Source organism: Puccinia triticina, chromosome 4A (assembly GCF_026914185.1).
Source record: "Puccinia triticina chromosome 4A, complete sequence".
Taxonomy (NCBI): Eukaryota; Fungi; Basidiomycota; class Pucciniomycetes; order Pucciniales; family Pucciniaceae; genus Puccinia; species Puccinia triticina.
The window spans coordinates 4,535,181-4,676,644 of NC_070561.1; the positions used below are offsets into that span (position 1 = coordinate 4,535,181).

General features: G+C 47.7%; 10 protein-coding genes across 10 annotated transcripts; 5 read left to right on the plus strand and 5 right to left on the minus strand.

Annotated features, from left to right (window-relative positions):
• Nucleotides 1-24,621: 24,621 nt before the first annotated feature.
• On the plus strand, nt 24,622-26,941 carry PtA15_4A531 (uncharacterized protein; the record flags this gene model as incomplete). Its single annotated transcript, XM_053168425.1, has 8 exons — nt 24,622-24,697; nt 24,792-25,027; nt 25,135-25,161; nt 25,256-25,297; nt 25,372-25,415; nt 25,520-25,653; nt 25,729-25,754; nt 25,835-26,941. 8 exons carry the CDS (start codon nt 24,622-24,624, stop codon nt 26,939-26,941), a joined length of 1,692 nt encoding a protein of 563 aa, XP_053019635.1.
• A 22,923-nt stretch (nt 26,942-49,864) lies between these two features.
• On the minus strand, nt 49,865-52,065 carry PtA15_4A532 (uncharacterized protein; the record flags this gene model as incomplete). Its single annotated transcript, XM_053168426.1, has 4 exons — nt 49,865-49,966; nt 50,035-50,941; nt 51,065-51,262; nt 51,404-52,065. The coding sequence occupies 4 exons, from the start codon at nt 52,063-52,065 to the stop codon at nt 49,865-49,867; spliced, it is 1,869 nt and encodes a 622-aa protein (XP_053019636.1).
• A 1,157-nt stretch (nt 52,066-53,222) lies between these two features.
• Nucleotides 53,223-54,008, minus strand: PtA15_4A533 (uncharacterized protein; the record flags this gene model as incomplete). The annotated part of the gene is made up of 2 exons (XM_053168427.1): nt 53,223-53,372; nt 53,451-54,008. The coding sequence occupies 2 exons, from the start codon at nt 54,006-54,008 to the stop codon at nt 53,223-53,225; spliced, it is 708 nt and encodes a 235-aa protein (XP_053019637.1).
• An 11,364-nt stretch (nt 54,009-65,372) lies between these two features.
• On the minus strand, nt 65,373-66,053 carry PtA15_4A534 (uncharacterized protein; the record flags this gene model as incomplete). The annotated part of the gene is made up of 1 exon (XM_053168428.1): nt 65,373-66,053. The coding sequence occupies one exon, from the start codon at nt 66,051-66,053 to the stop codon at nt 65,373-65,375; it is 681 nt and encodes a 226-aa protein (XP_053019638.1).
• Nucleotides 66,054-66,739: 686 nt separating this feature from the next.
• On the minus strand, nt 66,740-67,697 carry PtA15_4A535 (uncharacterized protein; the record flags this gene model as incomplete). Its single annotated transcript, XM_053168429.1, has 5 exons — nt 66,740-66,817; nt 66,893-66,956; nt 67,025-67,068; nt 67,155-67,212; nt 67,288-67,697. 5 exons carry the CDS (start codon nt 67,695-67,697, stop codon nt 66,740-66,742), a joined length of 654 nt encoding a protein of 217 aa, XP_053019639.1.
• An 805-nt stretch (nt 67,698-68,502) lies between these two features.
• PtA15_4A536 (uncharacterized protein) lies at nt 68,503-69,850 on the plus strand (the record flags this gene model as incomplete). Its single annotated transcript, XM_053168430.1, has 2 exons — nt 68,503-68,572; nt 68,658-69,850. 2 exons carry the CDS (start codon nt 68,503-68,505, stop codon nt 69,848-69,850), a joined length of 1,263 nt encoding a protein of 420 aa, XP_053019640.1.
• Nucleotides 69,851-83,980: 14,130 nt separating this feature from the next.
• PtA15_4A537 (uncharacterized protein) lies at nt 83,981-84,642 on the plus strand (the record flags this gene model as incomplete). Its single annotated transcript, XM_053168431.1, has 2 exons — nt 83,981-84,118; nt 84,244-84,642. The coding sequence occupies 2 exons, from the start codon at nt 83,981-83,983 to the stop codon at nt 84,640-84,642; spliced, it is 537 nt and encodes a 178-aa protein (XP_053019641.1).
• Nucleotides 84,643-111,459: 26,817 nt separating this feature from the next.
• Nucleotides 111,460-111,788, plus strand: PtA15_4A538 (uncharacterized protein; the record flags this gene model as incomplete). Its single annotated transcript, XM_053168432.1, has 2 exons — nt 111,460-111,591; nt 111,699-111,788. The coding sequence occupies 2 exons, from the start codon at nt 111,460-111,462 to the stop codon at nt 111,786-111,788; spliced, it is 222 nt and encodes a 73-aa protein (XP_053019642.1).
• Nucleotides 111,789-121,086: 9,298 nt separating this feature from the next.
• On the minus strand, nt 121,087-122,048 carry PtA15_4A539 (uncharacterized protein; the record flags this gene model as incomplete). Its single annotated transcript, XM_053168433.1, has 5 exons — nt 121,087-121,164; nt 121,245-121,308; nt 121,376-121,419; nt 121,506-121,563; nt 121,639-122,048. The coding sequence occupies 5 exons, from the start codon at nt 122,046-122,048 to the stop codon at nt 121,087-121,089; spliced, it is 654 nt and encodes a 217-aa protein (XP_053019643.1).
• A 4,526-nt stretch (nt 122,049-126,574) lies between these two features.
• PtA15_4A540 (uncharacterized protein) lies at nt 126,575-128,922 on the plus strand (the record flags this gene model as incomplete). Its single annotated transcript, XM_053168435.1, has 2 exons — nt 126,575-126,759; nt 128,916-128,922. The coding sequence occupies 2 exons, from the start codon at nt 126,575-126,577 to the stop codon at nt 128,920-128,922; spliced, it is 192 nt and encodes a 63-aa protein (XP_053019644.1).
• Between the last annotated feature and the right edge of the window lie 12,542 nt (nt 128,923-141,464).

Consider the following 141,464-nt stretch of genomic DNA (forward strand, 5'->3'; position numbering starts at 1 on the left):
CGGTCATCAAGGGTAATAACACTCAATAACCGGTGATGACCGGTCATCGAGGTGAGTCACATCTCTCAATGACCGGTCTGTGCCGGTCATTGAGGGGAGTCACATCTCCTCTCGATGACCGGTCAGACCAACCGGTCATCGAGAGCAGAACCTCCCCTCAATGACTGGTACGCACCTGTCATTGAGAGGTGTTATTACCCTTGATGACCGGTCTGACCGGTCATCAAGAAATGTGACTCACCTCAATGACCGGTGATGACCGGTCATCGAGAGGTGTGAGTCCTCTCGATGACTGGTGGTGACCGGTCAATGAGAGGTGTGAGTCCTCTTGATGACCGGTGGTGACCGGTGTGGAACTCCTACCGTGCCAGGCGGTAGGCAGTGCTTGGAAGGGAAAGTGGTGATGAGCCTGCCTTCCTGTGAGGTCCTAGGATGAATGAGATCTGAGAAAACCAGAGAAAGGGGGTTGAACAACACTGTCAGTGAGACTTGTTGGCGGGTTTGGGGGTTGAGGATCTGGAAAGGGATGCTGATGAGGATCTTGAGGGTTGATAAGGATCTGATGAGGTGATAAGGATAAGGATCTGAGAATCTTGATGGTATATTTCGTGGATCAGAAGACTGCCATGCCTCCCCATCATCTGAGTTTGAACTTTGAACTCAGACTCCAGGAAGTGAACATGTCACAGACATGTTCATCACATCCCTAACTACAAACAAGCTCTGCACAACACAAACAAAACAAAACATACACAAATAAAGATCAACCACATACAAAGAAAAATGAGGAGAGTAACATAAGAGAATGGGTGCAATGTATCAAAAAGAACAGAGAGAAAAATCAACAACAATCATCAATATCAATAATAACATCTTGAATCTTGAGCTTGAGATTTGAGATGGAGAATCTTGAAGTCTTGATCTTGATAACTGGTCACTTGAATCTTGAGTCTTCATCTGGATCTTGAACCATGGACTGTCTGTACCATTTTGCTCACCACACCGGTCATCAAGAGGTGTGAGTCCTCTGGATGACCGGTCAGACCAATCATCGAGAGGTGTGAGTCCTCTCAATGACCGGTCTGTGCCGGCCATCGGGAGGTGTGACTGATGACCGGTCCGTGACGGTCATTGAGAGGTGGGAGTCCCCTTGATGACCGGTAAAGACCGGTCATCAAGAGTAGCACCTCCCCTTGTTGACCGGTACACACCGGTCATCGAGAGGTGTGACTGATGAGCGGTCCGCGCCGGTCATCGAGAGGTATGAGTCCTCTGGATGACCGGTCGTGTGAGTCCCCTCAATCACCGGTCCAGACCGGTCATCGAGAGGTGTGATTGCTGTGGGCACTCCAAAAAAAAGGAGACTTGGAGTGCACCCCAATGCACTCCATTTGGTATTTGCCAGCTGGAGTGCAAAGCCAAAATCCTCCACTGAAAAGGTGGAGTGCTTGGGCTTGCACTCCATTTTTTTTGGAGTGCATCTAGCTGCACTCCCCTATTTTGGTCAATTTTGGAGTACCCAGTTGTGTACTCCAATAAACATGGAGTGCCTATCTGGGGACTCCATGTTTTGGGAGTACAAAATCAAGGCACTCCAACTTTTTTGGAGTGCTGGCCCCCCAAAGCCAAAAATGTGGAGTGCATGAAGTAAAAGTTTGGAGTGCATTTAGGCTGACCCAATGTAATCAAGGAGGCCCTAATCAAGTGATTAGTGGGCTCCAGGGAGGGGGGTGGGACGAAACCACATCCCCTGGGGGGACAAACAGCTTCCCCCACACCCTTTAAGTATCCGACCAGCTGCACACAACCTGGGCCCTCATGCTTTGCACCCTGAAGGTTGCCAGGGCCCTGCGCCTGGGCAGGAAAAATGCTGGCCTGTACACACTCATCTGGGTGGTTACAGGTCAGCTCGAGGGCCTAAAGAGGGGGCTATGTCTACTCACATCTCTTCTTGATGACCGGTCAGACCGGTCATCGAGGGGACTCACCTCGATGACTGGCAAAGACCGCTGATTGGGAGGACTCACAGCCCTTGATGACCGGTTTGCGCCGGTCATTGAGGGGACTCACATCTCCTCTCAATGACCGGTCAGACCGGTCATTGAGGGGACTCGCATCTACTCTTGATGACTAGTCTGACCGGTCATCGAGGGGACTCACCACCTCTCAATGACCTGTTAGACCGGTCATCGAGGACTCACCACCTCTCGATGGCCGGTTAGACCGGTCATTGAGGGGACTCACCACCTCTTGATGGCCAGTCAGACCGGTCATTGAGAGGACTCAAAGCTCTCGATTGTGCCGGTCATCGTGAGGACTCGCATCTCCTCTTGATGACCGGTCTGACCGGTCATCAAGGGGACTTGCATCTCCTCTCGATGACCTGTCTGACCGGTGTGGAACTCCGCCCGGTGCAGGCCGGCGGCAGTTACTTGAAGGGATGAGTGCGCCTAAACGCTGCCTTCACGGTGGTCCGGGAAGATCCTAGGATGCGAGGTTGATAGCGGAAGTGGGGGGGGATTTATTGAGGGGCGATGAGGGGTAGATCCTCGTCGGCGGGAGTGTAAAGATTTTTGTTGATTTAAGGAAAGGGAAAAACTAAGAAGGTTTGGCGAACTACGCCAGGGATAGTGATCTCAAAGAGTTTTCGAAGGAAGGTTTGGCGATGGGCTGAGAAATAATGTTCAGAAGCCTCCCGAAGATGTCAGATTTCTAGATATAAGATTATGGAATTCGAGCCGTAAGAATTTGATGGAAACAACCCCGATGAATAATATGGTTCAGACCGGGTCCATGCCGCCCCCTTCGCCTGAGTTTGAGTCGAACTCAAACTCAAACTCCGGGGTTTGTGACATGCTGCGGACGAGTCATCACACACCTGCGCGCCCCTGCGCGCCCTACAACCGGGAAACAAAACCAAAAGAAAACAGAACAAAACACCCAAAAGACCAAACAAGACCAACCCCACACATAACCAACCATCCAAACGCGCGCCAGAAGAAATGTAAAAGACAGAATAAAAAAAGAAGAAAGCACCAAACAAATCACGCAACAAACCCACAGAAATTCTGTTTTAGGACCAAGAAAAAGAAGAAAGGAAAAAGAGAATAATTCAGAAAAAAAAAAAAAAGAAAAGGGGGTGGAATTCTTGAGGATGAACTTGAGGACTTGAATCTTGAGGGAGGTTTGAATTGAGTTGAAATCCTAATGCGCGCACGGCGCCACCAACATGTTCACCACATCTCCTCCACGAATGCAGTCTGTCCCTAGACTGCTCCTCCTCCTTAAAAAAAAAGAATCCGGAGGAAGAATCCAGGAAAGAGGGAAGGATCCTAAAAAAAAAAGCGCTCCCGCGGTGCTCACGAGTGTGGCATAAAGTAGGGTTTTCGACGAAAAGCGGTAGTAGCTACCCGGGAAGTGCATACCAGGAGGGGAACTTACTTTTGGTCAGAAATGTCCCCACAAGGATAAAACCTCTTCACTTGATCCGCCGCGAACCGCCGCTTCAATTCGGTACCATCAAGCTCAGCAAGAACATAGGAGCCTCCAAAAACCTGCTTCACGACGCGGTAGGGGCCGTTCCACCGATGAGCAAACAACTGCCCCCACTGCGTCTCGAGAGACCGATTGAAAACAAGAACTTGATCGCCGGGCTTGAGGGGATCGCGGATTCTTGATGAATGTTTCTCTTCCCAATAGCGCAAGGAATCGCCCCGCGCGTCCATCAATTTCCTGTAAGCAATACCACGTGTCTCTTCGCTGCGCTCCAATTGGCGGGAGCGCGCGACAAGAAGGTCCGAAGTGTCCTCGACTGAGTCCCAGTCCACACCCAGATATGATTCAATCTCGAGATCCAGGGGTAGCACCGCGCGCTGGCCGAAAACCAGCTCGTAAGGGGAGTAGCCGGTTGTTCTTTTAGTGGAAATGCGATCAGAAAACAGGACAAGCGGCAAATACTTGCGGCAATTTTTGCCACTTTCACCAGCCAGCTTTACCAGGGCAGATTTGAGAGGACCGTGGCCGCGCTCCACCATCCCTTGACCTTCCGGATAGTATGGGGTAGAAACTCTGTGCTGGCCAGGCAACGCACAAAGCATCTCCGTCAACGCGCCGCCAAACTCGGATCCGCCATCTGTCGAGTAGGAACGTGCGAGTCCGTAGCGCATCGTCCAGTGCTCTTGAAGGAATGACGCGACTGCCTTCGATGTGAGATTATTAAGAATCTTCGCTTCCACCCAACCTGAAAAATCATCACGAGCCACAATCAAATACTTTGCACCACTTGCCTTGAGGTGCACCGCGTCCATCGCGACGCGACCAAACACTGTAGATTCGCCGGTTGGATAACGTAGCTCCTGAGGGCGCCTTAAATCCTTTTTCTGGCACGCCTCACAACTTTGGCACCAACGCGCCACCGAATTCTTGAGGGAGGGCCACCAAAAGCGCTCTGAAACCCTCCAGTAGGTCTCTGCGGTACCACGGTGCCCCAACGCTTCGTGTAGCTCGCGGAGAATTTCCTCTTGCTTGGACGCAATAGTTACGACAATGCGGGAACATGGACTACCGCGCTTCATTAGACGGCCGGCTTGCAGAAAGAATTCGACGGATCTGCGCTTGAGCGCCTGAAACTCCCGAGCATCAGAACCAGTGGGCCGAGTCAAAGTTGCCAGGAAGATCTCCATTCGCTGCCAAAAACCCTCTTGATATCCCGAATAGCCTGACTCAGCGTTGACAGAGAAAGAATGCACAGGTCGAATAGAAGGAGCCTCCTCGTCAAAATCAGAGGATGGCGAATCAGAGTCTTCGTCGCCTTGCGGGCGGCGAGACAATCCGTCGGGCATCGTAAAAGATTTGCCGGATTTGTGGACAATATCGAACAAAAAGAGCTGAATGAAAGCCACCCAGCGCGTCATGGGAGCATTGGGTAGGCTTGGGGCGTTGATCATCTGAATAAGCGATTGCGCGTCCACTTACAACTCGAACTGTTGTCCCCACAAAATAGTCTGGAGCTTCTTGAGGATACGAGCCACGCCGCAAAGCTCCAATTTAGACTGAGAGTAGCGAGATTCGACATCTGAGAACAACAATGATTCGTAAAGAGCGGGTCGATCGAGCCCGTTCAAATCTTCCTGCATAAGAACTGCGCCAGCTGCGTGAGAACTCGAATCAACTGCGAGCTTGATTTTACCCGCGTCAGGTCCGTAGTCGATCTTAACAAGAACAATATCCTTCCCAACAATGAGCTTCAGCTCCTCAAAAGAATCCTCACAGTCCGCCGTCCAAACAAAATCCATGTCCTTACGCGTCAGACGCCTGAGAGGGAGACAAATCTGGGAGAGGTTGGGGATAAAGACTCGGACATACACTACCACGCCTAGAAAGCCCCGCACTTCCGTCGCGTTCACCGGAGTCGGCCAGGAAAGGATTTTGTTGACCTTTGTCTTCGCCATCCGTCGTCCCTCCTTGCAGACGACGTGTCCCACGATTTCAAGGGCAGGCACACAGGCCGCCAACTTCGACGCTGAGACCGTAAGTCCTGATTCTTCAATGCGGAAGAGGATGCGCTTGAGGGTCTCCGCGTATTCCCAAATGAATTGCCTTATTCCTGAGTGCCATTCTAACTTCTCATTATCATAGTCGGAGGCTGGACCTTTTATTCCCCCATCGTCAATGAAGATCCCGGCGTGATCGGGAATCTCGTCCTGCAAGATCCAGACCATTTGCGCCTGGTAAACCGCAACGGAATTAGTTGCCCCCTGAGGGAGCCGGGTAAGCTGAAACCTGCCGAGAGGAGTGTCGAATGTTGTCAGGGGCCGAGAAATAGGATGCAAGGCGCGCTCATCGTAGCCGCCCATGATATCTCCGAGTCCGTAACATGCACGGCCGGAGAAAGACTCCACGAACTCCTCCGTGGCTGGCGGAATGCCGGCGTCCCGGATGGTGACCTTATTCAAGGGCTGCAGGTCATGAACCACTCGAAGCCTGCCATTACTTTTCAACACGCAGAAAACGGGGCTGGTGTAACTCGACGTCGACTGCTCATACAGGCCAGTACGCACTTGCTCTCGTATGATCCGAATGTATTTGTCCATCTTAGCTGCTGGGATGGGAATTTTCTTCTTCTGCCAGGGTTCGTGCTCGATGACCGGAATGATGTAGGGAAGGCCATAAGATTCTTTGAGGAGGCCGCGCTGGGACTCGTCGAATGCTATTGAAAGATTTCTCTCCGCCAATACATTCTTGATGACGTTCAACTCATCCGGAGATAACCATCCAGGCGGCCCAAAGTTCACTACTTGCAGACTTTCTTCCGTGACTCGGCCGCGCGGGACGAAAGGCCCGGCACAGGAGCGCGAAAGCCCCTGATAGGGATCGCGTGATAATGGAGGTCGTCGCAGCGGTGGATTTAGGCTTTGAGGCATTGGCTGATTAACGGGTTTAATCTTCCTTGACACCGGCTTATATTTTGCTGCGAAAGAGAGGAAAGCGCCCTCCTTCCAATGATCCACAAGCGCCAGCTGCGCACAATAACCAAGGCCGTGCTCGAGTAGCCGCCAAGTCCGGTGCTCTGCATGGTCTTCGAAAACTGCCTTCTCTGAAAAAGGAAAGCCAGACGGAAATTCTGGGCTCACAGGCGTGGCTAAAGTAATGCTTTGACGACGCGTAGAGAGAGCCCTCGGAGGTGCACAATTGGGAGGACTTACTTCTTCCCTTAAGTGCCTCCGCCGTAACCCAAAATAAACTTTGCCACCTTCACAATCCAAACTGCTCAGTTCTAGTTTATCCTTGTTGCGGAGACCGCCGTCCATCGCCATCACGCCACCTATAAAGAAGGCAGGATCCAAATTTGGGGGGCGGCTCACGGCAGTGGCATGTAATGCTTTTGATGACAAAGGAGCATCGAGCCCGGAGGTGCATAATCGGGAGGAACTTACTTTTAGTTCTCCCAACCTCCGCGAGCTACCAATATCCTCCTCATACGCCTGGGCCTGTGACCCCTGGTAAACACAATAATTTGAATCTTGATGGTTGTCTTGAGAAAGCCGCTCTCGAGCCGCGGGTTCTTGATCCTGAAACGGGTCCTCAAGCGAAGAGAAGAGATGATAACACGACGAGGGGAGTTTATTCTCGTCGCGGAGACGTTCCAAATGGGATGACGGTCCTTCTGGAATAGGAGAAAAGAGCGGGGAGGATTCTTGGCTCACGAGTGTGGCGCGCGGTAGATTTTTTGACATGGAGGGAGCATCAAGCCCGGAGGTGCATAATCGGGAGGAACTTACTTTTAGTTCTCCCAACCTCCGTGGTATAACATTTTCCTCCTGCTCGCCCTCTTCCTGGGAAAGTTCAGCGAAAGCACAAAGCCGAGAATCCAAGCCGTAAAGAGGCAGAGAGTCGGGGCGAGTCGAAGGGAACACGGACGGAGAATGGATGACAGACTGTACAGATAGAGGGGAGGTGAAATCGGAACCGAAAGGAATATTTTTATGATTTGAGATTGTTTTACCGGTTTTTTTGGTTTTTAATTTTTTGTCTATATCAAAAGGGGACTGATCTTGAAAAGGAAAAGAGAAATAGCGCCCGTGAGACTCTTGATGATGCAGAGTTGACCCTGCGGAAGGACAGCAAGACTCCTTATTAAATCCTCCGCTTTCTGGGTCAACCCCATCTACAAAAAATGCCGGCCCTCGATCAGGTCATCACAAGCCTTATTCTTGTGTGTCAGGATTGTCTTACGCCCAGGGCCTGGGAAATCACGCTCCCAGCGTCCCGCGATATAGCGCAGAGAGAAACTTCGATTCTTCTTCCTGTCAAATCCGGAAGCAAAATCCGCTCGCCAGCTTGTCCAGAGAACGTCAACGTGGCCTCGAAATCCATGAGGAAGGGACGGCCAAGAATAATGGGTCCTTCCATCCGAGTGATCCAGAAATGGCAAGTTCCCAAAATTGTCTTTCCAACCTTGATGGGAACATCCTCGGCCACGCCAACAAGCTCACAAGCCTGATTGCCGATCCCATAGACTGCTGATCGAAAATTCACTCGGGGACTGAGGTTGAGTTTAGTCGCCTGCGCATCGGATATCAAATTCAACTGAGAACCAGAGTCGACCAAAGGCGCCGCGTTCCCCTCTTCCTCGCCAATCAAACAGGGGAGATACCCTAGCGGGCACGAGTACAGCCGGTTGTCGTCCGCCTGTCGAGGCGAGTCCTCCACAAGCGTGCCAGATGAAACCCTCAACTCGCCATCTCCCACGTCTACACGCCTTCTGGAGACCCACTTCTTCATCCCATCCGCAACCGCCGGGGAAATCGCCAGAATCTCCGAAACCGTCAGGTTAGTAACAGGAAGATCCGAAATCTTCTTAATCACGCCTTCGACCGCATGGGGATGGTCCTTCGCAATCCCTCTCTCAAAGCGCACCCTGGGCTGTGTCGATTCTGGCTTGCTGGCTGGCGTCGATGGAACCGGCTCCGTAGGTTCTGCACTCGAAGACGGCCTGGCTGGAGATCTCTCAAACAACTCGGGCTCTGCGCCCATTTCTTCGCCCTCGGAGTCGGAGCCCGAAGTAGATTTCTTCTTGACCGGCCTCTTCGCCACGGACGGTGGGACTGCCGGCGCCTTGAATGGTTTCGGCGCTTCGTGCCTCTTGCGCGCCGGATCCGACTGATAAACCCCACTGAAAGACTGCGAAGAGACTGCTGGAGGACTCCACGGGTCCAAGGAGCCGCAAGTGGTCCGGAATTCAGCCGCTGCCGCACTCGGATTTGGTAAGTACGACGCCACGACATGTCTGATCGGGCGAGAATTGTCTCGAGGGATTAGGGCACCATTGGGGAGGAAGAAATCATTTCCCCTCTGCTCCACCAATTTTTCCTCTTTGTCCTTCTTTAGCTCAAAGCAACGCGCCGTGCCATGACCTTCACGGTGACAATAAAAGCAAACCAAAGGAGGGCGCGACCCAGCTGGAGCCGCCGACGCAGGTGCAGATCCCAGAAGTTCCTTCTTCAGTTGCTGCTCGAAAGACTGGAGCATGCGTTAGAGGTCATCGACGGTAGCCGGCGTCTGTGTTTGAACTGGCGCGTCTTTGGGCCGTCGATCCGCCTCCATCTTAAGCATGGTGTCGTTGGCCGCTTTGAAAGGACCCGGAACCGGATTTGATATTCTTGAATCCTCGAAAGTCAACGCTGTTTGGGTCTCCATGACTGCCGTAACCGCCGATTTAAGAACCTCAAAAGAAGGAAGTCGAAAGCGCTTGTCAAGGGTAGTCTCCATGGCCTTCTCCTTGATCAAATGAGCTCGAATTCTCTCCTGGAAGCCTGATGAGAACGCCTGATAGTACTTCCTCTTCAGCTCTTCCTCGGAGTCGATGTGTTGCTTCGATACCAAATAAGATTAGATAGGCTCCCACGATTTCCGGAAGGCCTGATACTCCGAAACTGACGACACGCCGCCCTTCGCCACCCATAGGTCCACGAGTGCGTCCAAGTCTCGCTCGGTGAAAAGGGCCTTGTCCACGTCTCCCCAGTATGCAATCATTGCAGCCCGCAACTTCGGCCAGTTCGGAGGCTTATATCCCTCCAACGTGGCTAGGATCGTCAGGATTTCTCCCTCCTGGACGAAACAGCCGAGCTGACGCGCCATATCGTATTCCGACGCACCATCCAGCTGCGCTGCTAACTCGTAGAAGTCAAGAAACTGCTCCACTCCGGTGCCGTCGAAGCAGAGACCCTTCTTCTGGGGTTTTATCTTAACCATCCGGACGCCTTGTGCTGCGGGTCCTTCGGCCATCACGAGAAGAAAAGCACGGAAAAACCTGGGTTCGAATGAAGAGGGAAGGGTCCGGTGCGGCTCACGTATGTGGCAGATGTAATGCTTCGATGACGCGTAGAGAGTACCCTTGGAGGTGCAACTTTGGGAGGAACTTACTTTTAGTTCTCCCTGCCTCCACGACAAGAATGCCCAAGCTGATTGAGAATTTTCGGAGAAAAAAAAAGCGCCTTGACCGCCAGTCGTCCCAAAAAAAAAAATCCTTGAGACGAGACTGTAAATCTTGAGGTCGCTGGTTCGATCCCGGCTCGGGGGACCAAATGTGGAACTCCGCCCGGTGCAGGCCGGCGGCAGTTACTTGAAGGGATGAGTGCGCCTAAACGCTGCCTTCACGGTGGTCCGGGAAGATCCTAGGATGCGAGGTTGATAGCGGAAGTGGGGGGGGATTTATTGAGGGGCGATGAGGGGTAGATCCTCATTGGCGGGAGTGTAAAGATTTTTGTTGATTTAAGGAAAGGGAAAAACTAAGAAGGTTTGGCGAACTACGCCAGGGATAGTGATCTCAAAGAGTTTTCGAAGGAAGGTTTGGCGATGGGCTGAGAAATAATGTTCAGAAGCCTCCCGAAGATGTCAGATTTCTAGATATAAGATTATGGAATTCGAGCCGTAAGAATTTGATGGAAACAACCCCGATGAATAATATGGTTCAGACCGGGTCCATGCCGCCCCCTTCGCCTGAGTTTGAGTCGAACTCAAACTCAAACTCCGGGGTTTGTGACATGCTGCGGACGAGTCATCACACACCTGCGCGCCCCTGCGCGCCCTACAACCGGGAAACAAAACCAAAAGAAAACAGAACAAAACACCCAAAAGACCAAACAAGACCAACCCCACACATAACCAACCATCCAAACGCGCGCCAGAAGAAATGTAAAAGACAGAATAAAAAAAGAAGAAAGCACCAAACAAATCACGCAACAAACCCACAGAAATTCTGTGTTAGGACCAAGAAAAAGAAGAAAGGAAAAAGAGAATAATTCAGAAAAAAAAAAAAAAAGAAAAGGGGGTGGAATTCTTGAGGATGAACTTGAGGACTTGAATCTTGAGGGAGGTTTGAATTGAGTTGAAATCCTAATGCGCGCACGGCGCCACCAAAATGTTCACCACACCGGTCATCGAGGGGACTCACCACCTCTCGATGACCGGTTAGACCGGTCATTGGGGACTCACCACCTCTTGATGGCCGGTCAGACCGGTCATTGAGAGGACTCAAAGCTCTCAATGATTGGTTTGTGCCGGTCATCGTGGGGACTCGCAACTCCTCTCGATGACCAATCTGACTGGTCATCGAGGGGACTCACCACCTCTTGATGACCGGTTAGACCAGTCATTGGGGACTCACCACCTCTTGATGGCCGGTCAGACCGGTCATTGAGGGGACTCACCACCTCTCGATGACCGGCACAGACCGGTCATTGAGAGGACTCACAGCTCTCAATGACTGGTTCGTGACAGTCATTGTGGGGACTAACAGCTGTCGATGACCGGTCTTTGCCGGTCATTGAGGGGACTGACATCTCCTCTCGATGACTAGTCAGACCGGTCATCAAGAGTAGATGTGAGAATGTGACTCCCCCACCCATCACTTCAGGTCGCATGGTCCCTTCCCCTGCCGTACCGCTCGCGAGTCGAAGGCCTAACTTAACTAAGTCCCTCTATCGGAGGGGGGACGCCGTCCCGCAGGGACCCTCCTAAGGAAGGACTTATATTACACTAAGTGGACCCCGCGGCCTGAGAGAATTGGCAACTAGGCCTTTTTCCAGCCTGTGTAGCTTCATCACATCACATTATGTGATTAAGGCCCTGTTTGGCACCAATATAATCAGCGATATATTTCACAGATTATATCGGTGGAATACCAATGGTGTTTGGCGGAGCGATATATCCAATTTCCTGTAATTACATTACTACCCCTTGATATATCGGCAGCTCAGACCCGGCACACACATACATATCATACACCCTCTCCACCGGTCATGGAGAGGATTGACCGGTGCTCAATGTGTACACCACCTCTTGATGATCTTGATGACCAGTCGACCAGTCATTGAGAAGGAGGATACATACACCTTCTAATAGATGACGGGTCACACAAGTCATCCAGGTGTTTTATATTCCTTCTTGATGACCAGTCAACCGGTCATTGAGAGGTTGGGTTCCTCTGGATGACCGTTGTGAGAACTCCTTTGGGACGGGTGGCAGTTCTGTGAGGGGGAGATAACAAATATGATATTTGCAGTTAAGCAATATTTATGTTACGGGTGGTTTGAAGGACCTGCCCCTCTATTGTACTACACAAGGATTCTGACAACAAAATTTATTTATTGTTGTGGCAAAACCTTGATAGAGATCACTATGTGTAGTATTCTCTATCAGACTTAGATCAAACAATGCAGATGATGTACAATGACACAAGCTATTTAAGAACCTGATTATGATCACAGGTGTTGGGTGAGTGGATGTTTGAGATCACACTGTTAAATAAATGAGTGACTGGTTGGTTGGTGGCTGCTATTCACATGCTGAATTCAAATGAGGGGGGAGGAAGGGCTCCTTATATAGTAAAATGTGAGGGATTTTTGCTGGTGGGGAAGTCAGTTGAGGGATTTATGCTGGTGTGACTTCTCCTATGAGGGATTTCTGCTGCATGGAAACTTCTATTGAGGGATTTTGGCTAGTGGGATCATGTGACATGTACTGATGTACAGAGACCATTACATGTATCAAGGAGGGTTCTTCTGAGGCATTTTTGCTGATAGAAGCTTTGCCTTCTGCAGACAGAATTCTGCTAGTGAGACATGTGATAAAACGTGTGATCAATCATGTGACTGATGATGTCATGTGGCTATACAGGGGTACATGCAATGTCCCTGTATAAACTACACCCCAACTATGTACTTGTGCCTAGATGAAATAATATGTACTGTCACTATAATCCTATACTATGTAATTATGTTATGACAAAACCTTTTAATGCAAATAACTTTTGACTGAGTGGAGCTATCCTAGTGGTTCAAGTGAGTGACTAGGGGTTAAATGACCTTCAGAATTTAATTATGCAATAATAAATCTAAGAATATATCTCCTTCTCATGTATTCAACCATCACTTTATATAATTTGATACTTGAAACAGATTTGGGACACCACACCGTTTGAACAGGCCATCCCAAAGCCTCTTGATGGCTTGTTTGACCAGTCACAGAGATTGACCGGTTGATCTTGTTGACCGGTCATCGAGATTGATCAAGAGGACTTCAACCTTTTGTTGACCGGTTGACCGGTCATCAAAAGGGTGAAATCCACCAGAGACCAGTTTAAAGAGGTCAAGTTTCCTTTTTTCGTTGTTGTTTTCAACGACCGGTTGAGCGGTCATCAAGAGGGAGAAGTTCCTGGCAGGGATGACTTTTTGGAATGGTAATCCCAAAGGTGTACAATCTGCGTAGGACCAGGGTGAAGTGTACATAATAATTATTCCACATGTACTGACAAACGCTAGCAATATATTAATTTAATTTTTATTTTGGGTGTAATAATCAGCATGTCACAGATTATATTGCTCGTGATTATTTCACTGATTATATTGGTGCCAAACGGGGCCTAAGTTGTAGGGGAACAAAAGATGCACAACATCTAGGAGAATCTTTCCACCTATTGTGCTATTTTTAGGGATATGTAATGACAGTGAAATGTCTTTTTTTGCAACTTCATTAGTTGGCTATATTCTGTATCACACATGTTGCACTGTACAGAATCTGAAATCCATGAAGTTAAAACTCTGATTGCAGCTCAACAAGAGGTGTTGAGGATGGGAAAAAATGGTAGAAAGATAGCAACAGCTTGGGCCGCCCCAGAAATGTAAACAATATCAAAAATGTTGCAGAGGCGCATGAGTGAGATTGATTCTAAAAAAGTCCCCACCAAAAGTCATAATTCTCTCAGGCCGCGGGCTCCACATAGTGCATCAGTCCCTCCTTCAGAGGTTGCTTTGCTCTGAGGAGGAGGGAATTAGCTAAGTTAGGTTGAAGGCCCCCTCCCAAACTGACAGACATCCCACAGGTACCCTGAAACAGTGAAGTGAATACAGTTCATTTGAGGCAAAAAGTGACACATCAGTCTGCTTTTTTTCCATAGCTCTGACAGGTGTATGTACAGAGGATGGAAATCAAAAGCAACTTTGCTTTTTTTGATGATGATTGCAATTCGTGAGACAATGCCCCTAGGGACCCACATCTTACCCATTATGAGGCCTTCTTGCTAGCTGATTTCTTGACCATTAAGGTGGGGTGATATATAACAAAACAAATACTGATAGATGTGCAGGCTTCTTGCCTGTTCATGTATGTACATTGAGCAAACCTGACATGGCAAAAAAATATTTTTGCAAGTCCCTCATTTGGAGGCGGGCACTTTGCGCCCAGGAGAAACTTAGCTAAGTCCAGCCCCCTCTGACCAAACACCCTTGCCCCTGCACAGAGCAACTGGAAAGTGTCAATAGCAATCCCTGCCACACCCGCTCCAGATGCTTCTCCCTGGGGCCCTTCTCCCGGCAATGTTGATCAAACTCCAGACGGACTGGGTCACACAACCAGACAGCGGGGATCATGGAGAGAGATTGCTTGGATATGGAGGAGTATGAAGTGATTAGATGAATCATAATCAAATTGTCCTTGGATTTTTTAATCATTTTTGCTATAAATTAATCAGTCTCACAGAAACATTGTGGCTTGACTTATTCAGATTAGGACTTTTGCAATCCATTCTTTTTGCATAAAATTGATTTGAATGAGAATTTTGGATTTTTTGCATGCATGGGATGCAATGGAGCGTGTGTTCCTTAGCAGGGAATGGGGGATACTTCACAACAGTCTACTTAGCCAGATTTAAAATCATTTTTGCCTATCTAATATGGCTAGCCTGTTAAGGGAAGGGGTGATTGAAAGTGGTGGGATGGCCATCAAATTTGCAGCGCAAAGCCGCCTTGGCCTCTAGTGGTTTTTAAATCATCTGTGAGTTGGTCATTTGATTTTCATGTGGTTGAGCAAGCTGACTGGACTTGTAGAAACATGCTCCCCTTGGAATTGTTGGAAAGAGAATTCAGTTGTGTGTGAAGCAGAATGTTATACCAATTTTGACAACTTTTCCATTTGGAGGATGCCAGAGTTGAGGCAAACACACTATTTCATAGCGCTGACCTTGTGTAATCATCTTGTACTTGTTTGTGTTGTTATATGGGTCAATATACATGATTGAAATTGTTTTGGCCATGTTCAAATTGTAACAGGCATATTGTTGTTAAACAATATAATTCAAATCAGTCTTGCTGTTGGTTTTCTTTCTGAACCTCACAATTGTGATTGCCCCATAAGTATTACTTGGATAGTTTCTAACCATTTTAAAATGATATCTCTCGAAATTTCAAGTAATATAAGCAGCATGGTAAGAAAATTTAAGGGGTGTGTTGGGTTTTTGTTTATGTATTTGTGCCCTGCAGCGGCGCAGCCGCCTTAGCCTCTAGTTTTGTCTGAAAGCTGGCAGACAAGGGAAGGATTTTCAACCCTAAAAACACAAAAACATAATTTAAAAATCAACAACACTGTGCAGAGAAATCTGAGTAAACAGTTCTCTCAGCATTACTAATGCACACCCTCACCCAGGTTTTTGAGGCATAAACCCCAAAACTGATTGAAGGAAACTGTTTTGAAGGTCAAAGGAATCCTGAAGAATATTCCATTGCTCTAAAGATCCAACTTTGGATTTTCTGATAATATGCACAATTGAATATCCTATCTGCAACAATTGAGTGGCTACAGGTGAAGGATCTTCGGATATCTGCAGGCTTGTGAATCCAATATCCACAAGGCATGATGGTTGTTGTGAAGATTTTAACTGTATTGCTGTGAAATAAGAACCAGACTGAAGAAACACATTAGAATATTCAAGAAAGAAGGAGAGAAAAACATTAGAAGAAAATAAGAAAGAGAATTACCACCACAAGAGAATAGAGATTCTGAGACAACCAATGACAGGAGAAGGAATACTGAGAACAAGGACACTAGTGATGATAAAGAGATAAGAAAAGAAATAGAGATTAGCCGAGGGAGAGGTGGACCGAGGTTTATCGCTGTTCTTTTCTCACCAAATTGGAGAGAAGAGCCGATCGAGAGTTTGATGAGAAACTCAAGCAATGTCGAGAACAGAAGGAAGTTTGAGTCTTGAACGATGTCGAGACGAAGCTTGATCTTGAGCGATGTCGAGACGGAGCTTGAGGGTTGAGAGTCTGATCGAAGTCGAGACGAGAGCGGTCGAAGGAAGGGAATCGACAGAGAATCCTGAGACCGGAGAGAAGGCTTGAAGCAAGGGAGCGCAGGCGAGTGAAGTTTCACAAGACTGTCACGGCAAAAAACTCAACAGCTTGAAGCAAGGGAGCGCAGGCGAGTGAAGTTTCACAAGACTGTCGCGGCAAAAAAACTCAACACCCCCCGCAATTTGTTGAGAAAAGAACTTTGACCATGAAGCATCGTTCCCGGAGACGTTGTAGTGATTCTGAGTTGCTTGGTTTAGTCAGCGCGTCGGCGACCATCTCTTCTGTAGGAATAAGCTTGACGTGTATTTCATTATCTTCTTTCATCTTTCTCAGGTGTTTGATCTTGATGTCGAGATGCTTGGTTTTCGAGTTTGATCCGAAGTTTTTTAATTTTTCAAGTAGACCCTGATTATCGATGTGAAATTGTGTAGGATTTAGTTTTTCATTCCAGAGTTCTTCAACAATGTATTTGATCCACTCATTTTCTTGCACGCCGTCTGATAGAGCATTGAGTTCAGCTTCAGTAGATGACATAGTTATGTTGCGTTGTTTTTTACTGTTCCAAGAGATAGGGCACGCTTTCCAGAAGCAAATCGAACCACTGCGCAACAGACGGGTTTCCAAGTCATCTGCCCAAGTTGCGTCCGTATAGTGTTGAAGCGTCTTTGACTCATCATCAGAGTCAGGGCGGAGTGTTAGCGCCAGATCAGAGGTCCCGGCGATGTATTTCCAGCAATGAATGACTTGTCTCCAGTGCAGAATCCCCGGATCATTGTTGAAACTTGATAAAATGGACACGGCAGGAGCCAGATCGGGTCGTGTTCTGCATGACAAATAGTTGAGAATACCAGTATGAGTGCGATAATTGATTTTAAGTTTTTCGAATTCAGCCTTTTCGCTTTCGGTCGCTGGTATCAGTTGAACTCCTACAGAAAGAGGAGTCTTAACTGGTTTGCATTCCTTTATGCCGGCAAGTTCTAGACCTTTTTTGATTAACTTTTGTTGAGATAATTTGATGCTGTATTTGTTCATAGATACATCCATGCCAAGAAGAGTATCTGGATCATGGGCAGAGGAGTTCGGAAATCAATGTAAGAATAGAGTTTCAAACGCGTCCACATTCCCTACAACAACTAGATCATCCACGTGAAAGAAAATGACTGAATGTCGATCTTGATGAATGAATAAACACGGATCTGAAGCAGATTGTTCGAAATGAATTTCTCTAAACCAGGATGTAAGCGTTTCGTACCAGTTCGCAGGAGCTTGCTTGAGCCCATAGAGTGATTTGTTGAGTCGCAGGAAAGGAGCTTTCCTTTTAGAACCTTCAGGAGTTTTTATGTATATTTCTTCTTTGAGTGGCGCAAACAGAAATGCGCTTTTTACATCAAATTGTCGGATTGGCAGCTTTTTATCTAGAGCAAACATCAGGACAATTAGAAGCGTTGTAAATTTTCCGGTCGGTGCAAAGGTGTTTTCATAATCGCATCCTTCAATTTGTTGGAAGCCTTGAATACACAAGCGCGCTTTCTTTCTTTCAGCAGATGAGAGAGTGGCCGGTTTTGTTTTGAAGATCCATAATGTACGAAGAAAAGACTCAGGATGTCCCCACTCGTCGTCCCAAACTTGGTGCGATTCAATGTTATTGAGTTCGTCATTTGTTGCGGCCGTCCATTCAGACTTGTTGGATGATTTCATGGCCTGTTGAAATGTTTCAGGATCACCCGTCAGATATGAGTATTTTGCAGGTTTTACTTTGTCAGTGCGTTCGCGAAGAGACCTCGCAGTTGGAATCAGATTGCCGGCTACTTCATCTTCATCATTGTCTGATTCTTCGTCACTCTGTCTACCTCGAGAGTCAATAACTTCATCTCCGGAGTCGTGAGAATCTTCAGTTGAAGGAACATTCGGAGGTTCATCTTCTTCATCGAATAGTTCCACAATGAATTCAGAATCTTCAGTATTCAGTTCGGTTTTTGGAAAGTCTAGAAAAGACACATGCTTAGTGTCAAGCAATCTTCCTTCATCAGTGAGAATTTTATAAGACTGTAGCTCTTCATTGTAGCCGACGAGACTACCAAGACCACCTTTTTCTGCCAATTTGGACCCGGTTCTTTCAGGTAGAAACAAATAAGACACGCGATTTCCGATGGGTTTAAAGTAACTGAGAGGAAGAGATTGGTTTTTGAACAATTCAAATGGTGACTTGCGACTTCGATGAGAGGAAATTTGATTGAGCGCCAAGGTGCTAGCTTTCACTACTTCATTCCAGAGTCTCTTGTTTAAACCGGAGTCTTTGAAGATCGCTCGAGTGGATTCAAGAATGGTTCAATTAAACCGTTCCGCTAGTCCATTTTGTTGTGGAGTATACGCGTCGGAGTATCGAGCTTTAATCAGATGTTTGTTACAGAAGTTGATAAGATGTTTGTTGATAAACTCAGTTCCTCGATCAGAATGAATGATTCTAGGATAATAACCGAAACGTCGAGCTTCTAGATCAAGAGCCTGTTCCAAGATTTGAGCTACGTCACTTTTGTGTTTCAGAGGAAGGGCTGCACAGAAGCGAGTGCAACTGTCTACAACCGTCAGAAAATATTTGTGTCCTTCACGAGATGATGGAGTGATCGGACCAACGATGTCGAGATGAATTTCCTCGAACGGTTTAGATGCAATAGAGTGTCAAGAATGAAATGATCCTTTCGTAATTTTTGCGACGGCACAGGCTTCACAAGCTCCATAGTCCTTCAATTGGATACCAAGTCTTTGACGAATTCTTCGATAACTCACATGACCTAGAGATTTATGTAGTATCTCACTTGTCGAATACAAGCATTGTTGGCTCAGGTTCTTGAAGTGAAGGGTAGGGAGATTGTTCTCGTAATGACCTCTCATGATGATCGAGTTTTCTTTTAGAATTGAAAATGAGTTAATTTCAAAGAGAATTTCATAGCCATCGAGTGCAAGACATCGGGCAGAGAGAAGATTGACAACTATATTGGGTACAAAGAGAACGTTTTGTAGAATGAGATCCCCCGCCTCGTTGGATAATTTGATTGTTCCAACACCCTTAATCTTCAGAGACTCGGTACCGGAGCTGGTTTTCACGATTCCTTCTTCTTTGAGTGATATCGAAATGAATAGGTTTAAATCGGAGGTCATATGAGCAGAGGAACCGGAATCAAGAATAAAATTGGTGGATGGAGAAGAGATGGAGGACAGAAATCTGCTAACACTATTTTCCGATTGGGTGTTTTTTGCTTGAGTCTTCGCATCTTCAGATTTAGGAGGAGGTCGAAGCTTAGGATAGAGTGCCCAAAACCTTTCTTTTGGATGAGTCGCTGACGGATTGTGATAGTCTTCAGTGCATCCGTTTTTGGGAGGACCGGTATAGAGTGAGACTTGAGAATTGGACGTCTTCGAAGAGCGATTGATGACGAGATTGTGAGCATGAATTCTCATGTGATCAAGAATTTCCTCTGGTTTGGTGAGACCGTTTTGAGTGATCGTGGTCTTCATACTGTCCATCTCGGTAGTTTTAGGTAGTTTCTTCAAGATCTTGTATCCGACGATGTCGGAATCTATTTGGATGCCGACCTCGTGCATCTCATTGATTAGCTTCTTAATTTTAGTAGTAAAAGTCTTTATATCAGTCTCGTCAAAATTCATGTAAGAGAACTGGTTCCAGACTCTGGCTCGGTTTGCGCTGTGTTTGGAGGCGAAATATTCGATGATCGCATTCCAAATTTTCAACGCGTCTCCACGGTTGTCCTTATTTATGACGTTGGATTGAATATCCACGTCCAGCTTGGAAGTCATGATCGTTCGAATGAATAGTTCGTTCGCCGCTGAAATAACACATTTATTGAGAGTGAATATCTCTTGGACGTTGAGATTTTCGAACAAATTGAGCATTTGTTCCTTCCAGCTAGAGAAGTTCTCCTGATTTAACGATGGAATCGACTTGATGGCGGTCTTGATGGCCAGAGCTTTGAGTTTTTCGGCCGAGATAATAGAGTCCGTCATCTTTGATTCAGAGGTAGTTGGTTGCAAGCAAGGTGGTGGCTGGTTCACAATCGGTTTGTTTTGAGATTCTTCAGAGTTCGACGACATACAATCCTGAGCGCAAGAATCGACGACGTTCGACTGTTAATTGTGTGAAGATTTTAACTGTATTGCTGTGAAATAAGAACCAGACTGAAGAAACACATTAGAATATTCAAGAAAGAAGGAGAGAAAAACATTAGAAGAAAATAAGAAAGAGAATTACCACCACAAGAGAATAGAGATTCTGAGACAACCAATGACAGGAGAAGGAATACTGAGAACAAGGACACTAGTGATGATAAAGAGATAAGAAAAGAAATAGAGATTAGCCGAGGGAGAGGTGGACCGAGGTTTATCGCTGTTCTTTTCTCACCAAATTGGAGAGAAGAGCCGATCGAGAGTTTGATGAGAAACTCAAGCAATGTCAAGAACAGAAGGAAGTTTGAGTCTTGAACGATGTCGAGACGAAGCTTGATCTTGAGCGATGTCAAGACGGAGCTTGAGGGTTGAGAGTCTGATCGAAGTCGAGACGAGAGCGGTCGAAGGAAGGGAATCGACAGAGAATCCTGAGACCGGAGAGAAGGCTTGAAGCAAGGGAGCGCAGGCGAGTGAAGTTTCACAAGACTGTCACGGCAAAAAAACTCAACAGTTGTAATTTCTTGGTTTCCTTCCCCTGTTGCACTTGCGCAGGCTGATGGAAACTCCTCCACCTTCTGCAGTTGCAACAGGCCTGAGACAAAACAAAACTTTTCATCCCCCTTCTGCGCTTGCAAAGGTTGGAGAATTTGCTCAAATAATTTGAAAAATCTTTACTTCCAAAAACCAAAAATGATTTTCAGCTCCCCTGACACACTTACGCAGGCTGATCAAATTTTTGCACACCATTTGCCCCCCTCTTTCCCCTTGCACTTGCAACAGGCAGATAGAGGAGATCCCGGTTCCTTTTCAATCATGGTTCATGATTGGGGGGATCAGTCCTGGGCATTAATGTTTGGGGACTTTAAACTTAATTCTAACGTCAGCAAATTCAAACATACCTCTGCCTGAAAAGATGGGGAATGAGGGAAAAAGCACCAAAATTGCCACGGCCACATTGGCTGGCCTTTTGAGATAGGGGCAGGGGAAACCCATGAACCCAATTGCCACAAAAGTGTGGATTTAACATACTTACATTTATCAATCATTTACTAATACACATCTGACTGACATCAGACCCAGAACAACATAAAATTATAGTCAGCCACTCCCTGGAGATTGTGTCAAATTCTCCCCTGGTGAGAAAACTCAACTCACCCGGTATTGGCAAGGTCGAGCGGAGGTGTCAAAGTCAAATAGAGATAAAGGAAAAGAGATTGATTGAAGGTCCCAATTGCAGCATTCAAGATATTTCAAAAACTACAAAGTAGCAGGCTTGGTAAATCTAATCTGAGGAATCCTCCAAGTTGGAGGAATTCCTCCTACTTGTACTATATGTTCCGTGATATGCTTGTTTGATCCATTTCATTTACATGTCACTTGCTTTCAGTGTTCTCCTCGCGGGGAAACTCTTTGGCCCTCTAATTGGAGTGGGATTGGCAGTTTCCACGCTTTCTGGACTAGCAGATAGCTGACATGACTGGTCTGACTGGCATGGAAATCCTATGGTGCCCAACCGTTTGTAGTGCATGGAAATGATGAGTTGTGATGAGCCTGCCTTCCTGTGAGGTCGTAGAAGTAATGAGATCAGATAAAAATCAGAGAAGGGGGTTGAACAAGAATTTCAGTGAGCACTGAGATGTGTTGCCAGGTTTGGGGGTTGAGGATCTGAAAAAGAAACATGATGAGGATCTTGAGGTTTTATAAGTTCTGATGATTGATGAGGATAAGGACCTGAAAATCTTGATGTTTTATTTCATTAATCAGAAGACTGCCGTGTTCCCCCATCATCTGATTTTGAAGTTTGAACTCAGGCTCAAGGAAGTTAAAATTTCAGAGACTTGTTCATCACGTCCCTAACTACAAACAAGCTCCACACAACACACATAAAGAAAGATCAACAAAATACATAGAAAACTGAGGAGAGTAATATGGAAACATAAATGCAATTAAAATAATATTCATAACCAAACTGCAGCTACATCAAAAATAACAGAGAGCAAAATAAACAAGAATCACCAATATCAATCATAACATCTTGAATCTTGAGCTCAAAATTTGAGACAGATAATATTGAGGGCTTGATCTTGATAACCATTCACTTGAATCTTGAGCTTTCATCTGGATCTGTACAAACCAGTCATCAAGAGGGATCACCCTTGCAATGAACAGTTTTTATAGTTCATTAAGAGGGCCAAGTCCTCTCAATGAAAAGTCTGAGTGGTCATCAAGGGGAGCTGCTTGATGGATAACCAGTCTGACCAGTCAATGAGAGAACTCAGAACTCTTGATTACTGGTTTGTACTGGTCATCAAGCAGCTCAAGTCCTCTGAATGACCAGTCTGAATGGTCATCAAGGAGACTCAACACTCTCAATGACTGGTTCAAGCTCTGAGTTCTCTCAATGAATGGTCTGACCGTTCATCAAGCCCTTCCCCCGGTGGGTGACCCTCGCCGCCATAACAGCTTCACACCCTCGGGGTTACCTGTTGCAGGTACCCGCGTGCTACCAGGGTGATGGGTGCGGGTATGTAAAATATGATTTTTTCTGGCCAGGTACCCGCACCCGCCACGGATACCGGGTGCAAAGTGACGTATCTAATATCTTGCTATGTGCTTTCTGTTCCCTCACCAACATGGGCTCTGCTTTTGTGGACTGGAAATCTGTGTAAAATCTTTCTGCCCCCATGAGCAATTGGGAAAAAATGTGAAACCCTCCCCTGCGGAGATCACACGCCGCTCAACAGGCTGTGATAAGCTTGAGGTCGCGAAACCGCAGAGCTGGATGCAGAGACATCCCCAAGTTGCCAATCGGAGAAGCCGCAGCGAGGCCCGAAGTGTGTAGCCCCCCGAACTTAACAAAGTCCCTCGATGCTGCGGGCGTGGGACTCGCGAAGCGAGCCTCCGACAGCCCCCGGCAGGAGGGACTTATACCGTACCTCCCCATCCTGGCGCACGGGGAATGGGATTTTCACCCCTCTTTTTACTTTCCCCTTTGTACATCTCTCATACCACAACCTTTTTTTGTTTTTTTTTGCTCCAGGTCTGCCCAACATGCTACCGCTGAGACCTATATTTTTTTCCCTTTATGTACTGATACCAGTATGTCCTGAAAAATTAAACAAGACAAAAAAACCTCAAGCCTGTTACCGAGTCTGCAACCCAGAATTGCAGAAATTAATCACAGAACGAGAGCACGGACTCTCTGTTTAATACATAGCGTGTTTCACACGCAGCTAGCTTGAGGATGACCGGAATCAACCGGTCATCGAGGGGACTTGACCCTCTCAATGACCAGTATGTTCCGGTCATCGAGAGGATAAAGCCCTCTCGATGAACGGCACAGTACCGGTCATCGAGAGGGTTGAGTCCTTCCGATGACCGGTCGATCCCGGTCATCGGGTGTGTCAAGTCCCCTCGATGACCGGCACAGACCGGTCATCGAGAGGGTTGTATACTCTCAATGGCCAATCTGTACTGGCCATTGAGAGGTTCTACATATCCATTCGATGACCGGTCTGTACCGGTCATCCAGGGCGTTGTATATATCCCTCTCGATGACCGGTCTTTACCGGTCATCCAGAGGGCTATGCGGTCTCGATGGCGGGTCTGTGCCGGCGATCGAGGGCTCAGAGACTTGACTGTAAGTCGAAAAAAAAACTATATGTCCAAGTCATTGAGCACGGACCTCTTCTGCTACTCGGCTTCAGTAAAATCAAAGTTTTTATTTACTCTGATAATTTATTTCTCTTTGAAGGAGTTGTGTGGCGTAACTCAGATTGTATCTGATGACGCGCAAGAAGCAAGGCTTTGTGCCAAGCAAATATTTAAGGTTTTAAGTTTAGAGGGCCAGGAACTGTGATGGTTTGAAAAAACCACCCAGCCAAACTCAAATTCTAGGCTCTGCAAAAGGGGGTGATAGCGCGCAAGTCCCTCCTGCCGAGGGCTATCGGAGGCTTGCTTCGCAAGACCAGACGCCCGCAGCAGCGAGGGACTTGGGTTAAGTTCGGTAGCCCCCTCCGGGGGTGCAACTGGCAAGTCAGATTGTTTGTGATATGTTTGCACATTGTACAGCACGATGCTGTGATATGCATCGACTGAGCCCATTTTTTGAGTTCCGCTTGGCCCAAGTGGTAGGTGGCGCGGCTTACATAATCTGAGCACTCAAGCAGGAACAAGACAAAGAAAAACGACGCAGAACCAGTCCACATTGTACCCAGCTCCGAGTCCACACAAGCACTTTTCCCGAAGGAAAAAAAAAAAGATAGCCCAACAAGCAACAGCTTCGCCTGAAACTCTGACCGACAAGGACATGCCTCCCAAGTTTACAACCGGTCGACCCAACCAACCAGTCGCAGCTATGTCTGAGACAGAAAAGATGTTATCTGGTTAGTTTCAGCATCTTGATCTATTCTCTCCAAAGAAAAAAAGTATACGTTGAAAATGAAAATAAAAGATGTTGATTTCTTACTATATGTACAGGTAAACCTTACCTGGCTATGGCGGATGCCCAACTAGTGAAAGCTCGACTACGAGCTAGGGTATTGATGCAAAAATACAACTCGTATCCATGGCCAACATACGAAGCGGACCATCCAAATCCAGACTATTTTGGCCCAGACGACCGTCAATCGATCTTGGCTGAACTGTTCAACATACAACTGGACGATGTCAAGCATAAACCGATCGAGATCGAACCTCCTTTCTATTGCGATTATGTGGGTCTTATATTCTGCTTTTCCCCATCTGCTCCATCACAAAACCTCCACCAGGGCTGTTTTCTCAGGACCGCTGATTCTCTCACAAACCTTCTTTTCTTGAACAGGGCACCAACATTAATTTCAAAGGACCAGTGCGTATCCCATCTTTTCCGTCATCAACCAATGGGTGTTTCTCTTAAATCAGTGGACCGGCTTGAGGAACTAATCATGATAAAACACATCCAGTTTTATTGCAACTTCAACTGTCACATCTTAGATTGTGCTACTGTAAGTGGTTGATTTCAGAGAGCAATACGAAGCGGAAGTAATTGATTGCAGTGTCTATCTTGCCTATATGATAGGTAACCTTCGGCAGCCGAGTGATTTGCGGTCCCAACGTTCAAATGTGACTTTCCCTCTCCCGATCTACCGATCACCCCAGTTGAAAAAGAAATTGTCGATTTGATTCGATCTTCGCTGACCTTCCTCCGCCCTTATGATGAATATCAGCTATGCCGGAACACATTCAACAGATGTTGGCGAACGGCAAAAGGGCCTCGAGAGGGCGTACCCAGTAACTGTTGGTGATGATGTGTGGATTGGAGGTGGTGCAATTTTGATCGGCCCATGCACTATTGGAAATGGTGAATCCACATAGAACAAAAAACCTCCTTGGCAGTCCTTACTCACTGGAAGCACTTTTTTTTATTGCTTTTCAGGTACTACAATTGCTGCTGGCGCAGTGGTTAGTTTAGCCTGTTTGTTTTGAGGCGCACTCTTTCATCCCCTCACTTATCTAGATCTCCTCTGACAACTTATTCATAGGTTAGAGGTGATGTACCTGCGAACGTTGTCGTCGGTGGTGTCCCAGCTCGGATCATCAAACATTTGAATTCCTCAAAGTCTGATCACGAATCCAGTACTGATCACAAGCCACCAATGACGAAATCATCAGTATCCAATGCCAACCAATCGAGCCATTCAAAGTCGATCACCAGATCACCCGGGGCAAAAAATATTAATTCTGCAACCGATGATGGCCAGGCGAGCGCACATTCAGAGGAGACTAGCGATCCATTTGCGGAGTGTTTTCTAGCAAACATTCCCAGCGCACTCTCCAACGCCGATCTGCATACCGCGCTTAGTGTTTTCGGGGAGGTGCGAAGCCTGACCATGGACCGAAGCCGGCGCCTGGGGTTCGTACGTTTTAGTAGTGCACAAGCAGCGGAGGAGGCTGTAGAGGCCGGACGAGGCCCGGACGGGTTCGTGGTAATGATGAATCAGGATACGAATGAGAAAATGGTTGTGGGAATCGAACGTCGGCGGATGTCGGATTCGAACAGGACGTTCAACCCTGACCTGATTACCTCGACCCGCTGCCTGATTCGTCGGCTGCCGAACACGATCGATTTCGATGAGCTGAAGCGAACGATAGAGGAGAACGCCGGGACACTGGTCGAATGGACTGTCCAGGACTTCACGTCACCCGATCCCACGAAGCCATCGGTCGACAAATTTATCTCCCTGGAATTCGAGCAACTCTGTGGGGCAAGAGAAGCGGTCAGATTGAGTCAGAACGTGAATGGGACACTGGGAGGAATCGATGTGCCCGGAACGGACGGAATCAAAGCAAGAGTCGAGGCCCGGAAACAATTCTCTCCTCAGTCTGCATATCGATCCAATTATCGCGGTCACCCGTCTTCCTTCCATCACAACACAGGCTACCATCAAAGCTATTCAAGCCATCAGTCATCGCAGCATCCCCGCAGTACCCGAGGATCCTACGGTGGTTACCATTCCCGAGGCGGGAGTCCTGGCCATCATTACGCCGCCGGAGGCCCGGGGAGCTATAGTAAACCATTCAATGGGAGCTTTACGAAATACAAGCCTCGACGAGGTACATCTGCAGGCATGAATGGGTCCGAATCATAATAGGATCTAGTCGAACACGTCAGGTTTTCGGTTACCGGGTTTATCGTCTGTGGCTGGGGCCAAGCTTTGTGTTTTTCTTCCTCTTTGCTGCTATTATATTCTCCCCTCTCTTTCCTCTAGGGCTTCTCATGACAAAAAAAACTGGCTAAACAAACATCAAGTTCATAACGTTGTCTAGATCCACTGCTTGCTCCTATGATAACAGGATGACCCCGACTACTGTTATTCTCAATAGCTTTACGTCCATCGTTCAAAAAAAAAAGCAAGAAACGTTGAGATCATATGAATCTTGAATGATGTAAAGTTCACCTAAAGATTATCTTGTATTACCTACCTATCTTTATATATATATACAACCACTTATATACACAAACATTTAATGCTTAGAATACACTCTTGTCTGCCCAAGAAGAAAAGAAGTTGGTTGTCTTGGTGGCTTGTCTAATATAGCCTGCAGAAGCAGCGAGTATCAGACCCGGAGGTCACTCAAATATGTTGGTATCAGTGAATTCAAAGACTCAGCAAAGGGGCACAAGGGACTCTGAAGAGCCCAACAGCACTTCTAGTTCCAACTGGGGGTTGAATTTCAGGAAGCTGGCACTGGGAAAGACAATATTTGACCAGTATTCTCTGTGTAAGTACAACTAAAATGAAGGGGAGAAAGAAAGGAGGAAAATAGAAAAAGGAAGAACTTGCCTAGCACCCAGAGAAAAGATAAGGGACCAGTATTCTCTGCTGGGCTAGAAGGGTGTGGAAGGGAACAGACTAAGTACTCTGTAGCTTATGTAACATTGTGACAGTTATTGTGAAACACCCAAAGGGGTGAGTGTTCACAGGTATTCTTGTTACCCTGTTAATTCTTCTTTGCATTGAGCAGAGAACAATTGATGTCTTGAGTGTTTTGGATTGTGGCACAATTACTCTGGTGGAAGGAAATTTGGTTTATGATTGACAAAATTAATGACATACTAATTAACTGTTGACAGCCCCATTTGGCACTGATATAATTATTCAAGTTTATTAAAATCACAGAAACGCGGAAGGCAAGATCAAAGCTTTTGCCTGTGCTCATTAGCAAAAATCCCATAAAAGTTGAAATTAATCCCCAAACACCCCAAAGGGCACCTCGGATTGACCCTCCAGCCTGTGCCAGAGCAACAGGCAAAAAAAGGTTGGTCAAAAATGTAATCAAGGAGGCCCTAATCAAGTGATTAGTGGGCTCCAGGGAGGGGGTGGGACGAAACCAGATCCCCTGGGGGGAAAAACAGCTTCCCACCAGCCCTTTAAGTATTGGTCCCAGCTCTGACATTCTTTGCACACCACAACTGTGTTGCCAGGGCCCGGCACCTGGGCAGGCAACATGCTGTCCTGTATGTACAGCCACACTCATTCGAGTGGATACAGGTCAGCTTGAGAGGTGTATTCCTCTGGATGACTGCTCAGGGTCATTCGGAAGTGTTCCGAATCCAAATTTGGAAGTGTTGTGAATCCGAGGAAGTTGGCTTTGAGGAGTACAGCTGATGTGTAAAAGCTTGCTGTTTTCCGCGCTTGTTCATTTTTTTTTCCGGCCCAACTTTTTTTTTTCACCCCCAAATATTTTTTCCCCCGGCAGGGAAGCCCTGGTAGCCCCCGGCCTCCTCAGCTCACCAAAAGCACCGGCCGGCCGCAAACCATCAATCCCGCCAAATCTCAACCACCCACAATTAATCCCGCTAAACCCTGGCCGCATACTGTTGGAACCATCCAGGGACAAAAAATTAAATCAACTGGTGAGTGTATCTTTCAACTTAATTATTCAGAAGAGCTGGCTAAATCTCATCTCCGTATACTGATTTTTTTACAATTTGTAGAGATGGGTTATCGCAAGTACTCTGCTGAGTTCAAATACTCAGTTATCAGAGCTGCACTCAATGGGAAGACTCTAGCCGAGATCAACACCTCGTTAGCCTCTTTGATCAGTGTTGATTCTCTTCGCCAATGGACAAATCTGTACAAAAGGACACGAGCTGTTGTATGTGATCCCTCCACGTATGAAACCCAAGGCCGGCCATTTGAATTGCTGGAAAAAGATGTTGATTTCATCAAAGAGATGATTGCCAAAAAACCAACCGTGTATCTCAATGAAATCCAGCGGGCATTAGTCGAGGAGCATGGGATCTTGGTCTGCCTGAAAACCATTTCTAAAACCCTTCACGAGCGACTAATATTATGTCCAAAAAAACAATCAGAACTGTAAACTCTTGTCAGGACCCTGAAGCCAGGGCTTTTTACATCTCGCGGATCAGCTGTGTGCCAGCCTCCTATCTAGTATTTACAGGCACGTAATTTCCATCTAGTAACAACCTGAAACTTTTCTAATACTTAATTATTTCATTCTTAGATGAATCGGGAGTCTCGCTTGAGGTAGCAATGCAAACCAGAGGCTGGGCTCCAGTCGGCCAGAGAACCCCAAGGGTGCCGCGCGAGAGGAGCACCCATCAGTAGAAAATCATCCCAGCTATTGCCTCCAATGGCTTGGTTGCGCACATGGTCCAGGAAGAAACAATGAATTGGACATTGTTTGAATTTTTCCTGGAACACATTCTGGTCAGCAAAGCAATTTGTTTCTCTGCTGGGCTTTGTTGCTGATGCAAGTTTTTGGATCAGGTCCCATCGATGAACCCATTTCCAGGACCTTGTAGCGTGCTTTTCATGGACAACGCACAGATTCACCACCACGGTTGCATCAAAGAAATAGTCAAGGCACGCGGGTGTCTTTTACACTATCTTCCTGCTTATTCACCCGATTTAAACCCAATTGAGAAGGTCTTTGTGGTTTATAAGTCGGCTTTGCAACGCAACTAGGATCTACTTACGGGTGGCGAGGAGGACTACAAGGTTATTGAAGCTTTTGTTAGTTTTGTTTTTACAGCCGACTTGACTCACAAACTTTTTCTTGGCGCAGGTTATTTTGTCCATTAACATGTATGGTAGAGACATTAAAAATGAATTCAATTGATCCCCTGCTATGTATGATAAATCACAAAAAAAATGCTCATTTCATTGTGATGCTCTTAAGTTTAGCATTCACAACCAATTGACTTTTTGATATTTTTATAAGCAAAACACAATTTAACTTGTGATATTCTTATAATCTGATATTTTGATTGTAAAGAACATGATATGGCAATTCATTGATATTGCATTCAATTCATCAAGACAACCATTTTTTGAGATCAAGAGAGATAGAGAGGAGAAAGAAAATCAAGCAGGAATCAAGTACAACAAAAACTGGATAGATAGAAAAATTACAATGTCAATTTAATGGAGTTGTTCTTGGCGCCTTTGGAGATGGCGGGCAAACTTTTTGATGCTGCCCACAAGCAACCTGGCGTGACTCTTCTTAACCCCCTTGGATTCCAACTCTTCAGGCTTGAAGTGTTTGAAACCTGAATAGTGATCAATTCCGTATTTTTCTAGGGCCTTTTTGAGCGCTTCGTCAGTTGGATTCACGTGGCAAAAGTGTAAGTACTCGCTGATATCCACGGAATTGTCTGAGGGGGCCGGGGACGAAGTAGGCACTTGTATCTGACTGAGTGTGTTTTTGAGAGTGTTTGGTGGGATTGAGGTGGGAAAAGCAGCAGTGGCGGCGGTGGGGATACCGGGGGCGGTAGCAACAGTGGGTAGTTACGTTGCCAGTAACGGTAACGCAACGGTAACGTAACGATTTTTCAGCCGTTATTGTTACCATTATTTGTAGCGGCAGTGCGTTACGGTACCGCTGCAATGTTACAGATAAATATTGATGTTCGTTACATTAATGGCGCCTGCGGAGCGCCAGATAACGCCCGATAACGGCCAATTTTGACCCGTTACGCGTTATCTGGTGGATAACGCGCAGTAACGACTTCAAAAAAAGAGCCCGTTACGTTACACGCAAGGCCTGCAAAGACCCCGTTACAAATAACGTAACAGGCAGCTGCGGGTAACAAGGGTAGTTACGTTACCCAAATTACGTGAATAACGTAACGTAACATAACTACCCATTGCTGGCAGTAGCGGGAATGCCGGCGGCTGTGGCGAGATTACCGGCGGCAGGGGTGGGAATACGGGTGGCGGCGGCGGCGGCAGGCATTGCATGGTAGGGTGTGTAAGTGTTTGGTGGGAGCCCCCACGCCCAAGATGACGTTGGCCAACGCATCATTGGGGGAAACCCACCAATCCCAAATCCATGAAACAATGGAGCCAGCGAGGGGGAGACATTCACAGGCACCTTTGGGTTGACTTTACTTGCAGGCAAGATCTTGGTGGCATTCCTTGCAGGCAATATTTTTGTGGGGCTGCCGGTGTTTTGGGGCGTCCTAGTATTTGTATTGATCGGACTAGCATCGGTTTCCTGCTCTCGACGTTGGCTTGAGACCCTCTTGTACTCCTCCTTTGTCTGGAATTCAAACCCTGGCCCTTTTGGTGGGTTGTGCACGGTTATCTCGGGGTTATTAGCCTGTCAATCAAAAAGATATGTAAGAACTATTATTAACAAACCAAAATGATTATATAAATACATATATAAAATGCTACTTGCCATGGCTTGGGCCCAGAGGGCCACTCAATCGTGATAGAGTGCAATGAAACGGGTTGGATTGTTTGGGCTGATCATTACGCTGCCAGCATATTTGGCTGGGATGAAGTCATCCAAGTTTAACTGGGATGCACTCAACCAATTTAAAATGGGTTGATCTCATCCAATGAAATAGAAACCCAAGGGGGGTACCTTGCATTTATATTTCATCAGTTGAGATCAACCAAGTTTAAATTGGTTGAGTTAATCCCAGTTTAACTGGGATAAACTCAACCCAGCCAATTTTGCTGGCAGTGTTACCAGAAGTTTGTGGGATCCGGTCAAGCTTTCACATGGGATGTGGGTCGCTATGATCTGGAACATGTTGTTCAGTATGTCTTGCGCATGAGTTGCGCCAGCCAAAGGCTTGGGCTCTGGTGATTGTTTGTTACTCTGTTCTTGCTGCAATAGTTGTCTTAAAGCTTTGTTTCTCTGATTGTAATGAAACAAAAAGTCATAAAATTGTGAATTAGAATGTGAATATATTTAAATTTGATCAAATTTGAAACTACACACCTTGGCAGCCACCTTGGGGTCATTTTGAACCAAGAAGATGATAATCTTATCCTTGAACTTCTCTGTAGTCCAGACCACCTCAAGAAATTTGGCTAGTACTTCGGCATCATCCACAATCGTCTTGTTCTTCTCTTGGAATTGCCCACCATGAGGAATGATTGTGTACCAATTAATTTCTCCTTTGTTTTTGCAAAGTTGAGCGTGAGTCCCAAACTGTTTTGCATCATGAGTAGTAATCATGTGGATGGCAAAACGCTTGAAAGCCGTGAGATCGCTGTTGGATACCTTCCAAGAAAATTCTTCTGAGGAACAACTTTTGTGTATTTATCCTTGGGATCATTGGCCGGGACCTTTCGCCTTTTTTTTGCTTGACCAGACATTACAGCTTTTGGTTTGGGAACGTACAGTCAATAATCAAGCAAGATCTTGACCTTTTCGTCACTTTCAGCTTGATCCTTCAAGGTTGGTTCCCGTGATTGTTCTGATACCAAGCCAACAACTGTTACTGAAGGGCTTTTTGAAGTGCTTGAGGGATCAGCGGCTGGGGACGGAGTTTTTGGACTTTTGGGGCCAAACAACCACTCATCAATTTTGTCTAGCAACCCGCTTTGCTCAATGAGACTGGAATAGTCTGAAGAAAAAAAAACAATTATTATTAAATGGAGCAGATCAAAGATAAGAATAAAAAAGAATAAAAATACATACCTTGTTACATGGTGGTAGGCGACCCGAAATAGTTGTTTGACGGTATCAACGGTTTGCGGTGGTTTGCAGCCAGTGCTTTTGGTGAGCTGAGGAGGCCGGGGGTTACCAGGGCTTCCCCGCTGGAAGGAAAAATGTTTGGGGGTGAAAAAAACAAAAAGTTGGGCTGGAAAAAAAATGAACAAGCGCGGAAAACAACAAGCTTTTACACATCAGCTGTCCACCCAGACTTTGGCCTCCTTTGCGGTCTACACATCTCCCAACAACTGGTCTGTACCGGTTGTGGAGGGCAGTAACCCGTCTTGATGACCGCTCTGACCGGCCATTGAGGGAACTCATATCTCCTCCTCATGACCAGTATGTGCCAGTCATCGAGGGGACTCACACCTCTCAATGACCGGCATGTACCAGTCATTGAGGGGAATCAGGTCTCCTCTCAATGACCGGTCTGTGCCAGTCATCAAGGGTGCCGTTCATTGAGGGGAATCAGGTCTCCTTGTCAGCCACAGAGTACATGTCACAGTACCTTACACGTACCAAGTACCTGCAATTGTTCACATTACTCATAGTACATTCCTTTTACACCTTTATTACATATGTATATCATTTGATACAGGCTTAAGAATGTACTCTTGTTATACATCACATTACAGATAACCATAGTTAAATACAGTTACCATAATGTACTGTTGTTATAAGAGTTAACTCATGTGCAAACAGTAAGATTACAATACATTGTAATATTACTGTACACGTGAAATACCCCAAGACAAGTATCACTCATTTATCCCCTGTTACGCCTCAGTTCCTATTTACATAACATATTGGTTATGATATAAATACATAAACAATACATGATGTAATCCAATTCAAAGAGCACTGAATGGAATCACTGATTGGTTATGATCAGCTAGTGTGCACAGCTACTGATCCAGGATCAGTACTGATCATTACACTGCCCTGATCATTTCCAATGTTGATCCTCATTAGGATCTGCTTCCCTTGAGCGCTTCCAGTTCCCCCTGGTCCTGAAGCGCCTCCAAGCACCTCATGTTCCCTCCTGCTCTTTTCCCCTCTATATAAACACGCCCCCCAGGACTGTTTATCCTGTTATGGTCTGTTCTGTGGAGAGGAAGATGGAGTCTGGGTTCTGGGGTTCTGGGGGTTCTGGATCCAAGATGGTAGATTGCAGGATGAGGAAGAGGCTTGGATCTCCAGCCTCTCGAACCTTGAGTATGGTCCGTGACATGTACGTGTAGTCTATGTACATGTGAGTCTGCGCTGCGGAGTCCGCGCTACGGCTCGTAACATTATCCCCCCTTTAATGCCCAAGCCGCCCCCTTTTCTGGTTGATCAATGAGAAAAATTAAAAAATTAAAAAAATCCTCCTCTTTTGGCTCTGCATTCTGTCCCCGGGCAGCATTAAAAAACCCAGTGGGAAAAAGCTTGCCCTCTCACTTTCTTCTCCGCGTCCTCCGATGCCTGGCCGCTGCCTCTGGAAATTTTGAGTTAAACTCCGCCACTAGGTCTCCGCTGTTTTTCAAGTTGGCCTCCAGCTCCCAAGAATTCTCCGCCGGTCCAAATCCGCGCCGGCTGACAAGGTATTGAGTCGTCCGCCCTCTCCGCCGACTGTCCAGTATTCCGTCGACCTCCCACTCATCTCCGCCGTTGACTGTTACTGGCTCCGGGGTCCGCCGCTGTCGGTGGGCGATCTCGTCGGGCTTGTGTTTGCGGAGTACTGACACGTGGAAAACTGGGTGGACTCCCTGCATGGAAAGTGGAAGGGTCAGTTTGTAAGCGGAGGTTGAAATTCTGCTAGCTATTGGGAATGGTCCAAGCCAGCGGTGTTCCAATTTGGGGCTGGGGCGTGTTGTCAAGATATTGCGCCCATCTAGCCAAACCTCGTCTCCACTGTTCCATTCCGGTGTTTTCCGCACTCCGCCGTCAAACTGGCTTTTCATGGCCTCCTGCGCCGCTTCTAGACAGTGCTTCAGTTCGTCCTGTACCTCCGCAAGCTGGCGGAGTCGCTCCGCCACTGCCGGTACACACTGCTCCGCCGATGGAATTCCGCTGTACGATGGGTTGAACCCGTAATTTGCCTTGAATGGTGACACCCCTGTTGACGTGTGATTGTTGTTGTTGTAAGCAAACTCCGCCGTTGCCAGGAGCGGAGCCCAATTGTCCTGTCGATAGCCCACAAAATGGCGGAGATATTGCTCCACCGCTTTGTTTGCGATTTCCGACTGTCCGTCTGTCCTTGGATGGTACGCCGTAGATGGTTGGAGGCGGATGCCAAGTCTGTTGTCCAATTCCCGTGTGATTTGGGATACGAAAATGCTCCCTCGGTCAGAAAAAATAGTCTTCGGAGTGCCGTGGAGTTTCCAAACGTGCTCCGCCATCAGGTCCGCTAACTGCTCCGCATTCATGGACTTCCTGCAGGGGATAAAGTGTGCCATCTTTGTCAGACGGTCAACAACAGTCAGTATGCTGTCGTGGGAGCGGGATTCAGGCAAGTCTGTGATGAGGTCATAGCTGATGTCCGTCCACGGCCCCGCCGGAATTGGTAGCGGCTCCAGTGTCCCAAATGGCTGTTGCGTCGAGGCTTTAACTCTTTGACAAGAATCACATCCATCCACGTATTGGTTGACGAACTTCTTCTGGCCGTTCCACACAAAACTCCGTTGGACCAGGGTGAGGGTGCGGGATCGGCCTGGGTGGCCCGCCGCTTTAGTGTTGTGTCGGCTCTTCAAGATCTCGGTCCGCAGTGCTGGGTCCGCCGGTACCACTATCCGCCCTTTGTCGTACAAGATGCCATCATTCTCCGTGTATCTGTTCCGGTTTCCTGTGGGGGTTTTCAAGGATTCTATCCATCCGGTCAGTTGGGCATCGAGTGGGGTCAATTCTCTGATTCTTGCAATGATCTCCGCATCAGCCATTGCCAGTTCATTTTCCGCTCCGTGCTCCGCACCTATCCCCAGTACGTCTACCTCAAACCAGTGCTCCGCCTCCGCCAAGTCAATTGATTCGTCCTCGAACCAGGATTCAAACTCCGATATCTCCGCAAAAGTCCGCTCCGTGATGTTATTGGACTTCAGCAGCTGCCCAAAGGTCAGTTTTTCACCAGGGGCGGGGGCTAGGTCTGGTCTTCTTGATAGGGCATTGGGTTTGGTGGCTTGGCGGCCCGGGCGGAAGATGATTTCAAAATCAAAGCAACCCATGGTCTCCGCCCACCGCGCCTGTCTCCGAGTGAGCTCCTTGGTGGTCATGAAGCTTTCTAGGTTCCGGTGGTCCGTGTAAACAATGGCGGTCAGGCGGTGCGGGTTTCCTTCCAGGTACTGCCGCCACTCTTTGAAAGCGGCAACAATGGCCAATAGTTCCTTGTCAAAGATCTCGTAGTTCTTCTCCGCCTGCACCAATGATCGGGATAAGTAAGCGACGGGGTGGAGTTCTTTGTCTTTGTTGCAGACTTGAGACAAGACTGCTCCAAGCGCGAAGTCGGAGCAGTCACATTCCAGGATAAACGGCTTGTACGGGTCCGCAATCTTAAGTATCGGAGCGGAGGTGAAGGCGGTCTTTAGGCATTCGAAAGCGGAGTTACATTTGTCATCCCAGACAAAGGGGGTTTTCGCTTTGGTCAGGTCGTGTAGAGGTCTGGTCTTCCCCGAGAAGTGGTCAATGAACCGGCGGTAAAAGTTGGAGAATCCAATGAACCGCTGAAGTTCCGTAACGTTCCGCGGTGCGGGCCACTCCGTCACCGCTTTCACTTTTGCGGGGTCCATTCTAATCCGGTTACACGCAATTAAGAGTCCAAGATATTCCACCTCCGGTTTCGAAAATTCACATTTCTCCGGTTTCAGCCATAATTGATGCTTGCTCAGGGTCTCCAGGATCCCGTTGACCGCCGCCGTGTGATCGGAGCCTTTCTGTGTGTATACCATAATGTCATCCAGGTATGCAGCGGTGTCCTTTCCAATTCGTCCAAGGAGGATGTCCTGCATGAAGTCTTGAAAGTATCCCGGCGCTCCTGTGGGTCCAAACGGCATGGTGAGCGGAGCAAATTGCCCCGCCTTGCAGATGAACGCTAGCTTATCCTCATCTCCCTCCGCCACTCGGAGGTTTCCGTAGGCATTGCGGAGGTCCAGCTTTGTGAAGGTGTCGGCGTCTAGCAGGCTGTCAACCAGGTCCATGGTCAGCGGAAGGGGGTAGCGGTTCTTCACTGTCAGTGCGTTGAGTTTTCGGTAGTCAAAACAGGGGCGGAGGTTTCCGTCCTTCTTTCCGGTGAATAGAACTGGGGCCGCCCATGGTGACGTGGTCCGCCGTATTGTTCCGCTGGCCAGTCCTTCCGCAATCAGTGTGTCGAGTGCCTGGTTCTCCGCCGGTGAAAGCGGAATGATCCGGCTTGCTTGCGGTGTGGCTCCGGGGACTAGGTCAACGCGGAAGTCATACTTTCTTCGTGGCGGTAGGCTCTTAGCGCTGGATTTCCGGAACATGTTGATGAATCGATGGTAGCACTGCGGGACAAGTTCTTTGACGGTCCGTGTTGCAATAGCGGCCTTTCCCGCCGCTGCTAGCCGGGCGGAGGTCGACCACGATGTCTTGGCGGCGCTAATCTCTGCAGTGTAAAGTTCTAGGAGAGAAATGGGCTTGCCAGCTGCTTCGGAAAATGATTGCGGAGAAACTTTATCGGACTCACATTGCGGGGGCGGTAAAATACACACACCCTCGTCACAAATCCTAGCTTTCCCCATCATGGGCCCTTGGCCCTCTGTTGAGGATGTTTGCGGAGTGGACGATACCGCCAAAGCGGTAGCAAAATTGTCGGCGGGGTTGGCGGGGTTCCATTCCAGGTGGGGGGGGGCGAGATTCCAGTCAGGGTGCGGAGTACTATCTACGGGGAGAAAAAGCTTGCCAGCCGTTTCAGGGAGTATGGAAGAGGGTAGTCTATCGAACTCATATTGCGGGGGCGGTAAAACACACACCCCCTCGTCACGAATCCTAGCTTTCCCCATCATGGGCCCTTGGCCCTCTGTTGAGGATGTTGTTGGAGTGGACGAAGCTGCGGAGGCAGCTGCAATGTCGGAGTGGTCGGAGCGGAGTGTGCGGGTGGTCCAGTCAATTTGGTGTCCGTGTTTGCGGATCCATGGCATCCCAAGGATGCCGTCGTACGTGTCTTTCAGTCGGGTGATGATGAATTTTGAAGGGCGGGGTTCTTCATCCAGGGTCAGGTCAATCTCATATGCCGCTTGGGATGTGGATCCATCGAATCCCGACACTGTCCGCTTTGAGGCGGTGGCGTTGCGGAGTAATCCCGCCGCGGCGGCGTAGGACTCACTCAACACATCATGGGTCGCTCCGGAATCAATCAAAAAGGAGGCAGGGGGTAAGGGGTTCTGGGGTGTGGCTCTGGGAGTTGTGATGGTGCAAGAGATGAAGCATCTGGGATCAATTTCATTTCTGGTTAAAGTTTGACTAGCACCAATACTACAAGACAACTCCGCCGTGCTCAGGAAAGGCACAACCTTCATTCCTGAGCACCTCCATTTTTTGACGAGTCGGCCCGGCCTTTTCCGCCTTTATCCGCTGGTCCGCCTCCGCCTATCGCCGCCATCCCTTCCACTAATTGTCGGATCTGATCCTCCATTGCCGCAATCCTGGCGTTTCCGCGGCCTTTTCCCTTCTTGGTTGGACAGTCACGGGAGATGTGGCCCTGCGCTCCACATCGGAAGCAGAGTCCTTCCCGCATCATCCGGGCCTTCTCGGAGTCGGATAGCCGTCCGTTTAACGCCAAGAGGTCCATGGCGTCGGGGTCAATCTTCGGTTTGGTCGGCGCTGTTCCGCTTGCCGCTCCGCTCATCGCCGTGTCGAGCTCCAGGGCCAAGGTAGCAACCTCATTTATGGTTGTAAATGCGGTGCGGGAAACAATGAGCGCCATCTGGATGTCCCGCTTCAGACCTTGGCGGTACTGGCTGAGGAGAGTGGGGATTTCCCATCCCGCTGCGGAGGCGTGCTGGACGAAGGTGTGGGTGTAGTCCACCACAGAGCCGGTCTGCTTCAGCGCTCGGAGGGCTCGTTCCGCCTTTGCTTTCTTTTCCGGGTCAAAAAACATGCCCCGGAAGGCCGCCGTGAACTCCGCGTAGGTCAGGGTGGGTGGTTCCACTGCTGCCTGGTCAAGGAACGGGGCTGCCCACACGCCCGCGGGTCCGGTCATGTACGAGGACACAAAAAGGATTCGTGTCGTGTCGGTTGGGAACAAGTGCTTGTTCACAGTCATATAGATGCCAACCTGGCGGGCAAACGTCTCCGCCACCGCTCCGCGTTCTCCATTGAACTTGTCGGGTTGGGCGATCTTGGGGGTCTTGGTTGCGGTTGGGGGAGGGGGTGGGTTTGGAGTGCGGAGTGCGTCCTCCAACTTGGCCTCGGCCTGGCGGCGTTTTTCCTCCTCTTCGTTGGCCTTCTTGGTGATGTCCGCCAGTTGTTGTCGGAGTTTGGCGGCTTTGGAGGCATCCATCGTATTGCTGTGTGATGTCGGAGCGGGATATTCAAGGTTTTGGAGTCGGGATGTTCAAGGTTTTGATGTCAGAGCGGGATATTCAAGGTTTCGGAGTCGGGATGTTCAGGGTTTTGGAGTCGGAGCAATCTGATTCTTGTTGGTCTGTTGGGTTCTTTGTCTTCGTCTCCGTTAAGTAGATCCTGCAATATGTTATGGTCTGTTCTGTGGAGAGGAAGATGGAGTCTGGGTTCTGGGGTTCTGGGGGTTCTGGATCCAAGATGGTAGATTGCAGGATGAGGAAGAGGCTTGGATCTCCAGCCTCTTGAACCTTGAGTATGGTCCGTGACATGTACGTGTAGTCTATGTACATGTGAGTCTGCGCTGCGGAGTCCGCGCTACGGCTCATAACATATCCCCCAGAATATTATTATAGCAAGGTTTAACACATACATAGTTAAACAGTGCCTTCTTTCTCACCCATCTTTTAATTCAGGAATAATATCAACTCTTGATTACCCTTACCTTTCTGTAGGTAAAACCACGAACCCAAGTTGAGTTATTCCTTGGATGCCTATTGACACCCTGTGTTGATCTGGATGCGCCTTAATTGAGCAAGCCTCTCAGTCAAGATTACTGATAGAGTGAAACCTTTTACAGGTCTTACCACGAACTCATTGGCCCATCCTTGGCATATTACACTATCATCTTGTTAGTAACAACCCTCTCAGACATGGTTAGTTACCTACAGGCTGACACTCCTCTTGATGACCGGTCTGTGCCGGTCATCAAGGGGAATCAGGTCTCCTCTCAACGACCAGCACAGACCGGTCATCAAGAGGAGACCTGAGTCCCCTCGATGACCGGTCTGTGCTGGTCATCAAGAGGACTCAGGTCTCCTCTGGTCTCCGCCAGTCATTGAGAGAACTCAAGTCTCCTCTTGATGACTGGTATGTGCCGGTCATTGATGGGAATCAGGTCTCCTCTGGATGACCGGTCTGTGCCGGTCATTGAGAGGACTCAGGTCTCCCCTTGATGACCGGTCTGTGCTGGTCATTGAGGGGACTCATTCTCCTCTGGATGACCGGCACACAGCAAGGCTTGCTATAAAACGGTGTGCAAGCCTTGATCCTCTGGGCTCGAGCAGGTGACATATCCTACTCGCCTGGAGGAAACCTCTCAACAAGCCTGCATAACACACCAGGGAAAAATTGAGGTCACCTGAGGGCATGTGATGTGAAGAAGACTCTTGTTCAGTCTCCAATCATACTCCAAAACCCATTGAGTGGGACTCCCCAATGACCACAAAAGGGCCATTGTTTTGATAGCGGAGTCTTGCCACATTAGCTCAGGTGTCTGAACATGTTTTACTCAATGTCACCTGCCACCAGCTGTCATCACATTTTCCCTGGTGACATATATCCAGGCTCGCCGAGAGGTTTCCGCCCGGCGCATAGGATACATAATCCAGGCTTGCTAAGAGGTTTTCTCCCGGAGGGTAGGATACATATGTATCCTTCTTGACAAGAGGTTTTGAGGATACATATGTATCCTGCTCGCTGAGAGGAAACAAGGGGATTCCTCCCAGCGCAAGCTATAGCCATATCACCCCTGCTCCAGGCTTGAAAAGGGCAGTAGGGAAGGCTGGCACTCCCTCTCCCATCTCGCCGGTCAAAGAGGAGCTCCTGGCGAGCCTAGATTGTATCCAAGCTCGCCGAGAGGTTTCCCCGGTGAGTCAGGACACATAATCTAGGCTTTCCGAGGAAACCTCCTGGCAATGGGGATACATATGTATCCTTCTTGCCAAGAGGTTTCCTCTTGGCAAAGAGGATAACACCTGTATCCTGCTCGCCGAGAGGAAACAATGGAGGCGCACAGTAGCTATATCCCCACTCCTCCCCACTTGAAAAGGGAAGGATGCAATGCCCTCACTCCCTCTCTCATCTCGCCGGACAGAGAGGAGGGCTCTACTCTCACCGGTTGAAGAGGAGCAAGGGCCCTCTTCTTTGACCAGTGAGAGGCTAACTTAACTAAGACCCTCTCTTTGTGGAGGGGGGACGCCGTCCCGCAGGGACCCTCTGAAGGAGGGACTTATACACTATGCGCCAGTGCTTGCCCTACTCTTTCTTGTTTTTTTGCTGTTTTCCATTCTACATATTTCTTGTACCTCCTCAGTCGTGAGGAATAGCATGAAGGTTCCGCTGAGCCAAATGACCCCTTCCTTCTCCTGCATCTTGTAGGATATGTAGCATTATTTTTGGATCTTCTCACAATTTTTTACTGTCATAATAAGACTTTCAAAGTGCTCAGGTTTGATGGCACCACTCCCTGTACTCTGACTGGCGGCTTTACATTACATAAGCAGCCTGCAGATGTATTGCCCATGGAAAACAAGGAAAAAGACCAATTTTGAAGTGAGTGGGACTCTTGATTTTTTGCATGCTTTTAGAGAAGAAGCAGGTGGTCATGGCACACTGAACAAGAAAAAAAAGGTTGAGTGGATCAAATTTGATAGTGTTTCTAAGATAATGCCCTGCCAAATGTCAAAAAGAGTAGGGCGGGTAGGGGGGTATATGGCGCAAGTCCCTCCTTTGGAGGCTTGCTTTGCAAGGGGCGCTCTGCGCCAGCCAGGCTGCACCAGGCCCTCCGAAGAGGGTCTTGTGTTAAGTTAGAGTGAGAGGGGGAAAGAAGGCGTGTGGCCCCACAAACCCTTTTCAGCCAAGCTGCACACCCAAAACAAGGGCCTGCAACCTTGCACACCCGCTTGGCAAGGGTTGCCAAATAATGGTGTGTACATAAACGCCAAAACACGCCCAAAAGTGGGTGTGTTTGGCCGCACACCTTGTTTTAAGGGAGTGTTTGGCCGCACACCCTTTTTTCAAGGGTGTGGGTGTGCGTTTATCAACACTCTTGACTGCACCTAACCTCACAAGTTGCTCCCCCTTTGACTTTCTGCCGGTGGCCAAAGCCTGAATTCAAGCCACTCAAGCCCCCACCCTTTGGCCAGACTTTACATAACAGACGCTAACCCTGGCTGCGGCAAAGTCAGTGCTACTTTTTGCACATGTGTAGTCCCAGCTTCCTCTACTTATTGCAACTAGCTGCGGCAAGGTCAGCATAACTCAGTCCCAAGATTCTTTGAAGTATTGCAAGTGGCAGTTTCAAGGTCTTTTTTATATTCAAACTTTAGTCTTTTAATTTATGCTTGGGCTTTTTGTAAACACATTTAACAGACTACTTGTTATGCTTGTGCTCCCTTTTAGACTACTGGTTATGCTCTGGCTCCTTTTCAGACTGCTTTTTATGCTTGTGCTCCTTTTCCTTTTATACTCAAACTTTTATGTGTTTTTATGTTATTTTATTTGTCTAGCAGCTGACTGAAAATAAGAGGGACAATGATATTAGTTAACACTCTTTATAAAAAAACTGCTATTCTGAAAAATGATTCAAATTTCTGGCAAAGTTCAAGCATCCAGCGGACAGGATGGAGTTAGGAATGGGTGGCAAGCCAAAAACTTTGCTAAAATTTCACAAAAATGGTTTCAAACCTTTTTTTTTTTGGTTTCCAAGCCGTTTTTAAGATTTTTTGATGGTTATTCTTGCTAGGGAAATTAATTTGAACCACTAAAGGTGCTGCGGCAAAGCCGCCTTGGCCTCTAGTAGGTGATATAATCACCAATTAATTCAATAAAAATCTCAAAATTCAACATTAGAGATGAGCGCACGGAACCCGTTGCGGGTATCCGCTATCCGCTGGCGGGTACCTGCTGGAGGCCCTCGGGTACCCGCCAGCGGATGCGGATGTCTGAGATTCTGGCAGGATCCAGCGGGTACCCGTGTATTCTGGCGGGTATCCGCTCTCCCTAGGGTATGGGAGCTGCGGCGGTCGGCAGCCATAGAGCCGTTCTATGTATGTATGTTGCTGTCAATTGGGGGGAGTCGCTCCCGGTTGACAGCAACATAAAGTAGTCGACTGGGATGAGTCCTTCCCGGTACCAGTCAACCGGGAGGAATCCCTCCCGGTCGACTGGTATGTCTAGTTGTCAACCGGGAGGCGTCCCTCCCAGTCAACAGCCATATCAAGCAGTCGACCGGGAGACGTCCCTCCCGGTCGACAGCCATATGGAGCAGCCGGCCAGGAGAAGTGCCTTCCGGTTGACTGACATATGCAGCAGTCAACCGGTAAGCACGTTTTGAGGGGCGGGTATCCAAAGATACCCGCGCGGGTATCCGCCCAGGCATGCGGGTACCCGCTGTCGGATGCGGATGCGGATGCGGATGCCAGGAAATGGCTAAAATTGGCCGCGGGTACCCGGATGTGAAGCGCCCATCTCTATTCAACATAAAGCCTTCAAGTTTTTTTTTGTAGGAAACCTACAGTGCTGTTCTCTTCAACTTTGAAATCAGATTCAACTGATTCAGCCATCTTCATCACCATAATACCATTATATCACTTCATATTGGCCAAAAGTGATATAATGCTATTATGGTGCTGAAGATGGCTGAATCAGTTGAATCAGATTTCAAAGTTGAAGAGAACAGCACTGTAGGTTGCCTACAAAAAATATTTGGAGGCTTCATATTAGGGGGATTCAAAGTTGGCCATGCATGACTTGCATGTACTTTTGCAACTTGGTGTTCAAGGCTTTTCTTGAGCATCAACACTCAAAAAACAATTCAAGAAGCTTGGGGGGGGGGGGTGTAGTACAATGTGACTTGCATGAACTTTTGCAACTTGGTGTTCAAGAATGAACTTGAACACCGACTTGCAAAAGTGAATGCAAGTTGCATCTGGCCAACTTTGCAACCCCCTATTGAATTTTGTCTATTTTATTGAATTAATCAGTGATTATATCACCTATATTTATATTGGTGCCAACAACAAAGCATAGTTACGTTACGTTGTGTTATCCGCGCAATTTTGGTAACTTCACTACCCCTGTTATCCTTCCCCCCCCCCCCCCCCCCGTTACTTTACTAGTAAAGGGGTCATTTCAGGCCCCGCGCGTAACGTAACTGAGTCCTGTTATCACGTTATCCCCCGGATAATGCAATAACGGACCATTTAAGGCTTTTTTAGCCTCATTTTTTGCTTGTTCTCAGGGTCTCTGCGCGCCAGGATAACGCAACAAGCATAAAAAAAACGTCTTAATGTGATGCGATAACGTAATTGCACTGCCGTTACGCGTAACACGTGGATAACAAAAACAATTCTGTTACATTGCCGTTATCTACGTGTTACGTGTAGCGTAACTACCCTTTGTTGGTGCCAAACAGGGACTAAATAGCTGAAATTAACAGTAAACTTGAAACCACATGATAGGGGGGTTCATGATAAACTTAGGCATTCTTCAGGTGTTTATGACCAGCATTTTATAAGATTTTCAAGTTGTGTTGATTGTTCAGCAACCAGTAAATTATGGTGTTCATAGTTGGTTTGCATAATTTTATGCATGCATAGATCATAAGATCATAAAACTATTTGGGTGAGGAAGTTTTGTATTACATAATCAGACAGTCATATCCCCTGAAAAAAAATATTTTATAATTTTATGATTTATGCATGCACTAGAGGTCAAGGCGGCTTTGCCGCTGCAAATATCAGGTATGATTTCCAAGGAAAGAGAAAACAATGTCAAGTTGATAGGTGCCCCTCATATCCAATTTTGTGAATGAAAGTTTAAGTTTGTTCTAAAACAAAGTGGCAAAGGCACATGCAAGTAAATTGTACTGCATCCCTTGGCAGTTTGTTTTTTTCCAACCACATTTGTAACCACCAATCTGCAAATTCAGATGCAAGAAATGTTGCATTCTCTGTGCTCCAGAAACTGTAGCACATCTTTTCTCTTCTGTACTGTGTCCCAATGTGTGACCAGACTACCATGCACTGTGCCCACAGTCAACATCACCAGTAAAAATAAACTGTCACTAGACTACAGGTGACATCAGCCTAAGTCCAATTAGCTACCCACTGTAAGAATGCAGACCACTAAGATTGATTTCAATGTCAGAACAATTGTTTGATCAAGTATTTACATAGAATCTGTTTGTCTTTTGACAAATGTTGATTTAAGAAGTGGAATGACTATTCACCTAAGAGTAGGCGAAATTGATGTGCTTCTCAGTTATGTATTAAGAAGAAAGATGACAAGAAAGGTTGGACACAAAGTCTAGAGAGAGAGAGAGAGAGATTTCAAATGGAAGGGATTGGCTGTGAACAACTAGAGAAAGATTACTGCAAAGGCATTTGCATTGCATTAGTTCCAAGGGTGGGCAGTTACGTTACGGTACGTTACAGAGGGCTAATTGGATACCGTAACTTTTTTTTAGTTATCCAAATTAGCCATTTGGGTAACGTAACATTTTTTTTGAGTAACGTAACGTAAAGTAACTTTTTCTCTTTTTGAGTTTGGGAGGTTTTGGATAACATAACTTTTTTGGGGTGGAAATTTTTTGTTCAATATTTTCCAAAAATGTTTCATTTGAATAATGAAATTAGCATAATGGTTAGTGCTTGCCTCTTGTATGTTTTGCAACATGCAGGTTGGGGGTTCAATCCTCACTGTGCACCTATTTTGACCTGACACCCTTGGCAGAAATTGGCATCAGTGGCTGTTTTACATCAACTTGGGCCCAATACGTACTCATATTGAACAAAAAAACCCACAAATAGTCATTTCTCTTGGAAAGTTACGGCAAAGTTACCCAAATTTGGGCAAACCTGTAACGTAACCCATTTTGCTGAAAGCTTCTGGGTAACGTAACTAGAAAATAAACAGCCCTTTTTCTGTGGCAGATATTGTAACTAAAATCAAGGTATCTGTAACTACTGGGTAACGTAACTTTAAAAGTTACGTTACAGTTACGTTCCCAATTACGGGTAACGTAACGGCCCACCCTTGTTAGTTCTATACTCCTGTTTTCTATTTGGCCACAGGGGATTGAGTACCTCTTGTGTTCCACGCACTTGTATCAACAGTGTTGAAGACCTTGGTGGAGCGGTTGGCTGATCCTGTTACAGCTATCATGTGACAACATCTAAGTTAGCTAAGCGCATCATTGCTGCCGGTAGGAGCAAGAATCTCTGTGCTTACTCATTGGTCAAGAGACTTATTCAAGATGCCAGGTTATTGGGGCTGTTTGATATTCTATGATACAGTGAGCTATGGAGCGGTTGATTGTTAGTCTGAGGTCCCAGCTCTTGCTCAAAGCTGTCTCTTAAGTACTCACAAGATCAAAGAATCAGAACTTGGAGCTGCCCTGATGTTGCTGTCTTTTCTTTCTGTACCACGCGCCCTTGGGGATTTGTTGCTTGTTTCATCTTTTGTAGAGATGTTGAGACAACAGGGTTAGCAACGGTGGCTTGGGTTTGGAGGGATGAAAATTGAAACTTACGATGCATTGCATCAAAGTCAGTTTCTCCCCTGCGCCTTTTGACACCTAGAGTTTCAACCTCTGTATTCTGACACCCACCAGCTGCACAGAAGGCCGGTTTAAGACTCAAAATTGGTTGTGAAACCCTTTTTGCTGAATGGAGAAGGGGATGAAGGAGGTGCAAGCTCTGCCCTTCTACACTACCAGCTACAAGACCCACCAAGGTAAGCTTGGCAAGTTTTAATAAAGGATAGGAGTGGTTAGCTCAAGATAAGTCTCTCGTGACACAGTATAAAAAAGTTTGTTATTCAGTATGTAAGAGTTGTTATATGTAAGTGAGAGGGTTGAGTGGGTACGTAAGTGTTTTGGGTGATGGGTGAGTATAAAACTTCATGAGTAATAAACTGAGGAACTCCAAATGGGGGGGGAAGAGAGCTCCTTATATAGACAAATGTGAGGGATTTTGGCCCCAGGGCAGCCCCTGAGTGAGGTATTTTAGCTGGCCTGGACTGTACAACATGAGGGAGTTAAGAGGGAGTGGCTGTGTACAATTTATGCAAGGGGTGCATACATGAGGAGGGGCTGTGCCAGATGATGTCATAATTTATGCAAGGGGTGCATAAGCTGTGCAGGGAATGATCAGGTGATGTAATAAGACCAAACATAGTGGAGTTAGAAGGGACTAGAATGCGGGGAACCATTCAGTTGAAGGGGCACAGCCTGCAGGGGCAGTGCTGCATGATGTCATCTACATAACAAACAAAACCAAACCAATATATGTAGTGGGGATAGAATGGTGTGGGGAATGTGACTTGAGGCGCCTGACAGGTGGTTGATTGGGTGCTACAGGTTGTCCAGAGGGTCTAACTTCCAGTGTAGTGGGGCTCCAGTGATGCTTCCAGTGGGGAATAGGGGTTAATTTAGCCGTGGATTCCATTTATGGTGTCCAATGGATGGTATCTTGAGGCCTTCTGTATGTACATGAGAAAAACTTTTGATTTTTCACATTTTGCGTACCACACCGGATGGACATCCCCCTGTAGGAAAAAAAGGGGCCATTGTAGCCTAGTTGTGGTAGCACCAGAGCAGGAACAAAGTGACAGTCATTGTTGCTTGATGTCACCTGATGTCTGGTGACAATTTGTTTTTCCTGGTGCATGATGTAAGCCAATTTGATCTCTGTTCTGATCAACTGATTATTTTTGCATTCTATGTTCACACATGGGTACTTCAAGTGGCACATGTAACTGAGAAGGAAAAATAGGAATTCCAATTTTCAAAAACAAAAGATTGGTTTAGAACAAAAAATCAACTTATTATTACTGAAGATGTTCACTAAAAAAGGGGTTTTAATGTTGAAGAGATCTGTGTGACTCAAAAAGAGGCAGAGAGGTTCAAGTGAAGGGTGGGTACAATGATGAAGGTACATAGCGCATGGCGGGGGGAGGTGCTTGTCCTTTTAAAGGGTGTAGAGACAGATGCACCTGTGGTTGGGGATGCTAATGCCTGTGAGTCCACACTTGTCCGCCTGGGCATAGTTGGCAGACATCAGAGAGGTGTCAGAAGCTTTGTCAGCTGACAAGGGCATAAAGGAGAGCTCGGAGGACATGATGCTACTCCAATGAACATCCAAAAAAACACTGCCTTCCTCAACTGCCTTGGGCTTTGTCCTTGACTGTCTCAGGATTTGTCCTTGACTTTCTTGGGCTTTGTACTTGACTGTCTTGGGCTTGTCTTCTGGAAGCTCTTGAAGGGAGCTGCAGTGATATAATGGATGCGGGCAAGGTCATTAGCCTTGCACCATTCTTCTAAGTACAAATGAGACACATCACTCTTGTTCATTCAAACTCAAATTTTCAAATAGCACTATTCAGCCCGTAGGATGTACCACTTTAAACTTGTTGAATGTTCTCTAGACAGGAACAGAAACTGGGAAAATCAGCATCAGCAATAGATCTCTGTACCAATTTCAATGGTGAAATTTGAGGAAAGGATGATTGGCTATCAACATACCGTGGAGGAACTGGATGATAGAACAGAATGGTGTTGGCAGTCAGTGCAGGCGTGTATGCTCTCAGAGAGCCAATGAGCTTGTGTGCCAAGACTGGCCCTGGCTGGGGACACTGAGGCGCCGGCGGACACACTATCACCAGCAAATGGAGCCTATTTTCTAATCAGGTTGGCCTGCAACCCAACTACAACACCTTCAACAGTAATGTTGGGGGCTTTTGGAGCCTGATAGGTTGGGTCAACCCAAGACTTGTTGGGTCATAAACCAACCCAACCCAAAACAATAAGAGGTTGGGTTGGGTTTGAGCAGCATATTTTCAAATTTGACCTGACCCAACCCAACCCGCACTAAATTCCGGGTTGGGTCAAGGCACTGTTTTCCAACCCAAACCCAAACCGGTTTCATCCCTAGATACAAATGTAAAAGAATGTGTATGATAAACACAACTGCAGGGGGTAGTGAATTTGCAGGGCAACCTAAAAGATGATGAGGATTGGAGTAGTCAAATTGCGGGCTGAAACACACAGTAAATTCTTGAAACTATCCAGGCAAAGTGGCACTGGCAACAGTTGGGGCAATGGTTAGCAAACAAATGGTTTGATGGCAATAATCCCGTGGCGGGTGGTGATGGTGGCAGTGGATAGGAAAACGTGTGGGATATTGGTGGGCTGCAAGCGTGTACAGATTGACTGTGCAAATTTAAAAGGGGGGGGGGGGTTGGCAGCGGATTGTCCCCCCAGGGGATCCAGTTTTGTCCTACCCCCTCCCTGGGAGCCCACTAATCACTTGATTAGGGCCTCCCTGGACTACTCTAACAACCGGCCCATTTTTGCTTGTTGCTTCGGCACAGCTGGAGGGTCATCCATAGGGCCTTTGGGGATTTCAACGTGTACTGTGAGATTTGTAGGCTGTTTGTGCCATCCTGTGAGAAAAAAACACCTCAAAACTTAGATCCAGAGGTCTAGAATTGTGTGGATATAAGAAATTGAGATAAAATTATGCAAACAAACTTTGAACACCATAAATGAAAGCAGCTCAAAAACTCATAAAATATTATGCATGATAACCTCAAAGGTGGCTCTCAAGTTGAAATGTTGGTCTGTGTTGCAACATTAGAGTCAGTCTTAAGGTTGAATTTTTTGAGCTTTTCTAATTTGTCAAAGTGAGGAATTTGATTTGTTTAGATTAATACATCTTAGGTCGTTGAAGCTGAAGCTTCAGAAATGTACTGTTGTTTTATGACTTCTTCCCAGAAATAATCTTACAAAAAGGAAACTTTTCGAACTCAGGAAATCCTTCAACCCAGAAGATCGGCCACAACGGAGGCAGACAGATTTCCTACAAAGGCATTTATTTTAATTTTCATTAGCGGTTATCGGAATCAGTAAGGAAAACAGGGTGCTTACATTGACTTTGCAGGGAGGGTCACAGTGACCCCAGGTTGACCAGCCCAACCACTTCATCAACTCCTCGGTTTGTTGTCTCCATTCCGAGGCCCTCAAGGTGGCGTCGCTCTCCAATCTTGCATCGGGACTGATGAGTGAATCGATAGGAATATCCAATTCAATGGTTTGGGAAAAGATGCTGAAGATCGTGCTGCACAATCGATCCAAAGTCCCTTCGATCGCACCAATGATGACTTGTATAGATTCCGTGAGGTCCGAGGCACGATAAGTTCCGGAAGTAAAGCCTCTCGCGCATTTTTTCACGTTTCTCTCGACCCAAGCCGGATCACTGGCATTCCAAGCAGAAAAATCGACGTATGGGAGGATCATACCGTAAGTCAAGCCGCGCACTTCGGCCGCCCGGTCGACAGCGCTCATGTCACCCCGTTTGAGGAGGTAATCAAGCTCGATGAGTGACTTGCTGTACGTTCGAACGATTGTTTCGACCGATGTGCGCCAATCCAGACGATCGGACTTCGTCCGCCATTCTTCCGCATTCTTACGGCTGAGGACATTGAACAGACGGTCTTTAATTTTCTCCACATCACTCGAGCTTATCCCATGCAGTCTGTGAGTGTGGCGCGGGGAGTCGTTGGTCCCATCAGCCTGCCGCTTCTGGCTCAAGCTTTCGATTCGATCGTAGAAGCTCACAAAGCCACTTGGGTCTAGGATTACTCGGACTTCACCAGGCCAAAAGAATTGGCGACTGGTTGCTCGGAAATAATACTGTGGGGCTCTGAGGTAAAATGGCGAGTTGACGGGCCGAGGCCTGCGAATAACTTGTAACATTAAGTCCTTTGGGTTGTCAATCTTGATCGAATTATCGTGGTTTTTGACCTGTGCGGACGAATCGTTGGCTCCAAGAAGCCTACGAACCGCAAATGAAGTTAAAAACCAATACTCCAATGGACTTGACCAGCTAGTCCTAGTCCTGGAGGACTAGTCAAAGTAGTTTCGAGTCATGCGCATTATTATATAGAAGAGACTCAACTCGATTCTCTCTTGAAGCTTTGCCTGAGGTCCGTCAGGAAGGAGGGGATTGTTAACATCGGTTGAATTATGGAGAATTTCTTCGTTTGAATCGGATGGCGAATCGGTATTGGAACTCTCAGGCAGCAGGGTATCACGAAATTCACCTGGTCCATGATGCGTATCATAAGGGTCGGTGGTATTTGTGCTCCCAAGGTACCTGTTGAAGAGATGGTCAGCAGTTGTATGATTTTTTCTGCTGAAAGATCTCGAAATCTAAGAAAAATTTGCGTCGAGAAGGGAACATCGGCAGCGGTAAAATGAGTTAAGGAAGTAAAAAAAACAGATACAAAAAACCAACTCGAGTCCCTGGGTGAAATCACACCACATCAATTCAAAACAGGTGTTCATCCGCACCACGCCCTCGAAGCCCCATTGCTTTCCAAGCTTACAGAGGTCCCGGGCGCGGCCATACGCTGCGTCAAGGTAGCGGCCTTTGTCACCAAGCTCCTCGGGAACGGTACCGTTAATGAGAACATTTTGGCTGTCCATAAAGCCGGGGGTGCCCAAGGAGGCACTCTGGCCATCGAGATAAATGATACGCAGATCACGGGTAGCTGCGTATTTGTGTAAGTCGAGCGCACCAAGTCGGCGAGTATGAATGATATAGCTGTATTCCGGTTCAAAGGCAAGCCATTCGAGGCCCTTGGAAGGCGCAGGGACCGGATGATTTGTTCCATGATACAGTAGCGTTCCTTTTGGAACAATGCCCGGGACAATCGAATGGCCGCTGTACGCATATGTGTTTGGCCATTGTTGGAGTAGTCCGGCAAAAGAAGCAAAGATCAAGTTGGGATTGTCTGTCCCGGGTGCTGGTGAGGAATCGGCCGCAGGATTCTCCGGTAGAAAGATCAGCTGATCACTTTCATCTGCGGCTATGGCATCTGGCCAAGAAGAAGCTATTAATCCACCCAGCAAGGTCAGCTTGAGCCTCTTCAGCCTTGACCCCGGAAAGGAACGCATTGCCGAGCTCTTGGTCTCAGGGAAACTTGGCGAGAAGGGTTTCTGAACAGTTCTGAACCGTCGAGGGGCCGGATGAAACGATATATTTGATGACTGGGTGGTTTTTCAGGACTGCTCGAAGTCCCACTATCTATGAACCTGGTGAGACCCACACCAAAACAACCTCGTCAGATTTCTTGACAAGAAAAAAAGACGAAGATGAAATAGCTCACCCTATGGAGGGTTGGGTCTCGGAATAGCCGACTCGAGCCCCATCGATTCGCAAGATGGTTTAGACATGAATGTTTGTTTCTCATGAACAGTCCGACGACAATTCTCTCCGCGCCGTAGATGTTATTTATCCAAATTGACCCCGAATGTCTTCATCTCGCCAAGAGACATTTCAAAGTTTTGTGGCTACGTGTTTAACATCCAACCTGTTCCAACCTTAACAAAAATTGGTGTTTGAGTTTGACCAATATTTCGGTAGTGTTCCTTCTGAATTTGAGTAAATCGAGGCTCATGTGTTTATCGAAAATTGCATCGGCAGAACTCTTGGTGGGTCCCATTAACGCCGGCACCCGCTTGAACTTAACACATATGTATATATATGCCACTCAAAATTTTGGTCACGAAAACGTTAAAGTGTGCGTGCGCGCGAGGGTTCCTCAAGCTGGGCCTGGGATTGATTGATCAAAAATATGAGGTATAATATAGAAGCAATTGAGAGAGATGAGAACTTACTACAGTCAACTGCGACAAAAGGGAAAAAAGTGACAAAGTGGTCTTCTCACAACGATCCTGCCAAGCTTCTCATGCTGGTGGAAAGACTCGAGATCGCGTTGGCGGGCAATCAACAACCCGACAAGGCGTTGAGTATGGAATGGGTGATAAATTCCACCGACCAGCTCAGCCTCAGGCATGCCGGGTTGCGGGGCATTGACGGTCGATGGCGCGTGTTGGAACATACAATCCAGTTCCAGCCCTTGGCGGGCGAAAATTTAGCAGGTTAATTTAGTGATACGATATTCGATAGGTTTAGAGGCTCCTTGAGGTAACTATTTAGATAATCCAGGGGACCCAGGAATTGTTCACATGAGTCTGCAACATATGTTAACTAAGCATACGTTTCTGTACTTCTCACTCTCAGCCTTTATGCACAAATGGAATTTGGATAGTTACTTGTTAGGGGATCGGTTCTTATGATTTGAAGATTCAGGAATTTTACCAGGAAACCAGGAGCCATTGCTGCAGACCGGCAGTTGAATATCGAAATTAGGAAGTCCTTTCATCCATGAGGGAGGCCATAATGGAGGGAGACACATTTCCTGCAAGTGTAATGTGGGATTTCAAGGACCGTGAGTAGTTGTTGTACACGAGAGAAGTGGGAGGGAATCAAGTCTTACATCGGGTTTGCAGGGAGGATCACAGTGTCCCCAAGTTGACCAGCCCAACCACTTCATCAACTCCTCGGTTTGTTGTCTCCATTCCGAGGCCCTCAAGGCGGCTTCGCTCTCCAATCTTGCATCGGGACTGATGAGTGAAGCGATAGGAATATCCAATTCAATGGTTTGGGAAAAGATGCTGAAGATCGTGCTGCACAATCGATCCAGAGTTCCCTCGATAGCACCAATGATGACTTCTATGGACTCAGTGAGGTCTGAGGCACGATAAGTCCCTGAAGTAAAACCTTTCGCACATTTCTTGACGTTTCGCTCGGCCCAAGCCGGATCACTGACATTCCAGGAAGAGAAATCGACGTAGGGCAGGATCATGCCGTAGGTCAAGCCGCGCACTTCGACTGCCCGGTCGATGGCGCTCAGGTCATCCCGTTTGAGCAGATAATTCAACTCGACGAGTGGTTTGCTGTAGGTTTGAATGACTGTCCAGACCGATGTCCGCCAATCCAGACGATCAGACTCCGTCCTCCATCCCTCCGCATTCTTACGGGCGAGTACATTCATGATCAGACGGTCTTTAATTTTAGGGTCAGCCTAAATGCACTCCAAACTTTTACTTCATGCACTCCAAATTTTTGGCTTTGGGGGGCCAGCACTCCAAAAAAGTTGGAGTGCCTTGATTTTGTACTCCCAAAACATGGAGTCCCCAGATGGGCACTCCATGTTTATTGGAGTACACAACTGGGTACTCCAAAATTGACCAAAATAGGGGAGTGCAGCTAGATGCACTCCAAAAAAAATGGAGTGCAAGCCCAAGCACTCCACCTTTTCAGTGGAGGATTTTGGCTTTGCACTCCAGCTGGCAAATACCAAATGGAGTGCATTGGGGTGCACTCCAATGTCTCCTTTTTTTTGTAGTGCCCACAATCACACCTCTCGATGACCGGTCTGGACCGGTCATCAAGGGTGTAAGAGTTTCACTCATGTTTCACACTTACTCGAACTCGACTCATTAGACACATATGTAGTTATGCTTATACATGGTATTGTTCCCCAATATATCTTGTACTCCTGTTCGAAGGCCCTTCTCTTCTTTTTTCCTCAAGCTGGACTTCACCATGGTTTTCCCTTTCTTGTCATTCCTTCGAAATACACACTCTTTTCATAGAACTTCAGGCCTTTGGCCCTCCGCTCCACTGATCACTCAGTGAAGGACTTCCAGTCCTTACACTTTTTTTTTCTATGCCAAGAGATTTTTTTTACCAGAATCTTATCTCTTCCAAGCATCTCCTTCCACCTCATCGTCTCCGCCTTTTCCTCCTCATCTCTGGACTTTCACCGACTTCTCCGCGCCCCCGCCGCCGTCTCTGGATTTTCGAACTCCGCCCAGGATCTTGTGCAACCCTCCACACTCAGACTCGAAAAAAAAAAAAAAAAAAACAACGCCGACGGGCCCCGGCTTTGCATCCTCCAAACACCCTCCTCGATCTCTGGAATCTCTGGACCGGACAAACCACGGCCTGGCCCCTCCTCTCTCCTCTCCAACTGGACTCTTCAGACGGCCAACTCCTCCTTCACTTGACTTTCCAGGCTTCGGACTCAACTTCCCTACGCTGATACTGTCTGACTTGAAGTGACCTGGCTCCTGGCTCCTGCTTTGCTTGGCTTCCTAGAAACATGGTTGTCCACTCGCTTTTCTTCTCTCGACTTCATTCTCTTGGACGCTGTCGCGCGGACTACTCGATCTTGCCTGATTGGACGCTTGGTCACCTCATCCCACCCAGCGGACACTGCCGTACTCGACAGCACAAGCAGACCCAGTATTTAAACCCGCACTACCTCGAGCGATCGGACTCGTCTTTGCTTGGCCACCTAATTTTTTTTCGGGCGACTGTCCTGAGCAGCCAAATTTAAGGCACCTCTCCTCCTCCTCTCAGATCCAAAGGACCGGACAGACAACAAACGCCGGCCCCCTCCTAGATATGAAGGACCGGAGAATCCGACCGAAGACAACCTTCTCCTTGCTCGGATCTAACGACCGGAACGACCAGGACCAACGACTTGCTGTTCCCTGTCACGCCCGCACCTCTGTGTTCTCCAAGGTCCGATGACGAACGGTCGTCAGCCCCCCCCCCCGTCCTGATCTGCCCAGCACCCTTGCCAGCCTCTCCCGCCTCCTGGTGTTTAGCTGCTTGTCGGTACCATCTCGCCGGCGTCATTACCAGCCAGCCGTCACTTCTTCCTCTCGACGAGCTCCTTCCGCTGCCGATGAGCTCCTTAAGCTGCCGACAAGCTCCCTACCCTACCAACGAGCCCCCCTGCTATTCCACCAACGCTCAGGCCGCCGGACGACTTCCTGGCCGCCCCAACAACCTCATTGCTTACTTCCTAGCTTCGACGATGACTTTCCTCCCCTGCGGATGACTCTACGGCCCCGACAACCTCTTTACCGCCCCAACGACGACCTCCCTTCCCTACCTAACGATCTCCTGCCCCTGGACGAACTCTCTGCCCCCCGGACAGCGTCCTTGACCTCTCAGGCGACTTCCCGGCATCCCGACGATTTCATTGCCCCGCCGACGACCTTCAAGCGCTTCCGACGACTGCCTCCCACTCCAACCGACTCCCTCTGTGCCTTGTCGACGATCATCTGGCCCTCCTTTTGCCAAGAAGTCTCTAGCCTCATAGACGACCCTTCTGAACCACCAACAACCTCACTGCGCCTCCGACAATGTCTGCACACTCTGTGACAGCTTCCTGGCTGCCCCGAAGACTCCCTACCCCCCTCGACGACCCGCTTGCCTCCTGGAAGAGTTTCTGGCCTCCTGGATAACCCTTCCCAGCCGACAACTCCCTTCCTGCAACGCCGACACCCTTCCACTTACCCATAATGACTCTCCTGCTCCGCCACCATCCTGTCTACCTTCCCGAAAACTAACTACTCTCCCCAACGACTGACTACCCTGCTCAATGTCCCCTACCTCTGCAACGACTGTCTCAACTCTCCAACAACTCCCTCAACTCTTTGATAACTCCCTTGACTCTCCACCGCTCTCACCTGACTCCCAAGACTCCCAACAACCACCTAGACTCCCCAAAATCTCATCTGTCCTCCCTACCAACCTTCTCAACTTTTCCACTTGGATCTTCTGAATGACTTGGCCACTGTTGCCATTACGAACTGACTTTTCCGCTTGGACCTCTTCTGACTGACTTGGCCACCGTTGCCATTACGAACGCTTCCACTTGGACTTTTCTGACTGACTTGGCCGCTGTTGCCATTACAAACTAACTTTTCCACTTGGACCTTTCCGGACTAACGGGCCTCATTGGCATTTATCTGAACTCAACTACGACTCTTGACCAACACCAACTCTTCTCATTCCGGACTCCCAACCATCACCAGTCTTCTTGCCATTCTCATTCTCAACTCTCATCCACTCCCTAACTTCACCCCATTCCTCCTACTCAACTCTTAACAATTCTCCAATCTTCTTACCCCCCTTTCTTTCACTCTGAATCTCACCCACATCAACCTCAACCAACCCCTTTCCTCTCCTTATCTCCTGAAATTATCCAATTTTCTATCTCATTGAAATTGTTTTTCTTTTCTTCTCTTTTTTTATATAGGAGGGGAGACTGTAAGAGTTTCACTCATGTTTCACACTTACTCGAACTCGACTCATTAGACACATATGTAGTTATGCTTATACATGGTATTGTTCCCCAATATATCTTGTACTCCTGTTCGAAGGCCCTTCTCTTCTTTTTTCCTCAAGCTGGACTTCACCATGGTTTTCCCTTTCTTGTCATTCCTTCGAAATACACACTCTTTTCATAGAACTTCAGGCCTTTGGCCCTCCGCTCCACTGATCACTCAGTGAAGGACTTCCAGTCCTTACAAAGGGGCACACAACCGGTCATCCAGAGGACTCATACCTCTCAATGACCAGCGCGGCCCGGTCATCAGTCACACCTCTCAATGACCGGTGTGTACCGGTCATCAAGGGGAGGTGCTACTCTCGATGACCGGTCTTTACCGGTCATTGAGGGGACTCCCACCTCTCAATGACCGGCGCGGACCGGTCATCAGTCACACCTCCCGATGACTGGCACAGACCGGTCATCGAGAGGACTCACACCTCTCGATGACCGGTCATCACCGGTCATTGAGGTGAGTCACATTTCTTGATGACCGGTCAGACCGGTCATCAAGGGTAATAACACCTCTTGATGACCGGTGTGTACCAGTCATTGAGGGGAGGTGCTACTCTCAATGACCGGTCGGTCTGACCGGTCATCAAGAGGAGATGTTACTCCTCTCGATGAACGGCACAGACCGGTCATCGAGGGGACTCACACCTCTCAATGACCGGTCAGACCGGTCATCGAGGGGACTCACACCTCTTGATGACCGGTCATCACCGGTCATCGAGGTGAGTCACATTTCTTGATGACCGGTCAGACCGGTCATCAAGGGTAATAACACCTCTTGATGACCGGTGTGTACCAGTCATCGAGGGGAGGTGCTACTCTCTATGACCGGTCGGTCTGACCGGTCATCAAGAGGAGATGTTACTCCTCTCGATGAACGGCACAGACCGGTCATCAAGAGGAGATGTTACTCCTCTCGATGAACGGCACAGACCGGTCATCGAGAGGAGATGTTACTCCTCTCGATGAACGGCACAGACCGGTCATTGAGAGGAGATGTTACTCCTCTCGATGAACGGCACAGACCGGTCATTGAGAGGAGATGTTACTCCTCTCGATGAACGGCACAGACCGGTCATCAAGAGATGTGACTCACCTCGATGACCGGTCATCACCGGTTATCGAGAGGTGTGAGATGGTGTGAGTCCTCTCGATGACCGGTCTGTGCCGGTCATCGAGAGGTGTGAGTCCTCTCGATGACCGGTCTGTGCCGGTCATCGGGAGGTGTGAGCCCTCTCCATGACCGGTGATGACCGGTCATCGAGAGGAGGTGTTATTAGCCTTGATGACCGGTGGTGACCAATCATCGAGGTGTGAGTCCCCTCAATGACTGGTCTGTGCCGGTCATCGGGAGGTGTGACTGGTCCGCGCCGGTCATTGAGAGGTGTGAGTCCCCTCGGTGACCGGCACAGACCGGTCATCAAGAGGAGATGTTACTCCCCTGGATGACCAGCACAGACCGGTCATCGAGAGGAGATGTTACTCCCCTCGATGACCGGCACAGACCGGTCATTGAGAGGTGTGATTTCCCTCAATGACCGGCGGTCCGGTACAGACCGGTCATTGAGAGGAGATGTTAATCCGCTCAATGCCGGTCTGTACTGGTCATGGATATCAGGAGGATCAAGTGGGGTGTGTTTGTACATAGCCCGGTTGAAGTTGTAGGCACTCCAGCTCTGGCTGGAGTGCACAGTACTGCACTCCCCTTTTGAGGAGGAGAAATATCAGGAATGGAGTGCTAGGGGAATGCACTCCAATCTGATGGAGTGAGACTCATGGGCACTCATTACATTTCCTGGCCACTGGAGTTCTTTGTGGTGCACTCCAAAGATTCTTGAGTCCCCGGTTCTGCACTCCAATCGAGTTGGAGTACTCTAGTCTGTACTCCAACAATCATTGGAGTGCACACTCCATACACTCACTTTTGGAGTGCTTTTGGGATTTTTTTGGAGTGCATTTAGGCTGACCCTAATTTTAAGCACATCCTTTGAACTGATCCCATGCAATCTGTGAGCATGACGCGGGCCGTCTTTGGTCCCGTCAGCTTGCCGCTTCTTGCTCAAGCTTTTGATGCAATTGTAGAACCTCGCAAAGCCACTTGAGTCTAGAATCACTTGAACTTCACAGGGCGTAAAGAAATGCCGATTGGCTGCGTGGAAGTAGTATTGCGGGGCTCTAAGGTAAAATGGGGAGTTTGACCTGAGGTCTGGTGATCAGTGGGAGCAAGAATTCCTCTACATTATCACCGTGTGCAGAATCACTATGGTTTTTCAACCAAATCAATGAGTTGTTGGCCCCAAAAGCCCTACACGGAACTCACGAGCCGGCGAAGTTAGCAATATAGAACGTCAATTTTCCAATATCAGCAAAGGGAAAAAAAAACTCAACTCGATTCTCTGGGGAAAATTCTTTCAAAGCCATCCATCGGGAAACAGGGGGTTATAATTGCATCCGATTGATTCTGAACCAATGTCTCGCATGAGTTGGATGAGAAATTGCTATTGTGAACCTCAGTCACTTTCATGGATTCAGTAAACTCTTCCGGTTCGTAATGAGTATCGAAGGGTTCGGTGGTGTTCGTACCCCTAAGAAGTCTATGGAGCAAAACGAAAAGAGAGCAGCCTTAATTGTGAGTAGGCAAATTGTTTAGAATGTTGAAAAGTGTCCAGAGCATCAAGTCAAGGAAGAGTCCCGATTTCATGAGAGAACACGGAACTGGTATTTACATAAACAAATTTATCAAGCGTTGTGACGCTAAAAGCAAGATGTCACACGATCTTCAAGGTGCTTGGTTAGGTTTGAAGATCGCTCAACCGGTTGCTCTCAAGTCTGACTATCATACATTAGGTTTCGCTATTTCTAATGTATCGCTTGTCAACCTTGTTACTCCTTGTTTCGCTTTTCCTTCTTCCTTACACAACTCATCCTATCGTGTCACTCTAATACCTCGTTCAGGTATTAGTCTTTTTGCTTCTGCTCGCTCATCGGAGTCTTTGCTCTCCTCATCGCTCACCCGCTGTCAACTGGTGTTTCATAGGTTTGGTTCTAGTTCCTTTCTTTTATCTTTTCTTTACTCAATAAAGCAATACACAACTCATCCTATCGTGTCACTCTAATACCTCGTTCAGGTATTAGTCTTTTCGCTTCTGCTCGCTCATCGGAGTCTTTGCTCTCCTCATTGCTCACCCGCTGTCAACTGGTGTTTCATAGGTTATGAGCCCAGCTCATTGAGCAGAGGTCAGATACAGAGATTCACGACGAGGTGCAAAAAGTAGAATAGACTTCTATCCTGGCGGAACGTCCAAAACTCCCTGGCGACTTCGGGCTATATTCACCCAAAGCAACTCCTTGACCTGTTTCTTCAGACGATCCATCATCCAGTACTTCTTTTGAGCAAGAAGTAAAACCCAATATCAGATCTTCGGCTCCATCGTTGTCATCCGAAAATTCAACTTCAACTTTTCATCCAGAAGATCTTGTTCCGGGCATCATGGCTGCTGAATCCTCTCTCTCTAGTGGATCCGTTCCAACAGGAATCAAACTGTGCACCGAGAAACTTAATCATTCTAACTTTACAACCTGGTGTTACGACATTCGATGCGCTCTAGGTTTCCTGGGTCTCAATAAATTTCTCAAGACTCACACTGCTGCCTTGATTTCTTGACCCGATTATCAACACAAAGTCGAACAAGTCACCAACTATATTCGACTCCATCTTTCTTGGGTTGAGGCCGTTCATTTTGTTCCAAATCTGGACGTATATGATCCCGTTGCTTTATGGGATTCGATTCGAGACCACTACGCTGAAAGCTCTATTGAAAATTTGGCCAATCTCATGGACAAGCTACATGATTTCACCTTTCCTGAAGACACCATGGCTGAAAACATTGATGAATTTCAAACAATTTTTCAGCTTATGATTGAAGTCAGTACTGAAGACTTCGACATTAAAAGTCTCAAACTTGTCTGGATCTTCTTCGTCCTTAAACGACTTCCTTCCTCTTACACCACTTTCCGCGCCTTTCAATTTTCAAGCATGAAGAAAGTTAACGGCATTCAACCTAATATCACTATGACTCAGTTCTTAACCAACTTGGAAACAGAACTCCGACGTCAACGTGAAGCCGCTGCTCAAGTGACTGCAGCAGCAACAGCTTTGGCTGTATATCAAAATCAGCAATCCTCAAAAGCCAAACCTTTGGCATTTCAAGGATTATCTCAAAAGAACAAATCCCGTCGACCTACTTGTCGATCTGGAGTTCACAATCCGGATACTTCACATAACAAGGATAAATGCCATCAACTTCATCCGGATAAGGCCATAGCTTACCACCAAGCCGCAATAGATTGGGTCAACTCAAACGCGAATGTTTCTAATCAAGCTCTTCTCAGCGTCAATTCCGGTGTTTCAGATGCTATTGTATTTGACAGTGGTGCTTCTGGACATTACCTTAAATATCGGGATTACTTCACAACATTCACTCCAATCGCTTCATCAGTTTACGGAGCAAACGGAGCCTCCATTCCGATTCTTGGCGTTGGATCTGCTGTTATTCATGCTTTGACCGGCCCAATCTCCATCACAGAGGCTTTCTTTGTGCCTGAGCTCTCAAACTCTTTGATTCCTAAATCTTACTATATTCGACAAGGTTATTCCATTATTTCTACTCTCAATGGATCTTCTTTTGAATGTCGACGCAAAAATCATCTTTTATGTTCTGGATCTACCACCGACAATGTTTTACTCATCAAGATGAACACCCTCAAGGCTCTAAACGTATCCTCTAGTCCATCTCAATTGGCTTTGGAACTTCATCGCGCTCTTGGACATCCGAGTCTACCCTACCTAAAGAAGGCTTTTCCAAATGTAGCCTTTGACACCATAGAATGTCCAGTCTGCGATGTCTCGAAGATGCACAGAACTCCATTTTCCGGTTCATTCCCATCAGTCTTCAAAACACTTGACTGCATACACATGGATTTGTGTGGTCCAATGACTCCCCCTTCTTGTGGCGGAAATCTCTATTTCCTAAAGATTGTCGATGGCTATAGCAAATTTTGCTTCATCTTTCCTTTGCGCCGTAAGTCCGACACGTTTTCAACATTTGTGAGGTTTCTTAATCAAGCTGAAACCTTCACTGGAAAAAAACTCGTCTCCGTCGTTTCAGATAATGGGGGCGAATTTGTCAATTTGAGCTTCCAATCACTCTATGCAGAAAAGGGAATTCAACATCTCACTTCCGCTCCTTATACTCCTCAACAAAATCCCTTCTCCGAGCGAGGCAACAGGACCACGATTGAAAAAGCTTGTACACTTTTAGCCACTTCTGGTTTACCCTTGTTGTGGTGGGGCGAAGCAGTTTCCACCTCGGTCTATCTTGAAAATCGGTTGCCTGATAGTTCTTTAAAATTTCTTTCGCCTTATGAATTTTGGCATGGAACGACTCCTGATTTATCACGACTTGTTCCTTTTGGTTGCCGTGCTGTGGTCTACTTAGAGAAAAACACTCAAGTATCAAAATTCTCGCCTTCCGGAACGGAAGCAATCTTCTTGGGTTATGACGAGCATCATCACACATACAAATTGTGGGTGCCGTCTAACTCTAAGATTGTTTTCTCGCATCACGTCAACTTCTCACCATCCTTTTTCCCTCTTCTAACTCCTTCTTCCTCCAGCTTTCTCTCAGATACCACATTATTTGACTTCGGAATCAATCAAAATTTAGATTTGATTCCTTTCGATGCAACACATGTATCTGAAGTCACTTCGACAGAGACTTCTGAGCAATTGTCTCCGGTTGATCAACCTTGACTGCTGTCACCTCTGTCTCCCCCCACTCCCTTCCTTTCCGCTTCTCCGCCGATCTTGTCGCCTCTTCCATCTGGACGACCAACTTCTTCACCACCAAGCTTTACTCCAACAATTGCCGAAGTTGATTCCTCAGTCAATCCTGTACCCACCGTACCTACATCCTCAGTTAAAGGCTATACGTACGTTCCAGCTTTTGATAAAGCTCCCCAAGACATCAATTCTTCCATCGACACTTCGAACATCATTGAGAATAAAACTCGTCGTCCACGAGCTCTCGTCATTATGCGACATCAAGCAAATCTTGTGGTTGGTGAACCAGCTTTGATCAAAGACCCAAAGACTTACGGTGAAATACTTGGTCGTTTGGATGAAGAGCATTGGTTAATGGCTGTAGAAGTTGAACTGAACAACATTATGCGCCATGAGGTCTGGGTAGTCGCTCCGCTTATTCCAGGCTGCAAACCTTTGGATACAACCTGGGTTTTCAAACGAAAGTTTGACGCCAATGGAGAACTGCTCAAATACAAAGCAAGACTCTGTGTACGTGGTTTCCGACAAATTGAGGGAATCGACTACGACACAACTTTTGCTCCGACAGGACGACCTTCAACACTTCGAATAGTTCTTGGTCTTGGTGCTGTCTTCAACCTTCAAATCCATCAGATGGACGTGAAATGTGCGTTCTTAAACGGTATCCCTGAAGAAGATTTGTTCATTAAGGTCCCTTCCGGCGTTGGAATCGAACTTCCTCCTGGCCATGGACTAAAGCTTCAGAAATTGCTTTACGGCTTGAAACAAAGTCCTCAATGCTGGTATCAAGCCTTAAGCAACTTCTTTGTCTCAATCAACTTCCAGCCCGCCGACGTCGATCCTTGTCTCTTTGTGCATCAAGACAAATCAAACTTCTGCTGCGTCTTCATTCACGTTGACGATTTGGTAATCGTTGGATCAGATGTTCAATTCTTCCAAAATAAAATCACTGCACGATTTGAGATGGAAGATCTAGGAGAATGCAAATGGGTCTTGGGCATGAGAGTCACTCAAAATTGTGCCAATCACACAATCACGCTTTCTCAAGACCGGTACATTCACGAGATCCTAGAAGAATTTGGAATGATGGACTGCCGACCAGTCACTTCTCCCCTTCCTACCAATGCTACCACTTGTCCAATTGATCCCTCGCCACCCGCCGCCTACTTCAACTACAGGAGAGCTGTGGGACTGCTAAACTATTTAGTTCAATGCACTCGTCCAGATCTTGCATTCTCCTGTAGTTATCTTTCTCAGTACCTCAATAAGCCTTCAAAGACGCATCAAAATCATTTTCTTCATGTTATGCGTTATCTTCAACACTCAAAAAACTTTGGCTTAAAATTAGGTGCTGTTTCCCCTTCCCCTTCGACTCTTCACGCCTACGCCGACGCTAGCTATGCCACAGCAGCACAAGCATACTCCTTCGCAGGTAGCGCTGTGCTTTATAACGGCCTTGTTGGTTGGCGTTGTCACAAGATGGATCTTGGCGCTCCGGCTTTGTCTACGACGGAGGCGGAATATCGTGCATGCTCAGAAACCGGTCAGGACATTCTTTGGGTTCAACAGCTACTCGACTCGCTTCCACCATTTCTTCAAATCCCTGCTAATCGCGTCACCATGTACTGCGACAATCAAGGCGCCGTCGCCTTACTTAAAAATACAGTGTATCAACAGCGAACTTGACATATCGGTGTTTGCTATCATTGGCTCTGTCATCATATTTCCAAGACAAAATCCTTCATTCTATCTTGCATTCCGACCAGCAAAAACGTCGCCGAATTTCTGACCAAGTCATTAACTCCCATCAAAATCAGAGCCGCTCTTCTCAACGTCTCTGTTGCTGACTGTTCCAACAACTCCTAGTATGACCTATCGAGCACGGGGGGCTGTGACGATAAAAGCAAGATGTCACACAATCTTCAAGGTGCTTGGTTAGGTTTGAAGATCGCTCAACTGGTTGCTCTCAAGTCTGACTATCATACATTAGGTTTTGCTATTTCTAATGTATCGCTTGTCAACCTTGTTACTCCTTGTTTCGATTTTCCTTCTTCCTTACACAACTCATCCTATCGTGTCACTCTAATACCTTGTTCAGGTATTAGTCTTTTCGCTTCTGCTCGCTCATCGGAGTCTTTGCTCTCCTCATCGCTCACCCGCTGTCAACTGGTGTTTCATAGGTTCGGTTCTAGTTCCTTTCTTTTATCTTTTCTTTACTCAATAAAGCAATACACAACTCATCCTATCGTGTCACTCTAATACCTCGTTCAGGTATTAGTCTTTTCGCTTCTGCTCGCTCATCGGAGTCTTTGCTCTCCTCATCGCTCACCCGCTGTCAACTGGTGTTGGTGTTTCATAAGCGTTAGCAAACTTCACTCGACTCCCTTGGTGAAATCACACCACATCAATTCAAAACCGGTGTTCCTCCGCACCACGCCCTCGAAGCCCCATTGTTCTCCAATCTTACAGAGCTCATGGGCGCGGTCATACTCTGCTTGTATGTACCGGCCATCGTCTCCAAACCGCTCGGAAATGGTGCCGTTGATGAGCACGCTTTGACTGTCCATGAAGCCTGGTGTGCCCAATGAGGAGCTCTGGCCGTCGAAGTAGATGACGCGCAAGGCGCGTGTTGCTGTGTATGTATACAAATCGACTTGGCCGAGCCTGTGAGCGTGAATGACGTAGCTGTACTCGGGGTTGAAGGCAAGCCATTCGAGTCCCTCTGAAGGCGGAGGGGTCTGACTCTGATGATTGGTTCCATGATAGAGCAACGTGCCCCGCGGGACGACACCCGGAATGATCGAGTGGCCGCTGTAGGCATAGGTGTTCGGCCATTGCTGGAGGAGACCGGCGAAGGAGGCAAAAATCAGGTTGGGATGGTCTGTGCCGGGGACCGATGGTGAAGACCCAGTCGCGGGATTTGGAGTCGGTAAGAAGCTCAGCTGTTCGCTTTCAGCTGCGACTTCCAATGGAGCCAGCCAAGGAGAAGCTACCAACCCGGTCAACAAGGTCAACTGAAGCCGCTTGGCAAACAACACTTGAAAGGCACACATGAGCGCGTTCTGTTACTCGGGAAGAATCGGAAAGCAAGGGTTCTGAGCGGTCAAGTACGAGTGATATCCCCCAACGAAGAGCTGGATTGGACGATGTGGTTCTAATTGGGGGCTGCTTTTATAGAACCGAAGCCAGACGTCGACTGGGATGTGTCCCCCGTGTGATGCAGGATGAGGACTGCAGCGGATGCCAAGCGGATTCTTACTGAGAATGAGTGGCTTACTTTCGCCTTGGAAAGTGACATCATCCATGGCATTTCGGACGGAGGGGTCCTTCAACGTGAAAATGAGATGGGCTATGATTCTTCAGGGCCAACATCTAGACACAAGAACTTCAAATCTCTATTCATGCGGCAAAAACCACGAGAGTATCTTAAGAAGCAGAGCATTTCTGATAGTCTGTGCGATGGCTGCCTTGGAGATAATCGGCATCGATGTTTCCTCAAATACGGAGTTCTCTTTGTAGACAGCAGCAAGTCTTGTGTGCATTTTGGTGACACCAGTATTTCACATTCGCTCAGAAACAGACGAAAACTTGAGATCTTGAAAGCGGGGCAGCAATTTTTGGTGGATTTGGATGAATAGAAATATATATTTGTCACTATGGCTACACATTTCGATATTAACAGCCCTTGAGAGAAAGAGAAACAGAAAAACAGCTTGGGATGTCCCGTGTTAAAGAAAGCTCATTGCGGGCTAGAGAGGATCATAAAGGCTTGCTTGTCGTCGATTTTGGCGGCCCCCTTGGCGGGAGCTTCCTTTTCCTGGTAGATGAAAGTTTGAGAAAGTCAATCATCTGTTTGGAAAAAACATCGAACCAGATGAATTGTGAGGCTTACATCGGCTGATTTGCTGCAGGCCTGTAGCATATTGTGAACACCCGCTTCAAGTTGCTTGACCGTGCTATGGAAAAAGATCGAGATTAGGCTGGGTTCAATTTTCCAAATGACGGTCCTTGGAAATAAGCTTACATCGAGCCTGGAGCAACTTTTTCTGTGCCGTGGACAAGGGATAACTGGATGGTTCGAAAGGAAAATGGTTATTATCCGCCTGGAGTCCAAAAGTGAAGGAAATTCGAAACAAAAAGAAATCGGGGCAAACCTGACAGTTGCCGTGAGTGGCGGTCGAAACCTTCTTCTCGGCCAATTGTTGGGCAGCACTAATTTCGAAAACATGAGGATGTTCAGAGCTCAGGATTGATTGAAGCACAGTTTCTAATGAAAAAATAACATACGCCAAACAGTTCTTAACAGAGAAAGTCTGAGGAGCTTTGCCGTGGGTAGCACAAGCAACGGACTCGGTGTCCGATCGGCGGCTGAGCTGTTCGACATCCTCAAGAGCGATGGCACGTCGGCTAACGCTTTGGGCCCCCTCAGTCGCCTTGACAAATAGGAGGGGGGAGTAGGCGAAACCTTGGTATCCGTATAAGTAGTTGAGGTTGTACATCCCGGCCCAGCCGCGGTACAGAGGACTATAGCCGCCCCAGAGGCCAAAGCCGGTGCCGAAGCATGACGAGAGTCCGTATCTGTTTCCGAAGAACCATTTCTCCTCTACGACCTCCGACTTGGGGCTAGCTGCATCGTCGGCACGAGAGACGGCGACGAGGACACAAAGCAGAGTGAACAAGTGGCTGAATGAGACCATTGTGCGGTTTGGATGATTCGAACGCGTTGGGGAGAGCTAGGGGTACTGTACTGTTTTGAGCAGGGTGTGGAAGGTGATGCCGGTGGATCTGCTGAGATGGGATGAGTGGATGGATGATGGAGCAAGACTGAGCGTGAACGAGGGCCTATTTATCTTACGCGGCCAGCCGTCTCGCCGTTCTTGGAGTTGTCCATGTGCCCTGCACTTCAGTCATCTGCAGCGAGATCCACTGAGGATCGGTGCTTGTTTGCAGTGCACGTAACCAACACAACAATGGAAGGTCATCTACATCGATCAACAATTGAATGGATCTGGGTCCCATCCATGGATGGTTGCTTTGCGCATCTCCATCTTCTATTTTATCAACAAGACATTTCTCACCAGCGGCAGGGCTTCCGTGAGACCCTCCGGAGGCTCCGGCCCAAGAGGGGGCAATAAGGCGCAAGTGCCGCCTGCCGCCCCTAGATTCTACATGCTTGGTTTTCATGGGAGGAAAATTCGAAAGTCTTTCATCTCTTGCCACAATTCGCGAGTTCAGCCGATGGGCTGAACGGGCCCGGCCAAGGACCTCTGTTGAGCAGCCGCTGCGTTCATCGGCATCCCCTTGGTCCAGCTGCGGCCGGCTACACACCTTGTGAGTCTGACCTAGGTCACAGCAGGTGTCACAGGGCGTGTCACAGCATCTCCTTTACGGGCCAAGGCGGTCCTCCGGGCAAATTCCCCGTCGCCCGATCGGAGCACCTATCAAAGTCTCATCACATGACATCACGTCTTTTGACACACAACCAGCACTGAAAAAACTCTCATGGCCGAATCACCCAGCACGCCTCTATTAGACAGGCCGGAACACCAGAGACATTGTTGGCGCAGTGGGGGTATGTACACTAGACCGATCCAACCCTCGAACAAAACATGTGTCAAGATGACAGACCTGAGATCCGCTGACTGACTTCGCTTTAGATCTCGTCGCTCGCGGATTCAGACGTCTCCAGGATAAATATCACCCCAAGACGGCTGAGGTGCCGGACGAAACATACCTTGAACGCACCCTCGCTGCGCTCTCTATTGACACCGCTGGCCTGCAGGGATGCCTCGCGAATCAGCTGCCGTCCATCGTTCTGCCTTTCCTGCAAGGCCTCCTTGCCTCTCTCTCGCAAGCACTAGATCTCCCCGGCTTGCTCGAGGACCCAGAACCAAAGCTGCGGACTGTCTTGCAGATCCAAGCGGGCCTCGAACACTGTCTGGATCAAACCATCCGGCAAGTTTCGTGCATATGTCCGGAATCGGCATACCTCCTGCTTCGGGCCGATGACCATGATCTCAAAGGGCTGAAGTCGTTCAGACTCCAGCGGCTGAAGATCTACTTCCCCAGACAGCTCTCCCTGCGCTTCTGTCACATCTTCCAGACGGCCCAGGAGCTCGTCCAGCAGATGGAGCTCTCGTCGGCGCCGCCTAACCTCGGCTGGCCGATCGGCTATCTGCGCGAATGTCTGGACTTCTTCGTCGGCCAAGCCTCGGAAACGGTCCAGGGGATGGCCGACTGTTTGCAGGCCTCCGAGCTCGTCATCGTCCAAGATGTGTGGGCCGCTTGGAGACCGGACATCGAGCGCTCCCTGCAGACGGTCGCCGAGAAGCTCAGGCCGTCCGCCGCCACATCCGCGCGCACCGCCCCGCCGCGGCTTCCCGACCCCCTCCTCGCCGACCCAGCCCTCCAGCTGGCAACATCCACCGTCCCGATCGTCAAGCTGTCCAAGCTCTTCTTCGCCAAGTTGTCCAAGCGCGGCTTGGCCCGGGAGCCGCTGCCCCATTTCGCCCAGATCTGCTCCCAACAAATCGCCTCTCTGGCCGACTCCGCCGAACACGTGGCCCGCGATCTCAGGCGGCTCGTGGACCATCTCGACGTCGCCAACTGGCATGCCGCGGATGCAACTATCCTCAGATTCACTGAACTCGCTCGCTCGCTCAAAGCTTGTTTTGAGCCCCCTTTGTTGCTTGTGCTTCTGTACTTTATTCCATTGATCCCAGACACGGATGGGCTCGATGTTCGAGCTTCTTATAATAGCTGGTTCGTCACTTGGAACAACCAGATGGGTCTAGCAATCCACAACTTGATACTTGTTGCCCACGCATGCGAACTTGAGCGCATGCCTTGACATCTGTTTTCCCTCCTGATCTTTTCCTTTGCCTGTGCTCTGGTTTTTCTTGTCTCCAATTCCTTGTTTGATTCTGACACACTCTTTGTAAGAAAACATTTGAGCAGTAATGAACATTCTGAGAAATTTGCAAGAAATTGAATAATTTTCACATTTTTCATTTTTTTTATTTTTACTTTTTTTTATTTCATAATCATTCTTGGGAACTTCTTTTCCACCTCTGTAGCCAATCTCATGACTTGAAGCATGTGGCCTGAGCTTCTGCATTGAAAATTGTGGAGGTGAAAACTTTGGATAACCCACTGTACATAAGATTAAGTAGGTACAGTCGACTCCCTATTAACCCATACCCCTCGGTGGACCCATTTTGCTATGGGTTGACAGGATCATGGGTGAAGAGTGAAAGTCTCTATTGACCCATAATTACATGGGTTAATGACAACATCCTATCAACCCATGAATTCCATGGGTTAATGAGGCTTCTGTCTCTCTTAACCCATAATATACATGGGATAAGAGAGACTTTTTCCTTTTTTTTGAGCTTACTGCTGATAAGACACCATTATATATGCCCAACATATTCATTGAGATTCTCTAGCTGAAGTCTTTTTAAGGCTTGAAAGCATGATTTATTACCAACACCCCAACTATTACGCTAAATTACATTAGCGGCGCTAATTTCTATGATAATTTGGAGTGGTGTTGAAGTTTGGCAGGTGTGGGTGTCTGGCCTGATAGGCAGCAGGCACCTCCCAATACCCGCCTCATTAAGGGAACCTATTGAGTAGGCCAGGCAGAAAGACGGGTACCCGCAATTGTGCGCGCGGGCTGAGCGCCCCCCAGCGCTGGCAGAGCTCATACTGTCGGATTTTGCGTAATCCAACAGTAAGAGCTCTGCGAGCGCTTGTACAGCTACTGTTGCACAAAATCTGACAGTACAGCTCAACAGTAGCACAGTTGTACTGTTGGATTTCACAAAATCCAATAGTACAACTCAACAGTAGCAGATGGATAATTGAAAAAGCTCATCATTCTTGGGGTCAAAATGTCAAATTAAGCCTGGGAAAAGTTCCCTATTAACCCATGAACATCCGTTTTTTTTTTTCAAAATTGGTATGGGTTACGGGGCTATAGGGGCTTATGGGTTAAGCACTGTTTTCCCCGCCTACCAAATTGGTGGACTGATTTTCCCATGGGTTAAAAGAATCATGGGTTAATGAGTATATGGGATAATAGGGAGTCGACTGTATGCTGTGAGAGCGTTTTGGATTTCCTCATCCTGTTTGGGGATGTTGGGGGTAATCATGACCCAGCCACGGATAGACTGTCAGAAATCAGACAGCTAGGATTTATCATTTCTGATTAGTTGACTATAAAACTAAGGACTAGGTACAATGATATGAAGAATATTGGATAAGTGTGTACCTAGGAGCAAGTCGTGGTCCAACTCAAGAATAGAGATGGAAAAGGAAATAAGAATTCAACAGCTGAAAAGAAGCTGATATTTTTGATGAGCAGAGAGAGCCAAAAATGCTAAGGAATAACACAAGGAGTAGTCAGCATCTGGCTCTTAGCGTGGCTGTTTTGGTGGTTGCACTATTGCTCTCACATTGGGCTGCTTCTTGGTTTATGCCTCACGGTTTGGTGATGTGCTGGGATGCTTTGTGTGCTACGTTCTGAATTAATGTGCTACAATGTCAGCTTCCTCTATCTGAATTGGCTATGCAGAAGGAGCACTTACATCTAGTCAGTTGTTGAGTTGTCTGTTAGTCTGCTATCATGATGTATCACCACAGTATGGAGGGCTGTTGGATTGAACCATGAGCACTACCAACCAACCACCCAGCTGGCAGCCACAAGCGTCTGTAGCCTAGTTGGTAAAGGCAGCACTCTAGTATGTGTCTCAGCATAGCTGAGGTTGTGAGTTCGACTCTCACCAGACACATCTTCATTTTACAGTCTCTACATCAGTGCTGGGGTGATGCGTCCTCTGAGGCTGTAGCCGGGTCAGCCTGGACGCATGTTGTATCTGTTTGTGCTTTAGTTGGAAAAATCTATCAGCCACCAGACCATCACTGCACCGGGATCAGCCAACACTCACATTAAAGGTTGTGTGTTGTGCTTGATCTGAGGGGCTCTGTGTTGATTGCTGACAAGGCTGTTTGGAGTGGAGAAGTCAGCTTAGAGCATTTACATTCATTGGGTTAAATTGCCAATTTTTGGCAACTTAACCCAACTGGCAGTGGCAATCACATTGGTCCAGGCTAAATCCCGGGTCAACAATCCCAGGCTTGATTTCTGGTTTGGGCTTGCTATACTTAGCAAGCCTAAACCTAATATTTAACCTCAGGCTACGGCATTCCTCACGTCAGCCAGCCTGTAGCTGACCCAACAAATGTGTCTGCCCACCTTGTTCAGCTAACCTGCCCACAAAACCAGGCTTACTTAACCCAAGAATTTAGCAAACAAATGTGAATGCTCTTAGAGCCTATTCTTTCACCTGGGACATATGCATATGCATAGTCTAGAGGAGCGGTCAACTGAACATTCTCCCTGATTGGGTTAGGTTTAAACTTAATCCCTCTTTGCCTCTTTGGCGCAGGTGCAGAGCTCAAATCTTCACATGGACCTCCACCAGCAAGAATCAAAAAAGTTTGTAAGTCTACTTGTTCCATGGAGAGCCAACCAAAAATAGACCTTGATATAAAATACACCTTCTGCCCCTGATATGCCCACTCATCACTTTCAGCCTTAGATTCAACTCAGCTGACCTAAAGTCTGCCTTTTTCTACTTTTTACATATGAATTACTTCATATCTTTTTCATCTTAAGAGATAAACTTGTTTTGACTTCATATTCTGTTTCCTCATGTAATTTTAGGGGCATGCTAAATGCACCCCAAGTTTTTACTTTGTGTACACCAACAAAAAGGGGTACACTACTGGTTACACCAAGAAAATTGGGGTATTCTCAATTACACCCCGATCTTCAAGGGGCACCCACCTGGCCACCCCAAAAACATTGGGGTGCTTGCATCAAAACTCCAGAAGAGCTTAAGATATTGGGGCGCAATCCAATTTACCCCAACAGAGATGCTGTACATGAGGGGCGCACCCCAAACACACTGCTGGAGCCTGAGGCGGTCTTTGAGGGCAGGTGGACTTTGATCAATGCCCGGCGCAGACCAATTGTTGGGGAGTTGCTACTCCCAACTCCCCTTGGTGACTGGCACATACCGGGCATCAAGAGGAGGTGGACTCTCCTCGGTCACCGGTACCTACCAGTCATCAAGGGGAGTAGCAACTCATCTCAATGACTAACCCAGACTGGTCAGCAAGAGGAGTAGCAACTCCCTTCAAACCGGTCATCAAGGGTAGTAGCAACTCCCCTTGATGACCAAAGCCAACCAATTATTGAGGGGAGTTGATACTCCCCTCAATGACTGGTCTCATCAAGGGGAGTAGCAACTCCTCTTGATAACCGACCCAGACGGATCATGAAGGGGAGTCGCTACTCCCCTTGATGACTGACAGAGACCAGACATCAAGGGGAGTTTCAACTCCCCTTGATGATTGATTGGTTTTGGTCATTGAGGGGAGTAGCGGTCATTGAGGCAAGTTGCTACTCCCCTCAATGATTGGTTGGTGCTAGTCATTGAGGGGAGTTGCTATTCCCCTTAATGAGCAATCTGTCCTGGGAATTGAGGGAGTCCACCTCCTCTCAATACCCGGTTTATGCCAGTCACCAAGGGGAGGTGGCACTGCTTTCAATGACCGGTCTGTGCCAGGGATCAATGGGAGTAGCAACTCCCCTTCCTGAACGGTCTGTGCGCCCAGGCATTGATGGGGGTTATTCTCCTTGATGACTGGCACACCGGTGGTTGAAGGGAGTGCGCAGACCGGCCAACTGGTTTGCGTGGGTCTTCAAGGAGCCAAGACTGATCCTCTCAATGCCAACCGGTGTGACAAGTCGGGCTGGGTGCCAGATATGTATGTACGTCTGGGGTGTGAAGGGGCTCACCCCTATCATAGGGTATCAGATTGGAGTTCAGGGGGTTTGCACCCCAGTATGATGGGGTGTCATGGCCATGTACACCATAAATTGCACTTGTTTTGGGGTACCCTGTGGCTTTTCCATGGGGTGTGTAAGTTTACACTCCAAGTGGTTTGGGGTACACATCAGCTGTACCCCTTTTTGGGGTCCATGAAGTAAAAAATTGGGGTGCATTTAGCATGCCCCTAATTTTAACCCTAGTTACAACTTACTAATTGTCAGCCACAGAGTACATGTCACAGTACCTTACACGTACCAAGTACCTGCAATTGTTCACATTACATATAGTACATTCCTTTTACAACTTTATTACATATGTATATCATTAGATACAAGCTTAAGAATGTACTCCTGTTATACATTACATTACAGATAACCATAGTTAAATACAGTTACCATAATGTACTGTTGTTATGAGAGTTAAGTTACGTGCAACAGTAAGATTACAATACATTGTAATATTACCGTACAAGTGAAATACCCAAGACAGGTATCACTCAACTGAATGGAATCACTGATTGGTTATGATCAGCTAGTGTGCACAGCTACTGATCTAGGATCAGTACTGATCATTACACTGCCCTGATCATTTCCAATGTTGATCCTCATGAGGATCTGCTTCCATTTAGCGCTTCCAGTTCTCCCTTGGTCCTGAAGCGCCTCCAAGCGCCTCATGTTCCCTCCTTCTCTTTCCCCCTCTATATAAACACGCCCCCCAGGACTTTTTATCCCTCAGAATATTATTACAGCAAAGTTTAACCCATACTATAGTTAAACAGTGCTTTCATTCTCAACCATCATGCAATTCAGGAATACTCTCAACTCTTGATTACCCTTACCTTTCTGTAGGTAAATCCACGAACCCAAGTTGAGTTATTCCTTGGATGCCTATTGACACCCTGTGTTGATCTGGATGTGCCTTAATTGAGCAAGCCTCTCAGTCAAGATTACTGATAGAGTGAAACCTTTTACAGGTCTTACCACGAACCCATTGGCCCATCCTTGGCATATTACACTATCATCTTGCTAGTAACAACCCTCTCAGACACGGTTAGTTACCTACAGGCTGACACTAATCCTTTGTAGCTCTACTCCTTCCCTGATTTATTGAGTTGTAGCGTGCCTGCGCAGTTGTGACGTGTTAGCGCTACCAGGCGCGCCAAACCACATGTACATATGTAAATCACATAAGCAAACTGTGAAAAGTTTTGTAGTCAGGATCCCCCTTGCCTGAGGCGGATCTACAGACTCCAGCACACCAGAACCACACCCCAGATAACCCCAGGATCACCACCAAAGAGTTTACAACACTCCCAGTATACCTACCGTCACAGGCGCCTAGAATATTGACAGTAAGTAACCTCTTTCACTGAACCTTGTTTATCTCAGAGGTATAACTCTGTGTCTTGCTTGATCTGCTCTTCTTCACTGGCCGTTGCCTTATCCTTGATCACAGGGCTGTCCCTGCTTAACATCATTCTTTTTCTCTGGTTTTTGCAAGAAACAAACCACATAGGTTTCCCTTTAAAGAACCTTGACTATCCAGAAGGAAGCTAAAAGATTGTGGTTGGATTAAACTTGTCTAATCCAGAAGCCCTCCACGTTTCTTTGGTGAGAGGAGGCTGTAGCACTCTCTAGCACAGCTTGGCAGCACTCTTCTGAAGAGGTAGCATTGCCAGTGGACGTGCATTCCCACCAGAATAACCTTGAATATCTGCTTATCTTGAATCTGCTCAGTTTCTCTCTCTCTTTATCTCTCTCTCTCATATTTGTATTTTCTTTATCCAAAGAAATCCAAATATTCCATTCTTCTTTCTTGTGTCCTGCTGTCACTATAGAGACTCAGGCTCACAATCACCCTCCAATGGCACCATCTTACCTTCACAGTTTGCTTGAAGTTCCAATCTGGCCCAGAGCCAATATAACCTTTTCATATTCAAAAATTAACTCTCACATTCTTTGACATTACTTGGTATTATCCCTGCTGCGTAATCTTCCTTTCACACCAAGCTTAACTGTATACATACATATTCTTGACACACTCCCAGCACCTGCCGTTGGCTTCTAATTCCTTTACCTCTCTCATTGCTCTTTTCTTTTCTCCTGTCCAACCCAACCACCCTGCCCTCATCATCAAGCCACCCAAACATAATCATCAAGTCGCCCAACCATATAAAGCTATCCTCTCCTCCACCAGCTCACCCTTTCCCCCATCCACTATATTTGTACCCCACACCAGAATGATCACTGTCAAAAAAAAAAAAACCCTGAAAACTATCCTCTTATACATTACATTGACAACATTGTTATTGAACCCTTCACCTCTGAGCTTCCATTCCCAGACGGGTCCACACTTCTGGGCGTTGATAAACGCACACCCACGCCCACGCCGTTTGAAAAAGGGTGTGTGAAGGGGCACAACCTTTGAAAAAGGGCGTGTGGAGGGGCACACCCTTCAAAAAAGGGCGTGTGTGTGGATGGGCACGCCTGTACATGCCCATTGTCAGGTGTGTACAGGCGTGGGAGTGGGAGTGGGAGTGCGGGGGCGTGCAGGGGCGTGCAAGGGAGATAGAGCCTGGTGAGGTGGTATGTGTATACCAGCTTGCTGAGAGGTACTCTCCTCCCAGCAAGCTCCTCTCTTGGTGAGCTGGTATATCTATACTAGCTTGCCAAGAGGAACTCATCTTCCAGCAAGCTGATATGTGTATACCAGCTTGCCAAGAGGGACTCTCCTTGCGGCGAGCTGGTATGCGTAGACCAGCTCTCCAAGAGTGGAGAGATCTTGGCGAGCTGGTATACACATACCAGTTCACCAAAAGGGGTCTCTGAATGAGCCGCAGTTGTACTGTCCAATTATGTGTAATCGGACAGTACAACTGCGGTGCTGCAATTTAAATCAACACCCACAGGAGGCCACAGGCTGCCGGGGAGATCCCAAACTCCAATCAGCTGGATTGTACATACTTAAATTGCTGGTGGTGGTACGTCCCACACGTATCCAAGGGAGAGCACCACCAGTGCGCACCCGCCAAGGGGTGCCACTTGTCCATTTTGAATTCTTGTATCCAATTGCACTCACCACCTCAGATCAACCCAGAATGGCATCCAACCGCAAGAAAAAAAAGAGACCCTGTTCATCACCAACCTTGCCTTTGGGATGATAGCCAACCACAAGAAATCAATCTGCTCATAACTCCAAGCAGCATTCAGCCCTTTTCTGAAACAAATCACAAAGCAAGTGATGCACAGGAGTTATGTGAGTGGTTTCTTTAGGGTCAGCCTTATAAATGCTCCCCAAAAATTTACTTCATGTACACCAACATTTTGGTGTACCCACATGTGCATCTCAATATTACTGGGGTGCACTTCTGGAGTACCCCAATTTAATGGTGTGCAGACCTGCTTACCCCAAAAACATTGGGTTGCAGGTGTTAAAACCCTCAGACTGCTCCAATTTTTGGGGTGAGATTTAATGGAAACCAAATGAAATGGTGTACATAAGTGGAGCACCCCATTGAGGGGAGTTACTCCCCCACCCACCCGCCCGGCTTGTTAGACCTGCACACATTGGTCATTGAGGGGGGTAGCACCCCTTGATGACCATTACAGACCGGTCATTAAGGGTGCTACTCCCCTCAATTACCAACAGAGACCGGTCATCAAGGGTGCTACTCCCCTGATGACCGGCACAATCAATCATTGAGGGGAGTAGCACCCCTCAATGACCAACACAGACCGGTCATCAAGGGTGCTACTCCCCTTGATGACCGGCACAATTGTTCATCGAGGGGAGTAGCACCTCCCCTTGATGACCATCACAGACCGGTCATTGAAGGGGGTGCTACTCCCCTTGATGTCCGGCACAATCATGCATTGAGGGGAGTAGCACCTCCCCACGAGCTGGCACAGATAGGTCATCAAGGCAAGGAATTGATGACCAATCTGTGCCAGCCATTGAGGGGAGGGAGAGTAGCACCCCCCTCAATGACTGGTCTTTGTTGGTCATCAAGGGGAGTAGCACATCAAGGAGATGTGCTTGCTACTCCCCTCAATGACCGATTGTGCCGGTCATCAAGAGGAATAGCACTTCCCATCAATGACTGGCACAAACCGGTCATTGAGGGGAGTCGCACCTTCCCTCAATGACCAATCTGTGCCAGCCTTTGAGGGGAGATGCTACTCCCCTCAATGACCGATCCCTCAATGACCGGTCTGTGATTGTCATTGAGGGGTGCCACTCCCCTCAATAACTGATGTGTAGTCGGGCGGGTGGGTGCGGCACCCCAGATACATCTGGGGTGTTGAGTGGCTCACCCCTTTCACAGGGTGACATATTGGAGTACTGGGGGTTTGCACCCCAGTATGATGGGGTGTTGTGGCGGTGTACACCATAGATTTCACCGGCTTTGGGGTAACCTGTGGCTCACCCCAAATTACATGGGGTATGAGGTGCTGTAACCCATCTTCACAGGGGTGCGCAAAAGTACACCCCAAGTGGTTTGGGGTACATTTCAGCAGTAAAGATCGCCGTCAGGACCCGCGGGCGGGTACCTGGCACCCGTGCGCGGGTACCCGCGACCTAGTGTCGGGTACCCGCCCGCGGGTGCCGTGTACGGGTCCGGGTGCGGGATTTCTGGCAAAAAAGCACAAGGTACCCGGATACCCGCCAAAAATACCCGCGCCAGGCGGGTCTTCATGGCACCCGGGTACCCGCTTTTACGGTCACCGAGGGGGTTGATTCCTCGAGATGACCGGGACAGATTCTGGTCATCAAGGGGAATCAGCCCTCTCGATGACATCGAGAGGAATAGTACAGCCCTCTCGATGACCGCATCAAGAAGAATCAGCCCTCCCGATGACCGGGATCTGTCCTGGTCATCGGGAGGGTTGTTTTCCCCCGATGACCGGGACAGATCCTGGTCATCGGGAGGAATCAACCCCCTCGATGACCGGGACAGACCCCGGTCATTGAGAGGAATTGAACCCTCTAGGTGACCCGGACAGATCTCGGTCATCAAGGGGAATTAGCCCTCTCGATGACCGGGACAGATCCCGGTCATCGAGAGGAAACAACCCTCTCGATGACGGGGACAGAACCCGGTCATCGAGAGAAAACAACACTCTTGATGACCGGGACAGGACCCGGTCATCGAGAGGAAACAACCCTCTCGATGACCGTGACAGAACCCGGTCATCGTGAGGAACCAACCCTCTCGATGACCGGGAAAGAACCCGCTCATCGAGAGGGTTGTTTCCTCTCAATGACTGGGACAGACCCCGGTCATCAAGAGGAAACAAGCCTCTCGATGAGCGGGATCTATCCCGGTCATCGAGAGGAAACAAGCCTCTCGATGAGCGGGGTCTATCCCGGTCATCGAGAGGAACCATCACTCCTGATGACCAGGATCTGCCCCGGTCATCGAGAGGAAACAACCCTCCCGATGACTGGGACAGAGCCCGGTCATCGGGAGGAACCATCACTCCCTATGAACAGTCTGTAGCTGTCATCGAGTGAGGGTGTTGGATAAAAAAAAGCAGAAGTACCCGCGGTACCCGCAAAAAGTACCGCCGGTACCCGCCCGCGGGTGCCGTGTACGGGTACGGGTGTCTGAATATCACAAAAAACACCGCGGGTACCCGGACACGCGGCGGGTACCCGGGTCCACTTGGCGATCTCTATTCAGCAGTACCCCTTTTTGGTGTACATGAAGTAAATGTTTGGGGTGCATTTATGCTGACCCTTTCTTTATCTACTCGCTAAAGCTCATCACTAACTAGAGACTTACAGATTCAGGAAAATCCCAGAAAATCACCGCCAATGCCTTTAGTAGCAACTATAAGTCTTTCATGACACCCAAGCTCTCTGACCAACTTGACAAGAATGGCAGGCGCATGATATCCTACCCATGTAAAATGTGAGCTAGCTTGTTCAGCTCAAAATACAGAAATTTTCTGATTTCATAGCTTACATCAAAACTCAGATGTGGCACTAGGATAAACTGGCTGACCTCAGACTCCTCCTGTAGCAACCTCAATTAACATGCATCAATTTGCCTCTGGAAGCAAAATGAATGAAAGTCCAATTGGCCTCTTGTTCAATTTGGGATCAAACTTTGAGATGGAAAAAGGGCACCCTTTTGCGGGTACCCGGCACCCTTCGGGGGGTACCTGTCTTCACTGACAGGTACCCGCAGACAGGTAGCAGGTGCGGGTGCGGGTGTTCAGCTTTTGAGGGGAAAAAATGGCGGGTACCCGCCTTGTTTGGCCGGAGAGCCTCTCGGCAAGCAGGTATACACACACCTGCCCGCCGAGGGGCTCTCCGCGAGCAGGTATACTTGCACCTGCCCGCCGAGGGGCTTTTGGAGAGCAGGTGTTTGTATACCTGCTCGCGGAGAGTTATCCTTCGTGGCGCCCTTTTGGAAGGGCGTGGGCGTGGGCGTGCCCCCGGGGGACGGGTGTGCATTTATCAACACCCATTGAATTGGGGGGTACCCCGGGTACCTGCCTTCCACACCCGGGTACCTCCCCCTCCGCACCCGGGTACCCCCCCCCCCCCCCCCTTGCGGGTGCCGGGTGCAAGTACGAGTGTCTCAAAATCAGTGAAATTGAAGGGGGTGCCCGTACCCGCAACAGGTACCCGGGTGCCATTTGCCATCCCTAGGTCAAAGGAATGGGAGACATCAATCCCAGAGAGGTAAGAAATCCTCTGATCTATTTGATACATTTGTATGTAGCGCTGCTGAGGTTTTTGAGCTTCACAATATGTATAGGTTAATCAGCTATGTGAAATATGGTGTGCTGAGGCAGCTAGGTCTTTTTTGGCTCTAGTTGATGCTAGCCATAAAGCACTACTTCATCATCCAACAATCATCAAATCATTTCCCAGAAGACTTACAGTTTCAAAATACATCCACATGATATACTCAGCTGTACAACATGAGTATAAGTCCTTTCAGGTGATTTATATGGGGAAGCATGGTAGAATGTCCACTTGGCAATAGTGCGGGTAGGAATTCACAAGCCGCTGAGCTCAGAGTGCATTTTGGTGACATAAGCACTGAGGGTGATGTCAGAAAAGCACATTAAGAGAGATTACGGAAAGTCGCCTGCGGACGGAATGCACTGATTGGAAGTATGCCAATTGCAGACTGCACAATTTGGATCAGGGTTTGACCGGAGCGGATGAGCAGGGCTGGACTGCGGCGGCCAAACACAGGGACTGATAGCAGTGGTGTGCCAGTGGGTGAGCCAGGAAAGCCAAAGCAGGTGGACCTTGTGAGAGAACAACTGGCGGGGGCTAGGCAGAGGACCTGGTAGGTCAGGCATCAGAGGGGAGCAGAGCCTGTGATGATGACGTGCGGAAATCAAGCAGAGATGATGGACTAGTGCGGGAAAGTTTTGGGTTTGCGGAATTGGGTGGGAAAGGAGATGCGTGTGAAGGGAAGGAAGGTGGTGGAGGCTCATGGTTTCTCTTCTCTTTCCCCTTTTTCATCATCTTACTTATTACTCCTTACTGTACTTCCAAATTACAGATTTACAAGAGTAATAGAAGAGTTTTATGTGACCCTTATTTTGCTTACTCAATTGATTGCTATTGCGGAATTGTGCTTGCGGAGTGCAGAGCTTTACCACTTGCGGATTCTTATGCTAGAGATCAGGCTCATTGTGGAGCACTGAAGGCTAGCAGAAAGTAGCAGTGCAGAACCAAGACATCAATAATCACTCAGCCTGGGTATACATATTCTTGAAGAAGGTGGATAGTGGTAATTTCTACCCATTAAAAAACCTTTATTCTCACACCATTCTGAAGGTGAGTTCTGATTTTTATTATTAACATCATGTTTTACTGATCCAAGATTATGATCCCACAAATTGCTAATTAAAAATTCCTCATGCCCTCAACTCTAGGCACACAAAGAAGTGTTGAAATTTGGTGTTGATGCCTGGCAGACACCAAACAGATTGAATTTTTTGAAAATTTTTATCTATCAATTAGCTGACAACAACAACTCCGGAAATCCAAAGCTTGAGGCAGAGCCTCTTGACTTCATTTATCTCACAAAAAGGCACACTGGTGATTATTTGGCCCAGAAGGTAGTGTTGGTGGTGGAGAAGTTTGGGATTCAACATCAGGTAAATTTAATTATTTCACTCAGCATTGTGTATCCCCTCTCAAGGCTGACCAGCAAACCCTCAGAGACGCAGGATTTTCAGTGAAAATGCATCCAACAACAAGTTCATGGTAAAAAAAATAAAGAAGCAGAGGTGGGTGTGTTTCAAAGGCAAGCTGCAGTGGATACAATGTTTCAACCATGTCCTCAACTTAAATATAGTCCAAGGTATCCTCAAACCGTTTGGGACTCAGAAGAAAAATGATTCAAAACACCTCAACAATGGATCTGGATTCCTTGGGCAATTCCAATGCTGAGGATGAATATACCAATAGACAAATACGGGTGTCAGTTAAACTTTTTTCCCTTGCAATCACTGTTTTTTTGTCACTTGTTATCAATTTTGTGTACTATAGGTTGCATGATGATGAAGACAGAGAAGACTCATCCTCAGAAAATCAAGATTTGGAAAGTGAGACCAAATCCAAGTTTATTAAAGCCTCTGAATCACAAAACAAGAATTCAAGGGTTTCCCCTACAGATGTCCAAAAATCACAAAAAAAACAAGTGTCTCCCCCATACAACTTATAGAATAAAAAACATGAAGGGTAGCCCCTCTCCAAATTCCAAAATCAACAAAAAAACATAATTTTACAACAAAAAAAATATAGATATAACCTGCAACCAGCCACCTAACATCAGCAAGCTGATGCACCGTGGCCCACCATCCATCCCTGTCTAGCAGGGTTGAAAAATGGTGAGAGGATGACCCCCAGCGCGCCGCATTGAAGGCATTATGCAAAGGGGGGCCAACGAGTTTAGCCCCTCAAACTGCGCAAGTGCAACAGCGGAGGGGGTGAGGACAAACCGCACGCTGGAAGTACAGCGGCAGAGGACGCCCTGGGGCTAAAACAAACACAATCTCCTGGTCTATATGCCCATTGGACTCATCCACCCAGCCCTGGCCTTCTCTTGCTCACTCTTGCCCTAACTTGACAAAGTCCCCCCTATGCGGGGCTGAGTGGTGAACAAAGTGCCGCCGAACGCAGGGAGGTACTTAGGACTGAAGTGGGGGTTGTGGCGCGTAGTCCATTGCGGGAATGGGTGGTTTTACACAGGCTGTAGCCCACTTGGTTTGCGAGCTACATATGAGGTCTCAGGCATCAATAGATACCCTGGCATCTTGGCTATTGTTCCGTCTGCTCAGAATTCTGATACAACACGTCAAACAAAAAAGAAATGATGAAGAAGCAAAACAAAAACTGTATGTGCTCGGACCCCCGGACTCAAGCACCGCACCAGATGAGGGTTGTTCTGGCTTGCCTTGACTCATTTCGAAAATCCACCAAAAATAGTCCGGTGGGATGATTGATGGGGGGGAGAGCTCTAAAAATCGGCGCCATGGAGGAGCTTCTAAGTTCCGGTAGCTTGAATGGCCAGTGTTGAAACTACAGGCTGCAAAATACAAAGACTACATATCCGTCACTTTTTGGTGGGTGGCCTACGCGCCACGACCCCCACATTAGGCCAAAGTCCCTCCCTGCGGGAGGGGTGGCTTCGCCACCAGCCAAACTTAAGCTCCACCCAAATGAGATACCCCCCGTACCACCACCCGAACTCCAAACTCTGACCTCCTACATAGGGAGGGACTTTGATAAGTTAGACTCTTGCCTAACTCCACCCTGGTTGCAACAGACCCACACTCACACCCTCTCACACCGCTATTGGAAAAAGTCTCCTTGACTACTTGGCTGTACACCATGGCTTGCCTTGGAAACAAAACCACCGCCACGTCGCTCCCCTACACCCTTTCAAGAGGAATTGAACCGTTATTGGACTAAAGGTAGCTTTTTTTCACTTTGCTGGTGGTCAAGAGCCTGACTCATTATATTTCTCTCTAACTCAGTTTATGATTTGTTGATTGAACAAGTTCATCTCCAAGACCAAGGAGGACCTTGCCGTTTTGATGTCTCTCAATGCCCATGTCGATGTCATGAAGGTCTCCAATTCTTGCAAAGCGAGTGCGGGTAATGTAAAGACGCGTGGCCGCCGCTACCGTCACCGTCATGTCCCCCTCATCATTTCCAACGAGGACAAGGGTATTGTATGTGCTTCCAAAAAATCCCTGGCGTAACAAGGAAAAGGGTATTGTCTGTGCTTTTGAATCATCCCCGGTGTCGAACTTGTCTGGGTTCACCAATTGAACCTTCCTCCTACTTGCCCCTCAAGGTCGCACCAGCTGATTCTGCATCTAGAACCAAGCTCTTCTACCAGATGAAATCCAATTGGTCCTCAGACCCGCCGGACCTACTCGAGTCACACAAAAATCAGCAGAAGAAGAACACATTAAAGAACCAAGCCCGCCTCCTACCGCGCCGGGTGACTAGCACGTTGTTGTCGAGCACGAGAAACAGTTGTGCTGCTTGCAAACGAGACGCATCTGAAGAAAAGTGGCCAGTCCCATCACACAAGCATATCCCTCATGAATGGCGACCACCTCCTGCTCGAACTCTTCCCCTCAAACACGCGCTCATGTACGGCTTTCCGGTCCCCCCTCTACGAACACGGATACACCACACCACCACGCCGCTCGTCTCCGGCAGCCTCGGCCCCGGCCCTCCTCTCTGAAGCTCCCCAACGCCTCTGCCGCCGCCCAGAACTTCCAGAATTCCAATCCCCTCCCCAACGTTGAGGGCACAATGACTACCAAACTTGTGTATAGCTTGGCCCAGATCAAAACCATGATCAAGCTGCTCAACCTCAGAGGTAAACACAAAGTCCGTCCTCCTCTATATTGCTGTTTTTGATTGTTGAGGGCTTTCTGTTGATTTTTGGTGCAAAAAGTCAATCAAACCTCCTCGCTGCTTGCCTTCAGTAGTAATTTCGTCTACATAAGCCAGGAAAGATGTTGTAGGTTTGCACCATGGTGGCTTATACAAAAAACAACACAAAAAAAGAGACAAAAACAGATGTGGATTCACAACATTGCATTTATGTCTTGACAATTAGGTTTCATGTCAATGTATTCCAAGCCAAGGAATAATTAATTAGTTACCTGCACAGTGTGATGATGATTATTGTCAAACTTTTTTTTCTGATCTGCTTTGATTGGCCAAGTGACTTGAGGATCAGGGAGGAGATCCACATAAATAGTCTGCTGACAAATCTTGAGATGGTCAAGTAAAATGTTAGCATTGAGTATAGGCATGTTGATTGAGGTACTGTATTGAATGATTGCTGTCAATTGGGAGCAGGTTTATGAGGCTGGATTGATTTCTATCATGCACAAGTTTGCTGATCAGGGCAGGTGTTGGTTCATACCATGTGATGGTTAATATGAGTGAAACTTGATAGAAACAGCCCTAAGAGTGGCCAGGAAGATGGTGCAAATTACCATTTTAGGGAAACAGTGATTCTGAAATCAATCACCAGGCATAGAGGGCTATTTGGGCTGTTCATTTGTTGCACAAGAGTAGGGTCCTGAAAAGGACTAGGGGCTTCCTGTCAGGTATGTGGTTTGATGTGGGAAGCTGAAGTGTTGATATGATTAATGTTGATGTATTACTATGATTATCTGAATAGTTTAAATTAGCAATCACCACTGGTGGAAGTTGCAGCATCTGATTTTGATGGTTCTTTGTGAAACAATCATGGGCAAATAAATTATTTCCAATTGGTAAAATGGCTCATAGTGTCTTTGCCATAAATTGTGGTCCGCATTCCCTTTTTTTGTGGATTATGAATTTATGATTCAGCCATTTGAAATCATGTTGTTGCCTTGGATATCTCACAACTGATAGGGTTATACATTTTTCAAACTCAGCAAGACATTTATTATATCCAAATGGACAAATGTCACATATTTTTGAACCTGGCAGTTAATTTTGAACACATCATGTCAAAATCTGGTAATGCCATTTGTTATGGGAGAATATCTGATTTAAAATTCAAAAAAAAGGGACATATGTATTATTAAGACTTGGCAAGACATTGTGAAAACATGATGTCCAAGTTTGGCAATTATCCCATTTTTATGCAAAAATATCTGATTTAAAATTTAACAAAATGCACACATGTAATATTGAGGCTTGAAAGTTGACAGGACATGTATTGAGCACAGCATGGAGGCAAAGCCAATTGTATGTCACAAGCAATTTGGGGTGGTGATTGGGGTGGATCTGAATTTTTGCACAGACATAGAAAGTGTCAGACTAAAAACAAGGAACATGTTGGTCACACAGGCAATCATGTGAGATAGACTAAGTTTGGAATCTTTTATGCCATAGCTCTTCTGGATGGGCTGGTTCTGATTTTTCTATCCTTGCCAGGGCCCATATTGCCTATAACTGTGTTCTTTTCACTGCAGCGGCGCAGCCGCTGTGGAACTCCGACCGGTGCTGGGCCGTTGGCAGTTACTGGAAGGGAGAGTTGCGCTGTGCGCTGCCTTCGCGGTGGTCCGGAAGAGAGATGAGGAATTGAGGATAGCGGAAGTTGGGGGGGGGGATTTGTTGAGAGACGACAGGAGTAGATCCTTGTTGGCGGTAGTTTGTTGTTGAGGATCTGAAGAGGAAAGGAGTCCGGCGAAGAGGGACGGAGGGTGTGATCTAAAGAAGGGATTCGGGGAAAATGGGACTCAAGGTGCTGAGAGTTTGAACTCCGAAGACACACAGACTCAGAGAGGGATCAATAAAATTAAGATTTGGAATGGATGATCTGAAAAGCCAAAAGAAAAGGGTTCAGACGAAGTCCATGCTGCCCCATCATCTGAGTTTGCGTTGAACTCAGACTCAGGGGACTGTGACATCTAACAGACAGCTCATCACAACCTAGCGCGCACGCGCGCGCTACAACAACTAGACAACTGAAACAAAACAAGACAAAAAAGAAAACAAAACCAAAAACATAGAAGAGAATAGAAAGAGGAAGAAATCCTGAAACGCCTTGAGGATGCGTGCCACGCCGTGCCGTTGAACTTGAGGAGGTCTTGAGGGCTGAGAGCTTCGCCATAACTTTGATTGAGTCGCGGGACTCAATCAGATTACCTAATCATATTGATTGAGTCGCAGGACTCAATCAGATTACCTAATCATATTGATTGAGTCGCAGGACTCAATCAGATTACCTAATCATATTGATTGAGTCGCGGGACTCAATCAGATTACCTAATCATATTGATTGAGTCGCGGGACTCAATCAGATTACCTAATCATATTGATTGAGTCGCGGGACTCAATCAGATTACCTAATCATATCGATTGAGTTGCGGGACCCAATGATGGCCGCCAGAGCGCACAATGCGCAACAAAACTTGATCCCACGCGTGTACCAGTCTGTCCACCACAGCAAGGCGCGCTGATTGATCTTGACTTCCCGTGAGTTGTTGTCTTGATGGCTGAAAACCTGAAAAATCCTCTGCGCCACGGGCGCCACAAAAATGATCACCACACCGCCTTGGCCTCTAGTCAATAATCAAAAACAACCAAGAAAATACTGAATCACTCAGTCCAGAAAATAATGAAAACAATAGTGATGAGGAAAAATTTGATACATATACAACACATGGTTGCAGACAGACATTTGAAAAAGTAAGCAGCTTTTGTTTGTTCTTTTTGGAAAGATCACATCACCAACTGAAACAGAAATGTACTCCAGCTTTGTGTGATTGCCAAAAAGCTTCTGTACTCCCCCAACTCAAAAATTGAGTTTATTCAGATCTGTCAGGAAAAGCAATGTCTAGAGATGGCCCTGAAAAACCCGTCGCAGGTACCTGCTATCCGCTGGCGGGTACCCGCCCATTGTCGGTGGGTACCTGCCAGCGTGTGAGTGTTCGGGTGTGGATGCTGGATTTCTGAGAGAAATCAAGCGGGTACCCGGGTATTCTAGCGGGTACCTGCTCTTGTTTGGGCAGGTGGCGGCTGCCATGACAACCAGAACACTGCAAGCATGATTGGCTGGGCTGAGGTTATCCCAGTTAAACTGGGATGTACTCAACCAATTTAAATTTGGTTGATCTCAACGGATGAAACACAACTCCAAGGGTCCCCCCTTAGTTTTATATTTCATTGGTTGTGATCAACCCATCTAAGATTGGTTGAGTTCATCCCAGTTAAACTGGGATGACTTCATCCTATGCAAATATGCTGGCAGTGGAAGGAAGAGGTTTTGTAACCTCTTTCACTGGGAGGCCTTCAAAGAGGTTACAAAACCTCTTTGACTGGAAAGGCCTTCCAGATGAAGAGGTTACAAAACCTCTTCAACAGGAAGGAATCCTTCCGGTCAAAGGGGTTACAGAACCTCTTTGACTGGAAGGCCTTTCCAGCCAAAGAGGTTTTGTAACCTCTTTGAAAGGCCTTCCAGTCAAAGAGGTTACAAAACCTCTTTGAGCGGAAGGATTCCTTCCAGTCAAAGAGGTTACAAAACCTCTTTGAGCGGAAGGATTCCTTCCAGTCAAAGAGGTTACAAAACCTCTTTGAGCCAAAGGATTCCTTCCAGTTGAAGAGGTTTTGCAACCTCTTTGACTGGAAGGAATATTCCTTCTGGTCAATTTTGAGGGGCAGGTACCCGCCGGTACCCGCTCTGACTTCCCCAGGCGGTGCGGCCCGCGGGTGCCGGTGTCAAACTTTTGGCAAAAAAGCTGGTGGGTACCCGGGTTCACAGGGTCCATCTCTAGAAATGTCTGACTCCTCACACAATTGAACGTGAAGTATGAACCAGATGGAAATATACCAACTCCTAACTCATCAGCATAATCAGGTTTGAGAAAGCCATGTAAGTCTGTCTTTGGATCATTCATTATATGTATTGAACTGAACCAGAATTTTTACCCCAGTCTTGAATGGCAAAAGGCATGGGGTTGATAGGAAGTATCACTTGGGCCATTCAGACTTTGACTTGGCCTGCAACCTGGTGGAGATACTGAACCTTTTCACAAGATCACCCTTCAAATCTCAATCTCTGGCTTGGCTCAATTAGCAAACATTGTTGTATTCATTGATCAAATAACTGACCATCTGCCAACGGCAATCAGTAGAAAAAAATATCCACCAGCCTTGAGGAATGTGTGTTGGGTTGGGTTGAAGATAAGCAATAAGTATTATAGCTTGACCAATTCCTCTCCCCTCCTTAGGATTGCAATTTGTAATTTTTTCTTCCCACTCTCAATCAGCATATTGTTTCACTAACCCAATTGTATGCTGCAGTGCTGCACCCATTGTTCCAGGACAAGTATTTCAAGCTGGCAAACTGGGAACCAGAGTGGATATCCAAAGCTATATGACTTGCCCAAGATTATATGTGGTTATCTATTTATAAGCTTCCACCAGTAGCTCCTCCTTTGGCCTCAGCCACAATGGTTGTCCACAAGGTATGCATTCCGATTAAATCAATTAAACCAATCATTATTTTGGCCTGTCTTAATTGCCATCCTCTACATTACAGCAAAAGAATGGAACACTCACTGGACTGGGAGAGGCAGCCACAGCCCAAGGAGCAAGGGTGAAACAGTACAGTACATGTATTGGTATTTATTGGTATTGGTATTGTTTTTTAGTCCAATACACTGTATTGTTTCTGGATCAATTCACCAAACCAAGTGCATTGTATTGCCAATACAATAAAATAAAATACAAGTGTATTGCTTGGAGGGGACATTGGATTGAGCGCCAATTGCCCAAAAAAGGTGTTGTTTTTTTAGATACAATACACTGTATTGTATTATTTTTTCAATACAATACATGGTATTGAATTCTGATTTATTAAAAAAAAACACAATACATAGTATTGGCCAATACTGGTCTTGTATCTTATTATTCCACTGTTGCAAGGAGGCAACTGCTTATCTGACCCTTTGGACATCTGGCTAGCAGGGGCGCTCATACTGGACAATATCAAACCAGTCAATCCCCTGAAGTGGTGGTTGCAACAGAAGTGTATTGGGAACACACATGGCGGCCTGTTACAAATTGTGTTGGCTGTGCTGAGTTGTCCAGGTGGGTGTACATCATTGAACCTAACCCCCGGCTGGTATGTTGCACAAACTGACCTCTTTTCATATTTTTTTCAGCCACATCTGTTGACATCAAGAGGGCATTCAGCTTTGGAGGTGATTATGTTTCATCCAAGAGGCACTGGCTCTCAGCGCAGTCACTAACTAGGGGGATGGCTGTTGCCTTCTATTCAAAAAATGTGATGATCAAGGAGGGTGTTCTTGAAAAGTGGAAAGATACAATTCAGACTGCAAAGAAGGGAAAATCAAAGAATAATGGTAAAGGAAAAGTGATAGAATTAGATGATTAGTGATAACAGAGGTGTTGGCAAAAACAGTATGCAATTCAAAATTGAAAGAGATTAAATTTATACTGCTGGTACCACTGGTACCAGCGGTGAGTACCTCTGGCACCAGCTGGGCGGTGCCGGGTGCGGTGCTGGGTGCCCATTTTGGACCAAAAACCACCCAGTACCTGGGTACCAATCATCATCCTTTCCTTTTCCTCCTTTGCTTGCTTCAACAGTATCTCTTTGCCGTGCTGTCCAGAGCACAAGCAAAGGCACTTCCAGAAAGAATGCCTTGCTGTTGCTGTCCAAAGCACCAGCCAAGGCACTTCCAGCAAGATTTCTTTGCTGTTGGTGTGACAGTGCAGAGGGCTAGCTGGAGCACTTTCAGGTCAAATCCAGCAGGCCTGAAATTATGGATCACTGCAAAAAAAACTGCGTAAAATGTGAGCAGTTGACATGCGGCAACTCTGAGGAAGCTTGTGGTGTTACACCAGCCTTACTCAAGGTTTGACTCAACCCAAGCTTCAATGCACAGTCACTGTGCACCTTGCACAGTGACTGTGCCAACAAAGGCACTTCTGAATTCATGTGGAGTTACAATGGCAGCTTGGCTTGAGTATCCTGCATGTCAACTGCAAGCAGTTGACCAAGTTATTTTTGCAGTGGATGGTTCTGAATGGGATGAACAGGCCCCAATTATTTCTGTGGAGTAGCAACTGTCATGATTTTCATGCTCTTGGCCCAACAGGTGGGGACTGAAAAAAAGGAGCCACTGTTTTTCTGGTTGCCGCTCTACCCAGTAAGAGATATATTCAACCTGTGTGGAATAAGGATGGTTGATACTATTGAACTATTTCGAGATTCTGATTCTTGATTAGTCTTCTTTCATTAGTTTCAATCTAGATTTGCCACAGTAGTCTAAACTAAGTTTTCCTAGTTAAGAGACTTCAGGCAAGATGTACCAAATCTATTGCCTCATTCATTCAAATTCATGCTCTCTGTATCTCAGGTACTTTTGTCTTTCAATCTATTTCTGTTTTTCACCTTTTTTTACTCATGATTTCTCTCAGGTTTGTTGTTGTGTGTCTTTGTGTGGTATCTTGTAGTTGGATCACTTATATTTCACTTGTCTAAAACGTGTGCCTGAAATAAACATCCATTCAACTTGTTTTATCCCCTATCAACTGATCCATTATCTCTATGTCTTAGCTTGGTTGTCCTGTGTCTCAAATCTTGCTATGTCTTGCTCATGGATGTCAGGGCGTGCCTCTATAGTGGCAACGCACTGAATGAAACCTTTGATAAAATCAAGGTTTGACGGCTGATCTCAGCTGTCACGACTGTCTGTCGATGCTCAACTTGGCCGTAGCACAAGGAGAAAAGCCGCGCCTCCGTCTGGAGGGGCTGGTTGAGCGAATACAACCGGAATCTATGAGATTCGAGAGAGAGTCCTTTCTAGGACAGAGAGAGAGAAAAGGAAGAAAACCTAGACTTACTTAATTCGGGTAAGTCGAGGTCGAGAGCGGAGTCGGAAGTGTAAAGGTGGTGGAGGGTGGATCAGAAAGTAAACGCCCCAATTGTTGTATCTTCGATGCAACAAATAAGCGGGCTTGGTAACTAATAATGATCTGGGGGACCATCCTAGGTGCGGAGGTCCCTCATGCTTTATACCCAGCCTTCAGCTGGTTGGCTTGTGGTTCGCGGACCGCGGGTTGTCATTCAGAGAACTTCGTGAGAAGTTCCTTAGAGCCTACCCAGCGGATATGTTCACTCGTGACATCGGCTCAGGTACAACTTCCCTGAGAATCATCCTCAACGGCTTCTTTTCCCAGCCGGATCCTAAACCCCGGTAGCTACAGAGCCGCCGGTGGCAGATTGTCAGTCTCTGTGCTGACTGCGTTAGCAGATGGCTGACACTCGCCCCCCCAAAAAAGCACGGCTCTGATAGGAGTTGTGCCCGGGTTGCGGCGCTTAGAAGCGCGAAACTTGTGCAACAGAACTTCAGCGTTCTGGATAGCCTCCTTTGCTAGCCACTTATCATGGTCGGCACAAAGCCCCTTGAACCGAGTCAGATAGAGGCGGGAGTCCTGCCCTTGGACACGCGTAAGTTTTTCGTCCAGAATGCGGAACGCCACCTTGTCATCGGTGTGCTCCGGCACCAAGTCCGGCACCACCGGGGGAGGGGGTAAAGGTCGATGACCGTCCACGACATACTTCTTGAGCAGGCTCACTGGAAAGGTGGGGTGCTTAAGGTCAAACCCCTCAGTTAATATCACTTCGACTGTGTTCCTCCCATGCAAGGCCTTAACAAAAAATGGCCCCACAAACGCGTCCTTTAGCTTCCTATTCCCGCCCAAGTTCTGGAAATTCACAGTGGAAACCAACACTCGATCGCCAACTCTAATGTCCTGGTCCCGGTGCGTCTTATCCCACCGCTCCTTATTATATGCGACCGCATCCGCCAGGCAAGCGCTTGCTTGCGCTTCCGCCCGCACCGTCATATCTTGAAACCGTTCGGCTGACGGGTGTAGAGTTACAGCCTTGCTCAACACCAGATCGCGGGGCATGTGAGGGATCCAGCCCCGTTCAAGTTCAAACGGTATGGAGCTCCGTCCGGTGCTAGGCCGGCGGCAGCGCTGGGAGGGGATAGATGCTGGGGAGCTGCCCTCTAGAGTGGTCCAGAGAGGAGTCGGAAAAAAAAGGGATCGAAGATGGATAGCGTTTGGGTTTGAGAGAGTGGTTTTGATACGACGAGAGTATGATTCTCGTCGGCGGTGTTGTTTGGTGAACTCAGAAAGATATTGGGAATCAAGATCAGAGGCTTGGTGCGCAGAATCAGGGTTGGATCGGCAAGAATTAATAATCAGATCAATAAGATTTTATAGCCTCCGACTTGGATCAGTACAGAATGCTATGGCCTCCTATCCTCCAAGTTCGCCGGGAACTTGGATTCCTGGAGGCCTGTCACAAGCATGTCATCATCTCCTCGCGCGCCGTGCGCGCGCACACACCACCGACAACAGAGAGAAAGAAAAGAAAGAAAAGAAAAAAAGACAACACAAGGAAGAAAAAGAAAGAGAAATAAAACCAAGCGCTGAAAACATGAAATCTATGAGAACCACAATTTAAGAAGATGAGGAAGGGACCAGGAAGAATGGAAATGAACATGACTGAGAAAAAAAAAAACAAGGAAGAAACAAGACCAGAAAAGACAACAACAGGAATAAATCCACAGGTAGTTCTGTGTTAGGACCAAGAAAGGGAAAAGGTGAGAGGGGAAAGGGAAGGGAAGTGGAGATGTGGAGAGTGAGGAAAAGGGAGCCAGGGAACCTGAGAGAATCTTGAATATGGAATCTTGAGGATGGGATCTTGAGGATTGTGCCGGTGAGGCTGAGACTGAAAGCTGATCTGATCTTGACTACCGGATTGACCACCACATCACCCCACCATTTACAGTCTGTCCCTAGACTGCACGCTCGTCGCCAAGAATCCGAAGAGAAACCGCGCTAAAGACAGAAGAAGAAGAAAAGGGGTCCCACGAGCGGCTCACGGCAGTGGCTAAAGTAATGCTTACGACGAGGGGAGTAGTAGGACCCGAGGTGCATACTAAGGAGGGGGACTTACTTCTGGTCAGAAATGCCCCCGCGCGGAAAGTACCGCTTGACCTGATCCGCCGCGAACCGGCGTTTAAGTTCCGTTCCGTCGAGTTCCGAGAGGACATAAGACCCGCCTTCAACTTGCTTGACGACTCGATAAGGCCCGTTCCATTTGTGGGCAAAGAGCTGCCCCCACTGAACCTCCAGTGAGCGATTGTAGGCCAAAACTAGGGTGCCCGGAGGGAGAGGATCGCGCATTCGGTCGGCGTTGCGATTTTGCCAATAGCGGATCGACTCTGCTCGGGACTTCATCATTCTTTCGTGGGCAACAGATCGAGACTCCTCGCTTCGCTCAAGCTGTCGGGAGCGAGCCACCAACAAGTCCGCAGTACTGCGAACCTCCTCCCAGTCGACACCCAGGAATGACTCTATGTCCAGATCGATGGGAAGGGCCGCTCGTTGGCCGAACACCAACTCGTACGGGGAATACCCCGTCGAGCGCTTGGTCGAGATCCGATCAGAGAACAAGACCAGTGGGAGAAATTTCTTGCAATTTTTCCCCGATTCGCCTGCGAGCTTAGCCAAAGCCGCCTTGAGAGGCGCGTGTCCGCGCTCAACCATTCCCTGTGCCTCAGGGTAGTAAGGCGTCGACACCCGATGCTGCCCTGGCAACGACCTGAGCATTTCCGCGAGAGCCCCGCCGAACTCAGAGCCACCATCAGTTGAGTATGCGCGGGCCAAGCCGTACCGCATGGTCCAGTGATCGTGCAGAAAAGCGGCGACGGCCTCCGACGTAATGTTGTTAAGAAATTTGGCCTCAACCCACCCCGAGAAGTCGTCGCGAGCGACGATAAGATATTTCGCGCCACTCGCCTTGATGTGTACGACGTCCATGGAGACTCTCCCGAAAAGTGTGTCTTCGCCCGTCGGGTAGCGCACTTCCACCGGCCGCCGCAAATCTCTCTTCTGACAAGCCTCGCAGCTGCGGCACCACGTCTGAACCGATTTCTTCAAAGACGGCCACCAAAAGCGATCGGAGATCCGGCGATAGGTCTCCGCCGTCCCACGATGGCCAAGGTCTTCGTGCAGACGGCGGAGGATAGCATCCTGCTGGCTCGGAATAGTGACCACGATCCTGGGTAACGGAGTACCCCGCTTCAAAAGGCGACCCGCCTGCACGAAAAATTCCGACGCTTTCCTCTTAAGAGCCTGGAACGCGCGTTGGTCCATGCCGCTTGGCCGAGACAGGGTTGTAAGATATTCCTCCAGCTGTCTCCAGAAGCCGTCCTGGAGACCCGAATACTCCGACCCCGCCTTGAGTGAGAAAGAGAGAGCCGGTCGGATAAGAGGGGTTTCTTCGTCGAACTCCTCCTCAGGAGGGTCCGACTCGTTGTCCCCCTGGGGACGCCTGGAAAGTCCATCAGGCATCGTAAACGATTTACCAGGTCGATGAGCGATATCGAACGAAAAGAGGTGGATGAAGGCCACCCAACGCGTCATTGGCGCGTTGGGTAGGCTCGGGGCGTTAATCATTTGCACGAGAGACTGTGCATCGACGAGGAGCTCGAAGTGCTGCCCCCACAAGACAACCTGCAGTTTTTTGAGAATCCTGGCAACGCCACAAAGCTCGAGCTTGGGCTGGGAATACCGAGACTCGACGTCGGAAAACAAGAGAGACTCGTACAACGCTGGCCTATCGAACCCGTTCATATCTTCCTGTGTGAGAACAGCTCCGGCGGCGTGAAAACTAGAGTCGACCGCCAGTCGGAGCTTCCCAGCCCCGGGTCCATAAGCAACCTTCGCCAGCACGATATCTTTCCCCACCATTTCCTTCAATCGCCGGAAGGCGGCCTCGCAATCCTCGGTCCAGATGAATACCGCATCCTTGCGCGTCAGTCGCCGAAGAGGGATACAGATTTGAGACAGGGAGGGGATAAATATTCGCACATACACGACCACCCCAAGGAACCCTCGAACCTCCGTCGCATCCGATGGTGTTGGCCAGGACAAGATCTTGTTTATCTTATTCCTGGCCATCCGTCGACCCTCTTTGCACACAACGTGGCCTACGATTTCCAGGGCGGGCACGCAGGCCGCCAGCTTCGCCGCGGACACCGTCAACCCAGCCTCCTCGATCCGAAAGAGGACGCGCTCCAAAGTGGTCGCGTACTCCCACACGAAGCGCCGGACTCCCGGGTGCCAAGCCAAAACCTCGTTATCATAGTCGGAAACCGGGCCTTTGATGCCCCCGTCATCAATAAACACGCCCGCGTGATCGGGGATCTCCTCCTGCAGGACCCACATCATCTGCGCTTGATAAACAGCGACAGAGTTAGTGGCGCCCTGCGGGAGGCGGGTCAATTGGAACCGGCCGAGAGGTGTGTCGAATGTTGTCAGCGGCCGAGAGATTGGATCGAGGGTGCGCTCATCATAGCCGCCCATTATGTCACCCAGGCCGTAACAAACCCGCCCAGAAAAAGACTCGACAAAATCCTCCGTGGCCGGCGGCACCCCGGCATCTTTCACGGTGACCTTGTTCAACGGTTGGAGATTGTGGACGATCCGAAGCTTCCCGTTGCTCTTGAGGACGCAAAAGACGGGACTTGAGTAAGATGAGGTGGACTGCTCGTACAAGCCGTTTCGTACCCGCTCCCGAAGAATTCGAGTGTATTCGTCCATTTTTGCGGCCGGTATTGGAATCCGTTTCTTTTGCCAAGGCTCGTGCTCAACGACTGGGATCACGTAAGGAAGACCGTAGGATTCCTTCAACAATCCACGCTCGGATTCGTCGAAAGCAATAGACTGATTGCGTTCGGCCAAAACGTTCTTGATAAGATTCAGCTCATCCGGCCAGAGCCAGCCGTCCGGACCAAAGTTCACCACTTGAAGTCTTTCCGCGGTGACGCGACCCTTGGGAGTGAAAGGACCCGCCAGGGAGCGGGGCAAAGGTCGATAGGGATCCCGGGAAAGAGGCGGCCTCTGGAGGGGGGGATTCAATCCTTGCGGCATCGGCCGATTAACAGGTTTGATCTTTCGCGAAACGGGCTTGTATTTCGCTGCGAACACCACTGGCTCGCCCGCTTTCCAAGCATCCAACAGCGCTTTTTGGGACCAACCGCTGAGACCATACTGGAGCAACGCCCACGTCCGCAGTTCCGAAAAATCCTCGAAAGGGGCTTTTTCTGCGTAAGAAAACCCAGACGACGGAGAGTGGCTCACGACAGTGGCACGAGGTAGAGCTTGACGAAAGTTTGGAGCATCACGCCCGGAGGTGCATAATCGGAGAGAACTTACTTTCAGTCTCCGATTCCTCCGCAGAATACCTTGTTCCTCCGCATTCACCTGGACCTCTGTGCTTGAAACTAATAGTTTCACCTCATTGCGGAGGATCTTTAGTTTATCCTCGTCGCGGAGGCTCGGAAGTTTAGCCTCATTGCGGAGGGTCGTTGCAGACAAGCCTAGTTTAACCTCGTCGCGGAGGGTCGTTGCAGACAAGCCTAGTTTAACCTCGTCGCGGAGGGTGTCCTGAGACAAAACTAGATTATTCTCATCGCAGAGACGGAGATCGGGGCATAGATTATTCTCATCGCAGAGACGGAGATCGGATGGCTGCGCCTCCGAAAGCCTGGGCACAGAACCAAGAGATTGCGGACGGCTCACGAGTGTGGCGCAAGGTAGAGTTTTTGATGATGCGGTAGTATCTACCCGGAGATGCATACTATGGAGGGGACTTACTTTTGGTTTTAGTGCCCCCGCGGAAAGCCCATGCTGCATGTCCTCCCTCGCGCTAGACTGGGGAGCCGAAGGGGTTGATCTTGAGAGATGAGAAGAGAAGAACTGAGAAAACTGAGGAATCGGAGACTTGAAAGAAATTGGGGCGATGTTTTTGAGGTTTTTCTGATTTTCTTGATGTTTTTGACTTTGATGTTTTTCGAGAGACTGAACTGAGAGGAAAGAGACGGAAGACGGAGGCGCAGAAAATTTGAGAAGAGAAGAGGAGCGGGCCCAGGGGTGAGAAGTCGATCCCTTGGACAGAGCTTGGGGCCCTTGATTAACTCTGCCAATTGCTGGACCGACGGTCTTCATAAAAAAGCCGAGTCCTCCGAGGAGCCCTCGAGGATGCGACCGCAATGGGCCAGCACCCCCTTCCGGCCGTAGGCTGGGAATTCACGCTCCCACCGTCCTTTGTCGACTGGGCACAGTGTCACCTCGATGTTACGCCCACTGGGGTCCGGAAGGATGATCCTCTCCCCAGCCGTTGGGGAGAACATCAAGGTAGCTTTGAAGTCCATCAAAAAGGGCCTTCCAAGAATGAAAGGCCCGTCCGCTCGAGTGATCCAGAAGTGGCAGGATCCAACGATAGATCGACCGATCCGGATAGGAACATCCTCCGCGACTCCAATCAGCTCGCAGGCTTGATTGTTGATCCCATAAACGGCGGAACTGAAGTTTACCCGAGGTGTGAGATTCAGCTTGACCGCGAGTGTGTCTGAGATGAGGTTGAGCTGAGATCCTGAGTCTACCAGAGGAGAAGAAATCGCTTCTCCTTCACCTACACTACAGTTAAGATACCCAAGTGGGCAGGAGTAGAGATTGGGGTCGAATTCACCGTCTGGGTCAATTCCCTCCGCTAGAGTACCGGAGTTAACCTTCAGCTCCTCAGATCCCACCTCCACGCGTCGACGGGACACCCACTTCTTCACGCCTTCGGCAACGGCCGGCGAGGCGGCGCACAATTGGGACACAGTCACGCGTGGCACTTCAAGATCACCGATCGTCCGCAGCAGCTCAGTAACTACCTCGGGCTGCTCTCTGAGAACATCCCGCTCGAACCGCACCTTAGGCTGGGATCCTGAAGCTTTGGGCGGGGTAGCGGGTCGGCTAGGAGCGCCCTTGGCGGCGGGAGCATCGGGGTCGGGTCCATTCATGATCCGATCAAACAGCTCAGGCTCATCCGCCGGGCCACTCTTGCTGGGCTCCACCTCCTCTTGAGATGGCTTTCGGATCGGTCGTCTCGCCTGCGAGGCAGGGGCTAATGGCGCCTTAAAGGGTCTAGGCTCCTCATGGCGTTTCCTGCCCGCCGGATCAGCTTCATAAGTACCAGCGAACGACTGAGATGAGACCGCTGGTGGGTACCACATCGGTTCTAGAGATCCACAGCCCGCCTTGTACTCCGAGGAAGCCGCGTTGACTGATTGACGAGTGGGCGTCGACGGTCGAGATGGATTGGAGGCAGAAAACGTGGCCACCACGTGCCTGATCGGTCGACTGCGATCGAACGGAATGAGGGCGCCGTTAGGGAGGAAAAAGTTGGTCCCCCTCTGCTCGACCAGGCCCTGCTCCTTGTCAGCCTGAAGTTCGCGACAGTGGAGGGTGCCGTGCCTCTCCCGATGACAGTAGAAGCAAATCATAGCTGGTCGGTCCGTCGCGGTTGAGGCCGGCTCCTTCTTCAGATACTGTTCCAATGACTGGAACATCTTCGTCAGCTCATCGATCGAGGTTGACGGCACGGGAGTCGAGGCGGTCTGAGCAGGCCTGCGCTCCTCCCCCATCCGCTTCATGATGTCGTTTGAGGCATGAAACGGGGAAGCTACCGGGGCGGTAGACCGGGAATCTTCAAAAGTAAGAGCCACCTGCCCCTCCATCACCTCGTCAACCGCCGCCTTAAGGATTTTAAACTCGGGAAGACGTCGACGGTTGTCGAGGGTGACTACCAACGACTTGTCCTTGATTAGTTGATCGCGGATGCGCTCCTGGAGCCCGGGGGAAAAAGCTTGGTAGAAGTCCTTCCTGATTTCCTCAACCGAGTCGATGTGCTTCTTCGAGACTAGATAAGACTGCAGGGGACCCCATGTCTTCTGGAACTCCTGATAGTCCGCGACCGACGCCACGCCGCCCTTTCCTTGCCACGTCGAAACAAGCGCTACCAAATCTCGCTCCGTGTAGAGCGCCTTATCGAGCCTTCCCCAATAAGAAAGCATGGAGGCCTTCAGCTTCGCCCAGTCCGGCGGCTTGTAGCCATCGAGAGTGACAATGATTTTGAAAATCTCCGGCGTGACAAAACAGCCGGCCTGACGAGCGCGATCGTGGTCAGAAGCCTCATCGATATCAGCCGCCAGCTCATAGAATTCGATGAACTCTTCCACGTCCTTTCCGTCGAAGATCCAAGTCCTGTTCTGGGGCTTGATCTTCTTCATCTTGCTGCCAGCTGTTGAGGATTCGGCCATAGCAAGGAAACCTGCGAGGGGGGGGAGAAAGTGGAAATCGAGAGCGGCTCACGGAGTGGCGGGATGTTTTTCGACACGATGTAGAGTTCGGAGGTGCTACTAACTGGAGGGGACTTACTTTAATACCCCTGTGCCCCGCTGGTAACACAAATCAAACCTAGAAAAGAAGGTCGAGATCGAGAGGAAATCGATGAAGGAGAGGTTCCGATCCGCTGAAACGAGGTCCGGACCGTTCCTGAAACAAGGTTCGTGGGGGGTGGACCTTCTGGGGCGATCGACCGAGAGTCTTGTGGAAGATTGACGAGGGGAAAGAGGACTCGGAAATCGAAGGGAGGATGATCCGGGATGGAAAGCCGACAAACAAAATAAAGAGAGCCGCCAAGCACCGCAAAACCACAGTCCGAGACTGTAAATCTTGAGGTCGCTGGTTCGATCCCGGCTCGGGGGACCAAATATGGAGCTCCGTCCGGTGCTAGGCCGGCGGCAGCGCTGGGAGGGGATAGATGCTGGGGAGCTGCCCTCTAGAGTGGTCCAGAGAGGAGTCGGAAAAAAAAGGGATCGAAGATGGATAGCGTTTGGGTTTGAGAGAGTGGTTTTGATACGACGAGAGTATGATTCTCGTCGGCGGTGTTGTTTGGTGAACTCAGAAAGATATTGGGAATCAAGATCAGAGGCTTGGTGCGCAGAATCAGGGTTGGATCGGCAAGAATTAATAATCAGATCAATAAGATTTTATAGCCTCCGACTTGGATCAGTACAGAATGCTATGGCCTCCTATCCTCCAAGTTCGCCGGGAACTTGGATTCCTGGAGGCCTGTCACAAGCATGTCATCATCTCCTCGCGCGCCGTGCGCGCGCACACACCACCGACAACAGAGAGAAAGAAAAGAAAGAAAAGAAAAAAAGACAACACAAGGAAGAAAAAGAAAGAGAAATAAAACCAAGCGCTGAAAACATGAAATCTATGAGAACCACAATTTAAGAAGATGAGGAAGGGACCAGGAAGAATGGAAATGAACATGACTGAGAAAAAAAAAACAAGGAAGAAACAAGACCAGAAAAGACAACAACAGGAATAAATCCACAGGTAGTTCTGTGTTAGGACCAAGAAAGGGAAAAGGTGAGAGGGGAAAGGGAAGGGAAGTGGAGATGTGGAGAGTGAGGAAAAGGGAGCCAGGGAACCTGAGAGAATCTTGAATATGGAATCTTGAGGATGGGATCTTGAGGATTGTGCCGGTGAGGCTGAGACTGAAAGCTGATCTGATCTTGACTACCGGATTGACCACCACAACGGGGTCTTCCCAGTGCTGGAATGAACGCTGGAGTTGTAGGCATGCTCCAGCGCTGGCAAAAGGGAAACCCAGTCATGGGTGTAGCCTTCGCTATCTTTGAAACGCAAGCCGAAAGCGCAATAGCGGCGCACCATATCCTCGAGCGTCTGGATCATACGCTCGGCCAGACCGTCAGTCTGGGGATGATATGCGGTAGAAAACAAAAGTTTCGTCCCCATCAGCTGAAATAAACTCTGCCAAAACTCAGAGGTAAACTTAGGGTCACGATCTGTGATAATGACCTTAGGGCAACCGACGTCGTGAACAATAGAATTCCAGAAGATCAGCGCTATATCCAACGCCGTATTATCTTTATAGCAAGGGAGGAAACGGGCGCGCTTGGAGAAGCGGTCCACCACCACTAGAACAGCATTAAAGCTGTCTTTTCCCCCCGGTGGGAGCGCGGTGACAAAGTCCATATTGATCACCTCCCAACGCTGTTTGGGCTCCTCAATAGCCTGCAAAAGTCCAAACCGCTTTCCAGTCGCGCGGTTGGCTTTTTGGCAACGGTCACAACTGGAGCAGTACTGCTCCACTTGAGCGGTCCACCCAGGCCACCAAGCCAGCACCCGGAGCCGCTCGACCGTACGTTCCTTAGAGAAATGTCCCGCGGCTACGTTATCATGACACTCGTGGAGCATAGTACTAATATGATCCTCGTCAACAAGCACGAGCGCGCAGTGATTACCCGTACGATGGTACAGCAGACCATCCAAGAGCAGAAAACAGCCTGCTGAAAAATTGGCTCCCCACGGTTCCTCCAGCCGCGTTACCAGGTCGGGTTGAGAGTGCTTGGATCGGAGAATACCCACTAAAGCAGCCGTGTTGGGGTTATTGTCATAGCTCCGCTCCACCGAATCCCAGAACTCCGTTGCCAAACCGCTGACACTGATTGCCATTATGGGCACCTCTCGCGGAGTGTCTTCCTCGTCGGCGGCCGGGTTATCTTTGTCGTTCGGCAGGGCCCAGCGGGACAAGCCATCCGCATTCTTGTGGATCAAGCCATCTCGGTGGACAATGGTCATGGAGCCACGCCACTCCTGGATCAATATCTGCCAGCGCATCATATGCCTGCTCGGCGTCTTCATATTCAACAAGGACTTCAGCGCCACACAGTCTGTAATGACGGTGAACACGCAGCCATCCAAGTAGTAGTACAGCTTTTCTAATGCCCAAACAAGGCAGAGGCACTCCAGTTGGGAGGCCCCGTACTTCTTTTCGGAATCCTTCAGCTGCCGCGAAATGAAACAAATGGGGCCCTCCTGCTCCTTGTCCCCAACGATCTGGATCTGATGCAGCGCAGCCCCGATGCCTTCCATGCACGCATCAACATAAAGTAAAAAGGGACGGGACGGGTCCGGGTGAAAGAGTAATGGAGCCGTAGTAAGCGCTACCCGAAGAGCTTTATAAGCCTCAATGCGCTCAAGCGTCATCTCAAATGCAACGTTTGGGCTACATATCTTATACAGGCAAGACGCCATAAGGTTAAAATCCTTAATGTGTAGCCGATAATAGCCGGCAAACCCAAGGAACGATTGTAATTCCTTTACCGTTACTGGGATAGGCTTCAGTAGTACCGCGGCAACCCGGTGCTGGTAAATGCCAAGAGAAAGACCATTAACAATGTGGCCCAGGGCCTTCAGTTCCGAAAAGCCAAAGGAACACTTAGTAAGAGAGATCTTCATCCCCATCTTGCGGACCTTTTGAAGTATAATCCGGAGTTTCAGGATATGCTCTTCCCATGTCTCCGTGAAGATTATGATATCGTCAATATAAATAATCAACCACAGTTCACTGAGTTCCAAACGGAACTCCAAATCCATCATCCGCTGAAAATGAGATGGAGCGTTTTTGATGCCAAACGGCATCCTCAGATACTCATGGATCCCCATATGCGAAATGATCCGTAGGAATTGACGGCTGTCCTTCCCCACGGTATTCTGATGGAACCCCTTCAGCACGTCCATGCAAGTGATGAACTTTGCACCGTGCAGTTTGGTCAGAGACTCTGTGATCTTTGGCATCGGGTACCGATCCGGAGTCGTGTAAGTATTCAGGGCCCGGAAGTCGCCCACCAATCGTGACTTGTATTTATTCCAGACAATGATCACTGGCGTCGTGATAGATACTCATTCGTTGGAGCCAACCTTCCGCAGAATACCCATGCGAATGAGGAGCGCTATGTTTTCCTCAATAGCAGCTCTAGTCCGAGGGCTCGCAGGGTAGGGAGATTTCCGGAGAGCCAAAGGGTAAGGCTTATCCACAGTCAGGGTGATTTCAACCTCGTGCCCTTTAATGGAGCCAAAAGGTTGGTCCGGCGTAGCAAAAGCCTCCTTATTCTCTGACAGGGCGAGTACGAGACCAGCCTTCTGAGAGGGCGTGAGTTCCTCACTAATCCTTGAGTCACGCAGGACCTCGCCTTCAAATCCCACCTCGTTATCCATTTCCGGGGCAACAATGTTAATGGATTCGTCGAAATCAAACACTTTCTTGCCAATAGTGAATTGGTGTTTCTCCGCATTCAGCAAGGAGATCTTGTAGTGCACCAAATAGTCGTTACCAACAATAAAGTACCTGGAGGTCATATTTTCCATGACCACGAACTTCATCACCATCTTAACGCCTTGCAGAAAAAGGCGAATATTGACAACACCCAACGGAATTAGTGCCCCGGACGCGCTGTGGAATTTACCCGGCTGTATCGGCAGGATGAACGTTTCCCAGCCTGGACAAAACCGAGTTAAGTACGATCTTCCCACAACAGAGCGGACAGCCCCGCTATCTAGCAAAACCAGACAATCCTTGTCGCAGCAGGACATCTGCACAAGGTTGTTTTTGCCGCGCGTTGTGCCCACAGCCTCCGCGCCGGTAGATATAGCACCAATAATTGGGCCATCGTCTTCAGGATCACTGCCCTGTTTGGCGGCTGATTCGGCCCCTTCCCCGTCATCTACCGCGTTGACATTCTTCGGGCACTTGCGAGCGGTGTGCCCTGTTTCTTTGCAGGTAAAACACTTAATATCGGAGGGTGCAGTCTTATTTTTCTCGAAAGCCTGGCCTGTGGGCTTGGAAACGAGAGGGGGAGCCACCTTCGGGGGAAAACGGCGCCGCCCAAGTCTGGTTTTATCACAGATGTCTTCCAGAACATTGATGAAGCTACTGAGGTCAGCATCCGGCCGCTTCATAGCATTTTTGGCAGCATATTCCACTTCGTTGTCCATAAGGTTTAAAAGCTTAAAATTCAGAGATTCCTGATCAATGTTAGGCTCGAAGCACTTCAGCCTATTGTACTGTTGTGTTACCCACTGCGCTGGCTCGGATTCGCCCGGGACAAATCGATCCGAAGTGAAAGCATTCTGCTTCTTTCGCTTCCACGCGGAGTGTCCGAACTTTTTACAAATCTCCTCTTTCCAGAAGGACCAGGAATTACTGTGATGTGTGAGCCTCATAGTCTCATACCAAGAGAGAGCTGTGCCTGTGAGCATAGTTAAGAGCTTAAGGATAATAACCTCATCGTCTACATGGCTATCGCGATGTGCGGTATCAATCCATTGCACAAAACAAAGATGATCTTATTCGCCTTCACCGGAAAAGCTCGGCCAGTCGCATTTCGAGATAGCCATATTCAGACGCTTTTTAAGTTCGGGGTCTACGCCGTCACCATCTCGCCGCGGTTGTCTGGTAGAAGCCCCGGCCAGATGTGGAGGAAGCTCCCGGCCCGAGTCAACACTTGGCAACGATTACAAAGATTGGATGATACCGGTGAGCCCCGCTACCTCCTCCCGAAGCCGGGCCCCTTCAGCACGGTACTGACTCATCATTTGATCAATTTTGCCATTTAAATTCAAAAAATCAACTCGTTGATTCTCGCTTTGTTCCTCAAGTTTCTGCTCAACATCAGCGATACTACTTGACTCAGCCGTGGCCCGTTGTTCCCTGCCCAGATGATCAACCAGGGCGGTCTGCAACCGATGAAAACCTTCGTCAAGTTTTTGTGCAAAAAGGGCATCGAAGTTTTCAGGAGCAGTGGTAGTAGACTCCAAAACGCGTTTCTCAAGCTCAAACATTCGCGCACTTAAACCTTGTATCTCATGTATAAGCTTTGGATCGCCGGAGTCGCGGCTTACCAGGTCTTAAACAGTGATATCCAGAGCGTTCTGGACAAATTCCTTAATATTACGCTTGACTGTCTTAAGCTCACCATTTTTGTTCCCAATGGAGATCTTACTTAAGGCCTCCTCCACCTCATCAACCCGGGAGTTTAGAGACTTAACAGTCTCAATAATCGGGCTAACAGACGTAGAGATAGAATTACTTAAAGTAGCAAGACCAGACAGAGAAAATTTAACAGCTTTAAAATTATCGGAGATGATATCTTTAAGGAGATGAACATTATTAGAAACGGGGGTGGAAACATCTTTTTGGACAGACTTAACAAGAGAATTCAAGGTAGAGGTAGTATGAGACAACATTCGGTGGGTATTACCATCAACCACCTTCTCGATCTCAGCAAACATTTGCTTGGGTATGGTACTGGCATCTACCAGAGTCAGTGGCGCTGCTGATTCCCAATGAGGCCCCCAAATGTCAGGGCGTGCCTCTATAGTGGCAACGCACTGAATGAAACCTTTGATAAAATCAAGGTTTGACGGCTGATCTCAGCTGTCACGACTGTCTGTCGATGCTCAACTTGGCCGTAGCACAAGGAGAAAAGCCGCGCCTCTGTCTGGAGGGGCTGGTTGAGCGAATACAACCGGAATCTATGAGATTCGAGAGAGAGTCCTTTCTAGGACAGAGAGAGAGAAAAGGAAGAAAACCTAGACTTACTTAATTCGGGTAAGTCGAGGTCGAGAGCGGAGTCGGAAGTGTAAAGGTGGTGGAGGGTGGATCAGAAAGTAAACGCCCCAATTGTTGTATCTTCGATGCAACAAATAAGCGGGCTTGGTAACTAATAATGATCTGGGGGACCATCCTAGGTGCGGAGGTCCCTCATGCTTTATACCCAGCCTTCAGCTGGTTGGCTTGTGGTTCGCGGACCGCGGGTTGTCATTCAGAGAACTTCGTGAGAAGTTCCTTAGAGCCTACCCAGCGGATATGTTCACTCGCGACATCGGCTCAGGTACAACTTCCCTGAGAATCATCCTCAACGGCTTCTTTTCCCAGCCGGATCCTAAACCCCAGTAGCTACAGAGCCGCCGGTGGCAGGGTCGCCATCTTCTGTGGCGGCCCGCAGATTGTCAGTCTCTGTGCTGACTGCGTTAGCAGATGGCTGACAATGGATCACTTATATCTCACTTGTGTAAAAGATACTTCCAGTAAGCAGCTTCTCAGCAACACTGAAATAAATACAACACATTGAGTTTCTATGGTAAACATTTTTCATTGAAGATGCCCACCTACATGTGCATTTTTTTATTTTAGTTGTTATCCTGTGTAAATAGGCTAAATACAAAAATTTGGACATGTAGGTAGGCATCTTCAATGAAAATGTTTACAATATACACTCCATGTATTTGTACTTGTTTCAGTGTTGTCCCCAGCTCCACAGGATCCAATCCAAAGTCAAACATCAAGAGCCCCCGTTCAGGTATCTGATCAATCTTTTGGCTGAGCCGACAAGGATTCAATGGCGCAAGGATCCAATTGCCATCGGCAAAAACAAGTGGTTTTTTGCTATCATGTGGCTCATTGATCTCACTATACCTCTACAACCGTCATCAATGTAAAAAATGGAGAAATACATACAACAGGTTCAACAGCTCTCCAAATCTCATTTCAGACTCCAAGGATGACGGATTTCTTAAGAGTGATTCTCATTGGATGTCGCAAAGGGCGACCAAATGGAAATCTGATGTCAAGGTATCTAGACATGACATATGATAAATCGCAGCCGCTCGCACTTTCTCCCAGAGAAAGTTTAGATGCATTTGTTTTTGGGTCAGCCTAAATGCACTCCAAACTTTTACTTCATGCACTCCACATTTTTGGCTTTGGGGGGGCAGCACTCCAAAAAAGTTGGAGTGCCTTGATTTTGTACTCCCAAAACATGGAGTCCCCAGATGGGCACTCCATGTTTATTGGAGTACACAACTGGGTACTCCAAAATTGAACAAAATAGGGGAGTGCAGCTAGATGCACTCCAAAAAAAATGAAGTGCAAGCCCAAGCACTCCACATTTTCAGTGAAGGATTTTGGCTTTGCACTCCAGCTGGCAAATACCAAATGGAGTGCATTGGGGTGCACTCCAATGTCTCCTTTTTTTGGAGTGCCCACAATCACACCTCTCAATGACCGGTCTGGACCAGTCATCAAGGGGCACACGACCGGTCATCCAGAGGACTCATACCTCTCAATGACCAGCGCGGACCGGTCATCAGTCACACCTCTTGATGACCGGTGTGTACCGGTCATCAAGGGGAGGTGCTACTCTCAATGACCGGTCTTTACCGGTCATCAAGGGGACTCCCACCTCTCGAGGACCGGCGCGGACCGGTCATCAGTCACAACTCCCAATGACCGGCACAGACCGGTCATTGAGAGGACTTACACCTCTCGATGACTGGTCAGACCGGTCATTGAGGGGACTCACACCTCTCAATGACCGGTCAGACCGGTCATTGATGGGACTCACACCTCTCAATGACCGTTCATCACCGGTCATCAAGGTGAGTCACATTTTTTGATGACCGGTCAGACCGGTCATCGAGGGTAGTAACACCTCTTGATGACCGGTGTGTACCAGTCATCGAGGGGAGGTGCTACTCTTGATGACCGGTTGGTCTGACCAGTCATCAAGAGGAGATGTTACTCCCCTCGATGAATGGCACAGACCGGTCATTGAGAGATGTGACTCACCTTGATGACCGGTCATCACCGGTTATCGAGAGGTGTGAGATGGTGCGAGTCCTCTCGATGACCGGTCTGTGCCGGTCATCGAGAGGTGTGAGCCCTCTTCATGACTGGTGATGACCGGTCATCAAGAGGAGGTGCTACTCTTGATGACCGGTCGGTCTGACCGGCCATTGAGACGTGTGAGTCCCCTCAATAACCGGTCTGACCGGTCACCGAGGAATGTGACTCACCTTGATGACCGGTGATGACCGGTCATCGAGAGGAGGTGTTATTAGCCTCAATGACCGGTGGTGACCAATCATTGAGGTGTGAGTCCCCTCAATGACCGGTCTGTGCCGGTCATTGGGAGGTGTGACCGGTCCGCGCCGGTCATCAAGAGGTGTGAGTCTTCTCGGTGACCGGCACAGACCGGTCATCAAGAGATGTTACTCCCCTTGATGACCGGCACAGACCGGTCATTGAGAGGTGTGATTTCCCTCAATGACCGGCGGTCCGGTACAGACCGGTCATTGAGAGGAAATATCAATCTGCTCACTGCCAGTCTGTACCGGTCATGGATATCAGGAGGATCAAGTGGGGTGTGTTTGTACATAGCCCGGTTGAAGTTGTAGGCACTCCAGCTCTGGCTGGAGTGCACAGTACTGCACTCCCCTTTTGAGGAGGCAAAATATCAGGAATGGAGTGCTGAGGGAATGCACTCCAATCTAATGGAGTGAGACTCATGGGCACTCATTAAACTTCCTGGCCACTGGAGTTCTTTGTGGTGCACTCCAAAGATTCTTGAGTCCCCGGTTCTGCGCTCCAATTGACTTGGAGTACTCTAGTCTGTACTCCAATAATCATTGGAGTGCACACTCCATACACTCACTTTTGGAGTGCTTTTGGGATTTTTTTGGAGTGCATTTAGGCTGACCCTCAAACTTAACAAAGTCCCTCCGAGGAGGTTGCGCTTCGCGCGACCTCCGCAGGAGGGACTTGCCTGCAAGCGGTGATCTTTGGCACAGGAGGAACTTGATTTTTCGAGAAAATCCCCCTTTTTTCAGTAATCCCTCATTTTCTCCCTCATCTGACCAAATCTTTTCTCACTTCTTTCACTACATGAAAGATCTCCATGTTGCCAAGAGAACCCCAACTTCGAAAGTGTCCTTATTTTGTTTCTTCTTTGTGTAATAAAAGCAACAATCCATCCAACCTCCTCCTGAGGAGGAGGGGTGATAAATCAATACAGCGCCCTCGGTTCTTTTTTTTACTTTCAAGGTTAGACAACCAATTGACACACGGTGTCAGAATTATTAGCAAGTTCTCATCGACTTGGAAGTTGGGATTGGATTGTTTTCTTATCCAAGTTCGGCCACCTCCGAAGACTAAATCATCCTGATCCAGTGGACAACTCGGCCAAGCGGTAAATTGTAGCGCAACAACCCTCACCAAGGCATACCCCATTCCAAGCAAGATGGAGCCTCACCTTCCAATACTCCACACGCTTCACGAAAAAATCAGTTACATCTGTGATGTCATTCAACACCACAAGCTCACTCCCAAAAAGGTTTTGGAAGGATTTCTCACTCACAAGCATCCAGAAATTGTAATCAAGCGGAGTGTGTGGCGCGGCTTTAGAGGCATCAATTCTACATTTGAAATCGTTGATTTCATCCGCGACCTGATCTGTTCAAAACCTGAAGGTCGAACATTGTGGCGCAATTATATCTTGTCCCAAGTGAGTTTCAGCTTGAGTCCTACACTAGGTTTGTCAGCCGGGCTACCATTCTAAAATAGAGCCCCGCCTGCAGCTCCGGTAGCGCAGCCAAGAGCACCGTAAACTGGGTGCAGAGCAGACCGCAGCGCGGACCTCTGCGCAGCATAGATTAGTTTTGATTGTTTTAATTACTTGCAAATAGCTTCCTAGAGAAGCTAGACACCAAGAGGACCGCCGCGCGGTCCAGAACCTCTTCTGTACAATATATTCCAACTAAGTACAAGTAACAAAACCAAGGGAGCCTGTATGAAAAGACCCCCTCAGAAAACCCACGTAATACTCAGCAGACAGCCACTGGTTGTGTGAAGACTACGTGGGCTTGGTAGCGGCTAAATCACTCAGCCTGTAATACCTGGTCGCATGGAAACAACAGTCGCCGGTAGGCGGCTAAACAACCAAGCCACGCGACTCAGAGAACTACAGTACCTGGTCGCGTGGTAATAATCTTCTTCCGAGCTCCGTCGCAGCAACAGTAGCAGAAAGACTTGGATACAAATCGCCGAAGAGCTCCGCATAGGAAATGACTCCTAGTGATCCTCTACTCGAGAGCAGAAGATCTCTAGCGTGTCATTCCGAGTAGAACTCAGTAAACAGGTTCTGAGAAGGAAGAATCCTCCTTGCGACCAGTATCCAAGAGATACGGGTCTTAAGAGTAGCAAGACCAGTAAAGAGGCTGTGCCTTCCAACAAAATGTATTGGAAGGCCAGCCAGGAGAATAGCGAGCCGACGAGCCTCCCAGAAACAGCATAAAAAGCCGGTGTTGGGAGGACTCTGGCTCCCCAGAATCGTCAATCACTTTAACCGCCCAGCAGCGCACTACTTCGCCAAACATATTCGTTGATCAGTTCGCTCTCAGCTTGTGTTAGATTGTTTTTAGATTCATTGCTCGTCGCTGGACTCCTGCTCCAACAGTAAGTCCAGCTCATTTTCTCTTTATCATCTCGGGAGTAATCCCCATCAATTATATACTTGGGAACTTGTCGAACAACCCCCGCTTGTCGGACCCCAGACAACACAGGACATACTACCCCTGCTTGTCAGGCCCTGTAAGAACCGCCCCGGAGGGCACCTTAACCATTCCGCTGCTCTCGCGGCCCCTCCGTTACATCCCATCAGGGATATAAATCTTTATAAACCATCATCTTACCGCGTCTACAGACGCGCCCACTCGCCGCAGTCACTCGTGTAGCTAGAGGACTTCGTGTCTTGGCATCACCGAGCCTGACAAGGTTATTGGTGATGAGGATATATTAATCTGTAAAATGTAGGCAAAGGAATGCTTAAATGAAGAAGGGAACCGATATGGCGAGTACAAGAAAGGCCCGTATCACAGCTCTTCAACAGTGACTCCAGTTTTTTTCAGCTGCAAATCAAAGGCAATACGAGAAAACGCTGTGGCTAAAAATGAAATGCCATTCTTGTGCGATCTTGTTGAATCCCGGCTCATGCGCACCACCGGTATGGATACGGATGCCGATGACGACAATTTTTCTGATACTTCTGACATGTCCAATGATTTTTTGGAACCTGATCATGTCACCGTGGGTCGTTGTCGTTTGACACCACTCGAGCAAAGAAAAAAGCGCGTCCACGTGGTGGGATTCTTTTTGGCCGCCTCGGTCTGCTCTTTGATCTTTTCATTCTCCAGTTGTTCCAAGTGATGATTTCCGGATTGGAACTTTGCAATGCAGTTCTGGAAGAATTGGATCTGACCGTCAATAGCCTCTTCGCCGATTAATCGTTCCAGTATGTTGAATGGCTGAGAATCTTCACTGGCTGTAACAAATGCCCGAGCCTTATCACCAGGAAAAAAAAGTAGTCAGTTGATGACAACTGACATAACACAGCTCTGGTTTCAGCTCCAAAGCTACTCCATCTGCTAGTTAAGGGCTGGCTGGCACACAGCTCAGTGCCCATTTTGGCACAGCTGAAGCCTCTAGCTTGCATTTTTCACAAGCTGCTCCTCAGCTTTGTCCCAGGCACAGCTGCTGCTCAGCCTTGGCCCAGGCCCAGCTGCCCCTCAGTCTTGGCACAGGAAAAGCCACTGCTCAGCCTTTGCTTGAGCAAGAACGGGTGTTGATAAACGCACACCCGTCCCCCGGGGGCACACCCTTGCCCACGCCCTTCGAAAAGGGCGTGTGGCGCTGGTTGGGTGTAACACACCCTTGAAGGATGTCTCCCGCGCGCGCGGGAACAATCCTTCAAGGGGGGAATATGCGGACCGGTCAGGTGGACCGCACGCCCTTTATCAAGGGTGTGCGAGTCGAAGGGCATGCACGCCGCTGTATGGGCGTGCGAGGGCGTGCACGCCCCCACATGGGCGTTCACGGGCGTGCACCATGGCTCGTTGGGAGCCCCTCGGCGGGCAGGTGCAAGTATACCTGCTCGCCGAGAGCCCCTCGGCGGGCAGGTACAGATCCCACCTCGCCGAGAGCCTCTCGGAGAGCAGGTATACATGCACCTGCTCGCCGAGAGCCTTGCCTGCTCGCCGAGAAGAATAACTCTCGGCGAGCAGGTATACAAACACCTGCCCGCCCCCCTCGGCGGGTAGGTGTATGTATCCCTGCTCGCCGAGAAGGATAACTCTCGGCGAGCAGGTGCATGTATACCTGCTCACCGAGAGCCCCTCGGCGGGCAGGTGCATGTATACCTGCTCGCCGAGAGAAATCCTCGGCGAGCAGGCATACAGATCCCACCTCGCCGAGAGCCTCTCGGCGAGCAGGTATACATACACCTGCCCGCCGAGCCTGCTCACCGAGAGCCCCTCGGCGGGCAGGTGCATTTATACCTCCTCGGCGAGCAGGCATACATATCCCACCTCGCCAAGAGCCTCTCGGCGAGCAGGTATACTTGCACCTGCCCGACGAGGGGCTCTTGGCGAGCGGGCTCGGCGGGAGGTGCATGTATACCTGCTCGCCGAGAGAAATCCATGGCGAGCAGGCATACACCTCTCGGCGAGCAGGCATACATATCCCCGCTCGCCGAGAGCCTTGCCTGCTCGCCGAGAAGGATAACTCTCGGCGAGCAGGTATACAAACACTTGCCCGGCGAGCCTGCTCGCCAAGAGCCCCTCGGCGGGCAGGTTCAAGTATACCTGCTCCCGAGAGGCCCTCGGCGAGGTGGGATCTGTATGCCTGCTCGCCGAGGATTCCTCTCGGCGAGCAGGTATAAATGCACCTGCCCGCCGAGGGGCTCTCGGTGAGCAGGCTTGGTGGGCAGGTGTATGTATACCTTCTCGCCGAGAGGCTCTCGGCGAGGTGGGATCTGTATGCCTGCTCGCCGATAATTTCTCTCGGCGAGCAGGTATACATGCACCTGCCCGCCGAGGGGCTCTCGGTGAGCAGGTATACATGCCCTGCTCGCCGAGAGTTATCCTTCTCGCGAGCAGGCAAGGCTCTCGGCGAGGTGGGATCTGTACCTGCCCGCCGAGGGGCTCTAGGTGAGCAGGCTTGGCGGGCAGGTGTTTGTATACTTGCTCGCCGAGAGTTATCCTTCTCGGCGAGCAGGGATACATACACCTACCCGCCGAGGGGCTCTCGGCGAGCAGGTATATGTATGTACATGCACCTGCCCACCGAGGGGCTCTCGGCGAGCAGGCACGGTGCACGCTTGTCACGCCTATGTGGGGGCGTGCACGCCCTCGCACGCCCTTGATAAAGCTTTTCAAAGGGGGTGGGCGTGGGCGTGCCCCCGGGGGACGGGTGTGCATTTATCAATGCCCGTTCTTTCTCAGGCAAAGGCTGAGCAGCAGCTGGGCCTGGGCCAAGGCTGAGCAGCAGCTGGGCCTGGGCCAAGGCTGAGCAGCAGCTGGGCCTGGGCCAAGGCTGAGCAGCAGCTGGGCCTGGGCCAAGGCTGAGCAGCAGCTGGGCCTGGGCCAAGGCTGAGCAGCAGCTGGGCCTGGGCCAAGGCTGAGCAGCAGCTGGGCCTGGGCCAAGGCTGAGCAGCAGCTGGGCCTGGGCCAAGGCTGAGCAGCAGCTGGGCCTGGGCCAAGGCTGAGCAGCAGCTGGGCCTGGGCCAAGGCTGAGCAGCAGCTGGGCCTGGGCCAAGGCTGAGCAGCAGCTGGGCCTGGGACAAAGCTGAGGATCAGCTTGTGAAAATTGCACTAGAGGCTGGATAGCCAGCTGGAGCAGGTGTCATGTCAGTTGTCATCTAGTGACTACTGATTTTTCCTGGTGTATCAATATTGAAGAATTTATGTGGTCTGTGGCGCGTGACTTCGCGATCAAAATGCCGGTAGAAATAGCTGTCAAACTCGGCGACCAAGAACTTGGAGAGATCTTCCAAGCAATTTGTTAGAGGCCCTTTCGATATGCGGTAGACAACTTCTGATTGGACCCGTTGGAAGGGGATATTGAACTCAATGACTGGTATTCTCTCTGGGTCGATGATTGAATCGTCAAAGCTGTTCTGCGTGACGTGTATCAACCTGCTGACCGCCTCGGGGGTGAGGATTCTGCAGTTTGAGCACTTGCAAGGTGTAAAGCGTACATAAACTTCTCGTGCAATCTCTCGTTTGACGTTAGGGTCCTCATTAGACAGAGGGATGTAACCCAACCTTCATAAAAACACAGTCAGTTGAACTCTTCATTAAACCCCCAGTAATCCATCAAACTCACATGTTATCAATTGCAAAACAGACACGCAGACAAACAGGAGTGATGGCGAGTGCATCCATGCGGTCATCATTGTTTTGGACCTCGTGATTGGTAAAGTCGGGAACATTGTTCTTGCCATTTCGTCTGACCGGCTCGACAAACAAAATTGCTAGACCTGCATTGCCGCCACGTCCGCATCGCCCGATCATTTGAAAAATTGTCGCTGGATCGCCACGCCCAACATGAACAACCCTTCGGACCCGGGACCAATTCTGACCTAGGCCTAGTGCCATCGTACTTGAAATTACCGGAAACAGTCCCAACTCGAAATCTCGGATGACTTCTTCCTTGTCTAGATCGCCGGTACAAGCATGAAACCGCCGAGCAAAGCTGCTCCTTGGATTCAAGTGCGCGGTGCTTTTACCTTGAGCATCGTTCAGGACGTTTAAAACTTTCAAGGTCTGGTGTCTAGTGGAAGAATACACAATTGTTGGCGGTACTTCATCGTCTGGGATGGATTCTTTAAGACCGAAAAGCTGGAGGAGATCATCTGCAGAGCTGGGGGCATTTTTCATTGTAATGCGCCATATCGTGATTTCTGGCCGAGACAACTCACCCCGGACAAAAGTTATATTATCACGAGTTATTTTTAAGCTAACAAGGATTGAATCAATTGCCTGGGGTCGGCAAGTGGCAGACATCAGCAGAATTGGTGCGCCAATTGCCATCAGTTTAGCTCCCATGTTCCCATAACCAGGCCGGAAAATTGATAGGTCTTGAATCTTCCCATGCGAATTCAAGCCTTTTGCTTGCCCACTAGCAACCAAACCCCACATGTAGATCATGTGAGCCTCATCTACAACCGCTAGTACAACTCTTGAGAGAAATTGTTCATTCAAGAATCTTCGATGGAAAATATGGTTGTTCAAGAATACTTTGGGGCTCTGAGAAGATCCAACTGGGGGTAAGCTTAAAGACTGAAAGAACATGTTTTCCACATCAAACTCACCAAGTATATGAAAGTATAGTCCCCTCTCAATATTTTTTTTTCTGTCTTGCCATTCAAGTTCATCTTGGTGAGGTTCACCGCTGAAATGCCAACCTTGGCCTTTTCTTGAACCTACAATCATATAAATTAATTGTAAATGTTGGTCCATTCATTATAACCGTATAAGAAAGATGCTAACCTGGTTATCCCAAAGCGAGTCCAAAGGGTTGAGAACCAGGACTATTGGATTTTCGGTTTCATCATACAAGTTAAAATACATTTCAGCAATTCGTGATTTACCAAATCCTGTGCCAGCAAGGGTAAAACAGTGTTTTTCTTGCGCCAATGCTACTACCGCTTCAATCTGAAGGGCCTTTGGTGGTTCATTGAATCTCAAAGAAGAATTAGCTTTGATTGCAGCGTATAACTTGACTGGGTCTTTCTGTCGGAAGTCTTCGCCAATAAGAAGTTTGTTTTTATTCTTGGTCAATTTTTGAACGGTGCAAGCTTCAGGTGACTGCAGTAGACATGATGCGAATGCTGAATTGGTAGAAGGCTCTGAAACGGGTGTGTCTGACGGCGTTGCTTGGATTGGTTGGCTTGGAGGTGTGAGGCTAGACATTTCCTGATGTTGTGATATCTTTCTGGATTCTCCATGGAATGGGCCGAACTTAACACAAGTCCCTCCCTGTGCTGGCGGGGCGCAAGCACCCTCCCGCTTGCGGGAGGGACTTGTGCCTAATGTCCGATATTTGGCCTGAGGCTGCCCAGCCAAACATCTAAAAATTCCTTATATCCCCCATATCACCGTATACTCATTGGATTTCTTCACAGCCTCTGGCATCATTAGAATCAGATTTTCTTTCTACATATTCTGGTGTGTTTAACACAACACCTACCCCCATCCCTTGAAAAAAAAATTGCTGTAAAAGCATGGCTTGCAAGGCCTTGCAAGGCTGAAACCGTGAGAAAGTGTCTGTACTTGACCTGCAAATGGCCCGGCGGGTCTGTCACATTGCTCAGAAAATGCCCTTACAAGAATGGCTGCTGAGCGGTCAGTTCTTGATGAATTTACTTGAAAAAACATGTACAAGACAGCTGAGATCAAGGGCTAGACATGGCCAACTGGGATTTGGATTATGAGGTGATACCAAGTTGTAGGAGAGTTGTAAACACAAAATCACACATTTTCATTGAAAAAACCCGTCAGCCTCAGGCCAAATATGGGACATTAGTCTTAAGCCTCTCCTTCGGAGACGCTTCGCGCCTCCTCGGAGAGGCTTAGTTAAGCTCGGGAATGGGCACTCGTCGCTTGGATTCTCCTTCCGTAGTTATCTATCCGTAGCACTCTCATCATTTCTCACGGCCTATTGTCAGTAATCTCGAGAGAGATCGACCCACATACAACTGTCAGTGAGGTCGTGAGATTATGGAAATTCAAGTTGTTAAGATCGGTCGCGGTGCTTCTTTGCCTTTGAAGCACCTGTACAAGCAGGGTTGAGGAGCAAGAGGGGTAAACAAAACACAAAGACGTAGCCATGCATCTTGGCTATTATTTGGTGTAACACACTATGAAGAAAAATGATGGAGAGAGGTACAAAAACTGATGTAACTTTTTTTCTACTTGCATGCGGCTCGAAATATTTTCCTGCCACGCCAACATTCACCGCTTAGGTGTAAGTCCCTCCTGCGGAGGGCCCTTCGGGCCCCCCTCGGAGGACCTATGGACCCCCAATCCCTACACTGTAGAGGTGGGAGGAGGTATGCATGCGAGGGCAGCTCTATACTGTCGCTTGCTGTGAATCCCGGATCCAATCCCGATCCCGGAATCCTTGATGTCCGCCTCGCCCAGGCGAGCGCCCTCAGATTTTGGGTTCTCTACACCGGTAACACTCCAAATATAACATATGTAGATACACCTATGTGAATAAACAAATATGTACATACCCGCAGCTCGTACTGTCGGATTACACGTAATCCGTAATCCGACAGTAGGAAAATCCGACTGAACGACCCTGCTTCTCCCTCCACATTGTGCCTGGGTCGGTCGCGTTGGTGCGCGTCCCGACATTGAAACCGGTTCCCTCATCCCATTCGGAAGCTTGGGTCTGCACAGCGGGGACTAAAATTAAAGCACTTCGTGCTTGCTAACACCCAAAAACAGACCAAGGTGGTTCCTGGAAGGTGACCGGACCGCTAGGCGAGGTCAACTAGGTCCAAGCACGCGCGAGCAGATGGAGCCAGGCAATATCGCGGGCAAAGCAGTGCTGGTTGGGCCCGGGACGCCCGAGAGACATGCAGCAGTCTTGAGACGACTCGGGTTGACTACAACCTGACTCTCCCCCGGGCCCCTACTTCCCCCAAGTCAGAAGCTTCCCCACTCTTGTCAGCTTCTTCCCTCCTCATCGCGCTATTGCCATTTCCCATTTTCATCGACGCGCACTGCCTTCTTTTGCGGACCTCTCACCCACCTTTTAGAGCCGCATAGGCGCGCAACATAGGAGGCGCTAGTGGTAGGGAGAGCTGCATAGGTGCACAAAATAGGAGGCGCTAGCGGTAGTGTAGGTGTAGCACTACCCCCTGTATCTTTGCTGCTTTATCAGCGGCCCCTTGTTTCATCTCTGCCCCAGGAGGAGAGTCTTCATCAGTCACCAAGAGGCTTGTCAGGGAATCTCTAAAGTGACCGTACTCTGAATGACAAGATACTGAGTATTGAATGGACTAGCGCTGGCGAAGCGCGGAATATCTAAACAGTAGACCAAAGTCTTTCTCTACTCAACCGTCAATGCGGGAGGAGTAGCCACATGTCTTGGGTAAGAGGGGCCTAGCAGGGATCTATAAGATCCTTACGCCGGAGAGAGGAGAGAGGAAAAAAGGAATCTGGACGGGCTTACCAATACCTGGTCGGTGGCTCAAAAGGACCCAAAAGATGATTGAGGCAAGGGAGCCGAGTAGGCAAGCGCGACAGGATAGAGAGGTGTTGGTTTATTGAGGATACAAAGAAAGGAAGTAAAAGGTGTTGAGTTTTGATGGAAAGGCCTCAATTGTTGTTGAACAACAATGTAGACAGGCTTTGTACCAAAAACAACTCTGCGGGAAAAATCTCTCCAAGAGAAAACCCCCTAATATATGGGAGAAGTGAGTGTTGGATCTTTGCCTCAAATTCTCCCATCTTTTTGCCTGCTGTTAAGCAGGCATAAAATTTAACTGCAAAATAAACACAGAGACCCTGCCGGGTAAGTTGTGGCAGTGGTCTCTACTCCATGGCTTACTTGAGATATCACCAGTGGTATCATTTCTCTGCCACATGTACATCGCGCAGAGACAGCAAAGAACCTGACCAGCTTGTGAAAATTGGTATATCTAGAAAGATAGATGTGCGGAGCAGCACAAGGCTGCCAATGATTGCCACAATGCGAGCATGTGGAAGGGATGCAATGAGATGGGTTTGTTTGTATGCTGCTGTTGACATGATTCTGTGTTTTAATTTTGCAACATCCACAACTTGGGCAAAGGATGTGGCCTGCCAATGTCCATACTGAAGTGTCTGCTACTATCTGATCTGGATCCAAATATCCAATTGGAAGTCCTATACAATATTGGCTGTACAATGGGAAAATTCTTTGAATCTTGGAAACTGTTGACTGAGCATCTTCCCAGGATGAAGTTTGCCACAGCAGTCTTTCATTTGTATGTTCATGACTGGCCCTGTCAACTCAAGTTTAATCCCCGGTACCATGAAGGATAGGGCCTAATCAATGGTGAGAGAATGGAGCATCTTTGTGTTAAGAATCAAACTGAAGGCAAACACAACATAGAAGAGCACGACAAAAAGATGAGATGATATAATGATGAGGAAGAAAGAGCAGAGACTGAAGAAAGAGTCGAGTGAGGAAGTCTTGAGGCTTTGAAGAATTTGAAGACTGATTGGAAATGTTGTCTTCTGGAGGAACGGATAGTCAGGAAGCTTGAAGATGTTTTGAGACTATCAATGATATTGTCAAGAGATGAGTCAAGCGTGTTCCCCGGAGGAAAGAGAGAATGCGTGAGAGATGTCAAGTATTTAAGAGAGTCAAAGTTTGTTGGATTTGGTGATGAGAAATCTTCCGGTCAAGTTTGATGAGGAAGGACTTGAGTTGGAAACAAGGATGAGCAAGACAGATTTGAATGTTTTTGACCAGGATTGTGAGATGAGCCAAGGAAAATTTGAGAGTCTAGAGGAAAACCAGGAGACAAAGCGTGTCCAGTGATATTTGCATGACATGTTTTGTTTCAAGTGACAGGAGCTCAAGTCGAGGGACGGACTTGACTCTCAACACTTTGGTCCTACAACTCTTGCCTTGTGGTTCCGCTGCAACAAGCAACACTTAATCATTGACTTGTGGCACTCAATCATCAAAATGTATTCCACAATTTTATTGGAATAGAAAAACTGTGTGTGTATTTTATTACCCTTCAAATCAATTATATTGTACACAGAATTCATGCTGTGTTGGTGTTAGACCGTTCAAAAGAGGAGCTTACTCAATTGAATATTAAGTTGCAAATGACTGTCTTGTGGGGGATGGCTCATAGAGATCAGCTAAAATCCTGTATCAATGAATGTGTTCAAGGTAAATTTCCTTCTCATTTGTTACATGATCTTAATTGAATTGACCAACACAATCATAATCTCAGGACCCTTAAGTACCAAGTTGAAAGATGCTATGAACAATGTGTTGGGCAAAGATGGTCACAGCGCCATGACTTTGCTAAGTGGCAAGCGTTTACTAAGGGACAAGCTGGAAGTGGATCAAAATCAGCACAAAGCCCTACTTATCAGATGGGCCGGAACCATAAACAGCATGCTAGCCAAGTGATTAGTGAGGCGCAAATTGCTACCGGACATGTGGTTTGTCCTGATTGAATTCCTTGAGTCAAATATCTATAACAAGCACATCTCATCAGATCTTGATCTGATCTTGGAAGAAGAAGTACTCAATGATCAAGACTCAGATGGTGAATCAGGTGCATTGGAAGATTCAACTGAAACACACATGATTGAAATGGTCGGCTACCACCCCCACACCCGCGACGCGGAGATACAGCATATATTTACATAATACATACAAGGATTCCGGGATCGGGATTGGATCCGGGATTCTAGAGCAAATGGCCGTAAGCTCCAGTATAGAGCTGCCCTCGCATGCACAACCCAATCCCACCTCTACAGTGCAGGGATTGGGGGTCCATAGGTCCCTCGGAGGGACTTTGATAAGTTCGGCTGACCCTTGTTTTTCTCATTTGCTCAGAAAAAGACACATGGATTTCAGATCTTTAGTGGAAGACAAATTTTGGATGATTTCAATAGATATGAATAAACCAATCACTACAGCTACACGTTTCAGTATCAACAGCCCTTGTAAGAAAGAGGAACAGAAAAACAGCTTGAGATGTTCCGTATTAAAGAAGGATCATTGTGGGCTAGAGAGGATCATAAAGGCTTGTTTGTCGTCGATTTTGGCGGCCCCCTTGGCAGAAGCTTCCTTTTCCTGGTAACGAGATAAATATTTGAAGAAATCAACCATACGTTTGAAATAAATATCAAATCATATTGAATTATGAGGCTTACATCTGCTGATTTGCTGCAGGCCTGTAGCATGTTGTGAACACCCGCTTCAAGTTGCTTGACCGTGCTATGGAAAAATATCGAGATGAGGCTGGATTATATTTTCAAATAGCGAACCTTAGAAATAAACTCACATCGAGCCTGGAGCGACTTTTTCAGTGCCGTGGACAAGGGATAACTGGATGGTTCGAAAGGAAAATGGTTACTATCCGCCTGGAGTCCAAAAGTGAAGGAAATTCGAAACAAAAAGAAATCGGGGCAAACCTGACAGTTGCCGTGAGTGGCGGTCGAAACCTTCTTCTCGGCCAATTGTTGGGCAGCCCTATTTTCGAAAACATGAGGATGTTCAGAGCTCAGGATTGATTGAATCACAGGTTCTAATGAAAAAGTAACATACGCCAAACAGTTCTTAACAGAGAAAGTCTGAGGAGCTTTGCCGTGGGTAGCACAAGCAACGGACTCGGTGTCCGATCGGCGGCTGAGCTGTTCGACATCCTCAAGAGCGATGGCACGTCGGCTAACGCTTTGGGCCCCCTCAGTCGCCTTGACAAATAGGAGGGGGGAGTAGGCGAAACCTTGGTATCCGTATAAGTAGTTGAGGTTGTACATCCCGGCCCAGCCGCGGTACAGAGGACTATAGCCGCCCCAGAGGCCAAAGCCGGTGCCGAAGCATGACGAGAGTCCGTATCTGTTTCCGAAGAACCATTTCTCCTCTACGCCCTCCGACTTGGGGCTAGCTGCATCGTCGGCACGAGAGACGGCGACGAGGACACAAAGCAGAGTGAACAAGTGGCTGAATGAGACCATTGTGCGGTTTGGATGATTCGAACGCGTTGGGGAGAGCTAGGGATACTGTACTGTTTTGAGCAGGGTGTGGAAGGTGATGCCGGTGGATCTGCTGAGATGGGATGAGTGGATGGATGATGGAGCAAGACTGAGCGTGAACGAGGGCCTATTTATCTTACGGGGCCAGCCGTCTCGCCGTTCTTGGAGTTGTCCATGTGCCCTGCACTTCAGTCATCTGCAGCGAGATCCACTGAGGATCGGTGCTTGTTTGCAGTGCACGTAACCAACACAACAATGGAAGGTTATCTACATCGATCAACAATTGAATGGATCTGGGTCCCATCCATGGATGGTTGCTTTGCGCATCTCCATCTTCTATTTTATCACAAAACATTTCTCACCAGCGACAGGGATTCCGTCATTGGTCCGTTGCTGCGGCGTAGGGTAGAACGAGCGTAACAAAGCCCGCGGCACCGCCAAGCCGTAGGTGCAAGTGGGGCTTATGCCCGAGTCTCAAGCAGCCCAAATCTCCCTGAAAGCTTCAGCTTTCTGGCTCAGCCTTGCTTCTTGCCCAAGACAAATCTGCCGCCTATATGCTGCCCGAAACACACTGAGTCACACGGCAGCTCTACCAAGCTCAGCAAGAGCATTTCCCTCCAGCAGAAGCATCCAGAGGGAAACTTCATAGTATCGCATAGTTATCATGAACACTGGGCCCTCCTAGACGCGCCAAGACCCCTCTCATCATCCACACTTGTGTCGTCACACCCGGTCTTCCTTATAGATCGGCGACCTCACATGGGCCGTCAGCCCCTATCGGTGAGACTCGGCTAACTGGGCTAGATTTGTGTGCGCAGGTCGAGTAGCTGGTTGCTTAAATAATACTTCTTCCGTTTCTGAGCGATCCGGACCCGGTATGCCGATCACTGGCCCTTGCAGAACGGGATCACAATCGTCAACTCGTGGTGGTCATCGTGCTCCCTGCAGCTTCGAAAATTCGGGAGAGCAAATACCATCCTCACCAATCTGTTTACCTCAGCTTCCGGTGCGAAATTGGCAGCCATAATCTGCCATAATCCTTTCTTCATTATGGAGTTATGGCTGCCAGTTTCACACCAAACAGCTGAGGTCAATATGAAATGCCAATGAGGAACGGTGAGCTACGGGACCAAATAGTCATGTACAACTCAGAAGCCGACATGTTCATGAGAAGGTTGCTAGATAGACTGTCCTAACCCAAATAGAGGACTAATAGAGCCTGAAAATGTGAATATGTATTTCGAGAGAATGAACAACAAGAATGAATGAGAAAATACAACAAGTGATGAAACATAGGCTATATATATACATGCTATTATGTAGTATGTATGTAATAGGGGGGTTCATGATTGGATTTCACCAGCAACTTTTTATCACCTCACCAGTAGAGATGCGCACGCTGTGCAATTAACTTTTTAGCTGGACACCAGCAGGATTTTATGCCGGCTGAGCAAAGGAAACGTACTGGTACCCATCACACCATGAACCTGGGCAGGTCAAGACCGGCCATCAATCTCACACACCTCAACCTATGAAAGGCCAATCATGGGGTCAACAAACACCCATACATGCACCCCGCTCAATGACCAACCTGGTCTTTGGGTGGATACATACTCCACTCAATGACTTTGGGTCATTGAATGGATCACCACTACCCGGTCATCGAGTGGGGTGTGTATCCACTCGATGGCCGGACCGGTTCATTGGTGTGGATCCACTCAATGGCCAGACCGGCTCATTGGTGTGTATCCACTCAATGGCCGGACCGGGTCATTGAGTGGATACACACTCCACTTGATGACCGGCTTGGTCATTGAGTGCACACACCCCACTTACTCCACTCAATGACCCGGTCCGGCCATCAAGTGGATACACACCGATGAGCCAGTCCGGCCATTGAGTGGATCCACACCAATGACCCGGTCCGGCCATTGAGTGGATACACACCCCACTCAATGACCAACTCGGTCATCAAGTGGATAACTACTCCACTCAATGACCCGGTCCGGTCATTGAGTGGATACACAGCCCACTTGATGACCCGGTCCGGTCATCGAGTGGATACACACCCCACTCAATGACCAAGTCGGTCATCTGGATAACTACTCCACTCGATGACCTGGTCCAGCTATCAAGTGGATACACACTCCACTCGATGGCCGGACCAGGAAATTGAGTCGAGTAGTTATCCACTTGATGGCCAATCTGGTAATCAGGTGGATATTCACTCCACTTGATGTCCCGTTTGGTTCATTGAGTGGAGCGGGTAGCCCACTCAATGACCAACCCGGTCATTGGTGGAGTAGTTACCCACTCAATGACCAACTCAGTCATTGGTAGAGTAGTTATCCACTCAATGACCCGGTCTGGCCATTGAGTGGATTGTATGTGTCCACTTGATGACCTGGTCCAGCCATCGAGTCGGTATGGATGACCCAATTGGGTCATCGAGTGGAGTGTGTACTCACTTGATGACCCGGTCCGGTTATCAAGTGAAGTATGTAGTTATCCACTTGATGACCGGCTAGGTCATTGAGTGGAGTGTGTGCAGTCGATGGCCAACCCGGGTCATCGAGTGGAGTGTGTATCCACTTGATTACCAGGTTAGGGGTGTGTGCGTGTGTCCGATCACCGGTGTTGGGGAAGAATTGACTGTGTACCCGACCCGATGACCCGTGTTGAACAAGGTTGACCAGCCATCAGATGGAGTTATGCATTCCAGGTGATGACTGGTATTGACCGGTCATTGGAAGGGGTGCCGTAAAATTTTGCTGGTCCCTGTTGGATGACCAGCAAAGTTTTACCATTTCTGGTGGTAATTTTATGCTCCAAATGTGCACCAGCAAGGAAGATTTTATGGGGTCACCAGGAGCCAAAAATCCAATTGTGAACCCCCCTAATAGATCAGCGCTGTCTAGTTGAGGAAAACATGGGAAAGTACCATGTCTATGGTAAGTCATGAAAGTATGACTTACCATGACAGTGTGGGATGTAATGTAATGGTACATTACGTAACAGACTACAACAAGGACTTCCCGTCGGAATCTGCGGGTCTCCCAGAAGTGATCTGGACCTTAAAAAGCTATATTTCCCTGCAAAAATATAGACTATTTGGGTCTATATTGACATCTGCAAGAGTCCCAGATCGCACGGGAAGTCCTCCAATAAGTAATGCTGTTCTGATTCCACCGGCACCATGCTGTCTCCCAACCAACATGGTTGGAACAAACACCACCCTGCGACTTGTTGTCTTTTCTAGAATGCTTGGATTTTTTCCACAAATTCTGGTTTTGTTATGCACTTAACCTAAAATCACAGTTTGCACCAAACTTAGGGGAAATCTTGCATTCAAGGTTATTAAAGCACATGCACAAAAAAATCATCACCCAACTTTAAATGAAACTTTGATATTTACCCTTGCCTGGGATGACAACCCAGCCCTCTGTTGGCCCCTCCCTGGCCCCCATACTGGCAGAGGGCAGCGGCCAATGGTCATGAGCACTGGCTGATGTGGTAAGAAAGGCATTCCGGTTCAGAATATGAACTCAGTTTTTCTCTAACCCAACACGTAGACCACCTACTGGAGGATGTTGGCTCTGGGGGTGGATTTGGCCTTGGGCCTTATCTGACATCTGTCAAGATGCCGTATGCGGTGGGATATGAAAAATATGGCATTTCCCTTGGTCAATGAAACAAGAAATTTTGAGAAACCATCCAAGCTTTACGGAAAAGACAATATGTACCTCATTGGCGCAAAGTTGCAACCATCCCGCTTGGTCAGACTCGCAGGGCATTCCAACGCATTCTAAGTTGCTTTGGCCCTGGCCCTGTCCACCTGGATTCAAATGCAAAACCCAGGCCAATCCACTCATTGGTTTGTGCAAGCCCCCAACAAGGTCCTTTGCAAAATGGCCTTCAAGCCAAGTTGGTGTGGGTTTGGGCTAGGGCAGTCCATTCTTGCCATAGTAAACTGGAGGTATTACTTTGACACCAAAGGTTGGACCAACTGCTGGTCAGTTTTTGAGCAAGTTTTTGAGGCTCTCTTCACCCAAAGCCACAGCCAGAAAAACAGACATAAAAGACACACCTTGGGTAGGTATTTGTTGATTCTCCATCCTTCCATTCCCAATATAGCTTGCCTGCCTCACCCCTTCCATTCTCTCCGGATCCACAGATACTCCTATTGCCTAGAGACCAGCCCATCAAAATCCCAACCTTCCTTCACTATCAGAAAATAAGATCCAGCACCAGCATTCCCAACCCCACCCACATATTTACTTCAAGCCCTGCAATATCGCAACTATGAAGTTCACTTTTGGATTTCTATCAATTGTGGCAACCATCCTCAGCACCCCAGAGGTCACAGCTGTCCCGACCTTTGGCTTTGGAAACGGAGGCGTAAGTCTCTCAATAGAGTTTATTGGGCTGTGATTTATTGTTGGCCATTCACCCAAACACTGATGAATAATTGTATATCTTTGAGCAGGCTTTTGGTTGAGGTGGAGGCTATGGTTGCGGAGCTGGATTTAGGGGCTACAGAGCCAGCTATCAGCGTGGATATGGCGGATACGGACCAGGATGCTGTGGATACAACGGCGGTTATGGTCGAGGTTACGGAGCAGGGTACGGTCAAGCTTATGGTGGTGCGTATGGTGCAGGTTACGGCAGAGGTGGTGGCGGGCTTGGCTTGGGTGTACGTCTTTTGAAAGATCACTTTTTTCTGTTTGTCTAGAATTTTTGCTGATCATATTTTGGTGTCTCAGTTTGGCCTTGGATTAGGTGCCGGCATTGGCATTGGCATTTAATCTGTCTCATTATAGTCGGTATCCGAGCAAGGATGACTCTAAACCTTGCAAAGGAGTCTTCTTCATTCCACCCTGTCTATGCTAAGGCGCACATGTTCATCCGGATCAATCAGTGTTTATATTCGCGTGTTCATTTAGGGTGTTCAAAGTTGACTTGCATAAAATCATAAAACCATAAAATCATAAAATTCTAAGCTGAAAAAAATATGTTGCACCCAAGCACTCAAATTAGAGCAACATTTCTAGAATGGTACATATGAAATCATCACTTGAAAGTTTTATGATTTTATGATTTTATGCATTGAAAATTTTATGATTTCAACTTTGAACACCCTTATTGGGTACGCTTTCAACTTTGTAGTATATTTTTATATCAGGTGTATGATGATGGTTTTTGTCAAATAAACAACAACGGACTTTCAAATGAATATGAGTGAGAACATTTGCATGTGGCATTCACTGAAGAATTCAGGACTGAAAGAAGCGCCCAATAGATTGCCACATTTGTCCTGACTTAACACAAGTCCCGTTGTTTCAGAGGGCAAGCAGCTAGGCCTAATCTGATTTGCAACTGATTGGCAAGATTGGAATATACTGTCACTCACCAAACATCTTGCAGATTGATTTTCTGTGCCATCATGAAAAAAGTACATTTTCATTATTTCATTTTCTTCAAAAAAAAAATATAAACTCAGTTGAATATGTTGGTGGGGTCATGAGGCATGTACAATGTGCACCATCATCTGCCCTACAATCTATAGGGAGCCAATTTTTGGCAACATCAATGGCTGAGTTTTAATTTTTTTTTAAATAAATTGGCACCTGAGAACTCAAGCTACTGCCACAAAGGTTTGGATATTTTCAGAAACCAAAATGTAAGCTGCGCACTACTGGATGAAAACCTGCAACCTCAAACTCCATGATTGATGCTTTAACCAACTAAGCTAAGTGCGCTGTTGCTTCTGGTGCTCAATTTACTGTATGGTTACCAAAGTTTGTGCATTTGAAATATATCCTGGGATCAAGTCTTACATGTGTTTACATTGCTTGTCATGTTACCAGGGTCAAGCTCAGTTGTCTTTGGGTGACAGTCTGCATAAGAGCAGAATTAATTGTAACAGATATGGCTCATAAGCCTCTCCTACGGAGAGCATCCCGCGGGGATGAAGGGCTATGTGGGATCCCTTTGGGACCCTCCGTTCAAGAGGCCTAGTTAAGCTGGGCATCTATCAGCTTGCTAATCTACGGTTTCTTTCGGAGGTAGCTCTGAATAAAATATGCAGAGCTGTTGAAATAAAAAACAAACGGTACTCTGCGGATGAAGCAATCAAGGGTCATGCTATCCTTGGTAGAAAAGTTATTGGTACACCGTCTGATCAAAGCAAGATTGCCACCATTGGTCACCTTGTAACTTCCTGTTTCTTGCTCCTGCTGACTTGTAGGGTTGCAACCCAAACCCTGTTGATCTGGTAGTATCCCATTGGATCCTGGGTCAGATAGGATCTGGATGGATCCTTAGAAACACGGTATCTTATTGTATACATACGCATGCAGCTGGAGGTACAAGATAGGGAAGAAAAGTTCTAAAACTTGTTTTTTGTTTTGTTTTGTATTTCAAGCAATCATGAGGAATATATGGCATCCAAACAAAAGAAATTTTAAAGAGAAGAAGCTTTGATGTTGTCAACATCAGTTACATCCTGACCAAGCCATTTTTTAAAACATATCAATGCTTTGAGGTTTTTGGCAGTGAGTTGATGCCAGGGATAGTCTTTTATGTAGTGACCTAAGGAGAAATCTTGCTTGGTCAGAGCACTTGAAGCAGGGACTGCAAGGTATGTCCTTGACATGTTCAAAAGGGTTGGTGAGTGCTTGTGATTGAACTTCCAATAGCTGATGGGATCACAAGAATCATCTTTGCATTCCAATTCAAGATAGAAGTCAATCTCTTCATTGAGCAAAAAGAGTTGCCTTCTCTTTTTTTGAAAATATTTTCTCTCAAACTGTTTTGAGTTATGTTCTCCTGTTATTATCTTCATTGTAGTTATTAAGAAGAAAACCCTCAGCTTCTTGCTTGAACTTCCAAAGAATGGATTCCTTGCTCTGCTTGATCAAAATCAAGGGTGTCAGGTGTAGAGATTGCCAAGTGGACCCGCGCGCGGGTACCCGGGACCCTTTGGCGGGTACCCGCCACATGGCGTCGGGTACCCGCGCGCGGGTGCCGTGTACGGGTCCGGGTGCGAGATTTGGGGCAAAAAAGCACCAGGTACCCGGATACCCGCCAGAAATACCCGCGGCAGGCGGGTCTTCCAGGTACCCGGGTACCCGCTGTTAGGGTCACCAAGGGGGTTGATTCCTCGAGATGACCGGGACAGATCCTGGTCATCAAGGGGAATCAGCCCTCTCAATGACCGGGACAGATCCTGGTCATCAAGGGGAATCAGCCCTCTCAATGACCGGGACAGATCCGGGTTATCGAGAGGAAACAACCCTCTCGGTGACCGGAACAGAACCCGGTCATCGAGAGAAAACAACACTCTCGATGACCGGGACAGGAACCGGTCATCAAAAGGAAACAACCCTCTCGATGACCGTGACAGAACCCGGTCATCGTGAGGAAACAACCCTCTCAATGACTGGGATAGAACCCGCTCATCGAGAGGGTTGTTTCCTCTCGATGACTGGGACAGACCCCGGTCATCAAGAGGAAACAAGCCTCTCAATGAGTGGGGTATATCCCGGTCATTGAGAGGGTTGTTTCCTCCCGATGACCAGGATCTGTCCCGGTCATCGAGAGGAAACAACCCTCCCGATGACTGGGACAGAGCCCGGTCATCGAGAGGAACCATCACTCCCGATGAACAGTCTGTAGCTGTCATTGAGTGAGGGTGTTGGATAAAAAAAAGCACAAGTACCCGCGGTACCCGCAAAAAGTACCGCCGGTACCCGCCCGCGGTGCCGTGTACGGGTACGGGTGTCTGAATATCACAAAAAACACTGTGTTAGAATGCTTATATCCCATGTATGCTTCTACTATAGTCTGTCAGCTTGGTCTTGTATTTAGTGTTGTCTCAGCTCGGACCCTTCAGGCTTTTCCTCACTGAATACAAACCACCTTATCTCTGTGTCTGCTCCAACTGTCACAAGACAGTCCGGTGTCTTCAGTCCTGCAACCCCTGTGCCCCTCAACACACCGCGGGTACCCGGGTCCACTTGTCGATCTCTAGTCAGGTGTGAGTGTGTTCATTTTGATATGTATGCAGATTGAGCAGCATCCAGCATAAATACACCAGTTTTTCCACAGCCGCATCAAAATAATCCATTAGCTTATTAGGGGGTATCAAATATGAGAAATCCACCATTACAAACCAGTCAATTAGAAATTGCCAAATCCACAATTCCTAATTGACGGGTTTTTGAAACCCACCAACCCAACCGAGGTGGATTTTGAAATAGCTAAATCACACTTTTTTCACTCAAATCAGTCAATTCAAATTATCATAGTTTTTCAACTCACCCCACTTGAGCAACCTGAGCCCCAATTCAGTTCGCCAAGCGTTCAATCCAACTGATGCCCAAATCAAATTCACTTCCTCAAACGTTCAAGCCAACTGACACCCCAATCAAATACACTTCCTGGAACCTTTGGCCCAACTGACACCCCAATCAAATTAACTTCCTGGAACCTTTGACTGAACTGACACCCGATCCAAATCACTTCCTGGAGCCTTCTACCCAACTGAACCCCCAATCAATTTTACTTCTTGGAGCCTTCTAACAAACTGATACCTCGATCACATTCACTTCCTGGAACCTTCAAGAGCTCAAAAGCAATCATGCCAAAAGTATCTTGAAGAAAAAAGATAGTTGAAGGGGCCAATGTTGCTTCCCTTGACTTGATGCTTGATTCTGATTCTGATTATGACTCAGACCTTGAAGATTTTTACGCTTTTTTGATGCATCAGCTTCAGAGAAAATACCTAGAAGACCGCAATTCCACCACTCACTTAAATCCTTGCTATGACATGTTTGAACTTCAAGACCTATCAGCCTCCAGCTTTTTAAAACTGTTTCATATGACATTTCCATGTTTCCTCAACCTCCTCCAGCTTATCAAACAAAACCCCATCTTCTACAACAACTCTCAGAACCCCCAACGTGAACCACCTATTCAAATTGCTGTTGCTCTGTGCCGTCTTGGATCAAATGGCAACGGTTCAGCTGTCTTAAGGCTGAAAAATCTTTTCCAAGTTGGCTTTGGAACAATTGACCTGTATACTAGAAGAGTCATCAATGCTATTTACAAATTATGAACTTCTCTAATCTCATGGCCAACCAAATCTGAACGAATTGAATCATCACAGGTCATGCAAGAGGAAGGATTTCCTGGCTGTGTAGGATTTGTTGATGAAACATTAATTCCCTTGAGTCAGAAGCCCCCAGTAGATGGGAATCACTACTTCGATCAAAAGAAGAGGTCATATTTTTGATACTATCTTCTATAAAGCAATCTTCTAACATGTTGACTGATTTTTTACTTGGCCTGCCCCTCAGATACTCAATCTCAGTTACTCTCATATGTGATGTCAACAAGAAGTTCATATCATACCTGGCGGGATTCCCTGGCTCCTGTCATGATGCTTATGTTTTTTCACACATGAAGGTTGCCCAGGAACCAGAACAATATTTTGATCAAAACCAATTCCTACTCGCAGACTCAGCCTACACCAATGATTGATATGTTGTCCCTGCATACAAAGGACCCAGAGAATTATCTGACCAGCAAAACATCAATTTCAAATACTGCCTTGCCCAATCTCAAGTCAGAATTGAACATGCCATTGGGATTCTCAAAGGTCGATTTGCTAGCCTACGTGAGATTCAAAGTCAATTACGCAGGCAGGAAGAGATGAAGGAAGCCATCAAATGGATTGTTACATGCATCATTCTACATAATCTGCTGGCAGACCTCAAAGATCAATGGAACAAGCTCTATGAAGATGATATTCCTGAACCACCCCCTGAAATAGCACCCCACACTGACGAAGCTTTGTATGATCTGAGACGTATCTTGCGTCCCATCACACTGGCCCATTTTGAATAAGGCAAGTGGATTGTTTGGGGGGGGGGGGGGGGGGGGGGCTGGGGGGGATGATTTTTGTTTGACTGAAATTGATTTCTATTTACCCAGATTGGGTCTTCCAAAACGTTTGAAGTGGTCTGGAACCATGTTCATGCCATGGCGTTACTTTGGTTTCCTTTCAATCAATACAGTGTCACCAATATCATATTCATGTTTCACCTTTGGTTTTTTTTCCTCCGTTCCCAGACAAACTCTTCCACTTGAGTGGGTGGATTCATGTTTGCCGTTTCATCCTCTTCCCTTCGACCAAGCCAAGCTTCAACTCTTCATCAAAAGCCTTCCCAAGCGCATAAAACCCCTTGACTCTCAATCTCATAGTCACTGCCACAGAACCCCAGTCAACAAATAACGGTGAGTGATATCAAGGCCAGGCTTTTTTTTTAATCTTTGAGGCCTGGCTGACTGTCAAGGCCTCTCTCTGTTCTATCAGTTGGCAGGCGACCTCGGAAGGCCTAAACCCAGGTGAGAATTTTTGGCTGTTCAACTTTCCTGGGCCTTGATTGATGGATCAAGGCCATGTTTTTTTGATCTCTGAGGCCTGGCTGACTGTCCAGACCTCGAGGTGTTCTTTCAGCTTGCGGACGACCTTTGGAAAGCCTCCAAACTCGACCTCGCACCTCCACTTGCCCTGGACCCGCCGTTCGTTTGCGATCCCCCCCCCCAGCACCCCTACTTGCCCCAGACCCGCCCTGGTGACGCGATCACCCCCCAACGGACCCAGGTGAGTGTACAACAGTCCTGGACCTTGATCAATCAATCAAGGTCATGTTTTTTTTGATTCTTGAGGCCTGGCTGACTGTCCAGGCCTCGTGGTGTTCTGTCAGCTCGCGCAGGACCTCAGACAGCCTCCAAACCCAACCTCGCACCCCTACTCGCCCCAGACCCGCCCTGGTGACGCGATCACCCCCCAACGGACCCAGGTGAGTGTACAACAGTCCTGGACCTCAATCAATCAATCAAGGTCATGTTTTTTTTTATTCTTGAGGCCTGGCTGACTATCCAGGCCTCGTGGTGTTCTGTCAGCTCGCGGAGGACCTCAGACAGCCTCCGAACCCAACCTCGTACCCCTACTTGCCCCAGACCCTCCCTGGTGACGCAATCACCCCCCAACGGACCCAGGTGAGCCTGGGCTTATGTCCAACTGTCCTTGACCTTGATTGATCGATTGAGGTCATGTTTTTTTTTTATCTCTGAGGCCTGGCTGACTGTCCAGGCCTTGCAGTGTTCTGTCAGCTCGCGGAGGACCTCAGACGGCCTCCAACCTCAACCTCCCACCCCTACTCGAACCCAGGTGAGCCTGGGGTTCTCTTCAACTGTCCTGGGCCTCAATCAATCGATTGAGGCCATTTTTTTTTTTTTGATATTTGAGGCCTTGCTGACTGTCCAGGCCTCCCTGTGTTCTGTCAGGTCCCAGTCAACCTCAGAAGGCCTCTGAGCCCCCCTTTCCACCAGGTGAGTTGGTCATGATAATAAATAAAAGGCCTCAATTGAATGATTAAGGCCATTTTCTTTTTCTGTTTAGGATTTGTGTTCACCTGGACTCACCTGGACTGTTATCACACGCATTCACCAATCATCATGAGCTCACAGGCAATTCCTTTCACCATCCAAATTATGAAAGCCACCCCAAGCCTCGAGATGTAAACCACCACCTCCCCTAATTACCATTGACATGAATATCCTCAGGAGGCTCCTCTGGTGTACATCAGAACCAATCCGTTTGAGATGCCCTATGTACTGCCAGAGGCAAAGCCTCCTATAAGGATATTCATGGCCAATGGTATATGGGAAGGTGGAATGCTCATCTGCAGATCCCATCCTCAGGAGGCCTCCTCTGGAGTATGTAAGAACCATCTGTTTGAGATGCCCTGCATCACCCCAAGAGTCAGGGCCTCCCTCATGGATGGGATCTGTAGATGGGCTATGGTTCAGGTGAATGGGGGAATTCCTACGTTTCTGACTTGTGAATTCTCTTTTTCTGACAGCTCTGTTTATGAAGCTTAGGGCAAAAACCCGTCAAAATTAAGGGTTTTAGGGCCCTAGGACTATAACTGTGCTGATGTAACACTAGTAATGTAAATTACTAAACTTGCTATGTGGCAAATATGACCACTTTAAGGGTTTTAAACACTCTTTAAAAGAGGAGTATTTATTATGTAATTAATAATATATAATTATTAATTACAGGGAACAAATTTGGCGTAAGAAGTAGTTGGTAAGCGCTTAAACTGATTGGCTGCTTGACAGAGGCGGAGGTCTTACGGCAACTACTTATAAGGATAAAACTTTAAATATGCTAATAAGAGATTTTTGATAATTTAAAGGGTTTAATCCAGTGGATTTTACATGCTGGGGATGGTTTATGAGGAAAAGTGGCTACAAATGTAGCAGAGGAGAATATTCACAGCAAACTTACAGTTTATGGGCGGTGAATGGTCTGGGGCATCTTTTCCTGAGGGCCAAATAGGCCTCTATTTATAGAGGGGACTTCAGTGGGCGTAAACACTGAGTCCTTTTCTCCCTATGGGAGTATCCAGGGGTGTAGCCGTGAAAAGGGCTTGGCTGTGGGTAATTTAATTGTATTGTAATAGACTAATTTCCCTGACTCTGTCACCTGACATATTTATAACCAATTGTCATGTGAAAGAGCTTCAGTAGAAGTCTACAAAATACTTTCACAGGGTATTTTTACACGAGTAATATTACTCATTAGTGTACAACAGTTTAACTTTATGTACATTATTTGTTTTACTAAATTTATGTATGTAATACTATTTTTGGGCGCTTTCTGGGGCCAATTCTTATTTATACAATTAGTACATGAAGGAATAGGAATAAGGGGGTACTTTGAGTGGGTGACCCCCCTTAATTTATGATGAGGAATCTGATTCTGCAATAATAATTTAATAATTATTATTTATTTACTAAGTTATTGCAGTCTTTTGGATACTTGATGTATCTCTAAGGGTGACATTTTCATCAGTTGAACAAGCGGCTTTCTCCAAACCGGATTTCACATGCAGCTTTGCAAACCCCAAGGCGCTTAATCCGGCTCAGCGAAGCATCACCAAAGAAGTACTTCAATCCACCGCCAAACACCCTTGAAACCCCTGTTTGCAAAACCTGTCCTGGCGACTCCCACGATCCTCTGGAGTGTGTCAGAAACATCCAGAATCGATGCCCTAGATTACCTGATGTATCAGGGCTGCCTTTTCGCATTGGGCCACCAACTTCAAACTGTCATGTTCCATGTGCTCCACCTGCCTTACAATTCCTCTCCAAAAAGCAGCTACAACATCAAGAATTCAAAGCAGCCAAACAACTTCAAGACAGGCAGAAGGCCAACCTCAAATACTCTGGCGAAGAACAAATTAGGGCACATGTTTGCAGGAAGGACCACAATGCGGGAATTCGGATGTACCGCAAGAGCTTCATTGCCTACGCCAACAGCAGCGGCAAACACATTGTTTGTGTAGTCAAATTCAACCCGTTTGCCACCATGGACAGCTCATTGAAAGCCCAATTTCAAAATCTCAGCCGCCATCTAATCCACCAATCCAAATTCCAGAATCCCAACACCTCAAATGGTCCAGCATACAAAGGCAATCTTTTTAGTTTAGGTTGGCGGAAAGCGTACAAAGCAAAGACTACGATTGGAATAACGGGTATTGCGGAGAAGGTAGCTCGTGATTGTGATTGGGTGGGAAGAACTTCAAACTGGTCTGCCTGAAGTCAATCAATTTATTGGCAAACGATTTGAGGCCCTTTCTAAACCTCTGTTTGATGAAGTCAAAGAACATTTTCAGCCATTGAATCCTCCAGGCTTGTCTCCAGATTTTGTCACGGATCCTGAAGCTTTTACTTGTCACTTATCCTATACCCTCAACAATTTTGCAAACAACTGCCACACCAATTGAGACTCACCCCCCTACACATTTGTCACATGGCTCCCAATTGACAAATCCACTGGTGACTTAATTGAAGGCAAGTTAGATGGGCACGGTGGTGAATTTGTCTTCCCTAAAAATGGATTTGGTCTTGATTTTTCAGGTTTGCAAGGTGTTGTTGAGTGTGCATGGAAAGCTACACACTATGCTCATCTTACTCTCCCTTCCACTAGTCCCATTTTGTCTTCACATACTTGACTTGGTTACTCCGTCCAGCTGCCCGCCAAAACCCAAAGAGCTTTGCAACTGATCAAAGATGAGTACTACAAAAAAAGTAAAGACAAAAAAAGACTGGGTTCCTCGTGATAAAGCTAAACTACTTCATGATTCCCTTGCATATCCTAAAAAAGGGAAAAGAAAAAATTTTGAAGATTCACTTGTCAAGCCAAAAAAAAAAAAATAATAATAATAATTTGTCATTCAGAGCTCACATATTTGTCTGCAAATAACCCTGTTTTGATGAGGTTCATTTTGAGGTTTTATCTTGATGTGTTTTGTTTTTTAAAATGATAAAGACAAAGTTGATAATAATATTCAACTAATTCAAAATCCAAGTCACATAAAACAACAATTGCTAGTTAGTTCAAGAGCTTAGTGATTCTTTCAATCTCATCTATAGACTTTCCAGCATCTAAAAACTTGGCAAACAACTCCATCTTCTTTGACCTATTCTCTTGAGAACCTTGGAAATTGAGTTTTTCCAATTCAAACTTTTGATCTTTGTCCCTCTCCTCCTTCTCCAAGGTCACCTTCTTCTCCTCCAACTTGATTCCATGATCCCACTTTTTTACCTCAAGTTCCTTTGTATAATTGAATTTCTTTTCGTCCAAATTGATTCCTCTACTATCCTTTTCAATCAATAGATGATACTTCATCTTCTCAAAGTTTAGATTCTCTCAAGCAACCTCAGACTTGCCTAAATTAAACACATCCAAAAAAATTGCATCAATTACAATTCCAAACAAAAATTCAATAGGATGACGGACCAGCTTCCCTCTTCAATGTGTAATCTTCATAGGCAACAAAAGGACTAGGAACACTGCTTTGGCAAGACTGGCTTTTAGGGTTGATGTTTTTGGAGTTTGAAGCTCGGCATTTCCCTTTATTTGGACTAGGCCTCAGAGTTTCAGAAGATGTGTTGTCATTTGTCAAATCTTCCAAGGCAAGCTCAGCAGCTGTCAAACCAGTGGATGAAAATTTGTGCTTCTTCTTTCTTGAAGCTGGTTTCTTAGGTCGACTAGAGTCTTCATCAGTTGTATCGTGTACTGCAACCTTGGCAGCTGAGAACGATGTGGACTTCTTCTTCTTTGCTGCAGTTTTCTTTGTTGGGCTTGCAGCTTCACTTTGATTGGAATCGTCCTTTTGAGAAGGTTTGGTGAAAGCTGTCAAAGTTGATTTATAAAGTTCCTTGCGCTTCCTCTTTGATCCCATTTCCTTTGATGGAGAGTCGTTCAAATCATTGTTGTCTTGCAGGCCACTATCTTGTGAAGTGTTGTTGAGATTGATTTGAGAGGCCAGATTGATTGTTTTAGAATTTCTTCCGGTGTTGATAACATTGTTGCCTGATGGAAGGCTATCACATTGTTGAACAAACAATTTCTTGGAAAGCTGGACAGGAGCATGTATCAGTAAACATTATTTCAATGAATTTGATTTCAATTAAAAACGTACATCTAATCTTGCCACAGCTTTTGGATCTCCTTGATTTTCATTTGAATGATCTGAATGTTTGCTCTAAGAATTTCAATTTGTATTCAGTTTAGTTATGAAATAAAACAATTTTTATGAATGATTTAGGTGTGCTTACACTCACTTGATTCTCCTCAACATACTCAATTGAGCTATCATCATCAGAGGTTGGTTTGGATCCATTTTTTTGATGCTTCTTTGGACTTCTCAACAAAGGATCGATTGCGGAGGAGTTTGATTGCTTCTCTTCATTGGAGCCGTCAGAGCCGTCTTGGTTTTTGTCATCTGAATGATCCTCAGAAGAATGACTTGAATCCTCTGCATCTTTCCAACACCAAGGATTCACATCTGGACAATTACCGAATAAGTCGTCCATTTCAGCATAAAGGGCACACATGCTGTCAAGCTTCTCAGCAATCGTACTGATTCCAGCTTGTCGATTGTTGGGGGTTAGACCAAATCCAGTAGAAAGTGATTGTGTATGAGCCTTCTTGTATTTTGTCCGGTAAGACATGAATCGATCTTTCATTTGTCAAGGTGTGAGATCGATTTTTGAGGGAGACTGATTGCAAAGGTTGATAGCCATTAACTCGTAACCATTGATCTTCCCTTTAACTGGTCGTCCAACTTTAGGGGCCTTGTCGTCTGCAAAACAAGCGATGTAGTTTTTCCTGTCTCTGAGCCAGTTGATTATGATAAGGTAATCTTCTCGCTTCAGATGACCTTGGGTAGTAGTGATTTTGTCCCCCTCTCCTGAATTGTTCTTTGGGAATTGGTTCTTAAGGAAGGACCTTGATTCCTTCCGTGTTGGTTTCTTTGCTGCCAAAAATTTGTTTCGGGCCATTCTGTTGGTATGATGAAGAAGGATGAGAAAGAGATCAATGGGATCAAAGGTATAAGTATACTTTGAATGGATGTGGAGTTGAAACTTACCTTGAAAAAACAGATTAGAATGAAGTCGGGGTGGTTGAGGTTGGTGTGTGGATGATATTTTGGCTGGGATGATTTGATTCGTACTTCAAAATCAGATGTATTTGGTTAAGAACAGGTATTTTTTTTTGTCTTATATTTGACAGGCCCTGGCCAAAAAAGAACCTTTTTTTGCTTTTGCAATTGAGGATTTTGCAATCAAGGATTGCGTGAGACCCGTTGATTAGGTAATGGTGGGTTTGGTCATATTTGATACCCCCTATTGATCATGTCCATAGCTGCTGCAATTAGTTCCCAAGTGTTATAATTTTTAAAAGCCTGTTTTAAAATGATCCCAAGACCCCAATTTACTAAACAGAATCATGACAAAGGTGGAATGGAATGTCATATAGGTTTACCTCATTGAGCCTTTGTATTAAACATATGTATAACAGTGCTCCAAAGACAAGCAATGTGGTTTTATGGGGTGAGATGGCTTCTGGTGCTCTGTTGAGAGGTTCTAAGAAGCTACAAATCTGTTCAACTTTCTTGCATTCATTGGGAGAGAGAATGTATTTTTCTTTCAGAATACCAAGCTTGTGTGAGCCGGACGTGATATACACACCATTCCTTCTCTCCTATTTTCTGTGCCACTCATTGTAATTTTTGCTTATTTTGTTTTTCTGAATGTTTACCACCCTTGTGATTTTTCAGGGGTTTTTTGTGTGCACTCCTTCATTTTTGAAACTCAATAACAAGAAGCGGTATGAGTGGTATCATCTGAGGCACAAGCAGAATCAAAGCTCCAAATCTTGAACTTCAATAAATGTTTTTGACTCCTTGCAATCAAGATTTTGCAGTGAAAGAAACACTGAAAAATCAACAATAAATGCAGAAGTATCATGTATGGTCTTGCAAGCGGGTCTGGGCACATGCCAAAGTCCCACTTGGCCGAGCGCCACTGGGGCTTTAATATGTGCCCAGGGACTTGATTGGGTAGGTTGGGCGGGCGCCGCATCTTGGCACATGTCCAAGGCCCGCTTGGCCGATATCAAGCGCTGGGCCAATAGGATCACCAACCATCAACTATTGACTCAACTTCTGCTGCACTTTGATCCAGTTCTGGCCTCATTGTACAAACTTCAAGGTGGGCTGTTTCTTTTTTTACATGACTTTTGATTTCTCTATTTTTTCTTGTTGACCACTCTCTACATGCTGTACTGCTTTCTAGATGTCAGGATCTAACATCATGGATTCAACCGACTTGGAAATTCAAGCTGAAAAGGAAGAGGCCCGTGAACTTGCTAAAAAGCTCCAAGATCTGAATCAAAAAACTTTCCATAAATAAATGCTCCAGAAAGCTAAAGGTAATCTCAACAAAAAACAAACTTACAAGAACAATTGTCTGACGCACAAGGAGCGCAAACGTAACACCATCATCAAGCCTGAAGTCCAAGAGCTCATCTGCAAAAATGTTGTCGGAAAAGGAATGAAGATTTGTGATGCCATAAATACTTTTGATGTCTCCCGACGCCAAATCCAGCACATCAAGGCCGAAGACCCCAATCTTGTCAAGACACACAAGAAGCGTCTGGGAAAATTTACCAATGAGATGGCGACAGAGCTTCTTCTTCAACTCAAGGAAAAGTTGACCACCACATTATCCAAGATGGCAAAATTTGTTAAGGACCGCTTCAATGTGAAAGTTTTGACACAGGCAGTTAGTAACCTGATCCACGACATGAACAAATTGTGGAAGCAGGTTACCAATATCCCTGCTTCGTGGAACGAGCGCCAATTGATTGAACAGCAGGCAAACTTTGTCCATCGCCGTGGCTTAGATCTTGGTTGCAAGATTATTTTTGTCAATGAATCTGGATTTGATCTCCATTCAGGTTGAGCATTTGGATACTCTCCTTCTGGTCAGTCTCTTTTCCTATTTTTCATTTCAGTTGTTGTTTTTACATTTATTTTTGAGCTTATTTTGATTTGTTTTTTTTTGGGGGGTTGATCAAGGTCAACCTGCTGTCTTGAGCCTTGTGCCCAAGGCCAAGCAGGTGACCTTGATAGGGGCCCTGTCGGACAAGGGCTTTGTTTACCACGAACTGCTCAACGCCGACAATACAAAGGCAAAAGGGGTCGGTGCCAATGATTTTTGTTTGTTCCTCAGTAGCCTCGGTGCTTGGTTGCCGCAGGAATCAATAATCATCATGGAAAACGCACCAATCTACCAAGGCAACCGCTTCGAGGAGGTCAAAGAATCACTGACCACCTCAAAATCAATCAAAATCGAGTTTCTCCCTCCGTACTTGCCATTCCTTAACCCAATCAAGTACAGTTTACACTCAATCAAAAACTACGTCCAATCCAAGGAGCCACCTAATCAAGCGTCATTGGTTTTGGAAATCAAAAAAGCAATTGAGGAATCAATCACCCCAGAGAAATCACAGAATTTCATTTCTCACTGTCAGCGCCTGTACCGCCCCTGTTCTGAGCTCTAAGTGCTCACTGGGCCAATCTTGACTTCCCCAGCTCATTAGTTATTTTTTAAATTTACTTATTCTTATTACTCAATAGTCAAAAGTTCAAAAACAAAATAAAAACATGTAAATAACAAAAAAAAAATGATGTTGTAAAGAGTGTACACAATATTTAGCAATCAATAAAATAGCCTGAATTTTTGCAAGAGAAACCCGGTTGTTTTGCACTGATTGTTGTCTGTTGACCATCCCATCCAGTGTCAGCCGGGCTACTATGATAAGTTAGAGCCCGGCTAACAATGCTAGCATATGTAGTAGCGGCGCAAAGGGCCGCTAAAGATAAGATAGAAAATACATTCTTTCACTAATAGTAGTGGCGCAGAGCGCCGCGCACAAGGATAGAAAGGGTATTCATTAATGAATAT